The sequence below is a fragment of the Astatotilapia calliptera genome, chromosome 7, assembly GCF_964374335.1.
Source record: "Astatotilapia calliptera chromosome 7, fAstCal68.1, whole genome shotgun sequence".
Taxonomy (NCBI): domain Eukaryota; kingdom Metazoa; phylum Chordata; class Actinopteri; order Cichliformes; family Cichlidae; genus Astatotilapia; species Astatotilapia calliptera.
This window is the reverse complement of record NC_137428.1, coordinates 40,220,630-40,334,165: the sequence shown is the minus strand read 5'-3', so window position 1 is coordinate 40,334,165 and position 113,536 is coordinate 40,220,630. Positions and strand designations below refer to the sequence as shown.

Genomic DNA, 113,536 nt, shown 5'->3' with positions numbered 1-113,536 from the left:
GGCAGAGAGTTGGTGTCGTAAACCCCCGCCTCTGTTCAAAGATGGTCGCTCACAGTGGACATAGATGGCTTCTTTCACTCCTCTTTCAAACCATCTGTCCTCTCTGTCCAAAATGTGAACGTTAGCATCCTCGAAAGAGTGTCCTTTATCCTTAAGATGCAGATGGACTGCTGAGTCTTGTCCTGTGGAGGTGGCTCTTCTGTGTTGTGCCATGCGCTTGTGAAGTGGCTGTTTGGTCTCTCCAATGTAGAGGTCTGAGCATTCCTCGCTGCACTGTACAGCATACACCACATTGTTAAGTTTGTGTTTTGGCGTTTTGTCTTTCGGGTGAACCAGTTTCTGTCTGAGCGTGTTGCTGGGTCTGAAATACACTGGAATGTCATGCTTGGAGAAACCGAAAAGTTTTCAACACTGCTGGTTACCTGGTGTAATGTTTTTCAGTAAAAAGAAACATGGTCTGACTCCTACCAACTATATAAAGAGTAACTGAAGGTTAAATGCAGCTAATATGTCCTGTTTTAAGCCAGGCACTTACACCTCTGCTCCGCTGCGTCTCAGCCACCATCGCTCTGGCAGCAACGGCGCTAGAGCCAGAGCAAGGGAGAGCTGGAACAAACCATTTTTTTGGGGGGGGGGGGGGGGTATCTATACTTTTGTTCTTAAAATGTTACGTCTCAACCAAGTACTGTATGCTTTTTATGTTTTTAGTAGTGTGTCACACAAACAGCAAATATTGTCCAAAAAAGTAAGAAATCTTTGGGGGTGCTTTGATTCATTTTGGGGGTGCTGAAGCACATTTATTTCTTACACTTTAAGCCAGGGGTGGGCAATCTCAGTCCACGCAGGCCGGTGTCCCTGCAGGCTTTAGATGTGTCCTCAAACCAACACAGCTGATTTAAATGGCTAAATTAGCTCCTCAACATGTCCTGAAGTTCTCCAGAGGCCTGGTAACGAACTAATCATGTGATTCAGGTGTGTTGACCCAAGGTGAGATCTAAAACCTGCAGGGACACCGGCCCTCGTAGACTGAGATTGCCCACCCCTGCTTTAAGCCCACAGAGTCGTGCTGACAGATTTTTTTTTTTGTCCTTTATCACAGCAACTTTTTCTTTATCATTTAGAAGAACAGTTAAATATGGAACTTCTGCAAACTGTATGTGGCCCGCCATGTAAAATGAGTTTGACACCCCATCTAAGCCTTTGTCCAACAGAGTCCTTCCTCTGGACACAGATCCATTCGCATGGTGGAAAAACTTCAAGCATAAGAAGATTGAAGCTACGCTAGCAGAACAAGACCATTTGTTCCAGGTACATCTGCACCAAGTGAGAGGATGACATTGATACTACAAGTACATCTTATCTCTCAACAGAGAGTGTGGACAGACTGATGTTTTTGCAGAGGCAGGTTGTTTTAAAGCGGTGCAGCGTGTGTTATTTTGGTTTATGCAGCATTTTTATATTGATGGCTTGCTGTTTTATTTAATTTTACATTTAGATAATGCAGTAACACATGTTAAGAAACAGCAATATTTCAAATAAATAAAAAGCTTAAATCAGATGAAAGAAGATCAGATTTCAGGACTGGACTCTTCACAAACACTGAAGAGTCAAAGTTGGATTGAACATTTCTACACTGTGTCTGAGTTCAGTGTCTCTAACATCCCCTTTACTCACTGATTAGAAAGACAACAACATGTTGGACTGTTTCTGGATTATGTCAGTGACATGTTACTTTCCCACAACCACTTTACTAACACTGAGTCACCATGAGAGGAGCAGCAGAAACAAGCTCACACTGACAAGTTTAGAACAACATTAGAACAACGTGACAGAAACACATGTATTTGTGAAGAACACAGAGTGACTTTGTGTTTAATTTGTGATATCAGGGAGGGAGCTGTTCTCACACACTGTTGTACTGATCATTAAACAGCAGGTGGCGACCTCACTTCAGTTAAAGCACAGTCACAGAAACACACTGTGGGCTTCATATATTCGTGTAAAATTATAGCTGCTGTATCATTTAAATTTGGGATACTTTTTGACGTTTTGATTCGGACAGGGGGAACAAATTGCGGCAGGATCAGCTCAGATCGTGCTCCCAACGCAGGGGAAACCAATTCTGCAGGGGAGACCTACCTTGGCACTTGTGCAGGTGAAGCCAAAGGGAAGATGCTTCACCGTATTTTCTAGTCTTTGGCTTGGAAGAAAGTTGGTTTGGAAACATACTTGGCAATGCTTCATCTCTTGCTTTGCGTTTGTGTGTGAGCCCTGTCAAAAACCTGTCAATTACGCTATCATTGTCCAAGCGTTCTTTTTTTTTTTTTTTTTTTCATACCGCCCCACCCGCCCCTGCAATGGCTCTGCACTCACCCCTAGGGGGCGGGCCTCACACTTTGGGAACCTCTGTGTTAAGGTATTAAAAAATATCACACTGTTAAAAAACAAATGAATGTGAACCTTCTTCAGTCCATTTTTAAATATTTTCCCAGCTGCTGTTTGAACCGCAGAGCTGCTCTGGTTCCTTCATCCACTCTGCTTCTCATCTCCTCCAGTTTCTGGACCTTCTCTGTGTTTCCTTTCTCCTTCATCTTCTCAATCAGGAAGTCCAAGTGGACAATGGAAGATGCTGAATCAGCTTTCAGAGCTTGCTCATCCAGTTTGACAACAAGTTTGTAGGACTCATTTAATAACTGTGACTCATCTGCTGTCTGTTGGATAATTTCCTTTTCAGGGTTTCCCAAAAGATTCTCTATTCTTTTCCTATAATTTTTATTTTTCTTCAGACCTTCTGGAAACTGTTTCAGTTCAGTCAGGCCACATCTATCTTTCAGATTTTGGATGCAGGTCGTCAGTCTGATTCGTTCATTCAGAACTTCCACAGATATCATCAGTCTTTGAGCTGTACCTTTTTCCAGAAAGGCTGTGAACTCTCTCATTCCTCTCTCTGTTACTGTCCATGCAAATTCCAAACTAATTTCGTTTTCCTCTGTTCGCTCTTCATGCTGGCAGCTATTAAACAGGAAGTGAACAGGCTGATTCTTCTCATTTTTGGCACATTTAATGTTTGCTGCTTCAAGAGCTCGAAAAGCATTTTTAGGACGTCTTCCATCTGAGTGTGTGATCAGAGCTACAACATTTTTCTCCATGTTTTCTCCAAACAGAGACATCACTGAATCAAAGACATTTATCGCTCGGTCACTCAGTCGATAATCTGACATTTTCATCACCAATCCCAGTGCATGAACTTCATGAACTCCATTCTCTGATCCAAACAAGTCCAATAATTGCTGACTGATGATGTCATGTTTAATCCCTCTGGTGTCTCCATATCCAGGAGTATCGATGATGGTCAGAGAGTAGGGAAGAGTTTTATCTTCAAAACCAAAGATCTCGTACACGATCACATCTAATGTCTGACTTTCTGCCTGACTTTTCTTCTCCTCCTCTACGATCTGAAACCAGACTTCATCCTCCCACTTCACTCCCATGCTGTAGTTAAACAGAGAGTTGATCAGAGTAGATTTTCCTGCTTCTGTTTCACCTACAAGTAAGATGGTTTTATTTGGCTTGTTTGGATTTTTTTCACCAACAGTCATTCTTGTCAGAGTTCCAAACTTCTGTTTTTTTGTTCTCAGCTGGTAAACAGCAGGAGGTCCTGAACGGGTCAGATCACTGTTGGAGATGATGTCCTTGTACTTTGAGATGTTACTTGTCCTGCATAAAAAGCAGAGTTTCAATCAGAAGTTACAATCGAAGTACAATGTTTTTGAGTAGTCATGTCTGTGCCTCTATTATCTGTATTACTTGCAGGATTTTAAGGCACCTGTATTTCAGTACTGTGTCAAATTACAGCTGCTGTTAGTGATGTGTCGGTCGCGAACGAAACAGCTCTTAGAGTCGGCTCTTTGAAGTGAACGACACGAGCCAGCTCCTTATTGGGAGCCGTGTTTTTTTTTTTTTTTTTTTTTCTTTCTCTCACCCTCTCTCTCGCGCTTTTTCACTTCACTCCTCACGCGAGCCTTGTGCTTGCGCTGAGCAGAGGGGGGAGGGGCGGTAGTTAAACTCGCAGTAGCACAGGAACAGAGCGGCAGGGAAAGAGAGAGAAAAAGAGCCAGGGACAACAACAAGGGACAAATCGTCACATTAGAAAGGTATGGTAACAGTGTTGCCAACTTAGCGACTTTGTCGCTATATTTTTCAGACTCCTTTAGTGACTGCGGTAATGCAGTCATCTAGCCATCACAATTTGCCTTTTTGTTAAACCCGCTCAAACCCTAACACTTGCTCATTTTTCCTGCTTCTAACATCAGATTTGAAAAGGAAATTTTCACTTGCTCTACTAACAGTAGTGATGGGATTTCCGGCTCTTTTAAGAGAACCCGCTCTTTCGGCTCAGCTCACTAAAAAGAGCCGGCTCTTCAGGTTGTTTTGTTGCTTTAATTAATTTATTATTAACAATAATATAAAATTATGCACAAAAGGAATTACTAATGGAAATAAAAAAGTGGTTTTATTTATATATGTTTATATATAAATATAGGCGGTGCCCCCTAGAGACAAAGCACGTTCAAACTCCAAAACACATTTCTAGCGTTAACTGAACTTCCAAAACAGAGCTACCTAGATCACTTAAATTACACAATTGAAAGCATATGTGTATTGTTTGTGTATTTATACACAAGCACTCATATATATTCAAATAATTAAAAGAAAAATGTTCATTTAGAAGGAGTCCTATCGGGCTTGGTTAGCCTGTGGAACTACGGAGGCAGCTGACAAGGTATCGACAGGCCAAGCGGAATGCGGCTCGGGCAGTGGCTGAAGCAAAAACTCGGGTGTGGGAGGCCATGGAAAAAGACTTTCGGACTGCCTCGAAGAGATTCTGGCAAACCGTCAGGCGTCTCAGGAGGGGAAAGCGGTGCTCTACCTTCACTGTGTATAGTGCTGGCGGAGCGCTGCTGACTTTGACTGAGAAAATTGTCATGCGGTGGAAGGAATACTTCGAGGACCTCCTTAATCCCACTGACACGTCTTCCGAGGACAAAGCAGAGTCTGGGGATGAGGGGAATGACCTGCCAATTTCTGGAGGCGAGGTCACTGAGGCAGTTAAACAACTCCTTGGTGGCAGAGCCCCTGGTGTTGATGCGGTCCGCCCCGAGTTCCTGAAGGCTCTGGACGTTGTAGGGCTGTCCTGGTTGACATGCCTCTACACTGTAATCCCAAAAGTTATTTGCATTCAAATGGTTTAGCTATAATCACTGATGGTAATTAATTCTCTTTGTAAAACTAAAATCATATAACTGTGTCAGACAGAACTCATTGGTGGAAGCTTTTTGCACTTAACCTATATTGTTTTGCATGTGATGCACTAAAATGAATACATTTAACATGGTCCTTTCTATTTTAAGTTTATTCTAATAAATAGTTTAAGTTCAATTTTTTATAAGAGAATAAGTTTTAAACTCAACACTCAAATAATAAAAGTAAATTTGATGTTTACTGATCATGTTTAGTTGAAAGCACTTTCACTATTTTTAAGTTTTTGTTGCCCCTCCCATATTTTTCCCGGCACTGGAACCGAAGAGACGTCTGGACTTGTTTGTCGGGAAAAATTAAGACAAGTCGTTTTTGGTGGTTTTGCCTGGGATTGGACATGTTTGTTTCAGTCTACAGTCGATAGGGAGTACTTTTCCTCAAACCTCCACGCAAACTGGTGAGTTAAATCTTTCTATTTCAACTTTAAGCAAAAATAATTGCATGTTACATTACGCAAATGTGCACGCTAATTCAATCTACAGTGAACCCTCGTTTACCGCGGGGGTTACGTCCCAAAAACAACCCGCAATAAGTGAAATCCGCAAAGTAGTGAAAAGTATTTATTATAAATGTTTTAAGGCTGTAACCCTCACAGCCTTAACCCCTGCTCATGTGTAATGGTTCTAGCATCTTCCTCGTCCATCCAAACCGCGCGTTTCCATTGTGTGATGTGAGCACATCCAAACCGTGTTCAGGGTTAGCCCGGGTCCGGACTCCGGCCCCGGTCAGAGGAGGAGGACCAGAGCATGGCCGGGCACCTCCAGCCGTTCACACGGACAAATAAACCTGTCATTATTCTCTGCACAGCCGCGCTCTGACGCTCAGCCCCTCGCTGAGGCTCGAGGGGCTGAACACCGCTCCTCTGCACCTCGACGGCCTCTCGTAAAGTTTACTTTACTAACATGTGCGCCGCTGCAGCGCCATACAGAGCTGAGCAGCGTCTCGTCCTCGGCCCTCGCTGCTCCGTGCGGTACATCGGTACATGTTCTACAGAGAGCGAAATGAGAATGTACAACTGGAGTGGACCAGAGTAGAAGAGTGAACCAGTGGACGGTGTTAGATGAAGCTCTTCATCTTTATGAAAGAAAAATTACAAAAATATCCTCCTTCCAGGTTAAGCCTAGGTCGCAACCTGCTGTACAGGCTCCTGCAGCCAATCTACAAAAACCCATTCTCTTGACGGGTTGCTGCCTTATCAACATTGAAGAATGGGTCAAATGCAGAGGACAAACTTCATTATACAGTTGTATAATGACAATAAGCCTTACAGATTCCCCAAATTTTCCTGTTTTTTTATTTTATTTGAACAATTAACTTGTACTTAAATAATAAACAACATTTATAGAAATACAATACTTTGACCTTTTATACTTGTGTTACTCTCCACCAACAGGTTAACTCACAGTTTTTTCCCCCCCTCTGTAGAATGCTGCTGATGGTGACCTTGAAATCCCAATAGGAATCATCTTCAATGGTGAAAACAGAAGTCCAGAGCAAGAACTGAACCCCTCCCAGCTGGGGATCCTTCTAGAGGGAAATGTGGTAATGGATTCCATCTGCAGTCTTCCTTTGGCAATGTGTCTCCTGTTTGGACTGACTTATGCGCTCTACTTGGAGTACCCAAAGTGCATGAAGAATACATTCCTGTTTATCCAGCAGATTATGCTGAATCTGGGACGAAACGATCCTCCTCCAAAACTCCAAAGGCTAAAAAATGAGCTTTCAATGTGTGCATAGATACATTGAATGTTCACTCTTCATTGAGCAGCTTTTTCTCAAGTTCAGGAAGTCATTATTGTGTTTGTAATTGTCTTTTTTTTGTTTTTAGTGGATGGCAAAACCAGGGCTTAAAGGAGTAGTTCACTGATTTTACATACTGAGATATGTTCTTACCTTAGCTTTGAAGAGTTGATGCATACCTGTCTTGTCTTTGTGCGAGAGAAAGGCTCTCCCATATATTCCAACTACCTCCACTTTTTGCTCCTTTTAGAAGCTACCGAGCTCCTCCACGTTTTCCCTATTTATGTAAAATTACATGAAAAGTTACACTAAGTTTAGTTTCACTAAATTTAACGTATAGATTTTTTAAGCCGATAAAAAGGGGCACTATATTACAAGTGCGCAGTAACCCTAGTGCACTCTGGAGCATAGACTGAGTTCCTGGGGGGATGAAGAAGTGCTCCTACAGTGTTATTACACCTTGTAATATAGTACCCCTTCTTATCGGCTTAGAAAATCCACACGTTAAATTTAGTTAAACTAAACTTGGAGAGTGTCACTTTTCATGTAATTTTACATAAATAGGGAAAACGTGGAGGAGCTCGGTAGCTTCTAAAAGGAGAAAAAAGTGGAGGTATTTGGAATATATGGGAGAGGCTTTGCTCCATTTGCATGACTGAGGGCACGCACAAAGACAAGACTGGTACACATCAACTCGTCAAAGCTAAGGTAAGAACATATCTTATTATGTAAAATCAGTGAACTATTCCTTTAATTTCATTGTCTCGCTGGGGCCATTCTTTATTCCATAGTTTTTATTTTTCCAAGTTAAAATATTTGTGAAAATAAGTTTTACTGTTACAACTTGTTACCCAGAGTGTTGCACCAAAGTTCTTTACTTGTGATACACAGTTTTATCTGTTTAAAAGGATTGTTTTAAAGAAAATGTTTTATTGGAAGTCCAATTGTGCAAACAAAAAACTTACTGTTCAAAAAAAACTACCTCAGAGACCACAAATAAATTCTTGTCAAAAAGTGGCTAGGAACAACTGAAATATTGTGTTTGTTTCTGAAAGAAATGTCTTCTTAGAAGCGCCATGTGTAAAAATTGGAATACTGTTCAAAGGAAAACAAAAGTCTTGTTTTGTTATAAATAAAGTAAAAAAAAAACAAAAAAAAAAACACTTTAGTGGTCTTTGGTTTTGAGTGTGTTTGCCTTGACATATTAAGTTTTAGTAATAATAATACATTTAATTAAAAGACGCTTTTAATACGCAAAAAAGTGAGTTTTGTAATATTAGCACCACTTAAACAGTTTTTTCTATTAGTATTAAGTTAACTGTACTTAAACAAATTATTTTTGAAATATTGAATACTTAAACACTTTATGTAGCGATGACTCAATATAGTAAATTGTGACAATTTTACTTTTAAGTTTACTTGACTAAATCAGTTAATTTTTTGTTTTGGGTTGATTACTCAAATCATTTGAAGGGAATCGGTTTCCTCAAACGATTTAAGTGTATTGAACTTATCCGGGTTTACAGTGTACAATGTTGCGTGGAGATCAGGGGCAGTACCCCTGGACTGGCAGACTGGGGTGGTGGTCCCCATCTTTAAGAAGGGGGACCGGAGGGTGTGTTCCAACTACAGGGGGATCACACTCCTCAGCCTCCCTGGGAAAGTCTATGCCAGGGTGCTGGAAAGGAGAGTTCGTCTGCTAGTCAAACCTCGGATACTGGAGGAACAATGCGGTTTTCGTCCTGGTCGCGGAACATTGGACCAGCTCTTTATCCTCTCAAGGATACTTGAGGGTGCATGGGAGTTTGCCCAACCAGTCTACATGTGTTTTGTGGACTTGGAGAAGGCATTCAACCATGTCCCTCAGGGTGTCCTGTGGGAGGTGCTGCGGGAGTATGGGGTGTCTGGCCCATCACTACGGGCCATTCAATCCCTATACAACCATTGCAAGAGCTTGGTTCGCATTGCCAGCAATAAGTCGGACTCGTTCCCAGTGGGTGATGGGCTCCGCCAGGGCTGCCCTTTGTCACCGATTCTGTTCATAATTTTTATGGACAGGATTTCTAGGCGCAGCCAAGTGGCGGAGGGCTTTCACTTCAGTGGCCTCAGAATCTCATCTCTGCTTTTCGCAGATGATGTGGTTCTGTTGGTAGTGACCAAAAGAACAAGATCGCGGATACAAGCGGCGGAAATGAGCTTCCTCCAAAGGGTGACTGGCCTCTCCCTTAGAGATAGGGTGAGAAGTTCAGCCATCCGGGAGGGGCTCAGAGTAGAGCCGCTGCTCCTCCACATCGAAAGGAGCCAGGTGGTCCGGGCATCTGACAAGGATGCCTCCTGGGCGCCTCCTGGGTGAGGTGTTCCGGGCATGTTCCACCGGGAGGAGGCCTCGGGGCAGACCCAGGACACACCGGAGAGATTATATCTCTCAGCTGGCCTGAGAACGCCTTGGTGTCCCCCCGGATAAGCTGGAGGAGATGGCTGGGGAGAGGGAGGTCTGGGCTTCTCTGCTTAGGCTGCTGCCCCCGCGACCCGGCCCCGGAAAAAGCGGATGAAGATGGATGGATGGACGTTCATTTACCTGTTCCTACCACACACCAAACCTGGTCGTTGGTACTTTCTGGCTTGTGTAGCCCATAGGTAACAAAAGCTCAACACTGCCCCTAGCATCCTGGAGCACTTCTGTTATCTTTTGTACGTGTTTTGGAGTTTGTACGTCCTTCGGGGCTTGTATGTGCTTCGGAGTTTGTATGTGCTATGGAGTTTGTACATGCTATGGAGTTTTTACGTGTTTTGGAGTTTTTACGTGCTTTGGAGTTTTTACGTGCTTTGGGGTTTGTACGTGCTTTGGGGTTTGTACATGATTTGGGGTTTGTACGTGTTTTGGGGTTTGTACGTGTTTTGGAGTTCGTATGTGTTTTGGAGTTTGTACGTCCTTTGTCTGTAGGGGCCACTGTAAATGTACTTTATTTAATCACTCCACATAAAATGTAATAAATAAATCATATAATACAAAAACCAACTATTCACATTTCAACTTTTAACTATTTACATTTTCATCTTTTTCCTTTTAAACAAATTTAAACTGAAACAACACAAAACACTGCAAACCACAACACAATTAAATATAAATTAAAATATGAAAACGAAAAGAAGATGCATATTCTCTGTCATAAGGGCCTGCATGAATAAACTTTCTGAATCCTTTATCATCCACAGCTGAAAATAGTTGTGGATGATTACTATACCTTTCTAATGTGACGTTGTTGTCCCTGGCTTTCTTTCTCTCTCTTTCCCTCCCACTCTGTTTCTGTGCTACTGCCAGTGTAACTACTGCCCCCCCCCCCCCCCCCCCCGCCGCCCTCTTCCCAGCGTAAAGCACAAGGCTCACATGCGAGTGAAGCAGAAAAAAAGTGCGAGAGAGAGGGTGAGAGAAAGAAAGGAAAAAAAAAACCCCATGGCTCCCAATAAGGAGCCGGCTCACGTCGTTCATTTCAAAGAGCCAGCTCTAAGAGCTGTTTCGTTCGTGACCGACACATCACTAACTAACAGGTGCGATGATAAAGTGATAATGTTATTAATTTCACCTGTCAGTGGCCACGATGTTAACTTTTGATAAGTGTACACTGACTTTATAAAACACTGGAAATTAAACTCTAAAAGCTAAATACTTGATAAACTAAATCTTACTTCATGTAAGGTGGTCACATGACAAATTTCACACAGAAATGTGGAAGGTCTTTTTTATCAGAGCAAGAAACAGTGCCTGAGGGTGTTTAGAAGTCTCTGCTGGCACTGTGACTGAAACTCCCTAGGTGTATCAACCCTCTGGGGTCGACGGATGCGCCGGCGCATCAAAATCACATGACCAATTTAAGACGACACAGCTACAAGATGAAGTGACTCAGAGTCTCCATTTGAACTTGGGTCGAAAGCTATATACCAGTTTTTGAATTGTGTCGATGGGCCACGTAACACCAGAGTTATGATAAAAAATACACGCACCGTTTTTTCCAGAACAAAACAGTGGTGTTTACAGTGGGAAGAACGGCGTTTTCTATGGACAGCGCTAGCAAACACTCTCTGATTGCGAGTGAAAAAGGAGAAAGAAAAAACACCCCTTCCCTATTGGTGTTACAGTTTACCATGTCAGCCAATCAAAAAAATGAAATGGCAACATGTGGCACTTGGTTGTCTAGGGAGAAGGGGAAGTTTTAGGAGTGACACCCGCGACTGAAAGTGGGCGAGCGAAAGAAAGAGAGAGCGAGTTTTCATATGTGAGACATTAGTGACGTTTAGCGTGTTTGGAGGCTATAGTTAGTGTGTTGTGTAGTTATTGTTTTGTATTGTGTGTCAGTTATACTGCTGAATTTCACATTTTCTCCAAAAAAAGCCATAAAAGGCAGATTCCAGTGTAAACGCTGTTACTGAACACAAACTATTTTTTTTTGGACTGGCACAAATAATTTGTGTGCCTTCTTATTTGATGCAGAACACCTGATTGTTCTGTAAATAGTTTTAAATGGTCATATAAAAAACGCCTGAAGCTTTGGCTGAATTTTTAGGTAAATAGTACCATATAACTTTGTTGTTTGCAAAACTTGTGCATAATTTTTAGAAATGTACAATTTCTATTTGCATTTCAAGTTATGAAAATGATTCGTTAAACATGTTTGTGGGTTTTACAGTAAAAAATATACCTTTTTTCTACTCGGATTTTTAATTTTTTGTCTGAATTTAGATCAATTGTGCTAATATAGTATGTCAAAATGAAAAAATAACTCGTATTTCAGATATTTGAGGTTGTGCTGAAAATAATGATACCAAACAAGGCAAGATAAACATCTTTTAAAGGTGAAATATAGAGGTAAAATCAAAAGTAGTCAAAAACGGCCAATTCTACCCTGGAACCCATAGGGTTAATTGAGAATGCAGAAACATTCAACAGATGTGTAATCTCACCAGACAATGGTCTTTGTAGAGCTTTCATGCAGGTTTTTTCCTGACAGCCACAGCTTGTTGTTACTCAGGTCCAGCTCTTTCAGACTACATGACTGGGAGCGGAGAACTGAGAACAGATCATTACAGCTTCTCTCTGATAGGTTACAGTTACTCAGCCTTAAACAGAGCAGCAGATATAACAACACATTACAATCCATTTATGAAATATTTGTGGTAAACAATCAGTAACATTTACTTGCCGTACATGTTGCCATAGTGCCATATGTTCTAATGCTAATAATCTAATGTAGCAGTGTTAAACTTCTGATTAAACAGCTGAATCCTGACCTCAGAGTTTCCAGTTTACAGTGTGGATTCTTCAATCCAGCTGAGAGAAGCTTCATGCCTGAATCCTGGAGCTTATTGTTACTCAGGTCCAACTCTCTTAGATTGCAGGACTTGGAGCTGAGAAGGGAACATAGGGGTTCACAGCTTCTCTCTGACAGATTACAGCAATTCAGCCTTTAAAACAGAAACAGAAGGAATGTAAAAAAAAAAACAAAAAACAACTCATCGCACACACACTCACTCATGTAGCCAACTGAGGAACTAAACAAAAATTTCACACAGATGTTAATGATACTCTTGATACAGATGGAATGTAAATGTAATATGAGTAAAAGCAGAAAGCAATATTTTCCAAATCATTTACTGATTAAATTAAATTAAAAAATAATAAGACAACATATCAAATATTGGATCCAGGACATGTTATTATTTTTTGAAGTCTGGTATTGTGTTCCAGTTATGAAGCATGTGTACTTAAACATTTAAAATTTCTTTGCTGAACCTTCTGTCAGTAACTGTTGGCCTCCTCCTGAATCCTTCAAAGTGTATTTGGAATGTATGATTAATCAGATTTGTCAGTATGTTTAAAAAAAAAAAAACTGTAGTCAGATTTGAAAGTGCTGTGATCTGGAGATGTGTAGAGCAATAAAAACTAGAAAAATTTGCATTTCCTGCGAAAATGCTGTGTGGATGCCTTAACGCTGAAGATGTCTGCTGAAAAAAGCTGAAAAAACAAAACAAAAAAACATTGCCCTGAGCAGGATTCGAACCTGGCCCTTCTGGTCTAAAGGCGGCAATTCACCTCACTGCACCAAACTCATTCACACAAAGAAGAGGTGGAGAGAGTGACAATTGTGGTGAAATTAGCAGAAGCTGCTTAGAATTGTGCTGATAAGAGGTGAAAAAGCTAAACATTTGGCAGAAAAGAGGTGAATCAGAAGAATTTCTGCTGAAAAGAGGCAAAGAAGCAAAAAGATGAGCTGAAAAGAGGTGTAGAAGCAGAAGTACTTGCTGAAGATGGCTGTATGTGTAATGACACACTGGAGAGCAGTGACACACAAGAAAGCAGAGCGCATGCAAGCAGGGAACATGTGTAGCAACTGTCACAGGTAGGATTCAAACCTCTGCCACCGGGTCTCACGGCAGATGCCCTACCCTCTGAGCCAAATGAGTTCTGGTCACAAGCAAAGATATGATGAGAGGGACAATGTGCACTGTGGAGCAGAAGCTCAAATTAGCAGAAAAGAGGTGAAGAGGAAGAACTTTGTTGTGAAATGAGGTAAAGAAACTGAAATTTGTGCTTAAAACAAGTGAAAAAGCTGAACTCTGAAATCCTGCTAAAACAGCAGAAGAGGCTGACATTTTTCAGCTACTCATTGAGCCAAACTGGTTCTCACGTAACTGAAAAAAGGTGGAAAAGCTTACAATTCTAATGAAAACAGCAGAAGAGGCTGAGATTTGTGCTGATAAGAGGTGAAAATGCTGAACCAATCAGAGGTACTGCTTCTGTCTGCTTCATCAGGCTGTGTACTTGTATGTATTTCTGCCATAGACTGTTAACAAGAATGTGAGGTCCATATTAGAAAAGCTGCTAAAATCATAAAACTTTGCAGAATTGTAATAAATTATCAATATGAATTACCGGTCTGTGATAGTGTATAAATTTGTACTCAAAAACTAGGTGGGATAGAAGCATAATTCTTGCACTGGGTGAATCAGCGGACTTTGGTGTACTTTGACTACGATTTACATAGCTCTTTGTATCTCCGTCGCGGAGACATGACGAGAGAAGAAATGGCTTAATTTTCGGAGTTTGAAAAATGAGAGGACAGATTTCCACCCCTCAAACATGTTTTTGCAGAAACACTGTAATTTCGCTTAAATAGTATGAAATAGCAGTAATACTATGATTTGGCAGAAATACTACTTTTTAGCACAAATACTATTGTACAGAATGGTGTACGTCAGTTTAATGCTGGGTGGTGCTGCAATAGTAACTATCCTCGGTCAGAAGGAGAGGCTGACATCCAGGGATTAGATTACCACAGGTGGAGTTTATTGGCGGTCAGATGGATGGTACAGGGAGGCATGGCATACAGTAGGAGGATGTGGAGAGGTGATATGGTGTGGTTTCTATGATTAAGAACACTGGCAACAAATTCCTCCACTACAAATCAGTCTGATACCACTTCTTACAGGGTTCACGTTTACTAAGGCACTACCCAAAAGGCGCCACAAGAGGGCACTCCAACACAAGAGATGACCTATTTACACTGTAAACACCCCCTACTTAGCCACTACATACTACAGTGATATTACAGTATACAAATTCACACAAATACTATGATTTGGCAGAAATACTATGACTTAGTAGTAATACTATAACATAACAGTTCAATGTTCTAGCACAAATACCACAATATGGCAGAAATACTATGTTTTAGCATAAATACTGTGATTTGGTATAAATACTACGATTTGGCACACATACTATATTCCGCAGATACACTATAACATAACAGATATTCTACGACTTAGTAGTAATACTATAACATAACAGAATTATTAATTGGGCACAAATACCACAATTTGGCAAAAATACTATGATTGGGTACAAATACTATGATTTGGCAATAATACTGCATTTTAACACAACTACTGAGATTTGATTGAAATACTATGATTTAGAAGAAATACTATTACTCCATACAAATATGATGCTTTGGGACAAATACTATGTTTGGGTTCCAATACTATGATGTGCAACAAATACTATGATTTGGCACAAGTACTATGATTTAGTACAAATACTATGATTTGGCAGAAATACTATGCCTTAGTAGTAATACTATAACATAAGAGATATACTATGGTTTTGCAGACAAACCAAGTTTTCTGCACAAATACCATGATTTGGAACAAATGCTATGATTTAGCAGAAATACTAAGATTGGGTACAAATACTATGATTTGGCAATAATACTGCGTTTTAACAACAACTACTGAGATTTGATTGAAATACTATGACTCCATACAAATACGATGCTTTGGCACAAATACTATGATTTGGCAGAAATACTATGACTTAGTAGTAATACTATAACATAACAGATTTCCTAAAAAAAACTATGAAATTGCAGTAATTCTATGACTTGGCAGAGATACTACGTTTTAGTACAAATACTATAACAACGCAGAAATACTATGACTTAGTAGTAATACTATAACATAACAGTTCAATGTTCTTGCACAAATGCCACAATATGGCAGAAATACTATGTTTTAGCACAAATACTGTGATTTGGTATAAATACTACAATTTGGCACAAATACTATATTCCGCAGATACACTATAACATAACAGATATTCTACAACTTAGTAGTAATACTATAACATAACAGAATTATTAATTGGGCACAAATACCACAATTTGGCAAAAATACTATGATTTGGCACAAATACAATGACATGGCAAAAATACTATGATTGGGTACAAATACTATGATTTGGCAATAATACTGCATTTTAACACAACTACTGAGATTTGATTGAAATACTATGATTTTGAAGAAATACTATTACTCCATACAAATACGATGCTTTGGGACAAATACTATGTTTTGGTTCCAATACTATGATGTGCAACAAATACTATGATTTGGCACAAGTACTATGATTTAGTACAAATACTATGATTTGGCAGAAATACTATGCCTTAGTAGTAATACTATAACATAAGGGATATACTATGGTTTTGCAGACATACTATGTTTTTGCACAAATACCATGATTTGGCACAAATGCTATGATTTAGCAGAAATACTATGAATGGGTACAAATACTATGATTTTGCAATAATACTGCGTTTTAACAACAACTACTGAGATTTGATTGAAATACTATGATTTAGAAGAAATACTATGACTCCATACAAATACGATGCTTTGGCACAAATACTATGATTTGGCACAAGTACTATCATTTAGTACAAATAATGTGATTGGGCAGAAGTACTATGTTTCAGTACAAATACTATGATTTGGCAGGAATACTCTGATTTAGCAGAAATACTATGTTTTAACATAAATACTATCTTTTGGCAGAAATTCCTGCTAAAAAGGACTATTTCTGCTTTTTAGCAGAAATACTGTAATTTGGCACATATAATATATTCAGCACATATACTATAACATAACAGAAATATTATGATTTGGCCCCAAAACCATGATTTTGCACAAATACCATGATTTGGCAAATATACTATGATTTTTCAAAAAATACTATGATTTAGCAGAAGTACTAAGATGTAGTAGAAGTACTTTGCTTTAGCAGAAATACTATGATTGAGGAGTAATACCTAAACATAGGAGAAATATTGATACACAGACACACATACACAGACAGTAAAGGGAACAGGAGCTGTGGAGAGTCTGGGCTTGGTATATGTAGGTCAGTTAAATTAGCTGCACCTGCTGTAGTCAGCCCTTACACACGCAGACACAGAGAGAGGTGTGAGTTTTCTTCAGTGTATTTCTGACATTCAGGATTCCCCTCGAACAAATGGCCATAATTTCCTAACCGTAGAGGCTAGAACGGTCATTCAGACATTGTTTTGTTCAGAAGAGATGGGGGAATCTTCAGGTCTTCATAATTCAGAGATAAAATATAAATTATTAAAGATATATGACTTGTAATACACTGTAACTGAGTAGAGGCGAAGCAAAAACTGCCTTGACTTGCTCTCAAACAACCTTTGGTAACTCTAAATCTATATGGAGCATCAAAATCATTCTTTCACCGTAAGAAACAGCAGGCTTTGGTGAACAGTCATGGAAATTTTCAGGGCTCTGTGGAAATCCATCAAAAAGATATGATGAGAGAAAAAAGTGACTCATTTCCAGAATTTGAAATCTGATGAAATCTGAGCGAGGGACAAATTTCCTACCCTCAAACAAGTCTAACTCATCTCAGAACGGTAATAGGTGAGAAAATAATTCTTGAATTGTGAGCATCAGGAGTGTCTGAAGATATACCGGGACAAGCCTCATGTCTTAACTTCGCTTCGTTAAGGAGATATGACAATTTGAAAATGCCTCTCATTAGAGAAATCCAGCGGGGATTTTGAACAAACTCTCCATTGAGTTTATATGGAGAGTTTTCTGACTTTGTGTTACTCTGAGGAGATTTGCAAAATAACTATGAGTCCCACAACAATGATAGGGACAGTTTCTGAAAGCCAGCAAAAATACCTACGTTTTGGTGTATAATCTGTGGGGCTTGAGTGGAAATTGAGCGAGTAACAAGAAGTTGTTTGGACATGAAGAGAAAATTCAAACAGTTTCACTGTCCCCTCTGAGTTAATTGCATAGCAACCATAGCAACGCATGTATTTTCTGAAAAATCACAATTTTGCAACTGAAGACTTAAAGAGAGATAAGATGAAAACAGTAGAAGATCTGAAAAAGCTGAATCATACAGGAATAGCCCAATCATTTGAGAACGTTTTAAAGTTTGAATGGAGTTTCTAGGTGAAAGTATGAGGCAGTAGTTAAGTTTCAAAGACAAGAAAGTTTTAGCAGAATTGTGGAAGTTTCCCATTCATTTCAATGGGACAAATTAAAGGAAAAAAGTGTAATATTTTAAAAAGTATAATAGTAATAAACACCAAAAGTCATAGCCGGCATAAGCAGAAAGAGCAGAACAGTTTAGAGTTTGAATGGTGAAAATAGCACAAAAATTGTGGAAGTAGATCCACGGCGAAAAGTGTACGGAAACACCCGGAATAATAAAGAACTAGAAAAATTTGCATTTCCTGCGAAAATGCAGTGTGGATGCCTTAACGGCTGAAGATGTCTGCTGAAAAAAGCTGAAAAAGTTGAAACAAAAAAAAAAAAAAAAAAGATGCCCTGAGCAGGATTCGAACCTGGCCCTCCTGATCAAAGGGCAGCTATTTAGCTCACTGAGCCAAACACTTTCTCACAAAGAAAAGGTGGAGAGATTGACAATTGTGCTAGCAGAATTTGGGCAAAAAAAAAGGGGTGAAAATTCTGCTGAAAAGAGGTGAATGAGCAGAATTCTGCTGAAAAGAGTTTTTTTCTGAAAACAGCAGAAAAAACTGAAAATTTTGCTGAAAAGAGTTGAATGAGCAGAATTCTGCTGAAAAGAGGTTTTTGCTGAAAAAGAGCTGATAAAGTTTGGATTTGTGCTGAAAAGGGGTTAAAAAACTGAAAATTTTGCTGAAAAGGGGTGAATAAAATGAAATTTGTGTTGAAAAGAGTTTAAAAAAAGTTTAACTGTTAAGTGAAAGAAATGTTGCCATAAGCTGGATTTGAACCCAGGCCTCCCAGTCTGAGAACGGATGCTTATCTCACTGAGGTAAAGCACAGCTCAACCCATCATGCAAAATCAGTGACCACATTGATAATGTGTTCCATTCATTTCAATGGTCAAAAGTCATAACACACATCAGCAGAAATAGCAGAATTTTTTAAAGTTTAAACATAGCATTTCTGCTAAAACTTAGTATTTATACTAAATAATATTTTTTTCCTGCCAAATCATAGCATTTGTGCTGGAACACAGAAAGTTCCACCAAATCATACAATTTGTACTAAAACATTATTTATGATTTAGCAGAAACATTGGGACTTGGTAGAAATACTATGATTTACATGAAATACTTTGACTTAGCAGAAGTACTACAATCTAGGAAAAAAGTACTAAAGCATAGCAGAAATTCTATCATTGAGCAGAATTACTAGGATTTAGAAGAAATACTAAGATTTGGCACAAACACTGATGTGGCTCAAGAACCTTTATTGTGCAGTTATACTATGATTTGGAAGAAATACTATACTTTGGCACAAATACTATGATTTGGAAGAAATACTATGTTTTAGCACAAATACTATGATTTGGCTCAAATACTATAACTATCCTCGGTCAGAAGGAGAGGCTGACATCCAGGGATTAGATTACCACAGGTGGAGTTTATTGCGGTCAGATGGATGGTACAGGGAGGTATGGCATACAGTAGGAGGATGTGGAGAGGTGATATGGTGTGGTTTCTATGATTAAGAACAGGGTATGCATTACAACATGCATACAGATTAAAGATTAAGAAAACTGGTAACAAATTCCTCCACTACAAATCAGTCTGATGCCACTTTTTACAGGGTTCCCGTTTACTAAGGCACTACCCAAAAGGCGCCACAAGAGGGCACTCCAACACAAGAGATGACCTATTTACACTGATGCACTTAGTAAACAGCCCCTACTTAGCCACTACATAATACAGTGATATTACAGTATACAAATTCACACGAATACTATGATTTGGCAGAAATACTATGACTGAGTAGTAATACTATAACATAACAGATTTCCTAAAAAAAAACTATGAAATTGCATTAATTCTATGACTTGGCAGAGATACTACGTTTTAGCACAAATACTATAACAACGCAGAAATACTATGACTTAGTAGTAATACTATAACATAACAGTTCAATGTTCTTGCACAAATACCACAATATGGCAGAAATACTATGTTTTAGCAAAAATACTGTGATTTGGTGTAAATACTACGATTTGGCACACATACTATATTCCGCAGATACACTATAACATAACAGATATTCTACGACTTAGTAGTAATACTATAACATAACAGAATTATTAATTGGGCACAAATACCACGATTTGGCAAAAATACTATGATTGGGTACAAATACTATGATTTGGCAATAATACTGCATTTTAACACAACTACTGAGATTTAATTGAAATACTATGATTTAGAAGAAATACTATTACTCCATACAAATACGATGCTTTGGGACAAATACTATGTTTTGGTTCCAATACTATGATGTTCAACAAATACTATGATTTGGCACAAGTACTATGATTTAGTACAAATACTATGATTTGGCAGAAATACTATGCCTTAGTAGTAATACTATGACATAAAAGATATACTATGGTTATAAAGATATAAAGATATACTCTTGCACAAATACCACAATATGGCAGAAATACTATGTTTTACCACAAATACTGTGATTTGGTATAAATACTGCGATTTGGCACACATACTATGATTTGGCAGAAATATCATGCCTTAGTAGTAATACTATAACATAAGAGATATACTATGTTTTTGCACAAATACCATGATTTGGCACAAATGCTATGATTTAGCAGAAATACTATGATTGGGTATAAATACTATGATTGGGCAGAAGTACCATGTTTCAGTACAAATACTATGATTTGGCAGGAATACTCTGGTTTAGCAGAAATACTCTGATTTAGCAGAAGTACTATCTTTTGGTAGAAATTCCTGCTAAAAGGTACTATTTCTGCGTTTTAGCAGAAATACTGTAATTTGGCATAAATACTATAATTTGGGATAAATACTATGATTTGGCACATATAATATATTCAGCACATATATTATAAAATAACAGAAATATTTGGCCCCAAAACCATGATTTTGCACAAATACCATGATTTTGCAAAAATACTATGAATTGGCAGAAATACTATGATTTAGCAGAAATACTATGATTTGGCAAAAGTACTTAGATGTAGTAGAAGTACTTTGCTTTAGCAGAAATACTATGATTGAGGAGTAATACCTAAACATAGGAGAAATATTGATACACAGACACACATACACAGACAGTAAAGGGAACAGGAGCTGTGGAGAGTCTGGGCTTGGTATATGTAGGTCAGTTAAATTAGCTGCACCTGCTGTAGTCAGCCCTTACACACACAGACACAGAGAGAGGTGTGAGTTTTCTTCAGTGTATTTCTGACATTCAGGATTCCCCTCGAACAAATGGCCATAATTTCCTAACCGTAGAGGCTAGAACGGTCATTCAGGCATCGTTTTATTCAGAAGAGATGGGGGAATCTTCAGGTCTTCATAATTCAGAGATAAAACATAAATTCTTAAAGATATATGACTTGTAATACACTGTAACTGAGTAGAGGCGAAGCAAAAACTGCCTTGACTTGCGCTCAAACAACCTTTGGTAACTCTAAATCTATATGGAGCATCAAAATCATTCTTTCACCGTAAGAAACAGCAGGCTTTGGTGAACAGTCATGGAAATTTTCAGGGCTCTGTGGAAATCCATCAAAAAGATATGACGAGAGAAAAAAGTGGTTCATTTCCAGAGATTGAAATCTGATTAAATCTGAGCGAGGGACAAATTTCCTACCCTCAAACAAGTCCAACTCATTTCAGAACGGTAATAGGTGAGAAAGAAATTCTTGAATTGTGAGCGTCAGGAGTGTCTGAACATATACGGGGACAAGCCTCATGTCTTAACTTCGCTTCGTTAAGGAGATATGACAATTTGAAAATGCCTCTCATTAGAGAAATCCAGCGGTGATTTTGAACAAACTCTCCATTGAGTTTATATGGAGAGTTTTCTGACTTTGTGTTACTCTGAGGAGATTTGCAAAATATCTATGAGTCCCACAACAATGATAGTGACATTTTCTGAAAGCCAGCAAAAATACCTACGTTTTGGTGTATAATTTGTGGGGCTTGAGTGGAAATTGAGCGAGTAGCAAGAAGTTGTTTGGACATGAAGAGAAAATTCAAACAGTTTCACTGTCCCCTCTGAGTTAATTGCATAGCAACCATAGCAACGCATGTATTTTCTGAAAAATCACAATTTTGCAACTGAAAACTCAAAGAGGGATAAGATTAAAACGGTAGAAGATCTGAAAAAGCTGAATCATACAGGAATAGCCAAATCATTTGAGAACATTTTAAAGTTTGAATGAAGTTTCTAGGTGAAAGTATGAGGCAGTAGTTAAGTTTCAAAGACAAGAAAGTTTTAGCAGAATTGTGGAAGTTTCCCATTCATTTCAATGGGACAAATTAAAGGAAAAAAGTGTAATATTTTAAAAAGTATAATAGTAATAAACACCAAAAGTCATAGCCGGCATTAGCAGAAAGAGCAGAACAGTTTAGAGTTTGAACGGTGAAAATAGCACAAAAATTGTGGAAGTAGATCCACGGCAAAAAGTGTACGGAAACACCCGGAATAATAAAGAATAAAGAGAAACAGGAACTCAATAGTGTGGATGCCTATTAAGGCATCCACACAATAAAGAGAAACAGGAACTCAATAGTGTGGATGCCTATTAAGGCATCCACACAATTATTTAACCCTGAGCTCAGCCTCACAGGATCATGCTTTCAACCTACATACCACTCTCAGTGCATGAGTATCACCATGTGGTGATAGTACCCTATAATTTAAAGAGTGACTTTGGTCAGCTGCTAATGTTGATTTTGCTGATGCAAGGTAGACTGAAATGAACAGACTACAGACTGTTGATGATTTATGCAAGTATGTGTTTACATTTCTTTCATTAGTTGTCAAAAATAGCTAATATCATAGCTATGTTATGATATTATGATATCATAGCTATATATGTAACATTATAGTAATTGTGCTTACTCTGCTTATGGTTTACCTGGCAAACGCATATGTCAAGAGGCAGTAATAAGATAAATGAACCAGTTAGTTCAAAACCCCTCTGTATAGGAGCTACCGTGTTGATGATTTTTATATATTTCCATTCCCATTTAGTGCCTATATGTTTTGGAATTTGCATGTATTTGCATACAAGTAATAATGTGTTGAATATGCCTTGTTGTTTTTCTGACATTTGCCAGGACTTTCTGATTCCTGATTGGTTTGGAAGTTGTTCTATTGAAGTGTGCCAAGAGTAAATGTGCTGCTAAGAAAATTATTCATCTCACGCTTGCTGCTTCTCTTAGTTAAGAGAGCATTAGTACCATATAACTTGGTCTGACAAACCTGACAGTTTGCAGTTTACAGTGTGGATTATTGAGTACTGCAGAAATCAGCTTCACTCCTGAATCGTGCCGTTTGTTGTTACTAAGGTCCAGCTCACTCACACTGCAGAACTGGGAGCTGAGAAGTGAACACAAAGCTTCATAGCTCCTCTCTGAGAGGTTACAGCAACTGAACCTGAAGTGAAAAAAGAAAAACTGTAAAAGTGATATTGTTTTCTTTGGATAAAGGGGCACAACAATTCAATACATTTCCTTGCACTTACAGAGCTTTGTTAGATGCTTCAACCACTGGCAGCAGACCTAGAAAAGCCTTTTCTGAACCAGAGTATTCCTTCAGGTCAAACACAGTCAGATCTTTTTGGGATGACAATATGATGAAGACCAGAGCTGACCACTGAGCTGGAGAAAGGTCATCTAAGACTGTACCCGATCTCAGGAATTGCTGGATCTCCTCCACTGGAGAACCATCCTTCAGCTCATTCAGACAGAGGAACAGGCTGATTCTTCTCTCAGGAGATGGATTTTCTCTGACATTCTTTTTCACAAGTTCTACTATTAGCTTAATGGTCTGTGAGCTACTTCTTGTTTGCAGCAGGTCTTGTAATAGAGGTTTGTTGGTCTGCTGTGAAAGGCCCAGGAGGAAGCGAAGGAACAAGTCCAGATGTCCATCCAGACTCTTTATGGCTTTGTCAACAGTTTTACTGTAGATTTCTGGTATATGTGTTTGGCTGAAAACATTTCCAGATCTCTTCAAACAAGTCTGTGATTGAGCCAAATTGTCTTCAGTGATAATATCTGAGACCACAAACAGAGCAGCCAAAAACTCCACTACACTCTGATGGACAAAGCTGAACACTTTTTTCCTGCCCTTCTTCAGCTGATGATCCTCTTTAAAGAACCAGAAGAATGCATTTGAAAGCTTTAAGGGTTCTGTGAAAGTGCTTTCATCCTCTGTTAGTTCTTCACTGAAGATCAGGCAGCTTTTCTCCAGCTGGTTAAAAGCCAGTTTTCCAATCATTTTAATGCACTCAAGGCTTTTTTCTGGGCCATATTTTTGCTTCAAATTTCTGATCTGAACATTCAGGAACTCTGTGTAAACCTCAGTCAGGGTCTCCGGCAGATCTCCTCTCTCTTTGCTCTTCAATACCTCCTGCAAAACTGTAGCAGTGCTCCAGCAGTAGACCGGGATGTGGCACATGAAGTGGAGGCTTGGTGATGACTTGATGTGAGAGATGATTCTGCTGGCCTTCTCCTCATCTCTGAATCTCTTCCTGAAGTACTCCTCCCTCTGTAGCTCCGTAAACCCTCGGACCTCAGTTACCATATCAATAAAATCAACAGAGATTGCTTCTCCAGGCCATGTGGTCATCCAGATACGAGCGGAGGGAAGCAGGCAACCTGTGATGAGGTTTGTCAGCAGCACATCCACTGAGGTGGACTTGGTCACATCGACAGGTAGTTTTTCTGTGGCAGTGAAGTTCAGCTGAGGGCAACTCTCATTCAGTCCATCCAACACAAACAGAAGTTTGTATTCACTCTTTTCAAAGTCTGAGTTTCCTGATGTCTGCAGTGTTGTGAAGATGCTGTTAAGCTCCTCCTCTTTGATGTGCACACTTTCAGGGATACACATGTGGATGAGTTTGGCAAAGCTGTACTCTTTGTCCTTTTGCAAATTCAACTCATTAAACATGAAGGGAAATAACAGATCTACATCCTGATTGGTTCTTTTTTCAGCCCAATCCAAAACAAACTTGTGCACCAGGAAGGTTTTACCACTTCCTGCTTCCCCAGCAGTCAGCACAGTTCTTATATTCTTTTTAATGCCAGAAGGATGTATGAAGATGTTGCTAATTTCAGTTCCTGCAGGCCTTCCAGAGGCCATTTCAATCTGCCTGAAGTGACTGGTGGTGTGTGTTTCTCCTCCAGCTGTGATGTACAGATCAGTGTAGATGTCATCCAGGTTCTTTTCATCTTTCTTTGATGTCCATCCTTCTTGTTTGCACATAAACCTGACCTGAAGATTTGACTGAAGTTGTTCTTTGTAACGTGTTATGGGCCGTGGAGACTTCACATCTGTATGACATGAACGTGTAAAGAACAAAGTTTTAAACTTCCATTCCACGCAGACTTAATAAGTAAAAATCGTTGTGTTTTATTTAAATAAATCTGTCACTGCCAGTTTCAGTAACATAGCATATTTCATTATGTGTAAATCAATGTGTCTACCAAAAGATAAAAAAAAAACATTTTAAAAAACTGAGGGTCTACAGTCTCTTAAGGCGATTAAAAAGTTAACATATACACATAAATCCACTCTTTGCATTTTCAGATTGAAGTTATCTGCCTGTCACCTGCAAAATCAGCCGTAAAGACCAGTCTGATCCTGAGTGATAACCAGACGACATGTGTGGTTCTCCAGCAGTTTACCTTGTGCTGTTGTGCTGATGGTTGATAATCGCTCTGTCAGATCATTTCTGCTGATCTTTGTTAAAGTTTTCTTCACCACCTCCAAAGACTGCTGATTGTAGGTCTGTACTATCTTATCTACTGTTTCTGTCCTCTTTACATTCTCCAGATGACTCTTTGGGATAAATGGGAGGCCATCCAGGTTGTGTGGCTGCTCCAAATACCACTTGAAGTCACTGAATTCTTCATCTCCCAACTCTTCCAGTGTCCTCAAAAGCAGCTCTTTACTGGTCATTGTTTCCTCCTGAACAAAGATTATTTAAAAAAAAAAAAAAAAACCCAGTTTCACTCATATGTAGGATCACTTTTAAACCTGCAGTTTTCTGCATGTATCCTAAACTGCTGTTTTATAAAAAAAAAACCAAAAACAATAAATACTTGAAAACTGGAAGAAACCATGTGTTTGTAAATAAGCTATTAAATTAGAACATTTATGATGCCTATAAAAAGCATATCGCTCCCCTTGGACAGAGTTAAAGTCAAAATATATACAGCAGGTTACACTGTACAGTGAAATTCAGAAATGTTGCCAGTCACCTTTTAACACACAAAAATATTATAAAAATTCTAATAAAATAACAATTAAGAAATTTACAACAGAAAGTGCAAGAAATAAATGTGACAAAAACAAAATGAGTGAGTTACAGTGAGCACTATTTCTACCACTAGATGTCTATCGATTGCAGATTACAGTAAATTTGAGTTCTGCTTTTTTACCCCTACCAATTAAAGCATGGTCCTAATACTGTTTGTCGCAAAAACACACAAACAAATAAATAAACAAAAACATTTAGGAATAAATAAGGACAAAATTGATACAATCTACTAAATATTTTGTGGTAAATGTTTCAGACTGGATCCGCTGGATCCTTTGTCATAAGTATTTCTATAACAATGATGCTGAGTTGTTCAGAGTTGGCTGAACTTTTCTGTCGGTAAGCACTCCAGTTAGCTAGTGTTAGTGAAACTGTCTATGAAATGTTATTGTTGGACTCGGACACTTTGTGAATAAACTGTCATACGATGTGACAGGTGACATAATGTCAGCCTATAACCACAGACAGCTACTCACAATAACTAACTGTGACAATATCAGGAATAAATAAGTATTTTTATGCAATTTTTGTGTTAGAGCCCTGACTTCAGTGCAGGAGGCTTGAGGCAAGGCTTTCCATGGTCGAGCAGCCACATCCAAGTTTAATATGCAACTTGTCAAATGCATCGGTGTAAAGCTCACCACCACTGGACAGGACTGAGTTTGGTGTGGAAGAACTTGACTGGTCTGCACAGAGTCCTGACCTCATTCCAACAGAACACCTTTGGGATGAATTAGAGAGGAGACTGTGAGCCAGGGCTTCTCATTCAACATTAGTGTCTGTCCTCATTAATGTGCTTCAAAAATTCCCATAAACACACCTAAACCTTCTGGAAAACCTTCCCAGAAGAGTTATAGCTGCAAAGGGTGAGACGGCATCATATTGGATTTTATGGATTAAGAATGGGATACCTTTCAAGTTATATACATCTGAAGATGGACGAGTGAATACTTTTGGCAATATAGTGTATGTTGTCAGTCTCTAGCCACAAACATAAAACATGAGTACAGAACAGCAATGTCCATCTCAAAAAGATGTGATTAGCATCTGGATATCCTCCTCACCTTAAGCCTCATCTCCTGAACTGGGCATAAAAATGCTGATTTATTCCCAATACTGTCGTAGGTACTTATTGCCAGCAGATTAGACATGCAACCCTCTCGTTTCTGGACAGCTGACAACATGCCAGCTAAATAATAACAGCTGTTTATAACCCATAATTATGCTAGCTAACATATATAGCTCAAATAGCCTAAAACTCAAAATTTCCCTTTGATAATCAGTTTAATTATATTCTCACATCATGTGAGAGTTTATTTGCTACATGTTTAAATCCAACAAAGCTAGATATATTAAGTAACTTAAAAAAAATGTTATTTGAATGAAACTCCAAAAGATTTCATGACTGGACTAAGCACACAAATTTTCAAGATCCTAGCAACACCCCTGTCTTAAAGACATCAAGGCCTGAATAAACTAAATTGGCCTTAGGACTCTCAGGAATATGGTGACTAATTAGATGCTTTCTCTGGGTGGCATTAACTTGGCCTCCAGTAACACTGAGGAATCTTGAAGTCATTTCTGACCAGGACGTTTTTAAAATTCTTCCTGCACAGTGTGTCTTAAACACTCAGGCCCCATCTTATCTTAAAGATTTTACTGTACTTTATTATCCTAACAGAACACTTCACTCTCAGACTGCAGGCTTACTTGTTGTTTCTAGAGTATTTAAATGTAGAATGGGAGGTAGAGTCTTCAGTTTTCAGGCCCCTCTTCTGTGGAACCAACTCCCAGTTTGGATTCAAGAGAAAGACACTATTGTGGAGGTAAACACAGACGGCACGAGAGCTCTCGATAAACATTGCTCATTTATTACTCATCACCACAGAACTGAACACTTTCCCTCCAAAACACAGCAACAACACTTCCTGAGAACTGGGTGTGAGTGGAGCCCTCCAGTGGTCCACCACACATGCCCCCCCCCCCCCCCCCCCCCCCCGAACACCCAGTAGGGTCATCCCCTAGTCCAGAACCCTTGCTTTAATTAAACGTCCAGAACGGCTGAACCGGGGAGGTGGAGAGCTGGCGGAGGGGAAACGAGCCTGAGGGCCAGGCTGGCACAGGCGGTCAGGAAAAACTGAAGATAGCTCGGGCCCCGCCAGGTGGGGGGCGCTCCCAGAGGAAGAAGCATGGTTGTCCAGTCCAGTGGAAGGCGAGCGGCCACGGCGGGGGGCCTGAGCCGGCACCACCTGGTCATCCAGAAGCACATGTGCTGGTTTAAGTCTGTCAATAGAAACAGCCGACCCCCAAAATCCAAAAGGAAATGCTTCCGGCCCGGTTGAATAACCCGAAAGGGGCCGTCATACAGTGGACACAGCGGAGACCTATAAGCGTCATGCCTGACAAAAACAAACTGCGAAGAGTCCAACGACCTCGGAACAAAGGTGTCAGGCACACAATGGTGCACTGGGCCAGGAAGAGAAAACGAGTCTCTTGGGGGACGGAGAGACAGCACAGAGGGAGCGAAGCACGGGGGTGGGCTCTCAGGCAAGAATTCCCCGGGGACCTGGAGGGGCTGACCAAGGACAAGTTCAGCCGGGGAAACCCCAAGGTCTTCTTTAACCGCGCAGCGCAACCCCAGTAAAACCCATGGAAGGCGGTCAACCCAGTTGCCATCTGTGAGAGAAGCACGGAACGCAGCCTTAAGCGACCGGTGGAAACATTCGCACATCCCGTTGGCCTGCGGGTGGTACGCAGTGGTGCGGTGGACCTTGACCCCCAGGCCGTCAGCCATGGCAGACCAAAGCTCGGAAACGAACTGGGGGCCCCTGTCTGAGGTAATGTCGGCGGGGGGACCGAAACGCGAAACCCACGTTGACAAAAATGCCCTGGCCACTGCTGCTGCTGTAGTGGACGCCAGAGGCACTGCCTCAGGCCAGCGGGTTGTGTGGTCCACTACAGTCAAAAGGTGCGTGAAACCTTGTGACTGCGGCAGAGGACCAACCAGATCCACATGCACATGATCAAAACGCCTCCCTGGAACACGGAAGGATTCGAGGGGCGCCTGTGTGTGCCTATGGATCTTAGCGCGTTGGCATGGGATGCACGCGGCTGCCCAGTCTTTCACCGATTTACGAAGGCCCGGCCAAACGAACCTAGAGCTGACCAGCTTGACCGAGGCCCGGACGCCTGGATGAGAGAGGGCGTGTACGGAGTCGAAAACGCGACGACGCCACGAAAGGGGAACTACAGGGCGTGGACGGCTGGTGGAAACATCGCAAAGCAGGCTAGGCCCGCCGTTCCACACGGGTCTGTCCTCCAGTACAAGGCCCGTTTGCGCAGACCGAAGGGCAAGGACGTCCGGGTCGGCCTGTTGGTCAGCGGCCATAGCCTCAAAGTCTATGCCAACATAAACAGGAGAAACCAGCACGCGGGATAGACAGTCAGGACTTACCAGCCACGTGCTGAATGTCAGTTGTGAACTCGGAAATGGCTGCCAACTGGCGCTGCTGACGCCCGCTCCACGGATCAGAGACCTTGGACATCGCGAATGTCAAAGGTTTATGATCGACGTACGCGGTGAAGCTCCGACCCTCGAGAAAAAAACGAAAATGCCGTGTGGCGAGGTGTAGGGCCAGCAACTCCCTGTCAAAAACGCTATATTTGCGCTCACTGTCTCTAAGCGTGCGACTAAAAAAAGCGAGCGGTTGCCAGACACCGGAGACCCGCTGTTCTAACACTGCGCCCACTGCCATGTCCGACACGTCGGAGGTCAACGCAATCTCCGCCGACGGAAACGGGTGGGCCAGCGGGGCCAGCAGGGCGGCGTTTGCCAGCGCGGTCTTGGCCCCAGAAAATGCCTGGATGCGTTCAGGGAGCCAATCAATCGGGTCCTTAGCTGTTTTACCCTTCAAGGCAGCATAGAGAGGCTGCAGCAGGTGCGCAGCTCTTGTGAGAAAGCGGTTGTAGAAATTGACCATCCCCAAGAACTCCTGCAGCGCTTTAATGGACGCAGGACGCGGAAAAGCCGAAACGGCCTGGACCTTGTCTGGCAACGGAACCACACCGTCAGCGGAAATGCGGTGGCCCAAGAAATCCAGAACCGGCAAGCCGAACTGGCACTTGGAGGGGTTGACGATCAGGCCGTGTGCCGCCAAGCGCTGGAAAACCTGATGCAGATGGGACGCGTGCTGACTCTCAGAGCAGCTGGCCACCAATATATCGTCAAGGTACACGAAGACGAAAGGCAGCCCGCGCAAAACAGAGTCCATCAACCGCTGAAAAGTCTGGGCGGCGCCTTTCAGGCCGAACGGCATGCGCAAAAATTCAAACAGGCCGAAAGGGGTAATAACGGCAGTTTTGGGGACGTCTTCGGCGCGCACGGCAACCTGGTGATACCCCCGCACCAAGTCAATTTTAGAAAAAATCGAGGTGCCGGCGAGGTGGGCGGAAAAATCCTGGATGTGGGGAATGGGGTAACGGTCATTCTCCGTGACATTATTCAAACGGCGAAAATCCCCACACGGCCGCCACCGACCGTCTGACTTGGGCACCATGTGTAGCGGAGAAGCCCAGGCACTATTCGAGCGCTGCACTATGCCGAGGCGCTCCATTGCGGCAAACTCTTCCCGAGCGACGGAGAGTTTCGCGGGGTTGAGGTGGCGCGCGCGTGCGAACACCGGGGGACCGACCGTCGGAATATAATGTTCAACCCTGTGCTTCGTTGCCGTGTTCGAGAAATTAGGAACAGTCAGTGAAGGGAACTCCAAGAGCAAACGCTGAAAAACATTCCCTGAAGTCACTAAATTAGCCCGATTCAGGGGCTCGATGGCGCGAGTGAAACAGGGCATTGAAGAAAAAGACAGTGCATCGATCAAGCGTCTGTTAGCGACATCGACCAGCAGGCCATGGGCACAAAGAAAATCAGCGCCCAAAATAGGTACAGAGCTAGCGGCAACAACAAAGGTCCATTGGAAATCCCGGCCATGAAAACAAACAGTCACGAACCTTTCCCCGAACGTTGCGATGGGAGAGCCATTAGCCGCAATAAGCTGCGGTCCGCAGCCCGCTGCTAAACTGTCGGCTCCGGACGGGGGAAGGAGGCTCTTCTGGGAGCCGGAGTCGACCAGGAAACGTCTCCCAGAGCGCAAGTCTTCTATGAAGAGCAGTTTTTCTTTGTCACCAGCAGTCGCCAGCAGTCGCGGCCGCTACGGCGCGCTGGCGGGGTCCATGTCCCAGGGTCGGAAAAGCGCAAGGCGGCAGGCAGCGGCGCTCTCCGGCGCCAAAACGCTGATGGTAGAAACAGAGCTCCTTGGTGTCGCTGTGCCGCGACCTTTGCCGTCAGCGAAGGATCGGGTACGTCGTGGCAGGTCACTGGGGAAGTGGAAGGCGCCGCCGGCGAGGCTGGAACTAGGTCGTGATCGTGGAAAGTGCGGGTAGCCAGGAGAATACGATCCGCGTCCTCAGCCAGGGAGCGATAATCCTTCGTGCCCAGAAGCGGAGAGTTGGCGAGGCCGGCTCTCACGGCCGCCGGCAGCTGTCGGAGGAAGATGTGGGCGAAGAGGAATCCCCCGTCGTCCGGTCCGAGAAAGGATAGCATGTGCTCCATCAGTTCGAGAGCCGTACCGCCACCCAGGCCTGAGAGGGAGAGGAGCTTCTCGGCTCGCTCTGCGTCGGTGAGGGCATAGCGCCGAAGAAGCAGCTCCTTAAGGGCGGCGTACTTCCCTCGGGTGGGTGGGTCCCGGAGGAGAGTCAACGCATGACGGGTGGCTAGCGGGTCGAGAGAAGCCACCACATGGTGATATTTCGTGTCGTCAGCCGAGATGCTACAAAGGGCGAACTGAGCCTCCACGTGCACGAACCACGACGGGGGATCGTGAAGCCAAAAGTCCGGCAGCTCGAGCGCCACAGCAAACGTAGCTGCAGCCGGAGGCAGAGGGCTGGCGGCTGCTGATGCATCCAGAGCGGAGTCAGCGCCACCATCGGACTGCAGCATGTTCGAGTCAGGGGTCACCAATGTGGAGGTAAACACAGACGACACGAGAGCTCTCGATAAACACTGCTCGTTTATTACTCATCACCACAGAACTGAACACTTTCCCTCCAAAACACAGCAACAACACTTCCTGAGAACTGGGTGTGAGTGGAGCCCTCCAGTGGTCCACCACACTATCTCTACTTTTGAGATTAGGCTTAAAACTTTCTTTTTTGATAAAACGTATACTTAGAGCTGAATTATGTAAAGCTGAACCAAAACGTAGTTATGCTTGTATAGGTTCAGGCTTCTCATGATGCATTCACCACTTCCCCTCCATTCCCTTCTTTTCCATCCTGATGTGTTTACATGCCACCACTGAACATCCTTGAATTTTGTCTTCTCTCTCCTAGAGAGAGAATAATGTCCCCTCTGTCTATTTGGGGGCAACTGGTAGGTGCAGTGTGTTCGATGGCAGTCACAGATGGATGCTGTTCACACATTTAATGGGCTGCTTATGATAATGCAGTATATCCAGGCACATGCAGAGGGGGGAGTGGAAGGGGTTGATCACCTGCCCCTTTCCTGATGGGTGCCCCAAGTGCCCTTTTCTTGAGGTAAATGTTTATTTATTTATTTTATTTTATTTTTTAAAGTGTGTGTGCGTGTGGAGTCCTGCCTGTGCCCCTCAACAATAATATTTAACTATTAATCACATTTTGCTAAATAAAAGGATCTGGCGTCCATCAGTCACATGACTGCCATTAACTAATGATTGCCCTTGACGCCAGAGCGCACTGGTTACGTACCAGGAAAGAGCTCTCAAAGAGTACGCACATTTTTTGCCGTCTGGGCGGTGCAGAGCTGTCGGAGAAACAGTTAGTTGGGAGACGCAGACTGATGCAACAAAAACCAGTAAGTAGGGTGTACAGCATACACTGTAGTCTATAGCACACAAGAGTGGTAAGCTGGCTTGTGGCAAATGATGAACTGAAACAAATGCGCGTGCTGTGTGTGTAACAGCGCGACAAATATTACCTGTCCTTTAAGTAACTGCACAAGTAGTGCTGGTCATAGCTGCTAGCTAACTGGGTAAGGGTGTCATGGGTCTGTAGCGCTGTCCACTGTTTTAGGGAAGATATTTAGTTTTAAAGTAACTTACAGGGCATTTCCTTGCTTTTCTGGAGGGCTTATATTTCATTAAAAATATTTAATATGCATATCCACATAATTATGGATTTATTTATTATTTAAACACTGTATTTTAAAGAAAATACATTAAGAAATAGATTATATTAGATTTATATTTCAAATAGGACAATATGCTTATTTTACAGCAGCAACAATACTGTATCTCTACAATTTAAACATTTAATAAGCTTTCTGCCTGCACAGAGTGGATAGTCAAACAAATTGAATCATCATAAATACTTTTATGTATTACTTTTGTTTTATGTATATAGATTTGTTGTTTTTATTATTACTCATGATATAACATTGTCCACATATGTACTGTAAGGACAATGTGTCCAGACTTGTCCTTAGAGGACATGTTTAGCAGCTGTGTGAGGCTGCTAAAGGCAGTGGATCCCTCACCAGCTGGAATAAAAAAAGTACAGGTAGCAATAACATATGTAATAGTTTTTGCATTGCAGAGTTATTCCAGTATAAAAAACAATAATAAACACAATTGCAATGTTTTGGTTCTACAACATTTTCTATCATTACTTTCTTGTGGATTAAATGGAAGAGTTTTTAAGTGTGGATAATTAAATAATAGATGGATGCAATAGCAAATTGTGCCTTTTTCTCAGATTCACGGCGAGTGGAGAGTGATAGCTGAGATGAGGAGATGGAGGAAGAGAGGCAAAGAGTGATTCACAGGAGGAGCCTAGTTTATTTCTCACAGTTTTGTTGCCTTGTAGTTCCAAGCGCTGTCACCAATTTTTGCATTTTATTATTATTTCATAACACTTGTTTAATCAGCGACCATTTCTCCCGTGGACTTTTTACAGTCTACAGTCTCAAATCAACACAGCCCTGCCTTCCAGCACTATCAGCAGCAGGAACAGCAGCAACACGTCAACAGCAACATTGTACCCCATCGGGTAAAACATAGGCTATGTTTGCTTTGCATTGTCCCCTTGAAACTTGTCTGCACACTTCTCTGTGTGAGTTCTTATGTCCAGCACAGGTTTATACCTGTCACACACGGTGGACTACAATCACTTTATGAGATTACTTAAGTTTCAGTCATTATGCTCCTACTTCATCACCTTCACCCTGAGCTGCTCTTTCACTCTGTCCTCTGCAACAGGATGTGAGGATTTCTTAATGCTGCTTCACTTAAAAAGAAACAAAATGCTTTGCAGCGAAGTTTCAGTTTGAATTTTGATTTGATGTTTCATATTAATGATTTCACTTCCACACTGCCACAGCTCTGCCCGGCTATCATAGAAAATGTAGTTTAATACATATGAATTAAAGATTTAGTGTTCAGATCCAAGCTAGAGATAGGACGTTTCACTTACAGTTCAGTTAATGTCCATCACAGCAGCAGGCGCCCTGCATCAGGATAAACCCAGTGAGGCTCCTGCACAGGTACACAGGTGTTTTAGGTAATCGCAGCTTTTTCTCTGTTTTTTGGTTAACTGAGAATAAGATGGTCGACACTGACGTTTCAACACTCAGCAGAACTTCCGAAGGGCGGACGTTTCGAAACACAGCTCAGAAGTGTGGTTCAAAACACGATGGTCACATGACCGTGTGCCTATGGACAGTGGTCACATGTCCGTGGTTTCAAACATAAAAAACATGCATCGAGTCTTTTATTGAAGTCTTTATTATTGAGTTAATTGAAATTTAAAAAAAAACGAATGGCAGCTTTTTTGTTTAACAACGTGTAAAACAAACGTCATGACCGTGAAGTCCGTGAGACATTCGGGATTTGAGTTTGTTTATTCAGCGCTTCGAAAACCTGAAAAGCTGTGAGGTCATCACCACAAAAACAGCAGCTTTTTTCTCACATTATTATTTCATGTATAAACTGAGTTACTAAACAGCTGAAAACCTCATTCATGTTATTTTTGCTGAGGTTCGCTGTTCACAGTTAGTCTTTAATAATTTGAACATTTTTCTTTCTTGATTTCTGCTGAACATGTCAATCATACCTGATACTGTACAATATAAAGCGCCTTGAGGCGACTGTTGTTGTGATTTGGTGCTATATAAATAAAATTGAATTGAATTGATACCGTCATATAATAAATACTCCTGTTTAGAATTATGCAGGGTTTATTTTTTTGAATCATTGTTTTAAAGAATGACATTTTCATGACCTGACAACAGCAAAGGCTGTCCAAAATTTGAAGGCTGCTCCAAATGCGGCCCACAAATGCGTCCTCCTTTTCCCCAGATTTGAAGGAGGGGTCTGGCGTATCCTTTGTGGCCCACCCTATCACAGGATTCATTGCGAATCGAAGGCTGAAGAATGTTTTGGGGGAAAATGGCAGACAGTCTAAGCGGTCCAAAAATAAACTTCTAAATATAAGTACTGGGTTTTTATGTCACTAAAAATATCCAGTAGAACAGATGTTAGCATAATGAAGAATCTTTGAGTAGGCCAGTTCCTTCAAAGGATGCAGCCCCTGAACTCGGACAGTTCCACACGTCACATCATTGACGTAAATGCGTTTTAAATCGCTGAAAGCAGAAATTCAGCCAACGTGAAGATGATCAGAAACTTTTTTTGAAGTCATTGTTTGAAGGCTTTTGATTGGCCAGCATTTCTTTGTGGTTAGGGTTATATAGCTAGCTTTTTTGGCCTGCTCTTCACAGCACTTCAAATCATTTTGGGTTTTTATGTGTGTGCTTTCATGTGCACAGTGATATAAGTAACCCTGCTTAAAAAAAAAAGACTGAAATCTCTTTGCAGGTGAACACGTGGACAGTCTGACTGATCCACTTTGTTTAAACTCTCCAACAGCTCCAGCAGCTCAAAGTGAAGCACGAAACTGTGATCCTGACACAGAGCCCACAGACTCCAGGTTAATGCTCAGCGCCCTGTTTTCAGTCTTTAGATCTTTGCACGATAACAGATTCAAAACCATCCTTCTTTTCATTCACCCTGTCTGTTTTCATTTTATTCATTTCTTATTTTATTATTTTTATCATCAACATCCTTTTAAACATTTTGATGAACGAAGATGCAGAGTCAGGAAGTTTTTTTAAAAGGTTTAAAAACGTAGGAGGAAGTTCTCTGCTCCATCCACTCTTCCTCACTCTTGATTCCATTTTCTGAAAGTCCTTTGAAGTGAATGTTTTCCACTGTGTTGCAGTCTGCTGACATCAAGGTCAAATGGTGGAGAGTCCCAGATGTCCCAGTACGACACCAACTCTCTGCCATCTATAATCCAGTTTTGAGATCCCTTCCCAGACGCCTTAACACCCACTCACATCCTGGGCCATCTGACCTCAGGAATTCGCATGATAAGGTGGGGCCAGGTTTCACAATGAGCTCACCCGAAACTCTAGCTGATTGGGACCCACACCCAGTTTCACACCTTGGCTCAGGCGATTAGAGGATCATCAGGGGGTCCTTTTGTCCCTCTGTGGGGGGATACTCCCACTAGGTTTATATCTGGGACTCTCCACCATTTGACCTTAGAACTGAAGAAGTTTCTCGGATGAGAGGTGAAACGTCTTCAAGCAACTTAAAGAAGTCCAGACGCTTTTCTTTGCAAGCTCCTTTGACAATGTGTTATTATTTTCTAACAAAGGAAATGTGCTGATTGATATGGTCTGATATGGCCACGGACCGGTTTATGCTCGACAATATTTTCATGGACCGGCCTTTAAGGTGTCGCGGATAAATACAACAAAATAAAACTAGTACCGGTACCGAAAAAAAAGATTTATTCATAACACACGTGAAAAGACCGAGGAAAACCGAGTTAACGATAAAAACGATAACAAAATAACGCTGAAAACCGATAAAAACCCTGAAAACCATACATTTCACACCTGAGCCTCAACTCTCGCGGCCCGGTACCAAACGACTCACGGACCGGTACCTGTCCGGGGGTTGGGGACCACTGTCTTAAAGAAACGACAGCAGCGCCTTCAATGCTGCACACAAACAGAGCAACAGCGCCCCCTGCTGCAGAACCCAGAACTCCCACTCTGAGCTTTGACTTCTCCAGGCAACCTTCTTTTAGTATTTAGAGAATTCAAACACACACTTCAGAGTCACTTTACTAAGTCAGAAACCTTCCTAACCAAATCTACTGAATCCATTCTCAAATCCATCCAGCTAATTCAGCGTGTGCACATCTTTTTTAATACAGCAGTGAATATACACATGACTGCTGAGAGGGCACCATGCTGACTCAGCCTTAATGGATCCAAATGCAACAAAAGCTGTAAGAAATAAATTGTGAAAATAAATGTCAGTAGTCTGCAGACTTTTGGCAGCATGTGACTGTGTAAATCTGCTGAAGATTAAATGGAATAAAACTGAATGACTAAAGTAAGCTACAGTTCTTCAGAGTTTGTACTTACATGTAGTATTTGAGTAAAGACACTTTCAGGATGCTCTGCTGGTTCTGGATGAAGGTTTGTTCCCGGCTCTGTGCTGGAATATTTAAGTGAAGCTGATCGTTTTACCTGTTTGTGTTTGCTTCATTCACACTTACGTGTAAAGACGTGATATGAATCCGGCCCAAGGTCCGCTCCGCCTTCTTGAAGGTGGGACAGCTCAAAGTTCAGCTGAACACGCTCCTCCTTAAATGAGATGGTCTAATCTGAGCTGCAGGTTCATAGTCCACTTGAAAAAAGCCCAACACTGAAACACTCATTTCATTTTTAAACCTTCTAAGGTTTTTATTCTAACACATCGTTGGTTAGACAGCAGATAAATGCTTTCAGTCTTCACTCAGGAACATTTTACTTGATTGTAATATTTTAATTTAACTAATAAAAGATTTAATAAAAGAAGGAAGTAGCTTTATTAGTCAGTGAAAACTGAAGCCTTAGACTGCTATTCATTGTAAAGTCCAGCAGGGGACGACTCCTCCGGTTTTCTAAAGAAGCCTTATTGTACAAAAGCCCAAGAAAACATGATCCTGCTGCTCACTGTGAAGTCAGTAAACCCTCTCCTGGTGAATTTATTCTCTGAGATGCTTATTTTGAGTCTTATTGGATCAAACATGAAGTTGTACATTTTGGTCCCATTAGAGGCTCAGAAAGCACGTCACCGTTTTTACATCTGCTGATTTAATTACTGACTTGATGACTGAATGAAGGTTTGCTCTTGTTCATGTCTCTTAATGTGTGAATGACTGAAGTGCAAACATGCATGAAACAACAACAGTTATTCTGAACCAGTAACATAACACCTGTTTGCTCCACAGTTTTGAGTACCAGGTGAAACGAATGAATCTTATCCTGTGGTGTAAACCTTACACTTATGCTTTACACTATAGCCTCTTGATTTTTAGTTTTAAGCAATGGAAACGACTGCAGGTGGTTTTAGTGAAGGACTAGAAGATGATTGTGGGAAAGATGGATGACCCCTTATTAAGAGCTTTATTGTTCCCCTCAGAGGACTCTCATGATAAAGTTTGCATGTTTGTGGCAGATGCAAAGAGCAGCTGCTGGCTATGATCCTGGGTCAGTGTGGTTACGTAAGTGAACCTGCAGAACAAACACAGCAGGGCCAGTTGAAGGACGCTGCAGGGCCACGATAACGAGAGGATGGTACAAGCAGACGGGTTAAAGGTTGTCCACAAGCCAATCACATGACATCCAAAAATCAGCTGATTACAGAAACTACAGGGTGGGCCATTTATATGGATACACCGTAAAAACATGGGAATGGTTGGTGATATTAAAGTCCTGTTTGTGGCACATTAGTATATGTGAGGGGGCAAACTCCTCAAGATGGGTGGTGACCATGGTGGCCATTTAGAAGTCGGCCATCTTGGATACAACTTTTGTTTTTTCAATAGGAAGAGGGCCATGTGACACATCAAACTTATTGGTAATGTCACAAGAAAAACAATGGTGTGCTTGGTTTCAACGTAACTTTATTCTTTCATGAGTTATTTACAAGTGTCTGACCACTTATAAAATGTGTTCAATGTGCTGCTGGATTGTCAATGCAACCCTCTTCTCCTACTCTTCACACACTGATAGCAACACTGCAGGAGAAATGCCAGCACAGGCATCCAGTATCCGTAGTTTCAGGTGCTGCACATCTCGTATCTTCACACCATAGACAATTGCCTTCAGATGACCCCAAAGATAAAAGTCTAAGGGGGTCAGATCGGGAGACCTTGGGGGCCATTCAACTGGCCCACGACGACCAATCCACTTTCCAGAAAACTGTTCATCTAGGAATGCTTGGACCTGGCACCCATAATGTGGTGGTGCACCATCTTGCTGGAAGAACTCAGGGAACGTGCCAGCTTCAGTGCATAAAGAGGGAAACACATCATCATGTAGCAATTTCAAATATCCAGTGGCCTTGAGGTTTCCATTGATGAAGAATGGACCCACTATCGTTGTACCCCATATACCACACCAAACCATCACTTTTGTTGTTCCAACAGTCTTGGAGGGATCCATCCAATGTGGGTTAGTGTCAGACCAATAGCGGTGGTTTTGTTTGTTAACTTCACCATTCACATAAAAGTTTGCCTCATCACTGAACAAAATCTTCTGCGTGAACTGAGGGTCCTGTTCCCATTTTTGTTTTGCCCATTCTGCAAATTCTGTGTGCCGATCTGGGTCATCCTCGTTGAGATGCTGCAGTAGCTGGAGTTTGTAAGGGTGCCATTTGTGAATAGCTAATATCCGCAGAAGGGATGTTGGACTAATGCCACTCTCCAGTGACATGCGGCAAGTGCTACGCTGTGGGCTCTTGCTGAATGAAGCTAGGACAGCCACTAATGTTTCTTCGTTAGTGACAGTTTTCTTTCGTCCACATTTTGGCAAATCCAACACTGAAACTTAGCAAGCAGTTTGCTAACTGTAGCATGGGAGACGGGTGGTCTCGTAGGGTGTCTTGCATTCAAATCTGCTGCAATGACCCGGTTACCGCGTTCACCAGATATCAACACAATTTTGATCCGCTCCTCACGTGTTAACCTCTTCGACATGTCAATGGCTGTGAACAAAGAGAAACCTGTACATAACTCATGAAAGAATAAAGTTATGTTGAAACCAAGCACACCATTGTTTTTCTTGTGACATTATCAATAAGTTTGATGTGTCACATGGCCCTCTTCCTATTGAAAAAACAAAAATTGTATCCAAGATGGCCGACTTCTAAATAGCCACCATCCATCTTGAGGAGTTTGCCCCCTCACATATACTAATGTGCCACAAACAGGACTTTAATATCACCAGCCACTCCCATTTTATTACGGTGTATCCATATAAATAGCCCACTCTGTATTTTCTTTTCCTTGTCTGTATCCACCCTACACCCGAGTGCTTTATTAAAACTTATTTTGTGGTAAAGTTATCAAAATAATTGCCAGGAGGTCTTTCAAGACGTGCTAGGAGAATACTGGCCTGCACAGATGTTATAACCTTTCATCAAGAATGTGTGAATGGCTGTTTACACCTGTGAGAGCTTAACCTGAAAGCTCGCAAAACAGAAGTGTCTCTTTCAGAGGTTTCATTGTGTACATCATGAAAATGATGCAAATGTGACATCTATGCAGAGAAGCTTCCATGTCCCATGTTTAAAAAAATGTTGAAGAAAGGGTGATATTTACAACCTGCAGGACACCGGTCCTTGAGGCCTGGGGTTCCCCGCCCGCGACGTTGAACATCCTGTTAGGTCATGATGCTGAACACTACTATATAGATATCTCAGGCTGACAAGCATTTTGTTTGTTTTTTTAAATATAAAATCCAGGTGAGACTTTGTTTACTTTTCACTGATTCTTTGTTCAGATCGGAGTGAATGTCTTTAGCTGCAGGTCATCAGCTCTTTGGAAAGGTGTGTGTGTGCAAACATAAACCAGACTCCAGCTAAAAGCCATCCACATTTTATTGTTCTGTCACTCAGGGGTAAGACAGCAGGCTGTTGCCACAGAAAACATTTCACCGTCACATTACACCAACTTTAAACATTCAACTTTATTCACCGGCTTTCCTTAAAACCCTCGTTAACACACACACTCTTCACTTCAGACACACGATTCCCTCCAACACTGAGCGGCGCGTACAAAATACTTTTTTTAAAAACAGGAAATCGATGCACACACTTACACACATCTAAATGAACATGTAGCTTAAACAGAGTTTGAGAACTAATCCATGAACATCACTCATCACAGCACAGGTGGTAAAAATCACATTTTCCAGGTCACTTTTCTTAAAAAAATAAATTATGTTTTCCTTACCAGCTGCTCTGAGCAGACGCTAAATTAATCAGTGACCGATGTCAGAAGCATTTTCCTACAAACTAATGTGCAAATCTTTGCATTACTGTGAAAGAAAGCAGAAACATTAAAGCTGCAGCCATCCACCCCACAGTCAGACCACCCACCGACTGTCAGCTTCTAAAAGCAGCTCATTTCTGTCACCCAGACAAAAATCTGTCATTAAGACTTAATTCAGTGAGAAATAAAACCGATGATTATCTGCAGGCAGGTCATCCTTTCACAAATCATTCTTTTAAATCATCCAACTTGCCAGAAGGAGCAGCTGAGACCCCGCCCACCTGACCTCAAACATGCTCCCTCACATCACTTGAGATTTACGCCCCCCCAGGAAATCGGAGTCATCCTAAAGTTAAGCAGCTGCTAGTTTTCATCTTTAAACTTGTTTCAGTTGCTTCAGTTTTGTTTCCTTTTCCTATTTTTTTTTTTTTTTGATTAGTGAAGCAGATAACTTCATGATGAAGATTGGGTTGTCTTCAGTTTTCTTACAAACACAAATTTTCTCTGGCAATTTCTGAACAGCTTCTATTTTTGAAGCATTTCTAAAGTTCATGTTTTAAAGCCAAGAATCACTTCAACCACAAAGCCCCCTCCCCCAAAAGATCCACTCTTGGAAGACTTCCTCCCCCCTCCCCCTCCTGTAGCACTGATGTGAATCTAATGTGATTCAGCATTGGCATTAACGGATGCATGTTTGTAAAAGTGACTCTGCATGTATGTGCAGCATGGCAGTGCGTGCTTTAAAAACAGAGCAAGCATGCTCAGTAGTACGGGCCGATGTTCTCATATCCGGCATAGCCCGGCCAATCAGGGAAGATCCCGTGTGAACACGTGGGGCTGCCATATCGGTCGAAGTGAACCCCATAGTCACAGGAGGGCCTACTCCAGGCCTGCTGATGGCCCCTCCTCATCGAGGACCACGTGATGCTATAGTTGTTGCCTTGGTTGCTGTCCCAGTGCTCGCAGCCATCCACCTGGTAGCAGACGGCAAACTCGATGCGCTCATGCGGCTTCAGCTCGCCAGACACAGACACTTCGAAGGAGAAGGTGTCGTGGTGCAGGCTGGGATAGGAGTCCTTCATGTACACACAGTCCACATCCGTGTGGCTTTTCCACGAGTCAAAGGTCACACGCACCTTCACTGACTTCTCGAAAGACACGTTCCTGACTTTGACGGTTCCCGCGAACGCCTTCTCTTTCAACAGGCAGTGCTCAAGGCAGATGAGGTTCTCCTCCAAGCGCTGACGGAACAGCAGGTAGTCTGAAGCAGGCTGAGCGAAGCCCAACACCAGCCGGTCATCCTCAGCTTTGAGTGACAGAGCTGAGCTCAGCTGCTCCTGGATGTTCATGGGAATGTCGATGGGGTCACTGAATGGAGAGAACATCTTCACCCGGGTCAGAGCCAGGCCTTTGTGGTCGGCAAAGGTTACACGCTTTTTGGTTTTGGTCCCGTTTTTGCTAATGGATCTGTCATCCTGGAGCTCGGACTGATCGAGGAGGTGCGAGTGCTGGAACCTCAGAGCAGGTTTACAGGTTTTCCGAGGCTTCCTGTAGGAAAAGTCCTCTTTGGAGAGGTACAGGGGCAGGGTCATGTCGATCGGCATGGTGGGCTCTGGAGGAAGCACGCACAGAACACTGAAACACAGGAAAGAGCGCTTCTGTTAAAATACATCGTTAAAATAATCTTACTCCATTTTAATATTTATCATTACACTGAGAGCTGACTCAAACTGTCTGCTCTTTGTAACACCAGGACGTTAGTTACAGAGCAACAGGATCAGTCAATGCAGATAAACCTGGATTCTTCTATGGAAATATAAGTGGTTTAATTTCTGCTGCTCACTCCACATTACAAACTCTCACTTTATTACAGATGACAAATATCCAAATTAAGTCATATGGACAAACTGAAAAACAGTGCAAGTCCATCATTTACAGTAAATGATGTGATTAAGTCACAGTACAAAGTTCTCAGCACAACAAGAATGTCATCACAGTCTAGGGCTGCTCAATTAATCGAATTTTAATCTCGATTACGATCTGGGCTTTCAACGATCATTAAAAATGACTGAGCTGATTATTAGCCCCTCCCTCGTACTTTACTCTCGCGCTGCTCTCTGCATTTCGAACACGTGTCACAACAATTAAGAGCAGCGGTCCCCAACCTTTTTTGCGCCACGGACCGGTTTATGCCCGACAATATTTTCATTGACCGGCCTTTAAGGTGCCGCAGATAAATACGACAAAATAAAACTAGTACTGGTACCGAAAACATTATTACTAACACACGTGAAAAGACCAAGGAAAACCGAGTAAACGATAAAAACGATAACAAAATAACGCTGAAAACCGATAAAAAACCCTGAAAACCATACATTTCACACCTGAGCCTCAACTCTCGCGGCCCGGTACCAAACGACTCACGGACCGGTACCGGTCCGAGCCCCGGGGGTTGGGGACCACTGATTAAGGGGACCCGAGGGAAGCTCGGAAAGCTAAGCAGAAGTTATTTGGAGAGGAGAGTGACTGCCGCTGGTTGAAAAGAGGTTAAAAACAAAAATAACAAAAAAAAAAAACCCACTTGTGGTGTGGAAACATTATGGGCTCGCGGAGTCAGACATGGATCAAGTAGACATAGTGTGTAAACTCTGCTACAGTGTCGTAGCTGCAACACAGAGCAACACTGCAAAGTTCACTAAACATAGATGTTTACATTTTTCATTTATGTTTTATATTGCAAACATTTGCACTGTTATCGGTATTTGCACACTATTTTATGACAATCTTTAAAGTCATTATTCAATACATTGTTATTGTTAAATAAATATCATCAAATAATCGAGATCTCAATTTCAGTGAAAATAATTGTGATTATCATTTTTGCCATAATCGAGCAGCCCTATCACAGTCTGTATCATATTCAAAAAGTACATTTTAAAAGTTTAAGTTTAAACTTCATGATCTTTTTTTGTAACAAAAGTGAACATAAAGAAAATCAATGAGTACAAATCATTTATATGCAGATTGACCAATCACAACAATGTGATTGGTCACTTGCAATGTTGAACCTGGAACAACATTTTCATGATGGTCTGGGAACAACACCAACACGAGGATATCAGATCATCCGTGTGTCATGGTGAGACCACCACAGATTTCACCACATTTTACCTGTAATTGTATGGTAATGTATGTCATGCATCTTTGTGGAACAGGTGACCCACGTTGCTGTAAGTGGTTAGATTTCTGTATAAAAGCTCCAAAGCTCCTTTAGTGGTTTAAGTCCTGCAGCAACTGTGTCAGTGTGTTCTTTACCTGAGGCTCTGAATACAAGTCTTTAATGTGAGTTTACTATGTGTTATTTCATCACTGTATTGTTGTAGTGCATGTATTTTCCAACTTGACCACATTTGACTGCAAACTGATAATAGCCCTTTTTTAAAATTATAATTAAGATGCAGTAAAAAACACCAGTTCTAAGCTCCTAAATTTGACCCGACGATGCTGTAAAGATTCAAACTCAATGAAATTGTCAAAATTTCAGGCTAAACACGAAACAGGTGTAAACTACAGATAACAGCAACAATCCTCATATCGGTCATGAATTATGCCCATATTGGGAAGAGGGGAGCAGAGTCTCTCTTGAGTCTGATATCACATCCAGTAAATTTTCTGTCTGACAACATCTGAAGCAGAGCAAACAGTGACAACAGCCGTGAAGACTGTAAATATCCAGCATATCTTATCTGCACAAACAGTTAATCAGGTCAGTGAAGACAAAGGTGGAGCTCGTATGCCTGAGCCCCTGCAGTAAATCTGACCCTCGTTAATCCACATCAGGACAACACTGGGATTCTGATCCTTCTCACACAGACAGACACCTCAATCAGGAGCTGTGACCTAAACCATCTCATTGTTAAAGTCTTTAAAACACACAGGAAACAACCTTTGACCAAGTGACTGACTTAGAGTCTGGGGTCAGATACAGCCAGTCATCCAGGTGGTGACCTGTACACAGGTGTCTGTGCTGGCGACCTTCATTAATGGGAAAAGATTTAGAGTCTGAGCAGACTTCAGATGATGAGATATGGAATCACAGCATGATATATTTTCAAAATACAGAAATGCAAAAGCAGCATTAGAATTTGTTTTCAAGTAGCACAGCGCATCAGCTTAAGGTAAAAGAAGAAAAAAAACAACAACTGAGCATCAGTGAAACAAACGTTATCCATCAGGAGGAAAACTTTAGCTTCCTCCAATCTGCTTACCTCTAAATCTGACTGCAGCACAGAAGCACTTTAATTACGAGTGTCCTTTAAACCTCCAAGCATGACAGTTAAACAGCAACATCAGTTAGCCATGAGAATAATCGGCTGATGTGAACGAATGTAACACTAGTGTTTGTCACCAACTGTTAGTAAACCATCACACTGTGAATGTGATGCATATTAACAGACTATTGAGGTGTTTCTAATATTCTGACACCCTAGTCTATGTACACAGAAGGACAACATAAGAAACAATGAGTGACAATATTTAATATCAACTAGGGCTGGGCAATATTATACCGTTTATGGTAATACCGGTATAACGTTTGGCAACGATAAGAAAATGAAATATTGCGATAGAATATGTGTAAAAGGCGCATGCGCAGTGCCTTTGTTTTCATATGCACATGGTGGAAAAAGCACGGCGGAGAATGACAAGGGCGAAAGTGGATCGTTGAATGAAACAGATAAACCAGAATTGGTTTGTAAAAATGCTGCAGCTTCAGTGGTGTGGAACTGGTTTAGCTTTCGTCTGTCAGATACACAACAAAGCACTATTTTGGTAGAGCATGCTAGCGGGCCATCGTTATTACCGTGTTTTTTGGAAAATACGGCACACTTAAAATCAATTCTTAGATTTTTCTGAAAATCGACAGTGTCCCTTATAATCCTGTGTGCCTTATGTTTGGATTCTGGTTGTGTTTACTGACCGCGAAATGAGTACGAATTTGCTAAGCTACAAACCCGCACCGCTTGATGGATTGTCGGAGCATTACGGCTATCATAGGCAGGAGCCTCGCGGAGTGATACGTACTGTGCTTCAACATAATATTACCGTATTGTGTGTGTATAACCTCTTTTTAAGTTTTGTGGATATTATACATGGTTATGCTGAGGATAACTGTCAGCAAGGAATTTGCATTTGCACTGTTAAATTTTTATATAACTTCAATACACATAAAAAACAGCAGCTTGTTTAAATGAAAATACATTGATGGGCTTTTTTTTGCACTAATAAAGTTGTGGAGTTGTAAAGTATTTTGTCTAGTGTCGATTATATCGTCAGTTATATCGTTATCGCAAATTTTCAAATTTTTATCATGATAAATATTTTTGGTCATATCACCCTGCTCTAATATCAACTTCAATTATGAGTCTGTGATAAACATGGCTGAATTGCCAAAAATACTGGAAAATATTTTAAATTTCGAAAAATAAATCCTTAACAGTCTCTTCGTGTTGTATTTAACTCGTTGAGACTGGACAGGTGTACCTAGTAAAACGCCAACATAAAACCTACACTAACACAGTTGCGTTCACGGTGCCCCCTCTCATCAGGTGAAACGGACTTCAGTGAAAACACCGGAGCAGCAGGAGCTCCACACCACAGACACATTTACCTGCTAGCAAACTCTTCAGGTCAACACCAGCAGCACACCCACTCTGACGCTTCACCTTCAGGTGTAGCGTAAGTTTCGTCACACTTCCGTGTCTTGCACGATAAATGGTGCCACAGTCACACCCCCTCCAAGTCACCACGTTGTGGTCACCTTCCGCCATGTCCGTGGGTTTCATTCATTCATTCATTTACCAAAAGCGTGAAAACGTTTGTAAAACCACAGCTTTCTGCGGCCCACGCTACGTCACACACACACCTGAGTACGTATCGATGTTTGATGAGAGAACCGGCAGGTTAATGCAAACAGGAAGAAATTAAAAGAACGAAGAAAGAACCGAACAGTCTGAGTTTTGTTCTAAAGAGTTAAAGAAGATAAATAAACTGCAGTCTTACGTCTTTAAACACTGAAAACCATTAATATTAATACTTTAAACTTAGAGTTTGGTTCAAAGCAGTACACTGTTAACCTCAATCATGAAAAAGAACTGCAGACACACAAACTCGCTGTATCTGAACTTTTACTTCACAGTGTAACTGCACGATGGCTCCAGAGCCTCTTAAAGGCTTCATTTATGACGTCATCAGAACCTAACCGGGCCTCTAAGGCTCCGGACTCTAGTGTTCACACCAGAACTTCAGTACCATCAGCGTTCAGCACCACGGTCTTATCTGGAGCTGCTGCCGAGAACCATTTGCGGTTTGTCCGGTTCCGTTGTGCCGTCACCGCGCTGTGCCCTGGTCCTCGGTCTGGTCCTGGTTCCGGGTCTCCGTCCTAGATCTCTGAGGACTCCGCAGCAGCACTCTGCTCGGGCGCTAACTCTCAGCTCACACTAAAACCGGTGAGCCGCTTTTCTTCTTCTCGTGCCTTCAAACGGCCACGCCGCTTTCACGTGGACACGCGTCCGCAGCCAATCAGAGAGCGCGCTGACGGAGTGGTCGGCGGCCTGGCGCCCTGCTGTCAGAGCCGTCTCTCCGCGTGAAGATTGACAGAAAGCCGTAATCTGAGTTATTTATCGTGGTTCGTAGGGCCCAGTTTAGCGCCTCGTGCTGTTTTAGTAAATTAAATGTAGATTAAATCAAACATCATCCGCTTACTACCTGGAAGCATGAATATTAACCCTGTAAAGGTAAAACTTCACAAAAATACCTTTAAAAAACGCCTGGAATAAATAAATACATTGAAAATATATTAATTTGCATTTATGTTTTATAATTTATATCATATTTGCTACATCCGACATTGTTTTCCAATTTATTTATCTCTTTATGTGAAACTTATTTATTTTTATTATTTATTATTGTTATTATTATTATTATTATTATTATTATTATTACCTATTTTTCGGGAGGAAGTAAACTTATGACGTAGAACTCTAAAAAAAACTCAAACTGGATCAAATATGATGCAGCTGTTTTACAGAGTTCAGGCTCATATTTTTGTGATTTTAACAGTTTTCTCTTAAGGCCTGTGAATTGGTTCTACTTAAAACTTTAGTTTAAACTCTTAAGTTTTCAATATGTGCATGTTTGTTTTTTCAGATTTTCTTTGGTGTAAAATTTAAAAATGAGCAATAAAATTTGTATATTTATGTGAGAAGAAGCTAAAGTGAGATGCAAAACCTGCTTACAAAAAAGAGGAGAGTCTTCACTGGGCCAAAACACGTGTGAACATGTATAACATTTCATGTCATTTAGATTCTGTCTATATATTTTTGGTTTGTTTTAATACATGAGTGCATGTATACATACACACACACACACATATATATTTGTATTTGTACATGTAAATGCAAGTATACATATGTTTATATATTGGCTTGTTGTATATATCTAAAATAAAGAATAAAAAAAATAAAGAATAAAAAAAAATAACATCTGTAAGAGACAGCTGGAGACATGTAACAGCAAACTGTGTCTGCAATGTCTGTGGGTCTCTTTGCCTCTGTTTGCATCTGTGGGTTTAGGATGAGTGAGGGTCTTGGGGTCATTGCTGCAGCACTTGTGGGCTGCATGTGCAGCTGAACCTTTACACCCAAGCACAGACACACTGAATGTTTTTTCTGTAATTCTTCTAAAAACATGAACACACGTGACATTTTCATATTGATTTTCTTTTAACATGAGCTCACTTTGTGTCCGTGTAACAGTGCTTTGTGTTTTGTAGGACACTACAAGTCTCCCCCCCCCCATGATGCTGAACAGCTGACAGCTTTGTAAATAGCAGCTCTGATTCGGGACACGATCCCAGGTTAGAGAACAGGCTGTGGTATTTTGGTGCTTCACCTTAGCACATGAAGCACAGCTGGTACACACACAGGCACAGGTTACACCTCAGTGCTGTCAGTGAGGTGCGTGGAGTTTGCATTGGTGGTGTGATTAAACAGGAGAACTGAAAACATCCCCACATCCGCTCTGAGATTATAATCTTTACTTATTGTTAATTTTTTTAAATCTAAACAGCTGATTGATTATCTGAGAAGAAAGTTCCTGGTGAAGTTTATGACTTTACAAAACCGTCCCTTTCACTCTCGCACAAATCACCCGTGACCCTAGTCTCCACCCACTCCACCCTGCCTCCACTCTCAGACACCACCTGTTGTTTTGAATGGTTGACCCCATCTATTTAAACTCCTCCACCTTCCCTTGCTCTGCTCTTGCAGCTTTAGTGATGATTTTCACATATTTAAAGGTTTTAAATATTAACTATTGTCACTTTTGGCATCTTTGACTGTAAATTGTTTTTACAAACTAAACCTTTTGTGCCTTTGTTGTTGATAAAGTTATCAGATTATTATTATTAAATTAATTCCATCAGAAGAAGATATAGAAGATATCTTTATGTTATAATATAAAGCATATTGACTGAATGTTGTTGTGAATTAGGGCAATATAAATAACATTGAATTAAACTGCCTGTTTTATTTCTTAACTCTGATAAATAATCTTCATATTCTAATAATCACAAAGACCAAAATTAGTAAAAAAATTGAATTAAACCCTTCATGTTAAAAAAAAACTTGAACTTTAGCAAATACAGGAAAACGAAACTGAACCTAAACTACATTTAACACCGAAAGTAAAGTGCTCAAAAAATCAGGATCAGTCTTAAACTCTCCCCTCTGTACATGTTAACCTAAAACACCTGAAGCATGAGATTAAACTATTATAGATTTCTGAGGTGTCTGCAGCGTGGCTCTGAATGAGGTCCGCAGCTGAAAAAGGAACTTTATTAATTCTGTTCTTTATGCATCTTTGCAAACATCACATAAAGCACAAATACAGTCTTTGCAGAGCACCTCCGACAGCAGCAGGACGTCCCTGCAGAGATACTTTGTGTTCCAGCAGCTGCAGCATGAAATGATGTCAGCACGAATGGTGGCCTTCCAGCCTCGTTAGGAAACAGCCTGCTGCTGTTCTGGCACAGTATCATGTAAATATTTGTTCAGAACTCAACCTACTGAACGCTGGGGTTCAAGAGCAGAAAGAGAAGCTCTCTGCTCTCTGATAAGGACCCTGAACGCAGCACCACATGACTTGAAAATAGACCGAGCTGTGCTGTGACAAAGGTGAAATGTTAATCACGGCAGTCGATCACAGCTGAACACGCTGTGTTCTAAGGCTTCTAACTCTCTGTGGGTTCAGTCAGAAGCTGATGAAAATGAAATGGAGTTTACTGTTCAGGGAATAAATTATAAAACATACAGAAATCCATCATCTGCTTCCCAATCACTTCCAGTTTAGAGTCGGTTTGTGCTGGACATGTGTGTGTGTTGAGGGGAGGGGTCTTTTATCAGCACTATATGAGCTGGAATAATAAGAGTAATTATTCTCGGTGTGGAAGAATTTGAACGAAGTCAGAAACAGAGCAAAACAGGACAAAATCTGCTGTGAATAGACATAAATATTAAAGTGACTGAACACAAAAATTTGATTGGTGGTCACATGATTTTGACTAATAGTGCAAATTTGTTTACTGCATGTAATATTTAAATATTTATGTGCGATGTCATGTTAAGTTATAGCAGTTTGTTTCTGTGATCTCAATTGGTCAGAAGAGATTTTGTTGGCAGTGATCCTGAAAAAATATATGAGTATTGTCCCTGTGCAACTTGTATGTACAGTATATATATATACGGTGTATACATACTGTGTATATGTGCAGTGCTGTGTTGAGTTGTGTTCTGGACTCTGCAGCTAAAAGTTGAAATCAGGTGAAGCGTGTGAACGAGGTGCAGTGGCTTTGGCTTTGATCCTGAACCTTTCAAATCAATCAGTGCTGCTTGTTTAAGGCCATTATGGGACCTCCGCTGTACATGGATGTGCTCATGTCTTTAACCTGCTCTGTCTAGCTTGGGGGAACTGTGAAAGCTTTTGTTAGTTTAAGTTTTATTCTCGCAGAAACCAGAAGAAGCGCACACATCTGTAATTTACACCTAAACTCCACCAGCTGTGGGAATAATTGCTCCATTTCCTCCACGTTAACGATCAGTGAACAATACCGAAGAAGAAATTATTACATTTAAATAACAATGGGCCTGATTTACATATGAAAGCTGCAAAATGCATCAGCACAGAGGTAAGGATGTCTTAATTAGCTACACACACACACACAGTATATGATTTATTGCTGGTTCAGCTCTGTGTAGTTATACTGAGGCAGCTGATCCTGTTCATATGATGTATCACTTTAAAACATTTATGATACAGTTCCTGTAGCTCTGCTGTCCTGATTCTGTGGATTTAAATGTGTTTGTTGGTCTGTTAATTAAAAAGACAAAAATGCATTTTTTATTTGAAGGATAATTCTAATTAAATGTTTGAAAATTAATTAATCTGATATAATTAATTAAGATAAAAAAACGAAATGCCTAATTTATGTTAAATAATTATGTAATTCATAATTTCACTTTTTTAACTTTATAGAAGTTGAATAACAGCAGCTGACACCGACAAAAAAAAGACTCCAGATGTGTTTGAACGGCTGATTAATTATCAGCACTTTGTTGCTTTTATTCATGTTTTTATTAACGTCTGTTTTCATCATGTGGTTCACACATTTCCCTAAACTCAACAAAATGTAGAAATTAAAAATAAATTTCTTTATGAATTATGAATTAAATGGGATTTAAAATGTATCAACTTCAAGCTTTAAAGCTTAAATCATTTATTTATTTAAAGTTATTTTTTTCATGGTCTGTTTTTTCCTCAGTATTATTAACTATTTTTTAAAATTTCTTCTTTCTTGTTTATTTGTTCTTTATTTAAACTTTATTTCATTTCTTGAACTCTCGGTATAGCAGAGTGATGAGAACTTTCTCTGATGAATACTTGAATGGAAGCGGGGATGATCAGCATCAGCAGCTTTCAGAAGGACATGAAGAGCAATGTTCCCTCTAATTTTTCACGTGTCTGAGCGAACACGCAAACTCCCTGAGCGGTCTCTTGGACCTCTGTGAGCAACAGCAGACGTGTGCACTGTGGTCACGCCAGCATCGAATCCATCCAAGTTACATGGTTTATTACAATAATCAAATTACAGCATTTACATTTATGTTAGACTACTTTTAATTAACTGCTTTAGCCCACTTACAATGTAAATTTAAAAAAAAAATCTTGTTCATGACCTGTGTAGCATGGTAACACTATTGGAAGTAAAAAAATAACTTGAACTCCAATTTTGAAAACACAACTTTTTATTATTATTATTATTTTTTTTTATAAAGCTCTGACTTGTATTATGAGTCTGTGGTCTGGGAGAGAGTCCTGTAACTCTCTGTGTGCAGAATACAGTATAAAATGACCAGTGCTGGGCAATTAATTATATAGTTACTTCTTCAAAAAAAGTTACTGAGTTTTGTAAACAAGAAAGTTTTTTGCAGCTGTTTACCTAAAAATGCAGCCAAGGCGTTTTTTAAATAAACATTTCAAACTATTTACAGAACAATCAGCTGTTCTGCATCAAATTTGATGCCACAGAAATTATTTGTGCCACTCCAAAAAATCATTTCTGTCCACTATGAGATAAAGGAGAACAACAGCCTGATACCTGCAGGCCTGGCAACAGGAGATGTATCAATCCTGTAACACCTGTAACATTCAGCAGTCGCCTCATTGTTCTGACACACACAACAAAACTATTGACTACACTACACACTAACTACACAACAAAACACACTAACTACACAGGATTTGCGCTAAACGTCGCAAATCTCTCACATCTCAAAACACCGGCATCACTCCTAAAACTTCCCCCTCCCTAAACAACTAAATGCTATGTTTTGATTGGTCGACATGGTACATTTTTCAACCAATAGGAAAGGGCGGGGTTTTTTGGTTTTGTTTTTGCTCCCAGGCTTTTGAGTGTTTTCCGTATAAAACGCCGTTTTTACCGTTTCTCCCCGCACTAAATATAAACAACGACAGTATTCAGGAAGAAAACCAAACATTGCATATTTTTATCATAACTCTGGTTTTACGTGGCCTATCAACACAATTTAAAAACTGGTATAAAGTCCACACCTTTTCCGTCAATTGTTCCGTCTGTCCTGCTCACATCTCCAATGGTTGTACACGTTGTCATTAATGTGGCTTCACTCCACATCAGCCGCTTTGCTAGCTAAAACACCGGCGTCGGCACATAAGGATGTATGGCAAGCCATTAGTGCCAATGGCTTGCCATAAGGACACTGTCATAGCCTGTCAACGACATCAAAGTTAAAGAGAATATAGTTGTGATTGCTTGCAACATTATAATATTGTAAATGGTAAATGGCCTGTATTTGTATAGCGCTTTACTAGTCCCTAAGGGCCCCAAAGCGCTTTACACATCCAGTCACCCACCCATTCACACACTGGTGATGGCAAGCTACATTGTAGCCACAGCCACCCTGGGGCGCACTGACAGAGGCAGAGTGGTAATGGGTGTAAGAACACAAAATAGAAAATAGGCCTGGGATGGGAACAAAGAACTGGGGTGCAGGGCAGAAAGACAATCAACCCCCACCTCCAGGGCATGAAGCAAGAGTTAGAGGGTGAGGGGCAGACAAAGGGCAAATGGACACTACCATAAAAGGAGATGGGGATCAGGGTGTCAGCACCCTTGGCCACTTTCCATTGTGGGGGTGTTTACTGTAGGGGGGAGGAGACCAGAGGTTATAACTGTAACTGTTGCGTGGAGTTCTTTAGATCAGCCTTTAGCATAGGACTGCATAGGAGTGCAGTGTGCTGATCTCCAGATGCATCTGTAAGAATAATGGGTAATAAAAGGATTGTGTAAAACATGGAAACATCTCAGCGTGATCTCTACCAGGACCAAAAGAATTGCAGAGACTGGCGTTGTCTCAACAGTGGCATCGTTCTAATCCCATACAGGAGCAGCCAGTCACTTACTAACTAACACTGCAAAACAGAATTGTCACCGTATTTACCTTAATTTCAATTCAGGTTAGATTTTTTTGTGCGCAACACAGATTTTTTCTGCGCAGAGGCCGTGCCAGCAGTGCGCAATTGTGTACGCGCGCAGCTTAGAGGGAACACTGACGAAGAGATTGCAACTCTCCGGCAAACTGGGACCCATTCAGACCTTCCCTCAGCCCCTTGGCCACCTCCTCATTAAAATTACGTGAATACCAGTCTTACTGCCAGACTGCCCCCTCATAAGGCTCATTAGCCTCCATTCACATGAAGACAATAAAGATCCCTTCAGCCTCATTGATGGAGAAAACAATCAGTTTGCTCTTCTGAGTCAGTGCCTTAGATTAGATTAGATTAGATTAGATTAGATTAGATTAGATTAGATTAGATTAGATTAGATGAAACTTTATTAATCCTTCGGGTGGGTTCCTCCGGGAAATTCAGTTTCCAGTAGCAAGGCACCGAAAGAAGTTGCATTGTACAGATACATTAAGGGGAATGAGAGTAAGGATATAAGCATAAATACACCATATATACACATATACACATATATAGATACAGAATATACAATATGGATAAATAGGATTGCTCATTTGAGTGAGTATATTGCACAGTGATTATTGCACAGTCAAATATAAGAAAAAAAGACAAAACAAAAACAAAAAACAAATATTGCAAATATTGCACAGTGTAGAAAAGCACCTACAGCTCAGTTGTTCCACAACCAGTTCCTTGGTCTTTGAAGTGTTGAGTTGCAGGTGGTTTGTGTGACTCCATGTGACAAAGAGGACTTTGACTTTGTTTTCAGTCCTCAGACCTACATTGAGGCCAAGTGCGATTTAAAGATATGGAGGAGCTTATCTGTCTGTGAAAGACCGGCTGAGGAGAGATAACAACATTAAAATCCATTTATTGATTCATAATCGAATCTAAATAGCTGTGCACACAGGGTGCAGACTGAGAGCTGCAGCATTGGGTTTGAACACCCAATGCTGTGAAAATCACTGTATGGGCTCGAGAACACTTCTGAAAGAACATAAAAATATTAAAGAGAGTGGAGCAACCCCCTCCACATGCACACACACACACACACGCACACACATTTATTTGTGAAGGCTGACACACAGGAAGTAGTTCCTGCAGAAATACCTAATAGTGAAACATTAATGTGTTCACATCTTCGTTAAAGCCCTTGTGTTGTCTTCACCTGCTTAGGAGGTGAAGATCCAGATTAGTGCTTAAATTCAACTAGAGCACAGCTGGAAGCACTTGTGCGTGCAGCTGTGCTCAGCAGGGTGTGAAGATAAGGTGTTTTGACGCTGTGACGCCGATGACGTCATCTTGTGTTCTGGAACCTTCAATCTTCTGTCTCAGGTAATTCCTGATCTATCCGGTGGAGGGCAGTAACGATAAAGCGCTAAGAGAAGCGGCAGAATGACATGGTGTTTGCGCACGCGCAGACTGGCTCTGACGTCATCTGCTCCTCCCGGTAGGGCCGGGATGTGACGGGCTGATGCTACTGAGCTAACGAGCTGAAATCAAGAGGTTTCTCTCGGAGACCGGTGGCTGATAATAACAGGAGCAGCTCGCGGAGATAAACGTGGCCTCGTCACTCCGAGAGGAGCCGGAGCCCACACAGGAATCACGGTAAGAGCTGATGGGGCTGCTGGGAGGAGGTTGCTAACCCACGGCGGCAGCTAGCCGGAGTTCCTGGTTGATCCGGTGTTCCAGATCTACTGGCGTTTAGATCAACTGGCGTTGGTCGAACAGATGTGTGGCAGTCTTGCGTTTCAGGAGCTGCTACCGACAAACCAGCAAAAAAACGCCAAATGTGTCATCTGTGACACTTGTGAGGTTATCTCAAACACACTCCATCAGTCTTGATGCTGTTGAACAACAAAATGTTTAAAATGTGGCGAGTTTACCTGGTGATATCCTCATGCGCGACGCGATCGCAAAAACAGCAAACAAGTAACACCACGCCGTTGTTGTTCACAGGACAGCAAGAGTAAACGATCGGGAGACTGTTGTCGTCGTTATCGTTCCCCTCGCACGGTTTATTTCTCCGAATTCAGCGTTTTTGCTTCACAACTAAAGCGAGCAGTTTACTTTGTGCACTAACATGGAGTCGGGTCAACCAGCGCCACCTCTGGCCAAGTGCCACAGCCTACAGCCAGATCAACCTGTGACACATCTGCACCACGTTTGAATCAGTGTCATGCACATTTGTACCTTTCAATTGTCTCTGTTTGTGCGTCATGCAAATAAACCTTTGAAAAGAATGAAATGATATCATATATTCCTTATTGGCCTACATTTGTTCAAAATCCCAAATTATATACACAAAGTCATAGAAATCACCACTCCAATTGGTCATCATGATTTTGATATTCTCTTTTTCCATAACAATGAAATACGCCTTGGACAAATATGACACATCAATATTTCATTAGTGTTGTAACATCACATGTCGTTAGCATAGTCTGCCTGTGTCTTCCCTCTGCAAACGAACATTTCAGAGTTGGTTGTTATATACAGTCTGTATAAGTGTGGTTAATCTAATAAACATTTGTAAGGAGATGGCAGTTACTGTGAATGTACTGCAGGTGATTAGTAATAAACAGTCAGACAATGACCCTGACAATCTCATTCAATCTTGCAGATTGAATGCACCTTCTGTGGAAAGTGGTACCACACAGTGTTGTGGACAAATGTTGTGGGTGCTAAATAAACAGAAAAAATTTATCCCTGTTGTCTTTGCTTACTGATTGTTTTTAGTGTTGACAATCCACATTGCTGCCATTGCACCTGTCAACATGTTTGTGGGCAGATTTGGATGTACCAGGGGTAAGTGCAGCCACTCAGCCTCTACTCAATGTGATCATAGCAGCAGGTGCAGATGTGTCACAAGTTAATCTAGTAGTAGGCTATGGTAGTAGTGGACTGACCTCCATTGGAGACTGCTCCAGCTGCTGTGTGATAGTGGATCTGCTACAAATTGAAGATCATAAGCAAGTTTTGGAAATTAACCCTTGTATTATGTTGAAGAACAAACAATTGACATTGATTTTGTTGCGGGTCATTTTGACCCGTACTGTGTAAATCCACTCAGAATTATCCAAAAACTGCAATAAAACAATAGCAACTTTATTTTCCATTAGATAAACATGTAGAACACAGACATACAACAGTTAGACTTTCCATAACTATTTTAGGAACAATTTGGTTTTTCGTTCTTACAAACACATTTCTTTTGAACTTGCCCAACGTTCTCAGTTTTTCAATGCTCAACATTTTCAATTTTGTCCACATGCTGGACAAAATGTGTTTTCTGCAGATGTACTTCTTGCATTCCTCACAGAAAGTGCTTGTTTTCAAACAGGAATCTTCCTAACTAAGATTTAAAACAAAGGATTTCTACGTCTCCTCCAGTCTCACAAACAGATGACAAACCAAGCAACACACCTGAGTCACTGACTTTCTTAAATCCACTCACTCTCACTGGCTGTTTATTACTAATCACTGTGTAACTGCTGTGAATTCAAAGTAACTGCCATCTCCTTACAAATGTTCATTAGATTAACCACACTTATACAGACTGTATATAACTCCAGCCATGTTGATGGATTGCCTATATTGGCTGGAAATATTAATTTCCAGGGAACAGACACAGACAAACGATGCTTACAGGATGTGATGTTACAACACTAATGAAATATTGATGTGTCATATTTGTCCAAGGCGTATTTCATTGTTATGGAAAAAGAGAATATCAAAATCATGATGACCAATTGGAGTGGTGATTTCTATGACTTTGTGTATATAATTTGGGATTTTGAACAAATGTAGGCCAATAAGGAATATATGATATCATTTCATTCTTTTCAAAGGTTTATTTGCATGACGCACAAACAGAGACAATTGAAAGGTACAAATGTGCATGACACTGATTCAAACGTGGTGCAGATGTGTCACAGGTTGATCTGGCTGTAGGCTGTGGCACTTGGCCAGAGGTGGCGCTGGTTGACCCGACTCCATGTTAGTGCACAAAGTAAACTGCTCGCTTTAGTTGTGAAGCAAAAACGCTGAATTCGGAGAAATAAACCGTGCAAGGGGAACGATAACGACGACAAGAGTCTCCCGATCGTTTACTCTTGCTGTCCTGTGAACAACATCGGCGTGGTGTTACTTGTTTGCTGTTTTCGCGATCGCGTCGCGCATGAGGATATCACCAGGTAAACTCGCCACATTTTTATACATTTTGTTGTTCAACAGCATCAAGACTGACGGAGTGTGTTTGAGACAACCTCACAAGTGTCACAGATGACACATTTGGCGTTTTTTTTGCTGGTTTGTCGGTAGGAGCTCCTGAAACGCAAGACTGCCACACATCTGTTCGACCAACGCCAGTTGATCTAAACGCCAGTAGATCTGGAACACTGTGAGGTCAGCTGCGGGTCACCCGATCATCTACATCATAACACATAAGGAATCGCAGTTTCCTCCGGGTGTGGTCTCCCAGAAATCCTCCTCATCAGCCGGGAACGGTGATGAATATGTCCGCGGCTGTCAGGCGGAAGTCAGGACTTCCTGTCTGTGATTGGGTCTGCGGTTACAGCTCCTTGTAGCTGCGACACACTGAGAGCCTGTATCATCACTGGGAGCTGTTTACACACCTCTGTAGCATAGGGGTGCAGGGAGGAGGAGGGTGCAGAGGGGCATAAGTGCACATCTGGGTAACCTGCACATCTGTGGAGCCCCATTAATGCTGAATGAGGTTTAAGATCAACATGTGTGATCTGACCAGAGGCAAGAACAGTCACTCAGACTGTCTGACTCCCTCACAGGTTAACTGTATGTTAGTGAGGCCTGACACAGTGATGGTTGCTACTTACCTGAGTCTGAGCCTCTGCAATAGCATATCCACTCTCCTTACTCTTCTGGGAGGTCACTGAGGCATTCCCGGCATTACAGGGTGGGCTGTGGACACAAATGTAAAACCACAGGGCCTACACACATTAACACACACATAGGCCGGACACACAAACTATAAGCCTGTTTAACAACAGTGATATGTTAAACACACATTCACTGAGGCTACATCGGTTGAGTCTGAGCTCATTCCTTCAGCTCATTCCTGCTTGTTGGTTCATCACTGATCATGTGACTTTTCACAACACCAATGGTCTTTTTGGGGACAGATAAAAAATCTTCACATGTTACCCCTGGTCCTTCAGCTGTTCACATAAGGAAGAAATCTGTAGAAATAAAAATAAAATGAAGTGCAAGTGTGAGAAACATCAAGAGAGGCACAAGTCCTGCAGCACAGACTGATGTCACAGCTGTGTGGACACTTTGGTTTTATTGATGGTAATCTCATCTGAGAGAAGATCTCTGACCTTTATACCATCACGAGGAGGATCACATGACCACAGACAGAGAAGCCCAGCTTCCTCTTAAAGCGTTTGCCTCTTCTTCCTCAGAGTCAAAGTTTCTGAATGGATCTGTGGTTATTAAAACAGAAACAGCTAGGTGGCAGATGTTTGCAGCTTGAGAGGAAACGTGAGGCAGAGCAGGTGTGTTTGTTTCAGTAGGACGTCAGAACATTAGACATGCTGTAAAAAAAAAAAAAAAAAAAAAATACAAAGCAAGCTAAAAGGAACATCTGCAGGCAGTGCCTGTCAGCACTGACAGGGAAATATGTTTTTCATGATTGAACAGTTGAACCTGGACAGAAGTCAGAGAGTGACACAAGGTGTGAGGTAACTAATAGTGTTAGGTGGCCTCACATGTGTGGATGACAGGATGGGCCTCCATGCTTTCTTAGAGTACATTAAGAAATAAACCTCTGACAGAAACTCTGGAGCAATAATCCGCTGCATCAACAGTTAAATCTTCATCCATAGACAGAATCCAACTCCCTGGCTGGGCTTGCAGTAGGCAGCAAAGAGCTTTGCACTGCTTTGTGGCTCTTTGTGAGTTCAATACAGGAGCTCATCACCCAGCATAGTCCCGGTGGAGTTTATCCACCGAAGAAGACTGAGAGCAACCTGACCACCAAGCTGGAAGGAAGGGTCGGCTTTAGCAGGGACTGAACTTTCAAAATAAGGGTTAGGCTTAAAAAACCTGAGTGGAATCCAGCTGTTTGTTGTAATAACCACAGATACATTCAGAAACTTTGACTTTGAGGAAGAAGAGGCAGAGTCAAAAGTGGGCAGCTCACCCAGGTGATGTCATTTAGAATAGAATAGAATAGAATTCAACTTTATTGTCATTGCACATGCACAGGTACAGGGCAACAAAATGCAGTTTGCATCCATCCAGAAGTGCTTTAGTGATATAGATATATTACAATATATATTAGCAATAATATAGATATGTGAGTATATTACAGAAATGGGTCTATTATGGTATGTTATAATGTACACGGTATGAAGTATGTTATGAATATGCTATAAGTGTAAGTATGTACAGGCTGTAGTGAGTACAAGCTATGTACAGGCTATGAACAGGATATAAATATGAAAAACTATACAGAAATCTGAGATATACAGCTATACAGAAATGTGAACTGTGCAGGTTATAAACAGTTGTGGAATTGAAAATTATTGTATGTACAGAATGATTATTTACACAGAACTATACAGTAGTGCAGTTAAGATAAGTGAGATATGTGGATAATTTCTACAGAGGCTATATAAAGTGCTAGTGGTTGTGAGTGGTGGTTCAGTCCATGTTATTATTGTGTGTCTGAGGGTACAGTTTTCCATTTTGTGTGTGTGTGTGTGTGTGTGTGTGTGTGTGTGTGTGTGTGTGTGTGTGTGTGTGTGTGTGTGTGTGTCCAGTCCATGTGTTAACGTGGGTCAGATGTCAGGAGGCAGAGTTCAGGAGTAGGGCTGCCACGATTAGTCGACTAGTCACGATTACGTCGACTATCAAAATCGTCGACGACTGATTTAATAGTCGACGCGTCGTTTGAAGCTTTGTAAGATCCCAAAAGACGCAGGAATAAGTAGTAGGATTTAAGAGTGTAATAACGGACTGAAACAGAAGATGGCAGCACTGCATGTACAAGGACGCCAGCTGCCGTTAAACCCCGAAGAAGAAGAAGCAGCTGTGTCCCAGAATTCATAGCGCAGCCCAGCTCAGTTTACAACAATGGCGGCAGCTAGTTAGTTTTAATGTTACTCTTATTATTCTTTCTGGGTCACAAAATAAACGTTTAACATATTTTCAGGCGAGAATGTAGCTGTGTAAACCTCAAATATCGGCTCAGTTTATCAAGACACCGCATATTTTCAAAAGCGCTCCGACGTTTTCGGAGACGTCTGTTACCCACTAGCGCCGTGAGAGCACCGGACTCCTGGCAAATCATTTTCAAACCCACCGCCGTCTTTCGCTACTCAGGTTAAACATGATATATAAGTCACTTAGATAACTTAAAAATGTTATTGTTTGGCTTTCTTTAGTATTTTATTTGTTCCTGAGTGAATCGGTTTGGCTGAGATGAAAGTTATAGTTTCTACACAACTGAATAAACATCAAGCAGACAGCTGATTATCAGAAGTGTGAGATGCTCGAGAATTTACTCCGGTGTCCTGTTATATTTTAGATAGCAAGGAGTTTATTAAATTTTAATGAAATTTGCAGATTGTTTCGGTGAAGTTTAATAAACTATCATCTTGTCTTTATTTTTAGTTAGCACAGATCTTAAACACTTAAAGCTGTAAGCTAATGATAGTTATATAAGAGCAGATGCTGCTGGTGCAATAAGCTGTACGTCCAATGGATGATGATCTGATTAGTCGACTAATCGCAAAAATAATCTGTGACTAGTCGACTATCAAAATAATCGTTTGTGGCAGCCCTATTCAGGAGTCTGACAGCTGTGGGGAAGAAGCTGTTCAGGTACCTGGTTGTCTTAGTCCGGTGGCTCCTGTAGTGCCTCCCAGAGGGCAGGAGGGTGAAGAGTCCATGTGATGGAGTAGCCAGTGATGGTGCTAGAGGGAACACAGAGATGATGTAAAGCTTTGCATAAAGACCCAACGGTTCGTCCAAAGGCTTCTGCACACTTCACCCAGTGAACGTGACCGAATCCTGAGGAAACATCACAGCAGACTTGCTGGCTCTGAGTTTGATGACCCTGCTACGTAACCCCGGTCCCTTGCTGAGGAAAACTGCTGTTTCCCGTGTCGCTTGTTGGAACCTCCATCCCCCAACTTTTCAAAGAAACCACACAAAGAGTCTTTCAGGGCAGGTCGGCGTGCCTCTGCTCATCGGTGCACGTCTGTCCTGATTCTCTGAGATGGCGGTCATCATTATTGTGTTAGACAGCAGTTACTGGCAGCTAACCTAATAACCAACCAACAGCAGCTCCTTTATTGTCACTGTCTGCAGTCAGACTTTCCCACAAAGGTTTAGTGTGAATATTTTTCATTTTTCCAGCTTTCTGCAGGTAATGTGGAGATGATCGTCGAGCCTGACAGATGTGTGCTCTGCTCAAGAGCGCTTCAGATCTCCCACAAATAATGAGACTAAAATCCATCACAGAGCCAACAGATGTAGCATTTGAAGATTCAAAAGTGATTAATGCTTCGTTACAGTTTTTTACAGCCGCTAGGACACATTTCACAATACTTAGGTCACTTTTGAAAAACTCTTCACACAATCCTCCTAACTGACCGTCAGCTTGGCAAAGCAGCTCGTTTCACATTCAAAATGCACTACAACTACCAAAACACTTCATTCAGGTCTCAAATAAACTCATTCTTCCAGAACACTAGCAAAGGTTGACAGCGGACAAACACACTTTGTCACCCACAAAACAATGATCTAAAAAACACTAACAACATGTAGCATTACACAGTGTTTTCTTGTGTAAAACAAGGACACATCTCTGTTTATAATTTCAATATATGTTACTGGAATGAATCAGACATCATGCAGAATTCGTTAATATTTGTTTATGTATTTTTATTTTTTTGCACTAAGTAATCCCAAAATACAAGAATTTGTATACACACCATCCACTGATACACATACAATAGTAATGCTAATCTACTCGGTCTTCTCCATTTGGCCACAGGTTCTCATCCACATCACATCTTATGTCATCTAGGGCAACACACCTAGGAAATAATCTTCTGGCATGCCAGAATTGAAGGAGTTGAAAGATTGAAGGAGTAACATCTGTGTAGATGTTCATCTACAAAGAGAATCAGCTGTGGCTGGTTAAACTGCATTTTTAGATTTAAAATATGTTTCACTAAAATATTGCTGTTGAATTTTTCTGTCTTTTTAAGTTTTGCATTGTGTTATTGTTTTGGCCATAAGTTTAACAGTTTTGAAAACAGTATGTAAGTTGTTAAGATTCAATATTGAGGAAGGGTACAAGAGGTGATCGAAGAATAACCACACCGATCCGGCCGGGTGAAGTCAAACGATGATTTTAATGAATACACGCGTGGGAAGACACTCTGTACGCAGACAGCCAGTAGTCTTCAACTTAATCAAAGCATGAACAGATATTTTATAGCATCAGGGTTTGTTTACTGACGCCCCTTCATACGTCACAGACACATTTTATACATAGATCAGATCAACATCATCATGACTTTTCACCCAGAAAATCATCTCCTATTTTCATGGCTTGGTACTTTCCGTTCTTATCTTAAAATGAATTGTTCCTCTTTCTTGTCGAGACAACAAGAAACGGTTCCTCTTTTACCGAGACAATTTTGTAGTTACAGCCAAACATAACTAACCTCTTCCTCTAAATAAATCTAATTTAAAGTGTGTGTGTGTGTGTGTGTGTTGACCTCACATGCTCTTTCTCAATTCACCTGTTGCACTTCTGACCTTTTACCAGACCAGAAGCTCACTGAGACTATGTGTATGTCTTCTACTAAATAAATGTTTTAATCAAGAACCTCTACTAAAACCTTAATATAAAATGATAAAGCTATCTGTTACATTGTTAAAGCCTCGTCTTAGCCTGCGGCTCAAAATAACTTCCTGCTTCTTTCTGCATACAACTTCCTGTCAGCCTGCAACTCAGTCTTTCTGAAAGAGACACTGTCTAAACCTTGGAATGCAATATCCATGCTGCAAATTATATTATTAATGCAATAACAATTATTTAACAATAGCAGTAAAATAATTTCCCTCCTCGACACTCCCCCTTTTGACCTCTGAAAACCAGAGGTCACAATACATTGTGTCCTCACGCAGACCCTTCTCTGGTGGTCTCGAACCTCGAGATCTCCAGGATCCTCGCCCCTCCTGTGGTCGCCGAGATCAGTCTTCTGCAAAGGAAACAAAACACCTTTTCTTGCATCTCCCTAACTTATCCTATCTGGGACTCTTTAATTAAAAGCCTGATCCTAATTATCTTCTTAACTTATTGACTTGTATTTATGTATACTCTTCAACGTTACTCATCACTTTAAACTCTTTGAGCCCTGCTTTCACGTCCAGTTGCTCGCTCTATTTTCCCTTATCTGATCATCAACATCCTGTGCACAAATTGTCGCTGCTGCAAGTTAATCTACTCCAAAAGAAAACAACCACTTTAATCAATTAAGTTCAAGCATATAAGCAATTACTCCTGTATACATTTCATCATAGCTAAATGCTGCCTTGAAACAACTCCTATGTGTTAACACTAACTTCATTTTAAAACCTCACATTTCCTATGTTATCACCTGTTTCGGTATAGCCTTTTTATTTCATTTTGCTCCTTTTAATGTAACAATACCTCCTAATTCTAGTTTATCAGACTTAACCAAAATATATGCTTTCCTTCCTCTTTGGTCCTTCTTTAAGTTCAGTTAAAAGCTAAATGAATTTAAGGCCTTTTGCCTGGAATCAATACTGTCATGTGTGTTTCTTAACTCTGTGTCTGTAAGCGTGTGCAATCCTTCATGAACTCATATTATCCTCACAGTAGATTGGCTAATCATAGCGCTAGCCAAAGGCTCGTGACCCTCCAGAGACAAATTTGAGCCACAACTCCTTTAAAAGCACAAAATGCAATATGTATAAAAATCATTTCTATTTATAAGCTCCCCCTTTTATCCTAAAAATACCTCCTATGTAATATCTGTATGTGTAAGCCTACATTATAACCACTTCTTCTAAAGATCAAAAAATCAAACCTGTTCTACCCCTTCAACCCTCACTAATTTTCCCTCTAAGATTTATTCACAGCTTTGAAAAACTGGCATTGTATCTTCTAAACAGGATTCATGGTCCTGGGCCATGTTGGCCCAGCATTCTTGGTTCCTTGTATTTTCGCTCCTTATTTAGGCCAGGTTTTCTGAGGTGTCCTGTTGTGGTGTTCCCTAAGTGTTTTTTCCCTTTGTGACTCTTACCCCCTTGTGCCCCTCTGTCTATTTATGAGCTCTCGTCTCTCTTTGTGTTTATTCCATGTTTCCCCCAGCCTGTTATGTCTGTGTTCTCCCCGTGCTCTGGGTGTATTTAAGTTGTGTCTTCTGATATTGTAGTTCCTGGTTCGTCTATATTGTTTCCCCTCGGTCTCCCTGCGTCTCTTGTGTATTTCCCCGGACCTCCCTGCATCCTCGTTTCTGGTTTGTGTTATTAGCTTACCCAGTTTTCCGGTTTCTTGTTTTTCCACCAGTGCTGTTTTGTGCCCACCGTTGTAAATAAATATTCACCTGCACCAGAGCTGCCGCCTTTTGGGTCCTTTTCTACAACTCCACACGGCTTGCCTCGCAAACCGTGACAAGTTCACTTTTAATCCTTTAACCTTAACTTAAAAATACCAGTTTCAGTTTTACCATATCCAAATGATCAAAAACCCAAAAGGTCCTAAAATGATCCTAAATTATTAAGCAATTAAATTATTAAACCCTAAACCCCCCTTTATCTTGATACATTTCATGTGTCAAGATACTATACAAAACTTAAAACTGCTCAGTTTTCCCCACTCATGATCCAATCTATGTCATAAAAATAAACTTAAAACAGAACAGTTATCAGTCATGTGTTTCTACAATTAATGGTAACTGAGTTACATCAAAAAATATTTCCCCTTTAGCATTTGGCATTCTCCCAACAATATACTATAATCTCATAATCTAACCCCACCTAATAAAACAAAACAGAAATTTTCTCTGGTAAAAACAAATTGTTTGTCCACATTTATTCACCCTCACATTCACTCACATGCAGTCACACCATATATTTGCTGATAGTGGAGCTTCCCGCACGATCAGATACTCCACCCTCAGCAAAATGAGCTCAGTCATTTTTATTTTCCATAGGGAAATATTTCTTTATGCTTTTGGACTGGATTGACTCGCATAAAATCCTTTTTACAGGGACTTACGACCTTGATCAGTCCCCACAGGTAGCTCTCCTCAGCCAATTGTAATCTGGAAAGCCCCCTTATATTTGCTCCTCCCGAGAACTTTCAGCGCCGTTATTCACTGTTGCAGGCCTGCTTAAAACAGAAATGAAAAAAAATAGAGCTGATTGTTAGCTCATAAAAACAAAACAAAATCACCTGACAGGTTTTCTTTAAGTGCACTGTTACAAAATAATGGGCCCAATTTTAGACATGTCCATGTTTCCTAAAACTCCCTCTATTAAAAACAAAAATAACAACAACAACCTACCTGACAGAATCAACCCATCACCACAACAACCTTAAACACACAAATCTTGCCACCACATAATTTCACCTCCTCAATACACCAAAAGTCTCATTAAAACCACTCAATTTGCACACAAAAATCACCCCCTTATGCTCTATAACATACTTCAATTCAGCATAAAACCCCCTTACGACATCATATAATCACTAAACTATAAATTTCCTACCCCAATCTGCACTTCTCGTCTCTGCTATGCTTCCTCTTCCTGAAAGTCACAGTCACACACACACTCCAGCTAATTTGCATACTGAGTCATCTCTCAAGAAGCTGTAACAACAGAAACATATGTTTAAACATTCCCAACTCATTAAATCATTTTATTTCTTCCAACAGTGATCACTAGTGTTGATCACTCAGTACGAGAGCACTCCTAAGTCACTCTTTTTTAAAACTACTTTAATCCCTTTTTCGTTTTCATAACTCCCTTTGTCATATGGCTTATTCTATTCCTCAATTACAAACTCAAATGTATTTTATTAAACATTCACACCCTTGTATCATTCATACAAAATAGCAAGCTGTTCTTCATTGCCTATGTTTGTGTTCTTAGCTAGGTTTAATCAGTGTCTATGCATTAAACTCCATGAGCTTGTCTTGTCTTGTCTTTATAAGTTTAATGCATTTTCTGTTTGTGTGTGTGAATTTGCATATGGTGCTTTTACAGTGTGTCAGACTCCTTCATAATTTTGCCTTTAAACAGTCAATTTTCTCCTCCCCAAATTTACTAACCCAAATTCTGATTTCCTACCTTAAATAGCAGCATTCCTTGTCCTCAGCCAGAAGGTAGGGCTCCACTTGCCACTTTCCACCTCCACCCTAGCCCAGCGGTCTTACCCGTCAGGTCCGAGAGTATTCGTGACTGTGCCTGCCTTAGGTTGTCCCAGGGTTTCGAGGTGGGATCTTACCCGTCATGGGCTATCCAGCCTTCCATACTCGCCTGATACGGGGCCCAAGTGGGCAGGGGAGGGAACACACTGGCTCTGGGAATTAAAGGAATGTAAGCTGCTTCCTTCATTGCATCTTATGTTAAACTATCTCTATAATAAGCTATCTCAATTCTGACTCCTTCCTAGAATAATTTCACATATGGCACTTTGTGTATGTGTGTTTTCTATTCATTAATGTAATTGTCAGTTATTTTCTCTCTTCATTTTACTTTATTTATCTGTTTGTTTGTAACGTTCTACTTTAGTTCTGCTAAACCTTGATGTAAAAAACAATACTCCCTTATTTCACGCACACACTCTGCATTTTGCCTACGCACACACTTCTCTCTCAGACTTCCTCTGTTCACACATCACCTTGCACTCACTCTACTATCAACTTTCATAGTGTTATTATTATTTAGTATTTTGTACACCTCACACAGAATCATTCAAATCGAGTACTCACAGCATTCACATCACAACCTTCAACTTTCACTTTCGATCCTGCAAGACGCAGAGATGGACATCTCCTTCACCTAACATAAAACTAAATTACCATATCAACATACAATTACTGAAATTCAAACTCAAATACACCATCTGTTTTAATAAAGTCAAAGAGTAAACAGGTGTACCAAGTGTATGTACTTATGTGTTTTAAACTGAAAGAAAAAGAAACTCAAAACTCTCATAACATCACTCATGCATCTCTTAAATTAAAAACACTTTCAAACTTTAAAACCTCCTACTTTACATCACCAAAGAAATACCTCTCACACCTTCATTCATCATTCAAAACCTTCTAGTCACCGCATTCACACTTAAACTGTGACTAGAGTTGAAGAATATAACTCAAAACACAATTTCCTAAGAGTATTTTAGACATGCTTGTCATAATCAAAAAAGCAAGTAAAAAACAAACAAACAAAAAATTGAAACCTCCATTAATTCTCACCGCACACACAAGAAATTGAAAAAATAAAACCCACCAGCAGCTAATGCTGGAGAACAGTTACTACTGAAAGTCATGTGTTAGTCTTAAGTATATACAGTGCACTCAATATATTTATATATCTACATCCAAACTCAATCAATTACTATACATCCACTACGGCAACTCAAAACTTTATTTATAGTCCTTTGCTAAACATAAATGGCATTTTAAACACACACTCTACAATGTTTGCAGCAGTATTTGTAAAACCAACTGTGGCTTAAACAGTTCACTGCTTACTCATTTGCATTTTCACTCACACACACACCTCCAAAAATAGCAGCAGGCAGTCAGTGCATTACTGACTCGACACACAGAGATCTCTTATTACAAAGACGTCTTATATTTACAACTACTGTCAGATCTGTCAGCTTTAGCGCCTAACCAATTTAGACAAATTTAAAATAACCGCCCACCAATTAACCAGTATCAAGACTTTAACTGTTTCTGGCCTCATTTCTAAAATCCCTAACTCAATTTAAAAGCGTCAACCAACCCAAACTTTGCCTGAAGCTCTATTTTTGGCATTTCACAGCCAAGGCTTACCTCGAAGTGTTAAGTTAAAGTTACACGCCCGAAGACCAACTTCTCCTGTCCAAAAAAGCGCAGATACCGTTGCAAACGGTAAGGAGACTCTAACTCCTAGCTTAATTCCGGGATGCCCTGTACCCCACAGCTAAACCACACTGAACTAACCCTCTTCGCCGAGAGGTCAATGTCGCGCGTCCACGACAAGGAGGGAGCGTAACCTCCGGGCTCTGCGCTTCCTAGCAGACTCGAACTGCCGTTCTAGAATAATTTAGAATATTTTGAAACAACAATCAACACCCGAAACAAGTGTATAACTGAGGCAGGTGCAACCTAGTGGCCAATTTGACCGCTCAGGTCCACTCTTATGACCAAATTTGGACTCTAACCAACACAATAACCAATTCCCTACCAACTACTTGAGACTCTAACTCAATTTCTTTGGGACTTCAACCCATTATTTAAACTTTTCTTATCAGACTCTTAACTACTTTCATTTCTTCTTAGCAGAACTCTAACTGCTTCAACTCATGAGATTTTCATCAAAATCAAAACAGACATCCACCAGTAACTTCAGTGAGTAGACTTAAATTTTATCATGTCCAATTTGGCACACTTTGGAAATAATTCAACAGGTAGTGCCTTACCTTTTGGATAAGCCGGCTTATGCCCACTCACTTAGACCACTGGAATTCACGTCTGCCCGTCAGACCACCCAAGACCCCGGATTTCTCCGTCCAAACCTCCAACTCTCCTTCCCCAATAACCGGACGAGCCCCCAAATGTTAAGATTCAATATTGAGGAAGGGTACAAGAGGTGATCGAAGAATAACCACACCGATCCGGCCGGGTGAAGTCAAACGATGATTTTAATGAATACACGCGTGGGAAGACACTCTGTACGCAGACAGCCAGTAGTCTTCAACTTAATCAAAGCATGAACAGATATTTTATAGCATCAGGGTTTGTTTACTGACGCCCCTTCATACGTCACAGACACATTTTATACATAGATCAGATCAACATCATCATGACTTTTCACCCAGAAAATCATCTCCTATTTTCATGGCTTGGTACTTTCCGTTCTTATCTTAAAATGAATTGTTCCTCTTTCTTGTCGAGACAACAAGAAACGGTTCCTCTTTTACCGAGACAATTTTGTAGTTACAGCCAAACATAACTAACCTCTTCCTCTAAATAAATCTAATTTAAAGTGTGTGTGTGTGTGTGTGTGTTGACCTCACATGCTCTTTCTCAATTCACCTGTTGCACTTCTGACCTTTTACCAGACCAGAAGCTCACTGAGACTATGTGTATGTCTTCTACTAAATAAATGTTTTAATCAAGAACCTCTACTAAAACCTTAATATAAAATGATAAAGCTATCTGTTACATTGTTAAAGCCTCGTCTTAGCCTGCGGCTCAAAATAACTTCCTGCTTCTTTCTGCATACAACTTCCTGTCAGCCTGCAACTCAGTCTTTCTGAAAGAGACACTGTCTAAACCTTGGAATGCAATATCCATGCTGCAAATTATATTATTAATGCAATAACAATTATTTAACAATAGCAGTAAAATAATTTCCCTCCTCGACAAAGTACATGCAAAATGTCCTGTACGTACAAAGATTTTTGGCAGTTGTTGTGTCTGAGTGAGAAGATAATTCATGAAATTTGAGAGATGTAGTCATTGAATGCATTTTGTGCCAAAACAATGATAACTGATCCTCAGTTTAGCCCACATAGACTTCTGTTGTGCTCACTGTGTGAGGAGTTTTGCAAAAGTGACCTAAGTATTGAGAAATGTGTCCTAGCGTCTGTAAAAAACTGTAAAGTGACCACGCCAGTGTTTCTGTCCACCTGCTGCAGGTTTGTGTCAGTGCCTGCTGACGGGAGCGCAGCAGGATGAGTGGGGCGGCGCTCGGCATCGAGATCGTAGTGGTGTTTTTTTTGGCGCTGTTCCTGCTGCACCGATATGGAGACTTCAAGAAGCAGCAGCGCATGGTGCTGTTCGGCACGCTGCTGGCCTGGTACCTGTGCTTCCTCATCGTCTTCATCCTGCCTCTGGACGTCAGCACGGTCAGTATGACACACAGCATCAAACTGAGATCCCTCCAAAGTCCTCAGAGGTGTTCAAGCCTTCCATTCACGAAGCTCCTCAGGACTTTGATGGTTTCTGTCTAGTAGGGCTGCCACAAACGATTATTTTGATAGTCGACTAGTCACCGATTATTTTTGCGATTAGTCAACTAATCAGATCATGGATCTGCTCTTATATAACTATCATTAGCTTACAGCTTGAAGTGTTTGTGCTAACTAAAAATAAAGACAAGATGATAGTTTATTAAATTTTAATGAAATTTGCAGATTGTTTCAGTGAAGTTTAATAAACTCCTTGCTATCTAAAATATAACAGGACACTGGAGTATATTCTCGAGCATCTCACACTTCTGATAATCAGTTGTCTGCTTGACGTTTATTCAGCTGTGTAAAAACTATAACTTTCATCTCAGCTAAACCGATTCACTCAGGAACAAATAAAATACTAAAAAAATCCAAACAATAACATGTTTAAGTTATCTAAGTGACTTATATATCATGTTTAACCTGAGTAGCGAAAGACGGCGGTAGGTTTGAAAACGATCTGCCGGGAGTCCGGTGTCCTCACGGCTCTAGTGAGCCTTGCCCCCGGCTAACTATCGAGCTGGTGGGTAACAGACGTCTCCAAAAACGTCGGAGCGCTTTTGAAAATATGTGGTGTCCTGATAAACTGAGCCGATATTTGAGGTTTACACAGCTACATTCTCGCCTGAAAATATGTTAAACGTTTATTTTGTGACCCAGAAAGAATAATAAGAGTAATATTAAAACTTACTAGCTGCCGCCATTGTTGTAAACTGAGCTGGGCTGCGCTATGAATTCTGGGACACAGCTTCTTCTTCTTCTTCTTCTTCGGGGTTTAACGGCAGCTGGCATCCTTGTACATGCAGTGCTGCCATCTTCTGCTTCAGTCCGTTATTACACTCTTAAATCCTGCTATTATTCCTGCGTCTTTTGTGATCTTACAAAGCTTCAAACGACGCGTCGACTATTAATTCAGTCGTCGACGATTTTGATAGTCGACGTAATCGTGACTAATCGACTAATCATGGCCCTACTGTCTAGTTGTTCTTTGTCATTTTTGAGATTCTTTTGTTTTTTAATATAACATCTTTAACTTTTATGACATTTCATAGAGAAGCCTTATGAGCTCCTGTGGACTTCAAGCACATCTGTTACACAACAAAAGATTACTGTTTTATACGGCTCTGATGTAAATGTCAGATTTCGACTTCCATATGTGTGGAAAAGATCTTTACATGTTTGATTTCATTCAGTGAATGTGTGTCAGCGTACGTTTGTCTGTCTGCTGCTTACAGACAATCTACAGGCAGTGTGAGCAGGACCACAAGGAGCAGGCGTCTGTTCCCGCCCTCGTCTCACCGCTGTCCAATCGCACTATAGTAAACACAACCGCTGCACCCACAAAAAGGTTTGAATGCTGTGCGTGCGTGTGTGATTTCAGGGTAAAGGTTGAAACCTCTGCAGTGAGTTTTCTGGAAATTTGTTGGTGATTAACAGGAAGTATTTGACATAATTCATAATTCAGGGACAGAGAGCTGAACCCAAACAACACATCCACTCAGTATGTCCTCTGTGATCTGGACATGAAGGCATTTCAAGTCGTTAATGATCTTTTCACACAGAGAGTCAGAGCAGAAGACAGAGCAGGATTTGAAGCGACTCCTTCTTATTGAACTTGAGTAAATGTACTTTGAAACTCAGGCGGCTTTTCTTAGAGAGACCTGAGTGTGTTACAAAAAATGTGACTAAAAGAAGTGTTGTCTTAGTAAATAAAACCAGATAACATCAGCAGGTTTCTGAACTCCTGATTGTGTTTCCTCTCAGTGTACGAACGCTGTGCCACAAGCCGTGGAGCTACATCCCTGATGGCATCATGCCAGTGTTCTGGAGGGTGGTGTACTGGACGTCTCAGTGCCTCACGTGGTCAGTACGAGCCCGAGTCTCCTCATGAAACCTCCACATGCTGAGTTTTTGTGTTTTAAAGGTTTTCTTGTGTCGTCAGGCTGCTGCTGCCCTTCATGCAGTCGTACGCTCGCTCCGGAGGCTTCTCCATCACCGGGAAGATCAAAACGGCACTGATTGAGAACGCCATTTATTACGGGACATACCTGCTCATTTTCGGCTCTTTGCTCATTTACGTGGCCGTTCATCCTGAGTTGCGCCTCTCCTGGTGAGTGGACCCTGAGGAAGAACCCCCTTTTTTTGTTTTGTTTTGTCCTGTCTGTGAAGAGAAAGACAGGACAAAGACATGCTGTGACGATTAAATGCAGAGGGCTGTATAAACACATAATCGACTCCTAAACTCCTCCTGATTGGCTGCTGTATGGAGTTACCTGCTCTGTGTGTTACTCAGGTACGAGCTACAGACCATCGGGATCACTGCCGCCAACACCTGGGGTTTGTTCCTGCTGGTGCTGTTACTCGGGTACGGGCTGGTGGAGATCCCTCGGTCCTACTGGAACTCCTCCCGGCACGGACACTTGCTCGTCAAGACCTACTTCAAGGCATCCAAGCTGATGACGGAGAAGGCGGATGCAGAAGAGAACCTGGAGGATGTCATGGAGGTAAGTGACAGCCTCCAGCAGTTACAAACATTTGGTTTAATGTTGCCGTTTTCACTGAGACGTCTGTTCTGCTGTAGGAGGTGAGAAAGGTCAGCGAATCCATCAAATACAACCACCCGCTGAGGAAGTACATCGACACCATCCTCAGGAAAGTACGTAGAGCGAAGCTGAGCGTGAACATGATGGGTGATAACTGTGATGTTTAAGTTCATGAGTGTGATGACGTGCTCGTGGTTTCCCTCAGTGCCCCTTGGACTACCAGGAGAAGATGGGCAGGAACATGGACGACTACGAGGACTTTGATGACAAACAGAATACGTACCCGACGGAGAAGAGCCTGGTGAAGCTTCATAAACAGGTGAGAGGATTTGACGAGTCAATCAGACTGTGCTGCCTTCTTATTGGAGGAATAAAGAGATGAAACAGATTCTAATGAAGACTCCTGATGATGTGGTGGCAGATGTTTTTGTGTTCAGTGAAAGTGTTTCTGTGTGTTTCCTGAATACCTGCACAGAGCACGTCCACCTTAAACTTTATCCACATGATAAAGCTGCTCAGTGAAGGTTGGGGGCATCAGCTAATCTTACAAAGCTCAGTCTAGTGCTGACCTTTGTTAGCCGGGGGTGAGAAGCAAACCATGATGTCAGGCTCCGTCTGTCTGAGATGGACGGACATTTTACTCCCACTGGCCCCCAAAATTTCCACCGTAACAAAGTTTCTGATGTCCATTTTAATTATGTTGCTGATGGTACATTACATGTTCATTATATTTAAAGATGTCTCTTTTTTCTGTTCTTCATATTTATTTATATACATGAGGTGGCCAGAATATTAGAAGTGCCTGAAAATGCAGAACTGAGCTGCACTGAACTGGCTTAGATTGTAAGATTCAGATCGATAAAGATATGAATCATAATCTTTGTAATCACTGCTGTCAGCTGAGCGAGAAGATAGTCCTCGTTCCACTGCAGAACATTTACAGTTACAGTGATGCTGTACAGGTGATGATTTCAAAAAAGAAGAGGATGATGATGAGATGACAATGATGTAAAAAGCGATGAAACAAGGAAAAATCTTTCTCTTTGTGCTTGTAGTTTCCTCCTCACACTGCACACAGCTGAAGTCTTCTGTTTCCTGTTCACTCTGTTTCCCCTACTCTGATGTCCGAACCTGTCGTGTGCAGGTGATCTACGCCGTGCAGAGACACAACCGGACGCGTGTGCAGTGGCAAATCCTCCTGCAGCAGGCCATCCACCTGGAGGACGTGGCCAAGAACGAGACCAGCTCCACCCACCAGTTTGTCCACAGCTTCCCTTCATCAGAGCCGGCCGGCTGGTTCAGCAGATACATCTACACCCCGACTGTAGGTGGGTGTAATGAGATCACTCCTGTAACCACCTGCACAGGTGTCCTGCTACAGTTTTCCTTTGGTTGCTGGTGGCAGTGACGTCGAAGAGTAAACACTGCCCTGTGTGTGTGTGTGTGTGTGTGTGTGTGTGTGTGTGTGTGTGTGTGTGTGTGTCACAGAGTGGTACTGGGAGTGCTTCCTGAAGCGCTGGTTTTACCGCCTCCTCTCCATCGTCCTGACTCTGTTCAGCGTGGTTGTGGTTTGGTCCGAGTGCACCTTCTTCAGCACACGGCCCGTCCTCTCGCTGTTCGCCATCTTCATCCAGTTGGCTGAGAGAGACTACAACTACCTGTACATCGAGGTGAGCCTGAGAAGACAGACGCTGGTTTACACACAAACCATCAGACACAGAGCTTCATATTTCTGTAGAGCCTCTGAAAGTGTTTAAAGGCTGCTGTGTGATGGAGTGCTGCACAGCTGAGTCTTTGTTGTTTTACAATGAAGGAAACATGACATGTGATGTGTGTTTCAGTTTCACTTTCTTTGTTGAAACACGATCACACTTCATTCAGACCTCTGATCACCTTTTGCTCTCTCTCTCCACCAGATGGCGTGCTTCATCACAATCTTCTTCCTGTGCACCTGTGTTTACTCCACCGTGTTTCGCATCAGAGTCTTCAACTACTACTATCTGGCCTCCCACCACCAGACCGACGCCTACAGCCTCCAGTTCAGCGGCATGTAAGTGACAGCAAGAATGCTTTTATTTTGAAAGGATTCTGAAAGGGACATGTTCAGGAAAGATCGCTGTAAACCAAGAGAAGACATGAGCACACATGTTTCTTTCTAGAATGTTCCTCCTCATATACAAGAAAAACATTTGTACTGTTTCAAAAAACCTCAAATTACTTAATTTTAATACCTGTTCTGTAGAAAGGATCTCCTCTTTATCTTCTTAAAGCACAGAAACTAGAGCGTTTTGTAGTGAGTCAGTGTTATTAAACAACATGTTATGTGACGCAGAAGTTCACTTGGAGGCGATGGAGGAGTTGACCTGATGGAGGTTTAGTGACTCTGTCGTGTTTTCCTCCTGCAGGCTGTTCTGTCGTCTGACTCCTCCTCTCTGTCTCAACTTCCTGGGTTTGATCCACATGGACTCGGCCATCTCCCACCAGGAAAAGCTGCAAACTGCTTACACTTCTGTAAATACCCACACTGTATGAAACCTGTGTAACACACCTGTGCTGCAGTGTCTGCCTGACTCACCTGTTGTTTGTTTGTTGGAACAGATCATGGGATCCATGCGCGTCCTCTCTTTCATTGCTAATGGCTTCTACATCTACTACCCCATGTTGATCGTCATCCTCTGCATCGCCACCTACTTCAGGTGAGATGAGTCTCTGGAGTCTTCCCTGCTGGGCGCTTCTTTAACAGTGTGGATTGGTCATGTGACAGAAGATAGTCTGAAAAGCCAGAACAGGGTTTTACATACAGAATTTGCTGCTTTTCCTTGTTGTTCATGAGTTAAACTGAAGTCTTTGAAAACAAAAAACTGGAAGAGATCCCGACGGATTAAATAATTCAGATTATAAAACCTTTGCATGTCTGGGGTGTTGGTGAGCTGTAGCATTTATAGCAGTCTTTTAGATCCTGCTTCTCTCTGCTGGTTAGTGCAGGATTAAACAGAACCATCAGGCGGTTTATTATATATGTAGTTATGTTTGTGACTCTGTGTTATAATCAATGTTCTCCTCAGTTTGGGGACTCGCTGCCTGAATCTTCTGGGCTTCCAGCAGTTTATGGATGACAGTGAAATGACCTCTGACCTGATCGACGAGGGAAAGGAGCTGATTCGCCGGGGTGAGACTGCCACCATCATCTGAATTCTCTTTGACTTTTTAACATGAAAGTAGTAAAATAGTAAAATACAATATTTTTTACAGAGAAAAGGAAGAGGCAGAGGATTGAAGATGGTGAGAACAGACGGAGGGTGAGTACCTGTTTGCTGCTTCTTTTTAGATATCAGAGAAAACTAATCACATGCATCAAAGTCCCTTTGTATATCTTATTTTAATAATATATATTTTCATTGTTTATTAAGTGCACAGACTGTAGTTTACAGCAGGTTTCCTCAGATATAATATTATATTCCAAAATAACAAAGTCAGCTGCTGGGAGAGGAAACAACACTGAAACAGGAAGTACAGAAGATGCTCATCACTGGGTTTTCTGCCTAAGATTAAAGATTGAACATCAGCGTCCCTGCAGGCCAATAACACAGAGACAGCTATTTAGAATCAGCAGATGAGGCAACTGTAGTGACAACACTGAAATGTTTGTTTTTCTGACTGTTTGATGAATGTGTGAGTGAAAGAAAGCTGATGCCAGGAGTGATGGAATCATGGCGTGACACAGATGACTCGTGTCAGAGCGCTTACACAACCCGTCACGTACAAACATGAACTGATGTCTACTGGGAAACAGCAGGAGTGAAATCCTTGTTCAAGCGTCCTGATCTGTTTGTGTTGTGTCATCTGCTGCAGGAGTGGAAGGAGCGCTACGGGAACCCGAGAGAAGACTACGCTGCGAGGAACAGGAGCAGCCACGAGATGAAGGAGACGAGCTACTCAGACACCGTGAGCTCCAGCAACAGCAGACGTAAGTCAGCAGGTGGTCGGCGCTGCTCTCTGAAGGTGTTTTTGGTGGTTTTCGGGTGACGGAGCACTTCCTGTTGTTTGAACAGAGGCTAAATATTCCCGGTCTGGGAGCCGAGCAGAGAGGGACCGCATCGAGCTGCTGCAGGACGCCGAGCCCTTGGACTTCAACGCCGAAGCGCTGACAGATGACCCGCTGGACGCTGAGTCTGGAAGGTAAGCATGGTGTCATCGTCATGGTTAGGCCACTGTGTTTGGGATGCACGTTTGAGAGTTTCCCTGTTTTCAGCTGCTGGTAATGTTTAATTCTTTAACTTTGTATTTTAATAGTTTTCAGTTTGACTGCTGTTTCATTTCAGAGTGTGTTTTTTTTTATTTTTTTATTTTTTAAATACGGATAATTATCCAGGATGAGATTCAGGAAGTTATTACAGTACAACACAAGAGTGCATAACTTAATGGCCCCAAGCCAACACAGCAGAGACGTGACACCCAAACACTCTTGTTGGTGGTACGTGGGAAGCGGTTTTCATCAGATCCTCCTGCTGACCCCTAACCTGCTGTTTTTATTGCCCCAATAGATTTAAAGAGGAGTTTCAAATTAGCACTATTGCCTCACAGCAAGAAGGTCCTGAGTTCACCATCAGGGAGTGGAGGGCGTGTGTGGAGTTTGCATGTTCTCCCTGTGTTTGCGTGGGTTCTCCCCGGGTATTCCGGCTTCCCCCACAGTCCAAAGACATGTAGTTAGTGGGGATAGGGGATAGGCTCCAGCGACCCCTGCGACCCTGAAAAGGAGAAGCAGAAGCGAATGGATGGATAGAGTTTCAAATGCAGATAACTTGACTTTGGTTGCTCATGTTTAGCTCCTGTCTGTTGGCGGGATGTAAAATGTCCGTGACCTGCAGGGTTGATGTCTGCATGCACCAGCCAGAAATATTTAAAAAAGGGTTAACTAAGGGTTAACTAACCAAAATGTTGTTAAAAAGCAAAAGGAAGAAATAATATTTAAATGTTTGGATGTTTTTTGGGTGGATTCAGTAAGAAAAGGTGAAGAAGTGGAGACAGAGAAGTGTGGATAGTTTTCCGTTTACGGAAGCGGTTGTGGGATTTATCGGGAAACTAGCGGATGACACAGCAGAAAGAACTATCATCCGAACGTTTCCCAACCAGAAGCCGTGGGTGGATAAAAACATCCGCGACACTCTGAGATCACGCACCGCTGCCTACAATGAAGGGCTTGTCTCCGGTAATATGGACCTATACAAGGCTGCGTCCTACAACGTGCGCAGCGCGGTCCGAAAGGCAAAGCGGAGCTACGGGGAAAAACTAGAGTCACAGCTACGACAGTGCGACTCTAGGAGCCTGTGGAAAGGACTGCGGACTATAACGGACTATAAACGACCAGCTTCTTCAATGATGAATGCAGATGCTTCACTGGCTGATGAGCTGAACACGTTTTATGCTCGCTTCGACGCCGCAGCAATTAAAACAACAAACGGCTGCGCGCGCTCGGAGTGCACCAGTGAAGAAAATGCATTCGTCATCACAGAGCATGCCGTGAGGAACACCTTCAGGAGGGTGAACACCAGGAAGGCAGCAGGACCAGATGCAATCCCTGGCCGGGTCCTTAGAGCCTGCGCTGATCAACTAGCACCGGTGTTCACGGAGATCTTCAACCTCTCCCTGGCCCAAGCTGTGGTTCCCACGTGCTTCAAACAGTCCATTATTGTCCCTGTTCCAAAGAAACAACAGCCCGCTTGCCACAATGACTACCGTCCAGTAGCACTGACTTCAATTGTGATGAAGTGTTTTGAAAGACTGATGAGAGATCACATCACTTCTTCACTTCCTGCCACCATCGACTCACTTCAGTTTGCTTACCGGACTAATCGTTCCACAGACGATGCCATATCTCACCTGCTCCACACATCCCTGAGACACCTGGACACTGGCAGAGGGAATTATGTTAGGATGCTGTTCGTGGACTACAGTTCAGCATTCAACACAATAATTCCCTCTAAGCTTTTCACCAAGTTGACGGATCTAGGACTCATCACTGTGTCAGTGGATCCTCAACTTCCTCACAGACAGACCCCAATCAGTGAGGGTGGGAAAACAAGTCTCCCCCTCCATCTCACTCAGCACTGGAGTGCCTCAGGGCTGTGTTTTAAGCCCCCTGCTGTACTCACTGTACACTTATGACTGTGTAGCCACATCCGACACCACCTCCATTGTCAAGTTTGCTGACGACACTGCTGTTGTGGGCCTGATCTCCGACAACATCGAGACGGCCTACCTGGAGGAGATTAGGAACCTGGAGACCTGGTGCCAGGAGAATAACCTCCTCCTAAACATCAGCAAGACTAAGGAGCTGATCGTGGACTTCACTACAAAGCAGGCGAGGAATTACAAACCCCTCATCATCAGTGGCACGCCAGTGGAGAGTGTGGACAGTTTCCGATACCTGGGTGTCCACATCACTCAGGACCTGTCATGGTCCTGTCACATCAACACCCTGGTTAAGAAAGCCCGTCAGCGTCTCTTCTTCCTCAGAAGACTTAGAGACTTCCATCTGCCACTGAAGGCGCTCAAGAACTTCTACTCCTGCACCATCGAGAGCGTCCTGACGGCAAACATCTGCACCTGGTTTGGGAACAGCACCAAGCAGGACAGACGAGATCTGCAAAGGGTGTTGCGCTCGGCAGAACGCATCATTCAATCAGAGCTCCCTGACCTGCTGTCCATCTACACCAAGCGGTACAAGTCCAAAGCTAGGAAGATTATGATGGACCTCTCCCATCCCAACAATGGACTCTTCTCACTGTTGAGGTCTGGGAAGCGCTTCCGCTCCCTTAAGGCCAAAACAGAGAGAATGAGGAGGAGCTTCTTCCCCCAGGCTATTCGGGGCCTGAACCAGGTGTAGGACTGGACTCTCCCACACACGTCACTATAAGACTGGACTCTCACACACGTCACCACACGCACCACCACACATTTCCTATAATCCTATAATTCCTATAATTTATAATCCTTATCTTTATAATCTCTTCTGCTATTTGCACATTCTTTACTGTAAATTCCTAAGTTAATTTGTAAATTTTTGTAGTAAATTGTAAATATTGTAGAACTTTTCTTCTGTCATTTAATGGTCGGGCATTGTACAGCTACAAGCATTTCACCCCCATGTCATACTGTGTATGGTTGTGTGTGTGTGACAAATAAAATTTGAATTTGAATTTAAAGAACTTATAGGTTTTTTTTTATAAAGTTTTCTGATAAATAACTGTCAGTTTGTTCATTTCAGCGCTGACCTCAGTGCTCTTTAATGTGTTGGAGTAAAGCACACCTGTTTCTAATGTGTCTGCACTGACCTATCCAGAGATGTGTGAACTTGTGTGTTTTTGTGTTTTCAGGCACTCTGGAGGACGGTACCTGTCCATGTCGTCATCTCGTAGCCGAATATTTGACGACATCTAGAAGAGAAGTCTGAATCACTGTCCACACGTCCACCTGCAGCATGACCTCCTTCTCTCAGCACTCGGCATGCACACTGAATAAAAGCCGCTCAGGTGAACTTCTCTCACCTGCAAACATCTACATAAACAATTTGCATCCGTTTCTGTATGCAGCTGCAGGTCCATGAAAGCACTTTTGAAGGAATATTAAATTTACTCAGCATGTGACAGACTGCAGGCCTGAGCTTCTCAACAGATCAAACCCTCAATTTACTGCATGTCATGAAGGCAGGAGAGGCAGTCAGAGCACATGAATGTGAATCACTTTATCCGCAGGTTTCATGGAGGCCCTGCTAATATATTTAATTTCTAGTGTTTATTCTTTAATGTTGTAGATTTATTTAACTGTCTGTCATGATGGGAGCTGTTAGGATTCGCTGATTCAGTCACTGATAAACCTGAAATCCCTCAGTCATGTTGGAGGTCAGGGCTTCATGTTTATGGGATTAATGTGCAGTCTAATTGAGTCTGTATTTCTCTGTAATTTAAAGCTAATTGGGAGGTGGTGGTATCTGAAACCATGTGATCACTGTAAACTCTGTGATTAATTACTTGATCGACCTACAACAACTTCACTGTGTTCAAACAGGAATGAATCCAGTTTCACTTAATAAATATATATATATATATATATATATATATATATATATATATATATATATATATATATATATATATATATATATATATATATATATATATATATATATATATACACATACAGCACTGTGCAAAAGTCTTGAGCCCTCATTTGCCCCATTTCTTTACATTTTGCATGAAAACTGGAAATAGGTGCAGCGATTCATTGATATGTGCAAATATTTATAAAAAAAGAAAAAAAAGAATATGAGGCAAAAACAGAGTTTTTACAGTTCGAACGAGCTTGAAAGTGAATGTTTGGTCCGACCTTCATCCTTCAGCCCCATCTGAACTCTGTGAGCATCTACAGGAACATTTCTCCAGGCTCCTTGAAGGACATTCAAAGCTCTTCTTTGGATGTTTCTCCCTTTTGTGGATAATGATGATGATGATGATGCCACTCTTTTTATGTCGTTCTGTGCTTTGAGAAGATCAGACCATGACTGACGGTGTTATTGTGTTATATCTCTCTGCTATATCTATCACTGCTGAACTGTTTCTTAAGGACGCGACTTTAACATACTGTTCAGAAAACATTCAAATATTACAAGAAATTTTGACTTTGAAGCAAATTATAAACAAATTAAGGACAGCTCAAGACTTTTGCACATTACTGTGTCCTGTTGAAGGAAATATTGACAGGTGTTTGCTTCATACATGGATTACGGAAGTAAGAAAAAGAGAAGTGACCTTTTAAAAAGCAGTTTTTAGGGTTAGAGATGTAACCGCTGGCTGGTCATTATTACAAAGTTGTCATGTTTTAGAGCTTCAGATGGTCTTTCTTACCTTCCAGGCAGCCAACGTTAGTTTCTTTCATCCTAAGTAGGCAGTTCAAGTTTAAACCTGCTGACTTATTCATGTAAAGTGAGCAGTATTTCATCTGTGTGCTGTTAGATTTATATTTGTTTTTGTTTACATTAAAATAAACTGGAAATATAAAGAACTGAGAGCAGATCCCTGAGGAACCCCAGAAGTCATTGTGGGCTTGTATTGATTCCTAAACCAAGCTGCTTATGAATGTATTTATTATAAACTAAAGATTGAGATTGACTTTGAAAGATTGACTGAGGCTGCCTGGAATGTAGGAAAAACAATAAGAAACCATGACAGTGATCTTTGGGGGATTTCTTTAGTCACATTTTTATGAAGCAGTAGTTTATAACATTAATATGAAGTGAGCTGAAACTCTAAAAACACAGAACTGGCCCTTTAAATAGCATTGGCATTAAGTGTTGTGGCGTTGATGAAGATCCTGCTGGCAGAAACGATCTTCAGTCAGAAAGGTGGATGGTCAGGATGAACCTGGACACTTCTCTGTACATATGTATCATATCTTTTGTATGATATGGGATAATAACTGATAGAGACAGATGTGACTTTGTATATATATTTCTTGCAGCCTGTTAACACTGTACCTTCTCTCAGTGACCTCCTGCCTTTACAAATGGCTCTTCTGTGTTTCTGTCTCATCATTCTGGTGATGAATATTTATCGTCCACCATGATCGCAGCACATTGTTCTGGTAGTGATTTATTCCCGGGACAAAATAAAAATGTCCTTTGCTGCCGTGTTGTTACACAATAAAAATGATTGAGGTGTCAGACCTGGTCTAACCCTGGTTATTGTCTCAGATACGACGCATGGCTTCAGTTGGTTTCCTTCATTTGTTTCTTGCTATTTTTCAAACACATCTGCTGCTTAAAACTTTATGAAATAGCTGCACTCACTGTTAAAAGGAAACCCGGAAGAGCAGACACAACAAATAGAAGTGATAATAAAAGCTCCATCCCCACAACTTTACTGGCCTTATGGATCAGTTTATCAAGTCTGTTGGCATCTGCGACCCTCAGCCTGCTCCCCCAGCATGCAACAGCATAGAGGATCGCACTGGCCACAACAGACTCATAGAAAATCCTGAGCATTTTCTGGCAAATGTTGAAGGACCTCAGTCGCCTCAAAAAATAGAGAAAAAACTGGCCCTTCCTGTAAAGTGCTGTGGTGTTTTTAGCCCAGTTGATTTATTTCCACAATTCCATTCAAAACATTAAATTTTCATAGATTATAGATTCAGGGCCCACAACTTAAACGATTTCAAGTACTTAGTTGTTTATTTGTACATAAGTTGGGCTTCCAGCTCATAAAACCCATGAAAACAGGATTTCAAACAATTAGAATACTATGAAGACATCACCATTTACTTCTCATTTTTGCAGGAAAAAAAAGAAATAAATTAGGATCACATCAAATTAATCAAAATGCGATATTTTCAAAATGATATGTCAATCTTCAATACTTGGTTGGGAATCCCTTCGCCTTAATCACTGCCTCGATGTGCCGTGGCATTGAAGCAATCAGCCTGTGGCATTGCCTGGTAGTTATGGAAGCCCAGATTTCCTTGATGCTTGCTGTCAGCTCTTCTTTGTTTTGGGGTCTGGTGGACCTCTTTTTCCTCTTGATTATACCGCATAGATTCTCAATGGGGCTTAGGTCCGGTGAGTTGGCTGGCCAGTCAAGCACTGTGATGGCATGGCAATCAAACCAGGTTTTGGTGCTTCTGGCGGTATGGGCAGGGCCTAGGTCCTGCTGGAAGATGAAATCTGCATCTCCATACAAATCCTCAGCAGAAGGAATCAGGAAATCCTCTAAAACATTCTGGTAGACTGCTGCGGTGACCTTGGATTTAAGAAAGCAGAGTTTACCAACACCTGCATTCCACCCCAAAACACGACAGACTGTGGATATTTCACACTGAACCTCAAGCAGCTTGGGTTCTGTTTCTCACCTGTCTTTCTCCAAACACTTGGACCTTGATTCCTGAATGAAAGGCACACTTTACTTTCATCTGAAAAGAGGACCTTGGACTACTGGCCAACAGTCCAGTCCATCTTCTCCTTGGCCCAGTTGAGTCCTTTGCGACGTTGGCTCAGGCTCAGAAGTGGTTTTGAAGCTTTGACTCCTGCCTCATTCCACTCTTTCTGGATCTCTACCAGATTCTTGAATCTTCTGTCTGATAATCCGCTGAAGGCCACGGTCATCTCTTCTGCTGGTGCATCTGCTCCTGCCACATTTTGCCCTTCCATTAGACTTTCCATTGATATGCTTGGACGCAGCACTCTGTGAACAGCCAGCCTCCTTAGCTATGAACGTTTGTGGCTTACCCATCCTATGGAGGGTATCAATGATGCTCTTCTGGTCAGTCAAGTCTACAGTATTCCCCATATTGCACCTAACTGAAACAATTGGATCAAAGTGAAGCAATTTAATGACACCTGGAAAAACCTGTGCAGGTTCTTTGTGTAGTAGATGAATTATGTGTGACACTCAGTTTAAATCATTCATGCCCTGCAAAATTTGGGCTGATGTCTTCATAGTATTCTATTTTTTCGAAATCCTGTTTTCATGGGTTTTATGAGCTGGAAGCCCAAATTATGTACAAATAAACAACTAAGTGCATGAAATCATTTAAGTTGTGGGCCCTGAATCTATAATCTATGAAAATTTAATGTTTTGAAAGGAATTATGGAAATAAATCAACTTTTCCATGATATTCAAATTTTTTGGAAAGGGTCTGTATATTATGTGATACTGTCATTAGCTATTCAATATATATATTTCCTGTTTATTGTGCACACTGTCACTTAAGCGCTCATTGCAGACTCAGTAACCAGGAGCTTGTGGTTTCTGTAGTCTTGCAGTTTTTTCCACTCTTTTGAGCTGTAGCCGATTGAAGGAGGCAGGTGGTGTATTTGTTTGTGGTGGCACAAACGAATTCTTGGTATCAGAGTGATCTTTGTGAACTGCTTACAAACTGTAAACACACATAAATACATAAAACACACAGGTCCGTGTCACTAATATAAGAATTGCAGACAATATCCATGTGTTTATATTTTACAGAAAAGAATTATACTGTAAGTATTATGTATAGAGAACTGAACTGATGTTATATATAATGTTATAGTTAAATATTATATGTAGGTTGTAAAATAATGTACTCAGTCTCTGTGATTGATATAAAACATGTAAAAGTTCTGGCTCTTCTCCAGCGAGCATCATGCAACATCGGGACTCCACCAGCTGCTAGGTTCCTGTACCGTATCAGCCTGCACCTAATCTGTGCCTAATCTAGGAACTAGTCTGGGAACTGATCAGATAATCTGAATATTTAACCTGTGGTCTGTGTAGCCAGAGAATATCTATAGAAGAATTTGTGCCAGTCATTGTTCAAAAATGAGTAAAGTAGACAGCACACTCTGCTACCACACTTTTGTTTGGTAAGGGTTCTGAAAATCTAAGAGATCCTCTGTTTTCAAACTGTGAACAGGGCCAGTTTAAGCAGAGAACATTGTTCTCATTGAGTTGTTTTCACATCAAACCGCACGCATGCAGGAAGTAAAGAAAGGGAAGTGGTTTGAGAGCTCCGTAAACAGTCTGCATCAGTTGGTTGGTACAGGATTTACACCTGTCAAAGCACAAATACCCAGTGTAAAGTTTAATTGTGATTCAGTTTTTTCTTGCTGTTAAACGTGAGACTGACACAGTCTCACGTTTAACGTAAGCTGCTGAGTCACAGTTTCAAATCCTTTGAACAGCACTGAAAACAAAATGTTTCATCTCGAAAGCTTCATCCAGATATAATGATCAGTTTTAATTACTACTAACCTCTTTTCAAACTCAGAGCTCTTACCAACACTTTTTACTGTTTGCATTCAGGCCATTGCAGGACGTTTGACAGCTGCTGCTTATTTCACTGTATGTGAAGCAGGACTGGAGCTCACCGCACATTAACTTTCATGAGATAGTTCCTCCCTCCTACAACCTCACATGCTCCCACTCCGTTATTATGCCTTTTCAACAAAACCAATAAATGTGGGACAATGCTGTCAGAGCAATTTCAGTCCCAGGACATCTAAAGTAAATATTTTTGTAGTAAAGTGAAGGCTGACTTGGTGTATGCAGGAGAGTTTGCCATATAATAATAATAATAATAATAATAATAATAATAATAATAATAATAATAAATGAAGCAGATACAATAGGGCCTTCGCACTCTCAGTTCTCGGTCCCTAATAACTTTATCTAAAAGAAATATATGAATACAACAAGAAACTGTTTATTTAAATTTAATAACCATAGCACAAAACAAAATCTGTACAAGATTAACAGAAGTAAACATCATAAACAGTTAATGCAAAATCATTGTTCATCCTCTTGAATTAAAAAGTGTTGTTTAACTTGAACAATTTGTCGCTATAAAGAGGCCAAATTACAAAAGGTGTGCTACTGTGCTATTGTGTAAGTATTTGTAGACCTGACTTTTAAGAACCTACAAAGAGAAACAACTGATGATCCAGTGAAGACACTATGAGCAGACTTACTGAATGGAGCAGAGATTTTATTGAGGATTGACAGAAAAGTGCATCAAGCAGGAGATGATTTTATGTGGAACAACAGAATAGAGAGAATTTGAACAAATCTAACATGAAAGGATCCAAATGTTTCCACTCAGCCTGAGTCATCAGAAATATTTCAAGCAGTCATTCAGAGCATGAACACACATGAAGAATCCAATCAGATGAAAGAAGATCAGATTTCAGGACTGGACTCTTCACAAACACTGAAGTTGGATTTCTAGTCCCCATCTCTCTCATCATGCAATGATCTTTCTACTGTTACTGTACATCAATTAATCGTGTATTATTAGTTGAACACAATTTTAAAATATTGCATGCAGTGACTTTTACATAAAGCTAGGCTATGCTTATTTTTAAGAATATTAAAATGCATTAATAACATAAGAAAAAACAATCTGCTGAATTAAAAGGCTTGAGCATTATGTGATACGGTTAACTGTCATTAGCTATTGGAAGATTAAAATATGAATAAAAATTAAAGGTGGAGTTTTTTTCAAACAACAACATCCATACATCACTCACATGGTGTCATATTAGACAAGTGCTGCTGAGCCTGCACCTGCTTAACTTGCCTGTATTATTAGACAAGACATGCTCCCCTCTCCATCATCATCATAACCTTCCTGACTAATATGAAATATTATAGAATATATAATAATATTATTAATGATATAATTAATTATATAATAATATTAAAGAAGTTATCAAACACTTTTTCAAACTCTACATCACACATGTTAGTAAATGTGGTTAACTAGAGGAAATTCATCTGTTGGGATGAAAAATCACTGAATCTCGTTTATTCCACACATGGTGCAGACAGTAATTGATGTCAGAGAAGTGAACACAGACCAAGGATTTACAAGCACAGATCAGCATTTTATCCACAAAGTGCATGTGCAAACAACCAGAAAACAGCTGCGGACCTCTCAGCTTACCCAGCTCCTGGATATCGACAAACCCATAAAACAGAGACTACAGTTTCCTATGAGCATGAAACAAGTGCTTTCAGCATCAATAGCTGGTTGCTGACACAAGATGGGAGTAATGTAAAGGATGGATGCAAAGGACTGAGGAACTTAATAACGGTGCAGTCTGGGATGAAAGGAGAGAAATTTATATTTGTTTATTTATTAAGTTGACAAATCTTGTATGACCTAAAAAAAAAACCAGTGTGGTTTGTTGTGCAAATTTCCATATTTATCAAACAAAAATTAATCAAAAAAGCGAATGATTTGATGTTTAAAGTATCTCCACAGCTCAAAATCAAAAATTAAAAGTTTTTTTTAACTTTAGTGAATCTTTGTTTTTTCACTTTTTTTTGATCATACTATAACTGTACTGCAGAGCTACTTTGGTTCCTTCATCCACTCTGCTTCTCATCTCCTCTAGTTTCTGGACCTTCTCCATGTTTCCTTCCTCATCTATCTTCTCAATCAGGAAGTCCAGGTGGACAATAGTGGACGCTGAATCAGCTTTCAGAGCGATCTGCTCCAGTCTGACAAGATGTTGGTAGGACTGATCCAGGAACTGTGACTTCTCTGCTGTCAGTTGGTTCATTTCACGTTCAAGATTTTGCAACAAGCTCAGTGTGTTCTGACTTTCTGCCTTGTGCTTTTCGTACTTCTGTTTCACATCTTCTATAGCCCTCTGAATTTTTCTTGTCTTTGTCACATAGATCCAGTTGTCTTTCACATGATCTAATGCAAGACACTTTCCAGTGCAAACAGTGCAGCAGCCATCTTTCATGACCTCACAGTGTTTAGCATACCAGGCCATTGTGCATCCAGGATAGTGACAGTTCTCCTCACAGACTTTACAGCAGACAGCTCCTCTATAAAAAACTAAATACATTCCACCATTTATATGTTTTTTATCTTTGTAGACTTCATCAAGTTCAACAGTGAAATTCTGATGTTTTTTCATCCCTTCTTTATGTTTCTTCAGAGCTTCTTGAATCTGTCTGATTTCTGTCTGCTTTAGTTCAGTGAGTTTGATTCTCTCTTGCAGGTTTTGGATGCAGGCTGTCAGTCTGATCCGTTCATTCAGAACATCCACAGTTTTGCCAAGTTTTTGAGGTGAAGTTTTTTCCAGAAAATCTGTGAAATCTCTCATTCCTTTCTCTGATATTTGACCAGCAATTTTCATGTATTCTCCTTCCTCTGTTCGGTCTTCATGCTGGCAGTTATTAAACAGGAAGTAAACAGGCTGGTTCTTCTCATTTTTCGCACAGTTTATTTTTGCTGCTTCAAGAGCTTGAAAAGCATTTTTAGGACGTCTTCCATCTGAGTGTGTGATCAGAGCTACAATGCTTTTCTCCATGTCTTTTCCAAACAGAGACATCACTGAATCAAAGATGTATGACAGTCGGTCACTCAGTCGATTCTCACTCGCCTTCATCACCAGACCCACTGCATGAACTTCATGAACTCCATCCTCTGATCGGAACAAGTCAAATAATCTTTGAATGACAATCTCATCACATCCAATCCCTCTGGTGTCTCCGTATCCAGGAGTATCGATGATGGTCAGAGAGTAGGGCAGAGTTTTATCTTCAAAACCAAAGATCTCGTACACGATCACATCTGAAGTCTGACTTTCTGTCTGACTTGTATTTACGTTTTCTACGATCTGAAACCAGACTTCATCCTCCCACTTCACTCCCATGGTGTAATTGACCAGAGCATTGATCAAAGTAGATTTTCCTGTTCCTGATTCACCCACAAGTAAGATGGTTTTATTTGTTTTTATCACATTTTTTTCACCAACAGTCATTCTTGTCAAAGTTCCAAATGTCTCTTTCTTTGGTCTCAGCTGGTAGACAGCAGGAAATCCTGAAGAGATCAGATCAACATTTTCATCCTCTGATAATCTGTTACTGATCCTGCATAGAAGAAAAAAATAGACTCATTACTTGCTTAAAGTGATTATTTACATGTCAGGAGTCCAAAAAAATCTTCTTGTGATTGCTTTGGCCATGAGCAGACTGCCACAGTCATCCACAGGTAGCACAAGAAGTGCTAACTGGTCTCCAAACACTTCCCAACTAATAATAGCTGAGTGCTACAAAAAAACAGAAATGGAGAATGTTGCCTTCACAGTAAAAGTTGTTGCTTTTGAAATGAAAGACCTAGCTTTTACTTTGAAGGTGAACCTTTTCTATTTCTGGTTTGAATGACACTTTTGTAAGTTGTCTTGCTGCTCAGTTGGTGAGTGATTATAGAAAAGCCAGGATCTCCCAGACAACCTGTGGCTGACCACAGTAATCTGCTAGTAACCAAACCAATCACAAGCAGGATTCTGGGTAAGCAGACTCTTTGCGACAGATTTCATTTAGGGAAATCATTCTCCAAGTCTGTGTGACTGAAGTTAGCTTAAAAAATAAACAGTGGCACAGGTCCAGAGATGGAGCAGCTTCAACCTTACGTAGGCTCTTGAGACGCTCGGCTACAGTACATTTGCATAGTCATTATGCAAATGTACTGTTTATAAGATTGGGGAAACCTGCAGTCAGCTGAGACTGAAGAAGTCACTTGGATGACTGACGAAACGTTTCTCCCACAAAACTCTACGTCCAAATGAACAGAATCAACTTTTGGAGAGAGCAGGTAAACAAATTCCACACAAAGACGTAAACACAATGCGTGGACCCGACCCATCAGAATCTGTGAGATGTCGGCTTTCTCACCTGACAGAATGTACGCAGACATGCCGTCGGGGCTGAAAGCTGACATCTCACAGATTCTGATGCTGCAGGTCTCATCACTCTCCAACCAAAATTGACTGAACCAGCAGCAAAAGATATTTGATAAATATCGTCATTAATTTCTTCTTATCTTTGCTGTTTTGCTTCTATGATAAAATCACACTTCCTGCACAGCTCTTTCTCTCTCTCTCTGTCAGTGTACTAAAACAGTTTCCCATCTCAAATCTCTGTTTTCTGCATTATTCCCTCGCTTATTACGCATCAGCTTTTTTTTCAAAAATGAAAAATGAAATTCTCATTTCTGCTGTTCAATACCGAAGAAATTTAGACTTTTTAATTGCAAAACTCTTAGCTGTGTCTAAAAAACCATTTGTAACATTACTCTGCTTCACTTCAGCAGCATCAGTTACTGTTGACATGTTGATTCATGGTTTTCTTTCATTTTTGTTCTACTGCAGAATATTTTTAAGGTTATCTGCTATAAAAAACCAGATCAGGAAAATCTCCTTCATGTTTTTCTGTGTTTTATTGTTACTTTGACACAAAGGTATCTGCTGTGATGTTTACACCTCTGATGAAGTCTCACAAGTATCAGGTTTCTTTTTATAGATATGAAAAATATGAATATGTACTGATAAGTGATCAGAATTATAATATTTCTGACTGTCTGAGGCAAAATGTCCCCAATTCAAATTGAGTCGGATCGAAATCGGGGATCGAATCGAATCAGGACCTTAAATGATGTTAGAAATCAGAGACGATACCCAGCCCTAATTTGTAGTTACTCAGCTGCATACATTCCTGCTCTTTAGGCTGCAGGTCTAGTCTTTCACTCTTCTTTCCTATAGTGTCAAATTCAGCTCATTTTGACCAGAGTCATTTTCACTCTAGTCTACTTATTTTCTTGCCCACCGTCTCACAGCCAATCAACTGTAGGTGTTTGTGCTTTAAATCTCAGTGTTCAGGGCTCACAACAGAGAGTTTCTGCTAAGTGTCCAGCTACTTCAGTTCTACCAACACCATCTAGACTCTGGGATCCTGCCCTACGTCCCTTCAGTTGTTGGACTCCAGTCTGTCAATTAGCAGTTTATTACTTCAACTCTGTACTTAAATAAATCTCTCAGATCATTTCTCCTTATTGAAGTGCTTTTAGTTGAATGTACATACCTTAATGCTGCTCTGGTTCTTTCATCCACTCTGCTTCTCATCTCCTCCAGATTCTGGACCTTCTCTGTGTCTCCTCTCTCCTTCATTTTCTCAATCAGGAACTCCACGTGTACATAAGCTGACACTGAATTAACGTTCTGCTGCAGTGTGACAACAAGTTGGTAGGACTCATCCAGCCACTCTGACTTCTCTCTGGTTAGAACTTTCATGACCTCATTTAGACGTTTTAAAAGTTTCCCTTTGTTCTTAAACTTCATTTTTATTTCCTCTTTGGTTCCCTGAACTCTCTTTCTACTGGTCACATACCTCCACTTGTCTTTCACATGATGTGATGTAGGACACCTACGAGTACATGAAGTGCAGTGGCCCTCTTCCATAACCTCACAGGTTTCAGGGTTGCAAGCAATTGTGCATCCAGGATAGTGACAGTTCTCCTCACAGACCATACAGCAGACAGCTCCTTCATAAAACCCACCACGTATAAGTCGTTTCTCTTTGTAGACCTCATCAATTTCAACAGTGAACTTCTTATTCTCCTGGTTTTTATTCATCAGAGCTTGTTGAAACTGTTGGATTTCTGACTGTTTCAGTTCAGTCAGTTCAATTCGTTCGTGCAGGTTTTGGATGCAGGCTGTTAGTCTGATTCGTTCATTCAACATAAATGTCTCCAGTTGTTGAGGTGAAGTTTTCTCCAGGAACTCTCTTAATCGACGTAATTCTGTATTTGTTACTTTCCATGCGTGCAATAGAAAAAACTCATTTTCATTTTTTCTCAGGAGGTTCTGTTGGTTATTAAACAGGAAGTGAACAGGGACATTTTCCTTATTTCTGACACATTTAATATTTGCATCATCAAAAGCTTTAAGTGTAGTTGTAGGTGTTCCAATCCCCGAGTGTGTGATGAGAACAACAGTGTTTCTCTCCACATCTTTTCCGAATAAAGACAGCACTGAGTTGAAGATGTACGTGAGTCGGTCAGCAAGACGATTCTCCCCCGCCTTCACCACCAGACCCACTGCATGAACTTCATGAACCCCATCCTCTGATCGGAACAAGTCCAATAATGTTTGCCTGACAATTTCATCATGTTTAATCCCTTTATTTTTTCCATATCCAGGAGTATTAATGATGGTCAGAGAGTAGGGCAGAGTTTTATCTTCAAAACCAAAGATCTCGTACACGATCACATCTGATGTCTGACTTTGTGTCTGACTGCTCTTCTCTATGATCTCAAACCAGACTTTATCCTCCCACTTTACTCCCATGGTGTAGTTAAATAGAGCGTTGATCAGAGTAGATTTTCCTGCTCCTGTTTCACCCACAAGTAAGATGGTTTTATTTGTCTTGTTTGGATTTTTTATACCTACAGTGACTGTTGTGAATGTTCCAAAGTTCTTTTTCTGCGGTTTCAGCTTGTAGATAGCAGGAGGTCCTGAACTGATCCACACACTGTTCGATGAGTTTTTCTTCATCCTGCAGAATAATCAAACAATTTATTCAGTATGAAATTATATGTCTGTATCATTTGTGTTTGTACATAATTTTTCATTTTCATTAAATTTATTTAATTTATACAAACTTATATGCTTATTAAAACTAATCGTTCTGCGTAGATCTCACTGCATGTTTGGAGTAAAGAAGTGATATAATAGATGATAAAACACAGTTTCCATCAATACATTTTCTACCTCTTGTCTGAAGCTGCGTCATGGGAACAGCAGCCTAACCAGAGAAGGCCAGACAACCTTGTCCCCATCCGCCTCCTTCGGCTTATCTGGAGAACACAGGTGTTCCCAGGCCAGCCGAGAAATGTCATCTCTCCAGCATGTCCTGGGCGTCCCCCAGAGTTTATCCTCTACTTCTGGTGGAACTTGCCCGTAACACTTCACCCAGGAGGAACCCATATCAGATACCCATATCACCTCAACTGGCTCCTTAGAACGGACTCAGGTCATACTCTGAGTCCCTCCTGAATGACTGAGAACCTCACGCCATCTCTAAGGGAGAACCCAGGCACTAGTATCCTTGATCTAAATGTTTTAGCCACTTCCCAGTGCTTGTGCCCATAGTTGATCCAAATATCGCTCAACCTGCAAATTGACAACTTCGGAGCCTCCCTTCATTGCACCTGTCAACCTCCTGCTCTGCTATTTCCTCATTCAAGAACGAGACCCTTAACTTCAGTAAAATTACTCAAACTCCTCCACTTGAGCACTTTGCCCAATTCTGGCTGAGACCTGTGGCCTCAGACTTAAAGGTGCTGATTCTCATTGCATGTGCTTCACCTGCAAACTGCTCCATTACAAGGTGAAGATAATAAATAAACAAAGTCAACAGAAGCACAGAATTTGCAACAAAAAACTCAACTAAAGCTTATCAGACACAAGAAGGCAAATCATTGCAAACAAACAGATTTTAACGTTAAAAAAAGTGAAACAATAAAAAAACAAAACCTCTGAGATTAAAAATACAGCACTGGGGTCTGCACAGAGCTCAGCTGGTATGTTAATGTTAATAGCACTTTAAATGATTTGGAAAAATTTTACAGCAGCAAATATGCAGAGATGCAGAGATGAGGTTTACGATTTGGTGAGCACTCACAAAGGCTGGAAACACTTTACCTGGTTTTTCACGTGCACTATTATTTGCAAACTTGTTTTTGAGTCATGGTACCCTTTGCAATGAAATATTTTTAAAAACTGAAATGCATCTCAAACATGCCTCTTCATATGTCAGTTAAAAAACAAAAAACAAACCCAAAAGTCACCTGGCAAAGTCAGCTCTGAGTTTCACCCACTCTGAGCCGTGACAGGAAGGATTTGGTTTCTCACTCTTAGCTGGGTTAACCTGTGCATACTAAAGCTTCTGTGTGCATTAAAACAACACCGTTGCTTTGTAACATGATGACTGAATTCTGGTGCTGACCGCAAAGTCTGACATCTGTCTAGAACAATGTCTGCAGCCATGTGAAGGTCAGAAAGGTCTGCTGTGGGCAAACTACTGTATTAGAATACCCTTATCAGTATGAGGGGGTGAACATAATCGCTTTCCAAAGTACAAAAACCTCCCACTGAGAGGACAGCTTCAGAATAACACAATCTTAATGTGTATGCAGTCTGTAAAGATAACACTGTTTTCCTTGGTACAGAGTGTCTACTACCCACCAGGAAGGCTGCAGATGGATTCTTTCATTATTCTTTTGTAAACTGAACCTTTACTTGCGTGACAATCACAAACACTGAGCACCTCCCTGCATGGTCTCCAACATCAGCTTCAGAGTGTTTCTTGACTTGTAAACTATGATCCAGCTCAGCTCTTCAGGTCATCTGGAAAAGTTTGCCTGCTGATGTTGCTTACAGTGTAGGCTTTTCGACTGTGTAAAATAAGTGTGTCATATGATAATCCTTCGTCCAGGATGTTATCATTTTTCCTGAACACTCACTATATTTTGTGGACACAAATCTTTGCCCAAGTACAGGTGGATTCTGTTCATGTTTTTGAGCTGCATAAACACAGCTCAAAAACAGTCTGTCGCTAATGAGCAGCTGAGCCGATGTTGAATGATTCACATTAGCAACCTATGCACTGTTTTTCTTGGTCTTCATGCATAAATTATACGAGAGTTTGCATGTTTTTGTTGGCTGAATACATTTCCAAACAGCAGATGATGATCTGCTGAAGGTGGACAAACCCTCCACCTTCAGGTGTGCCACACATTTGAATTTTGCTTAATATCTGTCTTTTAACAGAGTTACTGGTCCAGGAAACTCAAAGCTGTGGTGGCAGCTGAGATGTGCATGTGGTCAGGTGCTGATTGCTTTTTTAATCTATTTTTTTTTTGTCTGTATTGTCATTGTTTTACTACCTCAGAGGATGTCATGTTCCACTGATACCTAAAGGTGGCAGTAATTCATCTACAAGCTGTTTGACCACAATTAAAGATGAACAACAGCAGGCGAGTAACTACCAGAGATCAGCTAATGAAGTGTTGTGGTCACTCACTCTGTTGCCATGGTGATTATGTGGCTGAAGGAGTCTTCACACAGCGATGCTTAAACAGGCGTTGGTCTCTAGGGAAAGAAATCGAGTGTTTATTTGATATTGACGAGGACACTTAAATACAGAACCTGTGTTTGTTCCCCTCTGTGACGCTCTCACATCATCTGAGTGCAGAATCACTCAGTGTCAGAATTACAGAGAGATACTGAGAGACTGAGAGTTTGTTCTTTCTGCATTCATCGAGGTTTCTACAGTTTATTGTACAAAAATGAACTGTGCTCACTCATGAATACATCTGTAGATCTATAAATAGAAATATAAATCACATTTATATTTTGCTTTCCTGCTTTAAGTTTTCTGTAATCAAAGGTATTTTAGTTTTTGATGATAACTTTTCTCCTGCTTTCCACACTGTTAGATTTATTTATTGAATAATTTGATTCAGTTTTTGTGAAATCATTTAGTCTGAGTTTGAATCTTAGCTTCTTACCTGTTGTCTTGGTTTCAGGAAGCTTTCTGATGCTGAGGAGGCAGAGAGATCAGAGGGGCGTGAGTGTTCAGAGCTTTTATACTGACAGGAAGAGACAGATACTGTGTGATCACATGATCTCACAGCAAGTCACGGCAGGAGTTGCTGTACCTACTTTTCAAAATGAAGACTTTCACAGGTCTTTGAAAAAGTACCCGTAGGTGGAAGTGGGGTATGTTTAGAAACGTTACCTCAACCTTTTCAATTATTTACTATAATCCCAGTGATGTGAACATTAAGGTCAATGCCTGCAAAGATCAAACACTTAAATAGCTGAGTCTTGTCCTTGTATGTTCATATTGCTTCACAAGCTCTAAAGAAATAAGGAAATGTGGACTGTTAGGATGCCTGGGTCGTTGACCCAGGGTTTTTGAGTTTATTATATTATTTATCATTTCCAGTCTTTGGTTTCTTTGTTAGAGTTCTGTCTTATGGTTTATGTCTCTGTGTAATCCTTAGTTGCTGTCTCCCCTGTCGGCTATATCTCCGTGTCTGTGTCTGCCCTGGTCCCACGTCTCTGTTCCCTCTGTAGTGCCTGCCTGTGAGTCTGTGTCTGTAAGTTCAGTCTGGGTTATGTTTCCTGTTTACATTTACATGAGTCTGTGTCTCATGTAAATGCGTCTGGCTTTGCTTCCTTTGTCTCGTTAGGCCTGATTTGCCCCAGCTGTGTTTCCCTCCTGTTACCCATTCCCTGATTGCTCCCTCTGTGTATTTAAGCCCTGTGTTTCTCTGTGTCCGTGTTGTGATCTACCCTTGTTTATGCTGTGTGTTCTGTCTGCCTGCTTATGTAAGTTTATTTGGATTTTTGTTACGTTTTTGCCGTCCAGCAATAAAAGCTGAGTTTGAAGTACACGTTTGCCTGCCGTGAGTCTGCACTTTGGGTCCACTACTCCTGCCTGCACACAGCGACACATGACATGGATTTTCTCTAGTGATGGGCAGATGAAGCCCCATGAAGCACTGAAGCTTTTCATCCAATTGGTTCACCCCAACGCGAAGCTTCATGAAGCTTCATTTGCTCTAGCAGGACACCTACTGGACGTAAAAATAATAGCTGGCATGAATTTGAAGAGTGTGGCATTTTGCACACAGCCTGTAAATGTCAACAACAAAAGGAGTGTGTAAAACATGTATATTGTAGTGATGGCAGTATACTGTGTATATTTATACTGGCAGTATGGGAATGATTATTTGGAAATGCTTGAAATGGAAATGATCATTTACTGTGAGGTGTGGTTGGGGTGTGGACAGTGGTTGTGCTTTTGTAACGTTGAGGTATGGACAGCTACACACTGAGGCTTTGAGACTCAGTCCTGCCTGTTCACATTTTATTCTGTAAAAACTAAATTTTCACTGCTTTTACGACCTTTTTAGTGGGGAGAACATAGCTAGGATTTAATGATTTAACAAATCTTTTGAATCCTTTGTCCTCCACAATGCTAAATGGCTGGGAGTCCTCAATCACCATGCTAACCAGGTCTTCATCTATTTGAGATTGTTCTCCTGAGGAAAGACAATAAAGACAAAGCACAAATATAAATATCACACACGTAACTTATAACAGTTGTATAATATTGTTATATCATTTAGTAACATTACTGCATGCTATATTATCATGGCATTTGATGGCTCACCTGGTCTTGCTCCACAATCGCTGTTCCCCTTATTCTCATGCAAAGCTCTGTAGTGTCTAAGCATGGATGAGGTGTTGTTGTTATATCCCAGCTCCCTGGCACATAGCAAACACTTCACCTTGTACAAAAGTCAAGACAGCTCAACATAAATTGTATTGCACCATCAGTATTATGGAAATACATCTTCTGTAGAAATTTACATACCTTGTTGGGAGGAATAAGATCAAAATGTTCCCACACAGGGGAGGACATCCTCCTCTTCTTAGCTGGCTCCATTCTCTCCTGACTTTCTCTCCTCACTCTCATAAACCTCCATACGGTCTCCAAACTCTCACTAACCGCAACTCTCCATCAAACACCCACATTTTGATTGAAGTCTGAGGGGTTTGTATCGCTGTCATAGCTCGCGGCAAAGTTCGAACCACTTCATGAACCAGTCACGTGGTACAGCCGGGCAGCGAGGCTTCGGACGTCATCATTTTCAGCTCCTCCCATAAATGAAGCAAGCCTCGATACGCGCTTCGCGGAAACGCCCCCTCCATTACTCGACACACGCTCCGAAGCCTCGATACAGAACGTCCCATCACTAATTTTCTCGGACATTCGTTTTAGTAACACTCAGCCAAATTTAAAATATTATGATTTGTTTTTCTTTAGAAAAAATGCATTAGCATTTTCAGTATTTCATTTCATCTATTAACATTTTCCTTTATATTATGATGCTGGATTATTTTGATACTAACGAAATCTAATTTTATTAAAGCAGAAATGGTTAAGTAACAGAATTCGCCAAATGATCCTCTAATTTTTTTTTAAGATTTCTGCATTATTATGGTGATCTGGTGATAGTTACCAATGATACGCAGCACAGGACACATGATTTGGGTGTGCCTCATACTTCAGGACCTCACACAATACCAGCGACCTCTATCAGAAATAAACCCTTAAATCAGAAATATATTGATCACTGCTTTATTGTTTTCAGAGAGAAACATGTAAAAACCTGAGCTCATTATTTTGGTTATCAGGCCTGCATCACTCTGTCCCTGGTTTCTGAGCTGCTCTTGGCAGAAAGCTGGTTATTATAGAAATCTCTGGGTCTTTGTATATCAATGCTAATCCTGTCGCTCACCCTGCGACTGGCATCACAATAATTAGCCCTGCTTTGTAAATTGGTTCCTTGGCAAATAAACTGCTGATCAGATGTTCGTCCAAGAGTGTGAGGTTCAAAGTTGAGTTTTGTGTCCAGCTCTTATTGTTGTTTTTGGAACTTCTAAACATTTTAGCAACTTATGGTATGACATCACACCCCATGCGCCACCTTGTCAGTTTTGCTGATTGTTTTCATTGAAGTCTTGGATGATCCGTTGCTGTAAATTATGGGATGGCTTTTTCTCCTGTCCTTTCATAAATGTAATAAATGGTTCCAGTATATCCATTGCTGAAGGAGGTAATAAAGGCAGCACTGAAGATTTCTGTGGCAGAAACAAGCTTCCATAGTTTTTTGCCTTTTCTTCTCTGGGAGCTTGTTGAAGAGTAATCTGCTGATTGAGTTCAATGTGTTCTGTTTTAAAAGCTCACTCCTACCTGCAGTCTCTTTCTGATGCTTGGTCTGAGAGTTTTTCTCCTAGATTATCCCAAATGGTCATACTGACAAGAAGCCTCGGGATATGCTGGATCAATTACAGCTGCAGTCAGCTCGGAAGCACAAAGGTGGATGTGTTCAATGTTTAGTTTTCATTGCTCTTTATGCCTGGGACCGTTTTACTTAGTGATATTAAAGTTTAAATAAAATAGAGTCATTGCACAGACATGGTTCAACCAGAACTGAGAAAGAAGTCGAAGAAAATAAAACAAAGATTCTCACATGCATCAAAAACTGTTCACATTTCTTCCAAAAAAGCCTTTTTCACTTTGCAAAAACTTAGGGTTGGGGTTTTGGTCCTCACCATGACCATTTAGATTTCACTGGGTTAAAATTTGGAAACAATAATCCTAAAGGTATCCAGCAGGTGGAGCTAAAGAACGTTTTCCCTCCATTTACTACTAAAAATATAAGAAGCATACAGTACTTGGTTGAGATGTAACATTTTAAGAACAAAAGTATAGATACCCCCCTGCCAGAGCGATGGTGGCTGAGACGCAGCGGAGCAGAGGTATAAGTGCCTGGCTTAAAACAAGACACATTAGCTGCATTTTACCTTCAGTTACTCTTCATATAGTTGGTAGGAGGCAGGCCATGTTTCTTTTTACTGAAAAACATTACACCAGGTAACCTGCAGTGTTGAAAACATGTTTTCCGTCGATGTTTGCTACCCTACAATCCGTCCTGCTCTGTAGTAAAATCAGCGACATTTGACCGTCCTGTTGCTCCCATTGAAATGTATACAGCCTATTTAAAATCTAAAACTTCAAATTGTCCGTAGCCTATTGTTGTTACCACTGTCCTGTTTGAAATGGATACTAACTAGCTAACTGACTGAATGCCCCTTAACATTATAACTCCCATTGTGTGTGTGTGTGTGTGTGTTTGTGTACAGAGAGACAGCCAAGTTCATAATGGATATAAGGAAGTTTGTTTTGTTTTTTTTTAAAAAGGAGCCACATTCAGGTAAAAGTGTAAGATCAAATGATCCGTCTCTCAAAAATAATGTTGGATCAGTGTTTCAATGTTTATATATTTTAATAGATGTTCATGTGGTTTGGTTATTTGCCTTTTGGTTGAAAATACACTGAGAGAGGACTTTGTGTTAGCGATCTTAATAGTATTTTTTTCATATTAATGTAATTTTTCACCTAATTGAATCTATTTGTGTATGATTTTCAGTCCAAAGAGGAGAACGTGAGGAGAAAGTACAAGGTCAGGAAGAACCAGGTAAGAAAACAGACAGGGAACAGTGACAGGCAAAACAGAAACTGTTAAACTGACAAAGAGAAAAAACCAGATTTTACTCAAACAATCTGGAAGTTGTGTCCTCCCTATATTAAAGCTGCTGTACAGAATCTGCAAAACAAACTGGGTTGAAACATTTTTGACCCTCTTTAACAACATTCCAATATAACATTATCATTGATTGGGGAGATTAAAATTAATAATATATTTTTATGTGGTTCAACCACAACTCTACTAAAACCTCAGCCAGTAATAGGTAGGCCAACTTTTGGACTGTCCAGTTGTCTGTATGACTGCCGCAGTACATACATCACATTTGCACACTATCAGAAAGTGCCAAACAGCCCTGGTGGAGTGAGGAGCTGTAAAGAGAAGCAGATGCTCTGTTTATATTCTAAAAAATTTTAAGCTTGTTTCAAAGATTCTGTACTGCAGATTTAAATGTTTTCCAAAAGCACACATACACTTATTAGTTTCTCAAACTTTTTACAGTGTGAGAAAATGTCAAGCTCTCCCAAGTACCACTATGAAAGCATGAAACTCAGAAACTTTACAACACAAAATTAGTATTATTAAATTAATAAAATTAGTGCCTGCAATAAAGATTTTTTCGTACATTCTATACATTCTACCACAGGCAAAGCTGCCTCCATTTCTATAGTTTTTTTATTAATATTTTGTAATAATTTATTCTGTTTTGGGAGTGTTTTTTTATGTATCTGTATTATACTGTTTACTTTTTACTCACTATTGGCGTCATTCCCCCCCCCCCCCCCCGTAATTAAGGTTACGGTATGTATTTTTTTTATTCCAATCCATTCTTCCTTTGCAGCATTTAAATAACCTTTATCAGATTTGATAATTTTGTTACAGTCTTTTCAAAAAAGTGTTCTGGTTTTCTTCAATTGTGTGAAAATGTACAAAACGGTGATGTCATGTTTTGTGACGAGGACCCAGGCACAGAGAGACTTAATTTAATTTAATAAAGAAATTTGCAGACTTGCACAGAGATGGTAAAATTTTGATGACTGATAACAGAGACGAAGACAGCAGATGACGAGCACATGGAGGAACAGGGGTTTAAATGCACCAAGGAGACAGTCAGAGGGAACACGGGACAACTGGAGACATGTAAGGATGCAGGGACTGAAAGAGCCAGGGAAGAAGTCTCATCGTGACGAGTAAAGTTCATTGCCTGGCTGGGCAGTTCTCTGGGTGCTCAGCACCCCCAAAGCTCCACTCCTAGAATCGCCCCTGATTAGATCTATTTGATTAATAAATCATTTTAATAAATAAACCTTCCCTGTTTAAACATGTGCCATAGTGTGGTCTCCCTTTGCATGTGACTTCTTGATGTTTGTTCACACACACACACACACACACACACACACCTCAGCATAAATGAGTACACCCCAATTATATAGCCACACTTAAGACTACACAATTCGAATTAACAGGCATTAAACCACAAGTAGAGCTGGGCGATAGAACGATAACGATATGTATCGCGATATAACTTTTACTCGATAGAGAAATTAAGCTATCGCGATAGACCTCGCCGCTCTTGTCCTCAAAAAAAAAAAAAAAAAAAAAGGTCAGCCAATCCAAATTAAGTAGCGCAGAGCCGAACCAATCACAGCCGCAGCGTCACGTCGCGTGACTTGTTACGTTCAGCACAAGTGCCAAGCCGCACGTGTGTTTGTTTGGGAAGCAGCCAGCGGGTAATGGAGGAAATGAGTGTGCCGACTAGAAAAATCAACCGAGCGTGACCGAAGAGAAAACAGATGATGGTTCCAATGCCGGAGAGATTGTCGAACGGAAGAGCCATAGAAGTTCCGTAGTGTGAAGGTATTTCGGCTATTTCAAGTCTGACAAAAAACAGAGTAGCGTGCACTGTAAATGTGCCGAAAGCAAGTCTGGAAATACAATAAACTGGTGCATGCGTCACACTGTGCGCCACGTTATTGTTTCGGTGAAATGAATTTCTACAATACTGTTACTGTTAATTCTACTCTCTGCAGTGTTTAAATGCTTACATATACACACAGTTACTGTCCCTCCACACATACGACTCGGTTCTGCTTCTATGCCCCAGCTTTGTTTACTTTTTCCCACCGAGGCTTCTAGACTTCTGATTGGCCAGCATTTCGGCACGGTTAGGAATCTAGCGCCACCTGCTGCTTTGGCATGTTCATAGCAGCGTTTTCCTTCATTTCTGCCTTTATGTGTGGACGGGATTATTTTTTAAAACGAAAACGGAAAATCTCAGTTTTCAAAAATACCCGTGGACGTGTGGACGTAGCCTCAGTCTCTGACTGGAAGCGCTAATTCGTCATTCGGCTTTTGTCAGACTAAAGTAACTGTTAAAACTGTTTGAAAAGATAAGCTATACAACAAGGAGAGATTGAGAATTTCCTTTTAGTTCTCAATTTATTTGATATTGACAAAAGTTAGTCAGTTTTGTCTGTTCTTCTGTAAAACAAACTAAGATTTATTTTTAGAATTAATATTTTGTTTCTAAGTGGAATTGACAATTTAGTAGTCTGTTTCGTTTGTTCTATTTTGAAACTTAAACGCTTTAGCGGCTGCCTTTTGTGTAGTTTGCAATATTTGCCTTTATTTATCTGAAAAAGTCTCATGTTCCTTAAGTACATCTACCCTGTTGAACTTATTATGGGAAATAAATATTTAAATAAAAACAAGCTGCTGATTATTTCACATTTTACTTGTGAGCAATGGCACATTTAAATCTTACAAATATAGTTATTTGGCTTATATCGTGATAGATATCGTTATCGCCTGAAATGAAAAAAACATATCGTGATATGAAAAACTCTCATATCGCCCAGCTCTAACCACAAGTGAGTCTAATGATTCATTTAAGAGGTGTCCAGCAGACGGGTAACTATAAAAGGGCATTACTTAACAAATAAAAGCCCTTCCCATTTCATGCTGTCAGCAATGGCTCCACATGGAAGAGAAATGTCTGAAAATCTGAGAAAGGAAATCATTTCTTTACACAAAAAGGTGAGGGCTACAAGAAGATCAGCAAATCCTTACATATCAGTCAAAATACTGTAGCAAAAGTGATCCAAAATTTTAAGAAAGATGGAAGTGCAACCATCGTACAGAGATGTCCAGGCTGCCAAGTTAAGTTGACATCTCAACAGGAGCGTCTTCTGATGAGAAGGGTTGAAGAAAATCACCATGCAAGTTCACTGCAGTTAGCTAAAGCAGTAGAAAGCCAAACTGGAGGGACTGTTTCCTGTGACACCATACGGTGCACACTCCATAGGAATAGCATGCATGAGTATCGTCCACGAAGGAAGCCTCCCCTAAAGACCATGGACAAAAAGCATGCCTAGAATTTGCTAGGGCTCATGCTGAAAAAGATGAAGACTAATGGGACTCTATACACCGGAGTGATGAAACAAAGATCACTGTTTTTTGGAACTAATAGTTTATAGCTGCATTTCATTGATGGTATCATGAACTCAACAATGTACTGCTCTATAAGATGCTGCCATCACTGCGTACACTTGGTCATCACGCACTTTTCCAACATGACAATGATCCAAAACGCACATCTAAAGCTACTGTTGCATTTCTGAAGAAAAACAGGGTGAAGGTGATTGAAGGGTGAAGTAGGTCTCCTGAACCCAATCGAACACCTGTGGGGAATTCTGAAGCGACAAGTTGAGCATCACTCTCCAGCATCCAGGCTCTAAAAGAGGTTATTCTTGAAGAATGAAAAAAGATAGACGTTGCAATATGTCACCAACTTGTTCATTCCATGCCTAGAAGACTTGGTGCTGTCCTTGAAAATCACAGTGGTCATACAAAACACTAGATATAGTAGTTTATGTTGTGCGGTGTATTCATTTTTGCTTCAACCAGTTTGAGTAAAACTGAAGATTTTATGATCTAAGTTACATTATTAAGCTTAATTTCATGTTATGGAGTTAAACAAGTGTTCAGTAAAACTCAGCCTTGTGAAAATTTTGGATATTGTTCTTTCGTTCACTGAGCTACTGTTTAATTTTGTACTTTTTAAAGGGGGTGTACTCATTTATGCTGAGCACTGTGTGTGTGTGTGTGTGTGTGTGTGTGTATGTATATATATATATATAATACGGCTCTGTGTCTTTTTACGTTGTGCACTGGTTCACTATCACTCACAAAAATTACCAAAACACAACACAAATCCCGCCAATGATTCACTTCCTTATAAACCGCTGAATCAGGTACCCAAGCTGTGAAGTACCAAATGAAGCTTCGGATGTCTGGCGTGAATACAGTACCTTGTCCTCCAGCACTGCAGTGAAGAACCACGGAGCCACTTTAGACTTCTAGTTTTGATAAACCTGCCTAGATCAGGTGACCCTGAACAAGGAATCATCACTGTTACAATTCTTTTTCTATTTGAGGTTTACATTGTAGTTTAAAGTCTAGGTCAAAAATAATTGAATAAGTGAATTTATGCTCTTAGCCTTAATCTCACTGTCTGATAACAACAATGACATCACTCAAATCCAAGAAAATCTGACCATGCTCACAAAGTATAACACACTTTTTAGTTTAGCTGCTGGGGGACTTTCCCAAGAGGCACTGAGCACGATGGAGTTGTTGGATACAACTTATTAACCAAACTCATTAGCTGATAACACTAAATCTTTTAATGTAAACTGTGTTATTTTCAACTCCTGAAAATGGTAAATCCCTAAGGACCCCAAAGCGCTTTACACTGCATTCAGTCATCCACCCATTCACACACACATTCACACACTGGTGATGGCAAGCTACTTTGTAGCCACAGCCGCCCTGGGGCGCACTGACAGAGGCGAGGCTGTGGGACACTGGCGCCACCGGACCCTCTGACCACCACCAGTAGGCAACGGGTGAAGTGTCTTGCCCAAGGACACAACGACCGAGACTGTCGGAGCCGGGGCTCGAACCGGCAACCTTCCAATTGCAAGACGAACTGTGAACTCTTGAGCCACGGTTGCCCCGAAAATCATCAGTTGTGATGAAAAACAACTGGAGGCGATGTGTTAATACCAATGGGTGACTTCAAAATTATTAAGTCTCTTTCTTTGCTCTTTCTCAGCTTTCCTGAGAGGCTATATAATACAGTATGCCTCATTTAAAAAGAGGCAAAATATTACTAAACTTCAAAATCTAGAACGTCAAATTAAACTTGCTGATTTAAAATTTAAAAATGATTGTTCTTCATTAAATTTGAATGAATTGACCAAGTTAAAATATGAATTTAATGCAATACTGTCACAAAAAGCTTAATTTTCTCTATTTCGTGCTAGACAAAAACACTTCGAGGAAGGGGATAAGGCCGGAAGGCTCTTAGCAAGATATATTAAACAGAGAGAGACTATGGCTATGATCTCAGCTGTTAAAGATAATAATGGACGTCTTTTCTTTAAACCTAAAGAAATTAATACAATATTTAGTAACCTTTATAAAGATCTTTATAGCTCGGAATCAAGCATTTCAGAGAGTGATATAAAGAAATTTTTGTTATCTTTAAATCTTCCTAGGGTGACAGTGGATCAACTGAAATATTTGGACACTCCCATTACCGTTGAAGAGATAGTGGGAGTTATTAAACACCTTTCCAGAAGATCTTGCGCCACTGCTTTTAAACACTTATAAGGAATCTTTTCAAGAGGGTAGGCTCCCACCTTCACTATCTGAAGCCATCATTACACTTATCCTAAAGAAGGATAAGGACCCCACTGACTGTAAAAGCTACAGACCGATAAGTCTGACCTCCTATGATAGTAAGATTTTATCTGGCTAATCGATTAAACCGGGTAATAACCTCTCTTGTACATGTAGATCAAGTTGGTTTCATAAGCTCACGCTCTTCAGCTGATAATATTAAGAGGTTAATTGATATTATGTGGGAGGTTCAGGGCAGCCATTCTCCCATAGCTGCAATTTCGCTGGATGCCGAAAAGGCATTCGACAGAGTCGAGTGGAGATATTTATTCGCTACTTTAGAGTGTTTCGGTTTTACCAAAAGCTTTATTAATTGGATTCAGCTTATATATGTACACCCCAAGGCATCAGTACTCACAAATGGAATAATAGGGCCTTCTTTTGAACTAGGTAGAGGAACCAGGCAGGGGGATCCCCTCTCTCCACTTCTTTTTGCTCTGGCCCTTGAGCCGCTGGCAGTGGCTATTCGTAGGGAGCCCAATTTTCCAGGTGTCAGTATAGGGAGAGACTGTCATAAACTGAGGTTGTACGCCGATGACATTTTGCTTTTTATATCAGACCCAGAAAAGTCTTTAAACTCCTTGCAGGCAATAATAAATACGTTTTCAGCTATTTCTGGTTATAAGGTGAATTGGACCAAATCAGAGGCCCTTCCGTTAACTAATTATTGTCCTAGGTCACTTTTTCAAACCGGTATGTTTTCCTGGCCTCAGAAGGGCATTAAGTATTTAGGCATCACCTTCCCGCCTCATTTGTCAGACCTGATAAAGATAAATTTTGAACCTTTACTCAGTGATATGAAAATTAATATTGATCGCTGGTCTCAGATGTATCTCTCAATGTGGGGAAAGGTAAACGTAATCAAAATGGTATGTACACCTAAGTTCAATTATTTGTTGCAGGCTCTACCAATTCATGTTCCTTTGAAATACACCAAACAGTTTGACCAGCTCTGTAAGTCATTTATATGGAATAATAAAAAGCCTAGATTGAATCTGAGAAAACAGCAAAAACCAGTGGACAGAGGTGGGTTAGGGATGCCTAATCTACTTTTATATCATTATGCTTTTTCTCTTCGGCATTTGGCACATTGGTTTTTACCCCCTGAGAAAGTGCCTCCTTGGTTTTCCATTGAAAGTACTGCTTGCTCGCCATTTACACCATTATATAGCTTATCAACTAATTTGTCCCCCCGTATCCAATCACACCCGGTACTTTCTCATTTGAAAGAAGTATGGAAAAGAATGTCCAAATTATTCACATTTGATCCATATCTTAACCAATCTGCTGGTATTTGGTATAACCCCAAACTTTCTATTTCTAAACTACCCTTCTTTTGGAAGCTCTGGTTTCAGAGAGGTATAACAGTGTTGGGGGATCTTTATGAAAATAGTATATTTAAATCATTTGGAAAACTTGCAGAAGAATTTGATTTACCTAGACAGGAATTTTGGAAATACCTGCAACTAAGACATTTGATGGCCAATACATGTGGTTCATTCGCAAAGTTCCCTTTAAGCTGCGATTTTCTGGAGGAAATAAAAAAAAAACCTTTGGGCGTGGACAAGAGGCATCAGCTTATTACAAAATGCTTTTATTAGCTTCTGATCCTAACACACTGTCCCTCAAAAGAACGTGGGAAATGGACTTAAATCTCAACTTTACAGTGGAGGAATGGAATGGCATCCTCAGGAATCTGAAAAAAATGTCACGCGAATTGAGTTCAAGATTGGTTCAATTTAAGATTTTAAATAGAGTATACTGGACACCCTCACGGTTGCATAGGGTGGGTCTAGCGACTGATGATGCATGCTGGAAATGCCAGCAAGGAAGTGGCACACTTTAACATTTGCTCTGGGGGTGCTCCAAAGTCCAAGATTATTGGATTCATATTCACACTGTAGTAGAGAAGGTTGTAGGTCAAGGGGTCCCATTTATGAACAGTCTTTATGTATTAGGAGACCCTTCAGCTTTGAGTCACTTATCCACTTCTCTTGCTCATTGGGTACAAACGGCGATTATGCTGGGGAGGAAGCTGCTGGTGAAAGAGTGGAAGGCCTCATCGACTCCTACCTTCTCTCAGTGGTATACCTCTTTGGGACAAGTGGCAGCTTACGAAAGATTATCATATAGACTGCTAAATAGACTGGACGACTATAATGATAAGTGGGCTAACTACTTTTTACATACAGGTCAGTGACGTATCCGGCTAAAGTAGTTAAGGTCGGACTAAATAGGATAGCTGTAATGTGGTCTATGTGAAATGTTGGCATCATTTTTTTTTTTGTGGGGGGGATGGAAATATGCATTGATTCTCAATTTGTTCTGTTTTTGTTACTGGGAATGTCCATTCTGCTATTCTGCTATCTTTTGGTTTGTTTTTTGTTTTTTTTTTGGGGGGGGGGGGGGGGGGGTTTGTATATTAAAATCTAATAAAGTTTGAGTCATAAAAAAGTCTCTTTCTTTGACCTAGAGAGAATGGTTCTAAGAGCTTCCTGGCCTCTTAATTGCCTGAGCAGGTGAGATAGAGGGAGTTGTCAGAGTCATATTGGGATACACAATCTTGTAGAGCAGATGTGGTCAGAAGGCAATGACCTAAAACAGACCATACAGCTCTTATTTGAGGTATCTTTCTCTGTCTGAAAGAAACAGCAGAACCACAACCCAGATGTACACAGAAGACATTAACTGTCTCCATCCTCCAATCAAATGACTCCACTGGTCTCCACTCTCCCAAATGTTTCAGCGCCAGGATTCCTTCACAGCGACTGGCTCCTCCCACAAACCTGACAGGCTCTGAACAGAAAGCAGAGAGTCATCAGTAAAGAATAAAGCGAGTTTGAACCACATCAAAGCTGCAGCTCCTCTTCTACCTGAGCAGAAGAACAAAAAAAGTTACATGCTTAAAAGTGTCACACATTTTTACCTTGTACAACATGTGAGTGTATAAGACTGCTTAACAGTTACACAGTTTTTAGTGAAGTCTTTGGAAGCAGAGATCAGTCTTCATGAAGAAAGTACAAAGTCAAAATTTGTGGTAACCCTACAGAATCAATCATCAACTACAAAGCACACGAGAGTTATCTCGACAGAGTTATAGTCAAGGTCAATGTGTAGTATCAGAAGCAGTTAACATCATGATGTATTTAAAATCCAGGCAGCACATAATGTCAGTCACTGTAGTCAGTCATTATTCTCTCAGAGCAAAGCTTCATGTACACGTTAGAATCAACCATTACAGTTTTTTACAGACGCTAGGACACATTTCTCAATACTTAGGTCACTTTTGCAAAACTCCTCACACAGTGAGCACAACAGAAGTCTATGTGGGCTAAACTGAGGACCAGTTATCATTGTTTTGGCACAAAATGCATTCAATGACTACATCTCTCAAATTTCATGAATTATCTTCTCACTCAAACACAACAACTGCCAAAAATCTTTGTACGTACAGGACATTTTGCATGTGCTTACATACTGTTTTCAAAACTGTTAAACTTATGGCCAAAACAATAACACAATGCAAAACTTAAAAAGACAGCAAAATTCAACAGCAATATTTTATTGAAACATATTTTAAATCTAAAAATGCAGTTCAACCAGCCACAGCTGATTCTCTTTGTAGATGAACATCTACACAGGTGTTACTCCTTCAATTGTTCAACTCCTTCAATTCTGGCAGCCAGACGATTCTTTCCTAGGTGTATTACCCTAGATGACATAAGATGTGATGTGGATGAGAACCTGTGGCCAAATGGAGAAGACCGAGTAGATTAGCATTACTATTGTATGTGTATCAGTGGATGGTGTGTATACAAATTCTTGTATTTTGGGATTACTTAGTGCAAAAAAATAAAAATACATAAACAAATATTAACGAATTCTGCATGATGTCTGATTCATTCCAGTAACATATATTGAAATTATAAACAGAGATGTGTCCTTGTTTTACACAAGAAAACACTGTGTAATGCTACATGTTGTTAGTGTTTTTTAGGTCATTGTTTTGTGGGTGATAAAGTGTGTTTGTCGGCTGTCAACCTTTGCTAGTGTTCTGGAAGAATGAGTTTATTTGAGACCTGAATGAAGTGTTTTGGTAGTTGTAGTGCATTTTGAATGTGGAATGAACTGCTTTGCCAAGCTGAAGGTCAGTTAGGAGGATTGTGTGAAGAGTTTTGCAAAAGTGACCTAAGTATTGAGAAATGTGTCCTAGCGTCTGTAAAAAACTGTAATCTGAGAAAATCATCATTCCCAGCATCGGCGTAGTCGAGTTTATGTTTAATCATTCAGTGCAGAATCAGAAGACCCACATACGTATCAGCAAGGTGACAAGTAGGGACTTTTATCCTTTGGCTGCTCAGTTCAAACAAGCAGAGACAAAGGCTCCTTCAGCACCTAACTGTGATTCCTGTAGCACAATCTCTAAAACTATTCAGACTTATAGCAAAACCACTCACTGAGTTTGCAAAACTAAAAGCACAAAAACTGCTTTGCACTCAGTTTGCAATTTTGTAACACACACTTTGCAAAACTGTAGGCACAATTCACTGCACAACACTCAATTACCAAATTTCCAACACACTCCTAGCAAAAGTATACACATGTATGGCTATCATTAACACTATTTTGCCAACTGTCTGGCACACTTTCACATGTGGAAACTTTTTTAGATAATTAGTTCACTTTGCAATCAGCCTAAGCACTATAATACAGGTAAGCTGTGTGTGCGGAGTACAATGGAGGGAGCAGAAAGAGTGAGAAGTAGAGGAGGCCGAGGAAGAGGACGTGGAGGTGAAGAAGTAGGATGAAGAGGACGACAAGGACAAGGAGGAGCAAGAGGAAGACGAGGAGGGGGGAGAGGAAGGGTAGGAAGAGTAAGAAATAGAATTGCTGATGACATCAGAGCTACAATAGTGGACCATGTAATCAACCGTCGAATGACCCTGAGGGTAGCTGGCCAACGGGTCCAGCCTAACTCGAGCCGCTACACTGTAGCAAGTACCATAAGGACATCTTGAAATGAGAATCGGTTAGTACAGTCACTTCGCACAAAGATTTGTAGCACTGCCGTATGCCAATGAGAAGCACACCAATACCATTGATGTAAAAATACTGAAATTGTTACTTTACAGAATTGCTAGATGACCAGATGCTGGGGCAGAGGAAGCATGTTCACTGCAGACCAAGTAACCCATATAGTCATTATGGCGATTGCAAATAATCCTATACTTGGAAATAAACACTTGTGTTTGTTTTGATGTGTTTGAATAAACACCAGTACTTGAAGTTTGGATCCCTCTATGCTTATGGATCTATGACAGAAGTATGAGCTCAAACTGACATAGCCTACCTTGTGCACAGAGAAAGCAAAAGCCAGATGTGTTTTGTATTCATACCATCAGTGTGTAGTTGGCGCATTGTGTGCTTAGTAGATGATGGCTTGTGTGTACTGTTTGATACGGAAACACCATTTTTACGAAGGTGTGAAGAGTTAATCCAGCTGTGTTTGCTTTTGCAAGAGAACTACAATGTTTTGATGATTGGGTGACAGGTTTTCTTATTTGTGTGAAGAGTTTTGCAAAATTAGCCAATAGTTACAAAAAATGTGCTTAAGCAATCAGAAAAAACTGTATGTCAGAGATTACTGGAAATAGGCCTTGCAGACCAAGCAGTTGGCTGGTTCTCTAATTATCTTTCAGACCATAAGCAATGCGTGCAGTTCAG

The 113,536-nt window shown here is 40.9% G+C and overlaps 4 protein-coding genes and 4 long non-coding RNA genes across 10 annotated transcripts; 2 read left to right on the top strand and 6 right to left on the bottom strand.

Moving 5' to 3' along the window:
• Positions 1-1,451: 1,451 nt before the first annotated feature.
• Positions 1,452-26,458, bottom strand: LOC113026170 (NACHT, LRR and PYD domains-containing protein 3-like). The gene is made up of 5 exons (XM_080303661.1): positions 23,459-26,458; positions 23,197-23,370; positions 12,346-12,519; positions 12,019-12,174; positions 1,452-3,717 (listed from the first exon to the last, which is right to left on the bottom strand). Exons 1-5 carry the CDS (start codon positions 25,198-25,200, stop codon positions 2,466-2,468), a joined length of 3,498 nt encoding a protein of 1,165 aa, XP_080159787.1. The 5' UTR covers positions 25,201-26,458; the 3' UTR covers positions 1,452-2,465.
• A 10,664-nt stretch (positions 26,459-37,122) lies between these two features.
• Positions 37,123-37,964, bottom strand: LOC145429716 (uncharacterized). The gene is made up of 2 exons (XR_013910000.1): positions 37,791-37,964; positions 37,123-37,649 (listed from the first exon to the last, which is right to left on the bottom strand). It is a non-coding gene; the product is annotated as an uncharacterized LOC145429716 (long non-coding RNA).
• Positions 37,965-41,274: 3,310 nt separating this feature from the next.
• ppp1r3b (protein phosphatase 1, regulatory subunit 3B) lies at positions 41,275-48,537 on the bottom strand. Of its 2 annotated transcripts, none has more exons than XM_026174662.2 (2): positions 47,996-48,537; positions 41,275-43,321 (listed from the first exon to the last, which is right to left on the bottom strand). In XM_026174662.2, exon 2 carries the CDS (start codon positions 43,288-43,290, stop codon positions 42,448-42,450), a length of 843 nt encoding a protein of 280 aa, XP_026030447.1. In that variant the 5' UTR covers positions 43,291-43,321; positions 47,996-48,537; the 3' UTR covers positions 41,275-42,447. The 2 variants fall into 2 exon arrangements, with proteins under 2 accessions (XP_026030447.1, XP_026030448.1); XM_026174663.2 differs by lacking the exon at positions 47,996-48,537 and adding an exon at positions 47,355-47,673.
• A 2,598-nt stretch (positions 48,538-51,135) lies between these two features.
• LOC145429713 (uncharacterized) lies at positions 51,136-53,154 on the top strand. The gene is made up of 2 exons (XR_013909997.1): positions 51,136-51,929; positions 52,651-53,154. It is a non-coding gene; the product is annotated as an uncharacterized LOC145429713 (long non-coding RNA).
• Positions 53,155-55,150: 1,996 nt separating this feature from the next.
• LOC145429717 (uncharacterized) lies at positions 55,151-56,935 on the bottom strand. The gene is made up of 2 exons (XR_013910001.1): positions 56,692-56,935; positions 55,151-56,566 (listed from the first exon to the last, which is right to left on the bottom strand). It is a non-coding gene; the product is annotated as an uncharacterized LOC145429717 (long non-coding RNA).
• On the top strand, positions 55,157-84,337 carry lmbrd2b (LMBR1 domain containing 2b). 2 transcript variants are annotated; one of them, XM_026174657.2, is made up of 18 exons: positions 55,157-56,413; positions 71,760-71,969; positions 73,310-73,422; positions 73,839-73,937; positions 74,017-74,184; positions 74,368-74,578; positions 74,656-74,730; positions 74,823-74,936; positions 75,762-75,945; positions 76,106-76,287; positions 76,534-76,667; positions 77,023-77,128; positions 77,216-77,313; positions 77,683-77,786; positions 77,870-77,916; positions 78,470-78,584; positions 78,670-78,796; positions 81,994-84,337. In XM_026174657.2, the coding sequence occupies exons 2-18, from the start codon at positions 71,796-71,798 to the stop codon at positions 82,055-82,057; spliced, it is 2,115 nt and encodes a 704-aa protein (XP_026030442.1). In that variant the 5' UTR covers positions 55,157-56,413; positions 71,760-71,795; the 3' UTR covers positions 82,058-84,337. The 2 variants fall into 2 exon arrangements, with proteins under 2 accessions (XP_026030442.1, XP_080159790.1); XM_080303664.1 differs by lacking the exon at positions 73,310-73,422.
• Positions 64,197-71,487, bottom strand: LOC145429711 (uncharacterized). Its single transcript, XR_013909995.1, has 2 exons — positions 66,334-71,487; positions 64,197-66,302 (listed from the first exon to the last, which is right to left on the bottom strand). It is a non-coding gene; the product is annotated as an uncharacterized LOC145429711 (long non-coding RNA).
• Positions 84,338-87,831: 3,494 nt separating the features above from the next.
• Positions 87,832-97,548, bottom strand: LOC113026173 (uncharacterized). The gene is made up of 4 exons (XM_026174650.2): positions 97,511-97,548; positions 97,024-97,091; positions 93,022-94,494; positions 87,832-91,032 (listed from the first exon to the last, which is right to left on the bottom strand). Exons 2-4 carry the CDS (start codon positions 97,032-97,034, stop codon positions 89,460-89,462), a joined length of 3,057 nt encoding a protein of 1,018 aa, XP_026030435.2. The 5' UTR covers positions 97,035-97,091; positions 97,511-97,548; the 3' UTR covers positions 87,832-89,459.
• Positions 97,549-113,536: the final 15,988 nt, after the last annotated feature.

Excerpts from the sequence above, each read along its gene's own strand:
- LOC113026170 (XM_080303661.1), bottom strand. The coding sequence starts at position 25,200 with ATGTGCAAACAAGAAGGATGGACATCAAAGAAAGATGAAAAGAACCTG. Across the intron at positions 23,371-23,458 it reads GAAGCATCTAACAAAGCTCT|GTTCAGTTGCTGTAACCTCT; the intron begins GTAAGTGCAAGG and ends TTTTCACTTCAG. Across the intron at positions 12,175-12,345 it reads TGTAAACTGGAAACTCTGAG|GCTGAGTAACTGTAACCTAT; the intron begins GTCAGGATTCAG and ends GCTCTGTTTAAG.
- ppp1r3b (XM_026174662.2), bottom strand. The coding sequence starts at position 43,290 with ATGCCGATCGACATGACCCTGCCCCTGTACCTCTCCAAAGAGGACTTT.
- lmbrd2b (XM_026174657.2), top strand. The coding sequence starts at position 71,796 with ATGAGTGGGGCGGCGCTCGGCATCGAGATCGTAGTGGTGTTTTTTTTG. Across the intron at positions 74,579-74,655 it reads ACCTGGAGGATGTCATGGAG|GAGGTGAGAAAGGTCAGCGA; the intron begins GTAAGTGACAGC and ends GTTCTGCTGTAG. Across the intron at positions 74,937-75,761 it reads TGGTGAAGCTTCATAAACAG|GTGATCTACGCCGTGCAGAG; the intron begins GTGAGAGGATTT and ends TGTCGTGTGCAG.
- LOC113026173 (XM_026174650.2), bottom strand. Across the intron at positions 91,033-93,021 it reads AGAACCAGAGCAGCATTAAG|GATCAGTAACAGATTATCAG; the intron begins GTATGTACATTC and ends TCTTCTATGCAG.